The sequence below is a fragment of the Uranotaenia lowii genome, chromosome 2 (genome assembly GCF_029784155.1).
Source record: "Uranotaenia lowii strain MFRU-FL chromosome 2, ASM2978415v1, whole genome shotgun sequence".
Lineage (NCBI taxonomy): Eukaryota > Metazoa > Arthropoda > Insecta > Diptera > Culicidae > Uranotaenia > Uranotaenia lowii.
The window spans coordinates 26,118,655-26,262,833 of NC_073692.1; the positions used below are offsets into that span (position 1 = coordinate 26,118,655).

Consider the following 144,179-nt stretch of genomic DNA (forward strand, 5'->3'; position numbering starts at 1 on the left):
CGAATGACCAAAATTTATGTATTGAGCTCTTTCGTTTAGCAAAATTATAAAGGGGCGCTTTTTATTTGCCCCTATTTTTAAAAATGAATCGATAAATTTCGAAGCGCAACTAACTTTATCATTGATTTCGATTATATCATTTGCCTTTTTTCCAGATAAATCGAATTATTATTTTATGCCTCTTGATTTTGACAGGAAAGAACCATGTTGTTTTATTTGTAGTTGAAATTTATTTTTTTTAATCGATTTTTTTTTATTTTAATAAATACGATTTAAAACCGTTCTCAGAATCGTTTTTTTCATGCATGATTTTCTTATCTGCCACTAGAATTGATTATCTTGAACCAGCTTTCGGCAAAGCCCTTTTTATTCCTTATGGCTGTATAAGGTACTTGGAATGTGTTCTTCAGAACCTCCTGTAGGTGGGCCTTTTTACTCCTATAGGTGTTTTATATATGTTTTAATGGGGTCTATATAACAAAACGTTGTTTTATAACAATGTTTTGAAGCACCCTTCAAGCTTCTTAAAAAACTTAAATTGTTACTTGGGATTGGTTAAAAAAAATGATGGAGAATTTAGTGTCAATAGAGGGTATAATTGGAGTTTGAGTAAGTCAATTTTATCGTGTGTAGCCAGTCAGGGCGATTTGTGAACGCGCTCCATTGAGTGTAAAATTGCGATAATGTTGATGGAATCTATTGTCTGTTGGAAACTTGCGTGAGTATAAATCGCTACCTTTCAAAACGAAAAATACAACGTCCAGTCACTACAGACATCATTCTTAAAATTGTCATATTCTCAGAATTGTAATAATCCTCGAATTGTCAAACTTTCCAAAATTGTCAAAATTATCAAAATTGACATAATTTTTAAAGTTTTCGAAATTGCCCAAATTACTAACGTTATTAAACTTGTCAATATCGAAAATAGTAAAAATTGTTAAGTTAGTAAAATTTGTGAAATTAATCCTAACTGTCAAAATATTCAAACTGTGAGAATTGCCAAATTTAAATATTTCAAAAAACTGTAATCGTCTGAATAATTTTTTTCTCTCTTTCTAGAAATTTAATACCAGATGATCCCGTTATGATTATGATTATGATTCAAAGCAGTAATTTTATTTGTTGATGTAGATCAATTTTAACTAATTCGTATTTAAATTAAGAAAGTGTTTATTAATCGCAGCGCACTAAATTGGACTGCGCACTTATGACTGCGACATTTGTGCGAACTTGTACATTCGTGCGACCTGTCAAATCAGTGCAAAATCTGTCGGAGTTCTACACGCAAACCTCTTTTCAGTCAAACTTTGTACGGATAACTGCGATTGCAAAACATTGCACGAAATCCGATTTTCGATGAAAGAGATAATATAATAATCATTTTAAAATGCTTTAAATTTATTTAATTTATTTCATCATTAGAATTTGTCAAAATCACTCACAGATTATTCTCTCTTTGATAGTAACTTCAGTGAATAAGTTTACCTCTGCCATTATAATTTATTGAAAAATCAACTGGAATACGCACAGAAATATAAAGTTGATTTGTTCAAGTGTTTCACTGAAACATTTCTGACATTTTGGAAACATTTCAAAACTCAACGAATTCGCTGTTCATGTTTCGTTTTCCGAACGAAACGGAAAAAGTGACAAGTGAGCAACAGCTGATTGTCTGTCTCTTTCTGCAATCAGGCTTTAAACAGCGTTCGTCAGAGTGAGATAGCAAGTCAGAATCCATGCATCGGTTTCGTCCAACTGCCACCAACGACGAAAACAACCCGCACAACAGCCAGCATAAAGAAGCGCAAGCTTCGTCAAGTTTTTTTTCCACTTCTGGCTGTATGCTTCGTCGTGGTTTTCCATCCGTCGTCGTCGTCGCCATGTTTCTCAGTTGGGAAAAGACAACGGGATCATCGGAAAGTGTCGAATCTTGGCAGCGAAACACGTACTGAACCTTGCATGAATTTTCCATTATTGTGGCCTGAAAAGATTTCTAAGCAACGGTGTTGAAAAAAGTACTGTTTAAAAATCAATGTTAGCCATAAATTGTGTGGTTTGTTTGAAGTTTTTAATTTTGGCTGCATGCAAGTTCTGTTTTTCGGGGTGTAATGTTGGATCGAAAAAGTGCGTTTGTGTCATGTCCATAAGATAGAAATTTTCCCATTTTAGACATGGATTAATTGAGGAAAAGTGCATGCACTAAATTTATGTTTGAAAAGTCGGAATCGGTGTGGTCTGCGAGCTAAATTCGTAGAAAGAAAGAAAAAAAATGTGAGTGCAATACTTTGGTAATATTTTTTTCTGTAATAAGAAGCAACAGTGAAGAAAAAGGCGAGCCGAAGGGAGAGAGAGAGAGAAAGAAGGAAAAAAGGCAAAAGGTTCATCACGCATAGAACAGAGGAAAAAAAAATCAGGGGCCGTGTTTGATCAGATTTTGATTCTGAACCACACGAAAAATTGGGAAGAAGTTGCGTACATGGTGTGCGAAGAATCGTATACGAAAGAAAAAGGTGGTCGACCAGGAATAAAGAAGTCGAAATCTTTTAACGAATGAAGGAAGCAAGGAGAGGTCACAAAAAAGTTGGAACAAACGTGCTAGTGGAAGTTCTCGTTGCGGGTGGGAAACGCAAAAGGAGGCGCGGCCATTCGACGAGGAAGGTGGTATGGTAAGATTTGTTGGTTTGCGCTTGGAATAGAAGGGTTCGATCGGCATCCGGGTCTTAGGCCCGGAAGGGCATTCGAAGCAATATGTATATTCAAACATCCGTCCATTATAAAATTGATGAAAGAAGTTGATAAATCGATGTAAAACTTTCTAACATGATAGACGAAGAATTTTTAAAATTTAAAAATATACCGTGATGTAAGATAATATATAATATATTTTGATGTTTTATTTGGGATTTTAAGCCTCTTGGGTTTATTCATCCCATATATCTTACTAATAGTTTGCAACCCGTTATGGGATCGTTTTCCAAAAATATGAGAACAGAGCTTAAATGACGATTTTTTTTTTAATTTCACAAGGAATTTTATCTTCTCATGAGGTTTTCGTCCCTATTTAAATGACGATCTTCACTTTAAAATTTATATAAAGTACCGGTTTTGAGTGTGGTACATTCAATTTTTGTCTAAATTCTTCATTTAAAGTATGCAAAAACTTTCAATCTACGATGAAATAGTTTTGAATCCATGCATCTTTCAATTTCGATGAATAAATGGCGGTGAATGTTGTTTGTTTGTGTCCATTCTCTTACGAAGCTAAAATGTAAGGCATAATTCATTAAAAATATGTCGAAAAGCATAAGCACAATCAATGTTAGAAAACGGAAAAATTGAGGTGAAACCGTGCACCCATGGTCAACTATCATATTTATTAACCCATTCGAGACGGCCACTTTTTTCGAACACGTCCCCGGGGAGCGAAAAATTTTTATCCTTTGATTTGATCAATTTTTATTTAAAAAACATGAATACAATGAAATTTTCAAAATTTAATCGTAAATTCACAAAAATTTGTCCATTGCACACCGTGTGTGCAGTCCGCTCCGCTACGGTGTGCAATGGGTAAAAAAATGAAAAAAAAAACACCATTTCAAGCATATTCATCATTCGTTTCAAAATTTTGTTCTGTTTTATTAGAAAGAATTTAATGCAAAGAATATTATGTTACGTGGTTTGAACCAAGAATTAGTTTTTTTTTTACTTTTTCCAATGAAAATATGTTTATATTTGTGATTTATGACCAGGTTTTCAATTTTGTCAATTTTAACCAAAATTTACCTTCTGTAGTTTTTGTTCTATCCGAGAACTATTTAAGTTATCTAACTATTTAAGTCCGTCTATCTTATTCTTATAATAATTTAGAACTATATTTCATAGCGCTGATGTGGTCTAGTGAATAGGCTGGCGCGAGTCTGGTAACCCAGGCGTACTAGGTTCGGATTCCCGGTATCGGCAAGAAAAACTTTTGGGTTCGAATCCCATAAGTTACCGACAGGTGAGATGCTTGGGGAGTAAGTAGAGGCCAGTCTCGAACCCACCCTTGTCCTTCCTCCAACTGGTATCAGGAGGGGTTGGTTTGTTATCTTGAACTGCATTCTGAGACTTGAATCATGCATTCAGTCAGAAGCTGGAATGAAAATGCAGATAAATTTTTAAAAAGATACTGGTATAAGTTTGAGATTTCAAGTTTTGAAATCGGACTCAAAATTAAATTTCAAAATGTAAAAATATACCTAAGCTGGAGATTCTTAATTTTCACCCATACTCTGGATTTAACATACTTATTTTAAAACATAAATAAAACCAAAACTAAAAACTATTAATCTTAATCCATAATATAGTAACCAGTACACAGTACTATGATTTCAGAAATAATTGTTCAAATAACATTGAAAATCATATACCCATATTCAGAATTTGAGTTCAACTTTTCAACTCCGAGTTTAAAAGTAAACTACATTAACAGCACAAAATAAGCTTGTATATATATCTGAATATTCTGATATATCAGAATTTAAATTTGGTTCATTCTGGCGATTTTTATAAATTTTATTTTCTGAGATTTTTGAGATTGATTAACCCCTTTTCAAATACACATTTATAACTTAATAACTTCCCAAGTGAAATTAAATAATAGCATTAAAAATTTCCCAAGTTTTGAATTAAAATATAGTAAACTTCTACATGAGAAATCTAAAAAAAGTATCCCTTGTATCATCAAATATTCGGCCAAATATAACATTTTCCTGCCCTTTTGATGTTGCAGCTTTCATTTCAAGACATTATTATGGGCTTTTCATTCCTCTTAGAGACATGTAGAAAATAATGACAATTAATCTCTACTTTCGCGTCCAACTCTTACAAATCTAACATGGTTTTTCGAAGAATAAAATTTTTGGATAGAATACCTTAAACTTTATTAATTCCCCCCGCAGTTAAAAAATGACAAAATATTAACATTTCAAATATTGTTAAATAATATTTTTAAATTGCGACCCAGAGATGGGTCTTGACTCAAACATTCAGTCAGCGAAACTTTTTTGTAGAGAAATGAATCCAACTTAGATGAAATTTCAGGGACTAGATAAGAGAAAATCGATGTTGAAAAACATGCGAAAAAAATTCGCCTTGTCTCCCGGTGAGACTTGAACCCACATCTTGCGCCTCTCCGGGGCCCATGTATTAACATTCTACTACAGGAGACCAACCTGGCGTATGAATATTATACTGGTTGAGTGTCGATGTCTATCGGAATGAAGGGAATAGTTCTCCCATGTGATCATAATCATTTTTCTTGGTCTATTTCTATTCCCATCATTTCATCTTACGGTAGTTGGAATCAAGTTTTGTAACTCGCGGTTGCTCAGCGGGTGGGTGGTTTGTTTATATTTAGCGGGATTTGTGGGTGGAATGAGTGGAACTCAGGGTCGTATTTTTCTGAGGGATAGCACAGACTACTTCCTCCGGAGTATTCAGAATATTAGAGGAAACTCCAATAGGGATGTTCATGAAACGGGGAAAATTTACCATTGCCACACTGCGAGTGGTACCTCGCATGTTCCCAACCGGGTCAAACTGTTATTTTAAAATGAACTAATTCTGCCAGGGACTGATTTGAAGTGAAGTTTTTGGTGGTGCCCTCTTGGCCCAGAACGTAAAACGGACAAAATAAATGTAAAATGTTCAAAATTACTCTACTAACAGATAAGACCTATCGGGTTTAATTAGATTACATTTTTCAATTTATTTAAGACTAATTTTCTTACTGACGTCACATAAAGGCATACTTGCGGTCTGCGGTTAAGCTTTTGTCACTTGCTTGAATGATAGTTGTTTGGCTCTGCGTTGCTCTATGCCGGAACCCGAAGTACAGAGGCCGGAGACTTTCCTCTGGTTGACAGATTCCACGTCTGTCTGGAACTGGTTCTACCCTCATAGGCTCCATTCCGGCGTCCCGGAAGAGCCCCCGAGCAGCAGGTCGATGTTTCTATTTTCTGACACCGTTTTGGATGGAAGGTGATGACCGTTCTAGTTGATACCGTGTGGATGGTAGTTTTTGCAAGTTGGTAGATTCTTCCTGTCTGGAGTTTGTTGTGCCGTGTGCTGCTTAGCCGAACGAAAAAGAATAGACCAAAACAAAAAAGGCCCTCTTGGACCTGCCAAATAGGTTATAATACATGTGACGTCATATTAACATACACGTGGTTTACAATGTGTTTTTCTTCGGTTAACATTACAAATTTACCTTTTTATGTTGTTTTTTTTTTGTAGAGCGTGCTGTTACACTAGGTGTTGTGTGTAGTTCAAGCACTTTTTGTATTGGCTGTTTATATAAATAAATTAAGTTTTAACGTGTTTCGCAATACTTCGCTATTTTCTAACAAACCTTTCTATTTTTGATACATTTTAACACAGTTTTCTTTTAATTTTAACGTGTTTGTTCGCAAGGCTTTTTATATCTGTAAATATTTTTTTTTTTTTTATTTATTTACAAAAGGTTTTATTAGGCATTTTACTTATAAAGTTTTTATGTGCCGGGAGTATTTTTCCTAACTTTGGGTTAGTAAGAGGGGGGCCGTAATCGTCGCGGCTACTCAACTGTTAATTCAACTATGTATAGGAAAGGAAAGGGGATTAACTGGGGTCACTTCCAAGAACAGTTTCCGTTAGGGTCCGGTGGTGGCTTCCTGTAGCTGTGGTTTCGATAGCTACCTCAGGGTTTTCGACTTCCTGGCCAGCCTTCTTTGTGGTGTTGTAGGACCCGTCGGATGAAAGTTTGTTCTAATAAATAGACGAAAAGAGCATTAGATAGAGTACAGACAGAGGGGAAGAGGACTAAACGACCAGTTCAGACATTTTAAGATATTTGTATATAGGGTACAAATATTCAAGATCTAAGTTTGCCAAGATGTCTCGAATTGGAACACCAGGTAGTTTACTTCGGGCCCTAAGGGTATCCAGTAGCCAAGCCCTCGATCGATCAAACCGTTCACACGTCCACACAACATGATCAATGTCGTGGTAGCCATCCCCACAAACACAAACATTGCTTGTAACTAGATGTATACGAAACAAATGCGCGTCAAGCCGGCAGTGATTTGACATGAGCCGAGAAACCACGCGAATGAAATCGCGACTCATGTTAAAATGCTTAAACCATGCCTTCGTCGGAACCTTAGGGATAATCGTATGGAGCCAACGTCCCTTTGTGCCATTGTCCCAGCTAGACTGCCAAGCGTTAATCGCTAAAGTGCGAGGTATTGAAAAATATTCATTGTAAGTTATTATCCTCTCAAAGATTTCACCTTGTAACGCGCCCACCTTAGCCAATGAGTCCGCATTCTCATTGCCTTGAATAAGACAATGAGACGGGATCCAAGCTAAGGTAATCCTGTACGAATTTTCGATCAAAGCGCCCAATATCCCTGAAATTTCCAGCAAAAAATGGGAAGAGCGCTTCATCAGTTTCATCGATCGAATCGCCTCAACGGAGCTGAGACTATCCGAATAGATGAAATAGTGGTCTACGGGCAGAGTGCGAATGTGTTCCAAGGTACAATAAATTGCGGCTAGTTCGGCAACGTAAACGGAGCATGGCTCTTGAAGCTTGAAAGAAGTTTCAAAGCGCTCATTATACACTGCGAAACCAGTCGCGCCGTCGATTCTAGAACCATCAGTAAAGAACATTTTTGTAGGGTCAATTTCACGTACTTTTGATGCAAAGATTGAAGGAATGACGTTGGGTCGGACGTGATCTGGAATTCCACGGATGTCAACGGTCATGGACAGATCGAATTTTATTAAGGAACTACTGATCGGGTAAAAGTGACTCGTGTCCGAATTTAACAAAGAAGGGTTTATTTCTAACTGACGAAAAGTTTTATAATTGTTTACATATTTTACTTGCGAATTAATATTCATAAGCCTTTCCAAATTTTCTATCACCAAAGGATTCATAGTAACACTTCGAATTAGGAAACGTAGCGATAAATCGAGGAACCGATTTTTCAACGGCATTACTCCCGCCAGTACTTCGAGACACATCGTATGTGTCGACTGCATACAACCCATGGCAATACGCAAACAACGATACTGTATTCGTTCTAGTTTAATCAAGTGGGTTTTCGCGGCGGACTCAAAGCAAAAGCTTCCATATTCTATGACCGACAGTATCGTTGTTTGGTATAACCTGATGAGGTCCTGTGGATGAGCACCCCACCAGGTTCCAGTAATCGTTCGAAGAAAATTGATTCTCTTTTGGCATTTTTGTGTCAAGTACCTAATATGTTTTCCCCAGAGGCATTTAGAGTCGAACCAGACACCCAAATATTTAAAACTAAGAGATTGAGTTAGAGTTCTACCCATCATAAGGAGCTCTATTTGAGGAGGGGAATGCTTCCTTGAAAAAACTACTAACTCGGTTTTACTAGGCGAAAACTCGATGCCTAGATTCCTGGCCCAATGTGATAAATTATTTAGAGTTTCTTGTAACGGAGGTTTAATTTGAGTGCCTTTTTTACCTGTGATATGAACAACACAGTCATCCGCAAGCTGTCTTAGCGTGCAATTTTGTGCCATACAAGCATCGATCTCTCGGACATAAAAGTTGTATAGCAGGGGGCTTAAACATGAGCCTTGGGGTAGACCCATGTAACTAATTCGTTCAACTTTGGTTTCTCCATGACTAAAATGCATGATTTTTTCAGACAACAGGTTATAAAGAAAATTATTCAAAATTGGTGAAAGTCCGCAAGAGTTAAGTTGACTAGATAGCACTTCTATGGACACCGAATCGAATGCCCCTTTGATGTCCAGAAATACTGCCCCCATCTGCTCTTTTTGGGCAAACGCCAATTGAATGTCTGATGAAAGTAATGCTAGACAGTCGTTCGTACCCTTGCCTCTACGAAATCCATATTGTGTACTTGACAAGAGATTGTTTGATTCAACCCATTTATCCAGCCGAAAGAGAATCATTTTTTCGAGCAGTTTCCGGAGACACGAGAGCATTGCGATCGGCCTATACGAATTGTAATCAGAAACTGGTTTTCCCGGTTTTTGGATGGCGATAACTTTCACCTGTCTCCATTCATGCGGCACAATGTTCATCTCTAAACACTTATTGAATAAATTCAACAAGCGCTTTTTAGCGGTATCTGGCAGATTCTTCAACAAGTTGAATTTGATTCTGTCCAGTCCGGGAGCTGAATTGTTACATGACCAGAGCGCAAGTGAAAGTTCGACCATCGAGAATTGATCCTCCGTTTCGGAACTATTCTCTGTATCCCGATAGTTTTTCTGAGCTGGTACTGCGTCCGGACAGACCTTTTTCGCGAACTGTGTCAGCCAACGACTCGAGCTTTCTTCACTTTCGTTCGAAGGTGTGTAATTTCGCATGTTTCGAGCTGTTTTCCAAAGCGTGTGCAGAGACGTTTCTCGAGATAACCCATCCACGAATCGCCTCCAGTACCCACGTTTCTTACCCCTGATCAAGTTCTTAAACTTGCGTTCCAAGGACAAGTAACGTTGGAACTTCTCTGGCAATCCAGTTCTGCGAAACTCAACAAACGCCTTGCACTTTTCTCCTCGCGCACGTGAGCAGTCTCCATCCCACCATGGAGTGGGAGGTCGTTTTTGTATCGTCGAATTGTCATTCCGTCTGACCTGTGCCCCGATTGCACAGTCCACAATTGTTCCGGACATAAAACTGTACTCTGCCTCCGGAGGCAGTTCTTCCGTTGAGTCGATGGCTTCAATAACACCTGATGCATACTTTTTCCAATCTATATTCTTTGTGAGGTCATAAGGAATATTGATCTCTTCAGGTGGACTACGACCACTGGTGATAGAAATATTGATAGGCAGATGATCGCTTCCCTGAGGGTCTTGGATTACCTTCCACGTACAATCCAAGCTCAGAGAGGAAGAAGCTAAAGAAAGGTCTAAAATACTATGCTGTGATTGGGATCCATTAATTCGAGTCACTTCCCCATTGTTTAAGACAGTCATGTTGAAGTCGTCGCACAGCTCATATATCATGTTAGCACGATCATCATCACGTGAGCTACCCCAGCCCACGCCATGGGAGTTGAAGTCTCCCAGAACTAGTCGGGGTTCTGGAAGAAGTGAAATAATATTCGCCAATTGGTTCCCGCTCACGCTTGAATTTGGCGGAATATATACCGAGGCTAGGCAAAGGTCTTGGCCTTTAATTCTAGCTTGGCAACTGACGACTTCAATACCCGGAGATGGTTGTAATGGAATACGATAGAAAGAGTGGCATTTCTTGATCCCCAAAAGAACGCCACCCCCTCTTTGCCCATCTCGATCCAGGCGAATAATATTGTGGCTATGGAAGTTGAAATCAGTGTTTGGAGAGAGCCAAGTTTCGCATAAGGCGAACACATCACAATTCAAATTGTGTACCAATACTTTAAAGGAGTCTAATTTTGGTAAAATACTTCTGCAGTTCCATTGCAATACAGAAACAATTTCTCTTACCTCAGTGGACGAGTTATTCATCAAAAGAAATTGCTTCTGCGATGAGGGTCATAGTGCAAGCTTTCTTTTTCAAGACTTCTCTTAAAAGAGGTACAAACATATTAATCATAGTCCTCCAACCTGCTGGTACACTGAAAAAGTCCAAGATGAACGCAACAATTTCCGAAAATTTCATCTTACCATCAGATGAAAAGCTGGGCAAACTGTTCGACGATGGATCAGATGCAGTTTCTCTGGGAATTGTTGCATTCCTGTTTGCTACTGATGGTCCTGAATTCTGAAGGAAAGTCTGGGGTTTTGACTTACCAGAAAGTGGAGGGAAGTCCTTCGGGGACGGATTAAAACCCGGAGGTCTCTGAATAGGAGGGGTAGAATTACTATTTCCACTTTGAGGATTTTTGGTTTTATTAACTTTGCTGGCAGCTAATCTGGATTGTGTGTTAGTTGTGCGTTTCCTTTTTGGAGCCTGTGAAACATTTTTTTTAACAAATGGCCCAGCTGAAGTTCCTTCGCATGGATCCTCCCCTTCGGATTCATAGTCACTTAGAAGGCCAAACTGGTTCTCTGAGACGATTGGCAAAGACTTCATCAGCATGTCTCTATATGATTTTTTAGAGCGAGTTTTCAAAGAAGTCTTGATTTTTTCCCGGCGCGATATGTACTTCGGACACGCCGAGAGAGCATGAGATTCCTCGCCTGTGCAATACAAACACTTGCTTACTGCTTGTACTTCACACGAAGCTTCCGCATGCTTCTCCCCGCACTTAGAGCAGCGTGCCTGATTGCAACAGTAGGCGGCCGTATGATCCAACTGCTTGCAATTCTGGCAGTACATGACCGAAGGCACATAAAGTCTCACAGGTAGACGAACCTTCCCGATCGCAACGAAATCAGGAAGTGCAGTGCCGGAAAAGGTAACACGATAGGAGTTCGACAGGGAAAATGTTCGTTCTTCCCCCTCGCCTGATGCTGATTTCAACTGACGCGCGTCCAGCACCTTGACCGTGGGAAGACCAGGGTCTTTGAATCGACCAACCCCGGAATTCACAAGATCATCGACGGTCAAACCCTCTTCGGTTACCACTCCGTCGATTTCCACGTCACGAGCGGGAACGTATACGCGGTATTCGATCGTAAACTTCGGGTCACAAGCAATGGCATTCGCTTCCTTCAGGCTACCAACAACAATGCGCATCTTGTGCGGTCTCATCGGCTGGTAGCTGATTACGGAAGGGTAAGATCTGTCGAGGTCTCGGGCGATGGAAATCACATTAGGTGATTTCCCGTTCATTTTGGACCGGATGTAAACTACCCAAGGTCCCGTCGATTCAGGTTGGTAAACCCGACGACGAGGGGGCGGTTTAGGCAGCTGGTTAACTTCTTGAGGGTCTGGTGATGGTGGGGAGTTGCCAAACACAAAGGGAACCTGAGGGTTAGGGGTCTGTGGGAGGGGGGAAGGAGTATCTTCCGTGTCCGAGAGGTACATCGGTTGAATGTGGATATTTTGGGAAGACTGTTGTTCCAGAAGATATTCTTCGGAGAGGTCGTCCTCTCTAAAAGGAGGATGCATGCCTTCCTCGTCGCCGTCATCCGTTAGTCGGTTGCTTTCCGACATAACGGGCAAGAGTGGAGAGTCAAACCTTTATAAAAAAAAACTCAAACAAAATTTTGTTTGAGAAAAAAGATAAAAAATTAATATAAAATATAGTAAGAATAAAAGAAAAGGAAGATATAAATAAAATATATAAATAAAACCAAAAGGAAAAAAAAAAAAACTTTTTTGGAAAAAAAGTATAAAACCAAAAAAATATTTCGAACCACCCTAGTTGGTCGAACCACTCTAACACAACTGGTTTCGAACGAACAACGTGGTTTCCTATCCGTCTATTATGACGAATGACCTTGCTGGCTGGCAATCGTGTACAACAGCGGGGCCTTTTGTTTTCGGCTGATGATAGTCTTCTGATGCGATGCCGCGCACAAAACTTAATCACTTTTGTGGTATCACTTTTTCCGATAACGAGTATATCGGGTATATCGAATAGCAGAGTGCCCTAACGGAACACACATCCGGATGATCAGGGCGAAATTCTTCACACACTATATGCTATTTACGGAACACTAGCAGGAGCAACGAAACACTACCGCTTGTGGCGAGTGATGTGGAACGAATGATGATATCTGTAAATAGTAGGAATAGATTTTTAACACTTTACACCATTAAATTTTAACTTTGAAACATACACTACACGACGCGCATTTCCGTTCTTCAAAACGGTCCCAGACAGAAAGAACGGCTATGCAAATCCGTTTTGTAAAAAGGTCTATGATATTTTTGACCGACACACATACAAAGATGAGATTACGCGGATGTGTCGCTCTCCGGGTGATAACACTTCCTCGCGGTGACGCAGGCGATCCTCCGACGCCCATGAACATCTCTCGCGAGAGAAGTGGCTGCGTGCTTCTTTGGGAAGGCGGTAAAAAGGAAGGAATCCCTGAGAGCCCTTGTGAGTGTCGATGGCTTTGACATTTCTAAGTCATGATTAAGGTACTGATTTCTCAATGTGTCGGAGACACATTATTTTGTATGTAATGAACGGTTACAGTTTGGACATTTTTAAGCACGGCAAGATTTGCATTACATTTTTTTCAACATCGATTTTCTCTTATCTAGTCCCTGAAATTTCATCTAAGTTGGATTCATTTCTCTACATTGTTAAATAATTTTCACGAAAAAATTTAACCTTAAATGTTTTGAAAAATATATTTTATTTACTATAATTTTAAAGATTTTGGAAACCTTTGTTTTATTGACAAGTGGAAGTTTCGATTCTGATTAGTTGAACGAACTTTAAAATCTCCTAGAGAATTTCAGATCCGAAACGTCAACCACATGATATCATAATGTGGTTTTAAAATGATACAATGCTGTGCTTCAAGATTCCAAAATGACGTCCAAAAATTTAAAATTATATATATAAAGAAGTTTCCGTAAAAAAAAAGTTGTCAAAGTATGAAATAGGTTGTTGTCAAAAAGGTGACATTTTTCGTTGGACAAATGAAATACTTCGATTATTTTCTTACCCTTTTACATTTCAACATTTAAATACTTTATTATCGGTACGAAATGCAACAAGTTTCACCGTTATTGTTGCAGTTGTGAATAACTTTTGAATTAAAAAATTGATTCTCTGAAAATTTTCAGTTTTCATGCACTTTTACTTACAAATATCATAGAATTTCTATTTGTTTGGTCAATAAATGTTGTAAAAAGTACCGTGAAAGACATAAAATCTCACAAGAGAAAACCGGGAAAAAACCAGGAATTTAAAAATGGAAACTCGCTGGCCACACCCTGATATTTAGATATTTTTTTTTTATTTTGTACTATAGGGGAGATGAGGGCATAATGGGCACCTTAAGGAAAATGCTTATTTAACCATAGAGAACAGCTGTAATATGTGAATTACATCATTGTTTCGTGTTCCGACACTCAAATAGTCTATTGTCTAATTGGATGAAACTTGAAAAAGTAGATAAAAACGTTTAAAGAAGCATTTTAAAAAATTTTGCCGAAAGCTGAAAACCAGTCACTGTAGAGGCATAATGAGAAACCCCCCGAGGCAGTATGAGCACCATTAATGAAGGCATAATGAGCATTTTCTGCCGGGGAATCTAGCAGCGAATTCGACTCGATGAAGTCAATTGAGTAATAGAGCTACAGCTCAACTTGTATCGTCTGATGATTTGGCCTATTGGTTAGATGTCGGAGAGATAATCAGTAGGCTCGAGTTCGATTCCCGGTGGAGGTGATTTTTTTTTCTTCATTTATCATTTATGATCATGATTGCACTAAACGGTGAGGCGTAGATTCATCAAACAAAGCAAAAACAAAATAATCTAGGTCTGTTTGTAGAATTCAAAGAATTAACACATGTTCATACATTATGTTTCTGGTGTTTTGTTTGACGGATGATGCTTTGATGCTATTAGCCGTATAATGTAACGTTAAAAAAAATCAATCATGAATGGTATGTGCAAAAAAAATCCCCTCGAACAGGAATCGAACTCGAGTCTACTGATTACCTCTCCGACATCTAACCAATAGGCCAAATCGTCAGACGATACAAGTTAAGCTGTAGCTCTATTATTCAGTTGACTTCATCGAGTTGAATTCGCTGCTAGATTCTCCGGCAGAAAATGCTCAATATGCCTTCATTGAAAGTGCTCTGTTCGCCTCTAGTGAACAAATTAAAGTAAAAACGCGTTTTACAATTGATTAAAGTGAAAAATCAAAAATTTTATGATGCTGAAAATTTAGAAACAATGTGTAGATCATGTTGCAGTGCGTACATTTCAGATCAAGATGATTTAAAGGTCATAAATGCTTATTTGGTGGTGCTCAAAAATTATAATATTTTCGTCACTTGAGAACCTAGCTGGTTATTATTTAATATTTCTGTAAATATGAAAAGGATATTTATTTTTTGGTGAAAAATTAATATTATAGGTAGTACGAAACAAGTCCTCATGAAAATTTGTTTAAGAAAATACGTACTTATGTATAAAAATGGACTTCTCATTATGCCTCGGGTGCTCGTTATGCCCTCATCTCCCCTATGCTGTATTTTTTGTCAGGTTACTATTTCTGATCTTGGTACAATCAGCGAACAGAAGTTTTTTTGCATTTTATAAAATGAAATAATAATCACTTTTATCACACAATAAATAACAATACTCCTTACGGCTGATCGTGTCATGAATAGAATTTTGCGCAGTGGCTTTAAATGTTTAAAATAGTTTCAATCATTATTTTGCTAAGATTTTGCACAAGAAGTAGCATTGCTCAAAGTAAGAAATGAATAACAAAATGTTCAAGTAAAGCAGGAGCCACCTCTTTTCATAATAAAATGATATATGTATATGGTCTTATCTCCAGAAAACCTTTATCAAATTTATGTAAAACATTTATTTTTTAATGTAAAGAAACCATCCTGAACATTTAAACACTCTACAATCGATAACCCAGTCATCAGGATACTATTTCTGGTCTTGGTACAATCAGCGATGAGAATTTTTAATAGATTTTTCAAATGAAATAATAATCACTATGTTTGCGACATTACAACTCTTTTCTCTCAATTTGTATTACTTTGATGACAAAGTTGTAGCCAGGGAATTTTCCTATTAGGTCATGATATAGAGTTGAAATAACGTTAACGATAAGACATGTGTTTCAACAGTGATAAGATTAGTATGATTTTACCGTTGAATAAACCATTAAAAAGGTTAAAATATCTTCAAAAAAAAAAACAAATTTTTCTAGACCCCCCGATGAATTATTTCAAATTTAGGCTCAAATGAAAGGGGAGAGTCCCAGCTTTCGAGTGGTGCAGAAATTAGCGATGCTATTGTTCGAAAATTAAAATTTTGTCCCAGAGACACCGTTATGTAGACTATGAGTATTTGAAAAAAATGTATTCATTCATACATATTAAATTATTTGTTCAATGTATGTTGATACATATTAAATTATTTGTTACGTATTTCCATATAACTATTAGGCCGGAACAAATTTCAAATCCTTCTTTTGTCGCTCGTAGTGGAAAATTCGCAAGGGGGAGGGTGGGTAATTAAAAATAATGCAAAAAACCAATAAATTGTGAAATGCACCAAAGCTTGTATGCAACAAAATTGTATACTACATATATCATTGCATTAAACCTATAAACCAAGTGATTTTTAATCTTAAAATTCAATGAAATCAAGGATACAAAATTTGATAAAACTCTCAACTTTCACTTTTTTTTTGCTCTTCCCAAGTAACCAAAAGTCACATAGATACTTAATCCTGTGCATTAGAAGTTCACATTTGGCTGAGTAAAAGGTACTCAAGAGAAATGAAAATAGGTGCTTGATTTGGACTTCTGACCGAACATAAAAAGTCTAAACAAGTTGCATAGAACATTTTTGTGCGTTCCAAGTACCTTAAAAAATCCAGAATTCAATTAGGCTTATCGTGCTTCGTTACGAACTTCTTACGAATTTGTTGGTTCAATGCAGAACTTCTTGAGAACTTTTTGATTCCAAACAGAACTTGTTACGAACTTTTTGGTTCCATGAAGAACTTCTATAGAACTTCAATTCAAACGTTAGCGTTAAGATTTTTCACAAGAGTGAATAACAGAATATCAGAACTTCGAATGTACGAGCAACGATTTTTTTTGTCTTTATTAGGGAGACTTTTAGCCTTTAGCTGGTTCGTCTCTACAAGGACAACTAATTAAACCCACAAATAAATCAACTATTTTAATCAAAATTGAAAAATGACATAAATCTAATATATTTTTCACAATGTTTAGCATTTTAAAGAATAAATTTTACTAACCGAAAAAACACATCTTTTCGTTTACAATTCGATTTTTCTTCTTGCACCTGCAGCAACGTAATTACCAGCTTGTATCGACGGTAGCCTCTTGCAACTAGCGGGAATTTATTCTTTAGTGGGATAAGCAGGGTTCGAAATTTCTATATGCCTTTTTTTATAGTTGAACAAGGTCCGAAACTTTTCATTATCGTGGTTGGGAGAACTGGAATGAGGAACTAAGCGCTCTCCATTTTTGAAACTAAAATAGAAAACAGATAGAAAGAAAATTATTCACAAAAAACAACTTAAAACATGAAAGTACTCACGTCCAATTTCAATTCCTCCTAGTTTGTTTTGGAAAAAGTTGAAACATTCTTTGGTGATCAAGTACGAATGTTTACATTTTTTATTATCGCCTGCTTTGAAAAATCGATAATTACAAGTTTATTTCATATTGATGTTTAAAAAACAGCTATCTAAGCATTGGCCATGGTACAGAGGTAGCGTGTTCAGTTTTCACCTCGCTGGTTCAGGTTCAAATCTCCAAGCATGCAAATTTTTAAAGTAAGTATGAAACTCATTTACAGTTAAAGCAACATCAGATTAATATAAAAAGGTATAAAAAACCATGGCAAGAAACGGAAATTTCTTTTTTCATTAATCTTTTATTTTCGAGGTCTCATGTGGAGGCTGAATAGCCTTCTACTCAGCTTCTATTATGGACTTTAGAAGTATCGATAAGAACTTAAATTTGAGGCTGAGTAGAATGCTACTCATTCGTTAAACAAAGCTGAGTAAGCTTTGAAGAGCCTGTTTTATGGAACTTTTGGTTACTTGGGTTGTTATCTTTCAAATATTTGAATTTTTTTTAGAAATTTCCATAAAATACTTCGAACTTTATTGATTCTAGACACTTCAAGGGTAAGTTTTTAAGATTCGGATCAGTGGTTGGCAAGTGATAGCTGTTAAAATTTTTAGGAACCGACTGTTTTTATCTTGGTCTTTTAAGTGTTGATTGGAAATCGGTTTCTGGAAGCAGGATTCAGGGAGAAAAAGTACATATACTACACAATGGGAAAATTTGGTCCCATAATCCCAAAAACATTCGGACCTGAAATAATACTTATCTTAACGGAAAATTTTCTCAAAAATTCAAATCTGCCGTCAAATTTCGCTGAAGCCATCTCAGTGAGGCGTTAAAGTATTTTCAATCTTACATAGTAAAACAATTCAGAATGTGACAAAATATCATCAACTTGAAAGTTTTCACTGTTGAATTATCATTTGACATTGAAATTCATTGGATTTGGTCATTTGTTTCTTGGTCATATCCAACTGTTTAAAAAAATTATGAAATCAAGGGTTAATCATTTTTTTTTTTATAAAATTGAGTATTTTGATTGATTTTTATTAAATGTTTTAAATTTTATTTCGAAATTTTATTAGGTACTTTGGATTTTGTTCCTGAACTGTCATTACCTGATGACTGATATCATTTGGAGCTCATCAGAAGTGGTGATTTATTTCTGGTCTCCTATTGGCTTGGATCAGTGATTCCTCATTACCATGACTTGTTACTAGCCAGGGTTATTGCTTCTACATGAATCATTGTTTTCTGTCGTCAAAAACTTCCAATTTACTTCAGTTTTTTTTGTGTCTTCATTCGTTTGCCGTCAGTGCGAACAATTTTCGATACCCCTTTCGAGTTCGGATTGTCGTACCAACATTGCTGATTATAAATTATTCACTGAGAAAACGACACTGGAAAACGATGTTGTTGACTGGATCCCTCGTTCGTGTTTGACAGTGGCTTTGGCTGGCAAGTAACGCTTCACGGATCATCGCTAACATTTCACTTTTCGGAATTTTAATTCGTTATTTGTTACGGTTCATAACGCTGGATAAAGGTTACAATGAGTATTTTGGCTTGTTCAACGATATTTAGTAATATTTTTATTTAAACCAAAATTTTAGGTGAAAATGAAAATTTGTGAAAAATTAATAATGTTTAATGTCCTAAATTATAGGCTGCAGTCATGAGTAAAAAAAAACTTAGAATCACTTTGAGCTAATGGTAGAAAGTTGCGGCTTTTTTTTCGTCTCAAGATCCTCTCGTTACGCTAGGCCATTTCAACAAAGAAAACAAAAGTTTAGTTTCGAATATCTCGAGGCACCTCCCACCCCAGTCGGAGTTTTCGATTTGCCGAACGAGATACTTAATTGAAAACAAACCGGGGCTGGCTCGGCCGAAAAGGAAAAGATATCAAAATTTCCCCGAAGATGATGGTCTGCCGAAAATCGCGCACTGACCCCACATACGCATCCATGTATGTATCTTTGTATATTTGCTATTTGGCAAAACGAGAGTCTGTCGAAAGTGAAGGTGGAGCTGTGCTGCAATGTTCATAACGAGCGCGCACATCACCTAATATTATGTACATCATTATCAAAGATAGATGAAAACGTATAAAAAACGGTTCGTTGATTACTGATTATAGCGGGTTTTATTATCTTTGATTATCTAAGTGGCAGAAAGGCTGCGAAGGCAGTAAGAGTATATTTTAAAATTTTGAAAAAAAGTCATTCATGGAAACGTGTTTCTATTTTCATAGTATTCAAATATGTTCCATATAAAGAGGGAAATTAGGTTTTTATGGCTCAATTTCACTAAAAAATCGTAATAACTGCTCTAGGCCGCCTAGCTAGAGTGTGAATGTTACGCAATTCCACAATATGTAAACAACAACATGCTGCCAATGCTTTTATGAAAAAATGAACGACGCACTTCAAGTATGGGAACACACTTTATGCTTGATGATGATAGCTTCGAAATTCACACGTCTGGGACTCATTTGAATAGAATAGTCTTATCAGTTCAGAATGGCGAAGGGTAGATAGTAAGTAAGTAGTAAATGGTGATTAGCTAAGCGGAGCAAGCCAACATATCCGAGAACAAGTGCGACGTTTTCAATTAAATTTTTAATGTAACCTTAATCCAGTGCCTTTTTGTTCCGATGTTTATCAAACGGATGATATGGCATGATTAAAAAATCTACGATATTTTTATCATTTAATTTCCTTTTTTATAGAATGTTTTTCGAAGAAAAGTAGGTTTTGATGTCTCTCTGAATATTCTTTACCCATACCTGTAAAATTGGCCGCTGAAGCGAATTGATGAACCCGTTAAAACAAATTTACACCCTTCTATGTTCAACACTCGCACTTTTCTCCTAAAATTCCAATAATACTTTATGACAAAAAATTTTTTTTTCGAGTTAACACCAGATTTTGACGTTCTAAGCAGTTTTTAGTGATTTGGCATCCAAAATCAAATTTCGTTTGTTTTCCATTTTCTTCTGTCTTTTTAAGTGATTTTTTGAGGGTAAAAAAAAACAATATTTGGAGCGCTTTGAGGGACTCCTATACCAATCCGTTTGAGCTGAAATTTTGGATTGGTTAGTTTATTGGGCCAGTATATTATATATGATTATATATGATCGGTTTTTGAAATTTGACATAGTCTTTTTGGAAGCCTCCCTAATAGACGTCCTTGAAAGACTGAGTAAACTTTTGAGATCCCTTTTTATGGTTGTTTTTGTTACTTGGAGTATATTCTGGCAAAGCTCTTGAAACCTTCATTTTCTCTTGAATTTAAAGGGTATAATTCAAAAATAAAATCAAACAAACGAAATGGGAATAAAATCATTTAAAAATTTCAGGAATTAGGTGCTATTTTACATTTTTTTTAATGTGGTTGAAGGAGAATTTCGACATTTCAATGCATCATTCAGTATGTATGTAGAGTGTTTTCTTCTCTATCGGTTACAAAATCACGACATTATAAGAGAAACATTTGTTTATATATGCACGACTCCTTTCTTTGACCTTCACACTAAAATTGGATACCAAGCATCAATTGACTGCCTCCCACAAAATTATTGCACAAAACACTTAACTCTTGATTGAACAACTTCTTTCACTGTCCTATGACCCGAAATTCAATAGTTGAAACCAATTTTCCGTCCCTCAAAACTCCTTTGTGTGATGTTTTCTATTCAAATCTGATTCAAAAAATAGTTAATATAGACGACCCCTTTTGCTACCTGTTGCTACCAATTGCTCATATCACATAACCCACATCTACAGATTTTCGTCTCAAGTCGAAGCATAATCTTGACAATATCGCGAAAACAGTTAACAACTAATATGGACGACCCGTTGTTTGTACCACCGTCCAAGATAAGACACCTTAAATAAATTACCTGTGCTGTAAAACTCCCATGGTCAAATTTGCATCTCAATCCAATCAACAGTGAACAGATAATATGAAACAGTTTATATGGACGACCCTTTGAACGACCCTGACCAAGGTTGTCGAAAAAAACCTATGTTTTCTGTAACTTTCTGTGATTTTAAATCAATGATAATTATTAATATTATCATTTTTTTTTATTGAAAACTAGGAATCCAAAAATAGTATGGACTTAAAAATAACAATTTTGAAAACACGAACAATACAAAAAATCTGTGAATTCTGTCAATATTTCGAAAATTATGTTTTTGGGACACAGATTGTGTGATAAAAATTTGCTCAAATTTTCTGTGAAATTCTAGATTTTTCTGTAATTTTGGCAACCTTGCTCCTGACCCTAATTTGATACCTAGATTCGACTGTTCGTCTCTCAGAAATACTCATGTGCGAATTTTCATCACAATCCAATCTATAATAACGTCAATATCGCTTATAGGATTCGAACCCAAAAATTTTCTTGCCGATACCGGGAATCGAACCCAGTACGTCTTAGTTACCAGACTTGCGCCAGTATATCCGCTATACCACAACAGCGTGTACCAAATTTCACGAAAATTATTCAAATATAATATTGATTAAGTTATCATCCCCTTCTTGAGAATGGAAGAGGTCTTTCACTGCAATGCAACTCTTAACCCTGAAACGGATGTTCCAGAAATTTTTACCCGTAAGAGTTCCTGGACCATCAGTTTGACACTTCTAACTAAAACCGCTGTATCTCTCTTGTTTCTCAACAAATTTGTACAAAATTGATAATTTTGGAAGCCTCATAATGTAACTCAAATATGTTTCTCGGATAATTTACAGCTATAACACTTCAGTTTTCCGATATTCAAAGTCTTTGAAAAAAAAAATCGGAAAAAACTTGCTTCGGACAACAATTTTTTTTAAGATCATGTTCACAAAAAATTAAAAAAGTGGTGTAAAAACTGTACTTTTCAAGCAATAAACCATCAGAATTGTTCAAGTCATATGAGATAAATTTAAAAAAAGGATTTGAAAGTTGAAGTATTTTTTCACATTTTTGCATCTTTTTTAATTTTTTTTTTTGTATTTCGAATTTTAAACGAATTTTCATGTTTTACATGTTTTTTCTTTTTCGTTCATCCGTCGGTATTGAAATTAGACATTATTAAGCAATTTTGTGACAACTTCGTTACAATTTTGTGCCAATTATGTGACAATTTTGTTGCTATTTTGTGACAATTTTTTATCATTTTGTGACAATTTTGTTAACATTTTGTGACAACTTTGTGAAACTTTTGTGACAGTTTTGTGAAACTTTTGAGACGGTTTTGTGACAATTCTGTGAGAAGGTTATTACAATTTTGTGACAAATTTGTAAGAATGTTGTGTCAATTTTTTGAAAATTTCTTTACCACTTTGGGGCAATTTTGGAAAAATTTTGTGAGAATTTTGTAACAATTCGGTGCAATTTTTATGAAAATTTTGTGACAATTATGTGAAACTTTTGCAACAATTTTGTGATAATATTGTGACAAGTTTTTACAAATTTTGTGACAGTTTTGAAGCTTTTGACAATTTAGAAGCTTTAGACAATTTTGACAATTTTGATAATTTTGACTATTTTGACATAAATAGTAATGAGTGTAGGCAACGTTTATTTGATCGTTTTTTCCGCCCAGTTTTACCCGCTTTCGTAACGAACCATCAGCTGCTAGCGGTAGTTTGTACTGTCTAACGAATATGTCGAGAGCGTTTTTAGTTTTTTATTTATTATATTTTTGTAAAGAATCGCAGCGCTTAAGTAATTACTTTACTAGAATCAGTATGAAATTGCCTTTCTGGTGAATATAACTTATATTATTTAAGTTTATTACGAAAACCTTGCGTTAATAGGTTCAAAATTCACTCCAAAGTTGAATTAGAGTGCAAGAAAAACTAAGAAATTGCAAGTTGACAAAAGGTTCGAAAAATAGAAGCTACCTTTGGAAATTCGTCACAAATTCTGTCTTTCGTATTTTGAAAATCTAAAGATGCGAAAATGTACATCAAATGTACATCAACATTACAAACCTCTTTTTAAAATTTTTCTACTGTGACTGAAACAATTTTGGCGGTTCATTGTTTTAGAAGCACGGTTTTACACCACTTTTTTACATTTTTTGAGGTCATGATCTTAAAAAATTTCAAGCTTTCATGGACACTAAGTGAACATTTTTTTTTAGCATTCCGTAACTGATTTACAGTATTTTTTCCGAAGCATGTTTTTCAGATTTTAGACTTTCAATAACGGAAAAATGAAGTATTGTAGCTGAATTTTGTCTGAGAAACATGTTTGAGTAGCATCAGGAAGTTTCCAAAATTATAAATTTTGTTTAAATCGGTAGAGAAACAAGAAAGATATGGTGATTTTTAGCGAGAAGTGTCAAGATGACGGCCAAGGTCTGATTAGGGAATTTAAATTAAAGATTCCATGAATTCATTGAGGGTCCCAGAAGATTTTTTTTTTTCATTTTCCGGCCATTTTAACGTTCCCGGTTATCGGAAAATTGGACGATCCTTTTCCCGGGAATTCCTGGGATCCCGGAAAAAATTAAAATGCAGATTTTAACACTCAATTGCATACGAAAACTTAAATATATGGTATTTTTTAATTTTTTGATAGATGTATTGCAAAACATTTTAAACTTTTTTTATGCCTCAAAAATTCAATTAGCAACTATAAAACCAAGAATCGAAAACTTTAACCGAAAAACTTAACTGATTCTTGCTGCAAAAATTCGGAATAGCTTAGCTTAGCTTAGCTTGATTGACTACTCACATCCACCTTAAATCATTGAATCCGAAATGCTTCTGCTTTGAGAAAAGAAAATCTCTGTTCTCTTTATGGTACCTCATTTTTTTATTGACCGTCTCGGAAACATATCTTGAATAAGATCATTATTATTTCTGCATTTCGAACACCATGATTGCTGGCGTGGCTCAGTAGAACGAATTCCACATCGCCAATGGTTGCTACTCCGTGATTGACCGAGGCCACCAATTTTGTTCAAAGGTCAAATGAATGGTGTCTGGGACTGACAGCACATTCACAATGCCCAAAACTGATGCTCTCTCTTTAATCATCAATAACGGCGCCGGCCACGTCCTAGTAGTCAATTGATAGTTTGGAAAGAGAGAAAGGGATGAAAGAAATAATTCGTGCTTTAGGACCGAGGTCACCTCTGCATCCTAGCAAAAAATTTGGTTCGGAGATTTGGGTGAAAGGATATGATTAGGAGACACTTTTGACTAGTGTTATAGAATATTTTAACCTATTTTTGACGCTCTTATCAATAGCCTTGATTTTGAAATAAACAAACTATTTGTTAAAATTTTAATGAACTAAACAGAAAAAAAATGTTTGGAATGATCAAAATAATACAGTGTTATTACTTGCAAAGCCATTTGCCATTGAGAAAGCTTTTATTTTATTTATTTGACTTAGGTATTTGTTTCACCTGGGTTTTGTTGTAAGTCAATTTCATTCAATATTTTAATTTAAACATCCTCACATAATCAAAAAAAATAATTCTGTGTATGTTTCAAGAATCTGAAAAACATTTTAATTTGTTTGTCACAAGTGAATCAATAGATGAAAGTCCCTTACAAGAAATCTTTCGTGTGGTTCTATTCAAGCTATACAATAATCACAATAATAAGCCTATAGATATAAGAAATCTTGCCAAAATATAAAATATTTCCCAATTTACTCATAACGAACACTGTCACTTTCAAGGCCAGCGAGATTGTTCGAGACTGAAGTTCGTAAAGCTCAGAACATTTCTTCAAAAATTGATTTTAAATGATTTTCATCATCACACCTTACGTAAATTCATCAAATAGATTTCAAAGATTCTCAAATGATTCATTATTTGAAACTTTCTTTCTATGTTTACTGAATAATATTATGTGCTTTTAAAATGTACTAATCTTTGCCCTACACAATCTTTTGATTTGACGGAATTTTTCAACATTACTTGAAACGCTAAAGACCTAATAAGTTTCACAGAAAACCCCGGAATGAAACAGTCCATCATGATTTATCTAGAAATATAACAACTTAGATAACATTTTTGTGTTTTTGTGCTTTAAATACTTTGAAAAACGAAATTTTTATAACGCGCAAATTATTCAAAAAAAAAAAATTCTTCAACCACTTCTATGAATACACACATAGGTACAAGTATTATCTGTGTGTCAATTAACTACTAATCCTGGAGCTGAAGATTAAAAAAGATATTTCTATTTTAAATATTTCAATACTTAGCTTCGTCCAATTGTTCAGAAAGATTTCGGATCCGTTAGACATCATTTGGGATTGACATCCGCTATCGATCCAGCTTGCTTTCACTCCTTCGTTTATTTTTTCGATTGGTTCGAACCTATTCCTCATAAACGCGGTTTTTTGCCTTCAAAATCGTAACGACCCTTTCTGCGTGTTCAGGATCGCCCCTGATGGCAGAATCGATAGCATCAGATTTTCTTTGATGAATTAATAACGCACTCATTCTTAAAAACATTACAAACTTAAGTGGACTGTATTTTACTTCGATAGCTTAAACTACTAACAATTATAGACCGACAAACACAAACTATGGTCCCTTTTGGACCTCTGACTATGGCCATGCTGGCCTCTGACTTAGGCCCCATGGGCCGCGAACTTGATACCGTGGTCCGTCTCCGATGGTGGTTGGTTTGGAAAAGAGACCGAGTCAAGGATCGACGGTGGCTCGATCCTTCGGAAAAACCTCTTCGTGTCCGAGGAAAACCGATGATTTTGGCGCGCATTACCGCCGTTAATGCGCGCAGCATCGCCATGTTGCTACTGGGCCTTTTCTGGTGTTAGGGTGGTTCAACGGAGCTCGTTCGTTCCAGAACATGCCGCCCGCCTTGAAAGGCGACGGGACGTACGCATTTCGAAACCTTTCTTGCTGTGTTGTGCTGTGTATTGCGCTGAACCACACCGATGACCTGCGCTCGTTGAATGGTGGCCGCCCGCCGTTGATCCACATCGACCTCGGAGTTTGGATACCGACCCTTGCCACTTTTGCAACCTGTCTGGTTGTCCGCCTTCGTCCAGTAGTAGCCTGATGTCGAATCCTGAATGCTTGGGAAAGGAAGTATCACTCTTCTAATCTACACTTTAATTTAGGAATACTTGACCTTGATTTCCGAGCGCTGATCTGCTTGCCAAGATCAGCGCGATGATGCCGACTCATGCTCTGACTTTCTCCGCAATGTTATTCTGGCATTAAAATTCTGAGCTCTCCAAGCTCTCTGACTTTCGTTAACTAACATGAGCCGAACATTCTAGTTCCCAAGCTCTTCCGACACATAGCAGACCAAAATACAAACACATAAAATACTGACTCAAACATACATTTCATTACTGACTCAATTCTGACAATTTTCCGACTTTGCTCTCAATGTTTGTCCGATTACCAATTCTGAATTATTTCCCAACAATATTTTCAGACTGTTTTTCTGACCAGATTTCTGAATGATTTTCCGAATGTTTTTCTGAACGTGTTTCTGAATGGGTTTCCGACTTGCTTTCTGAAAAAGTTTCACAGACAAAAATCCGACTCCGAAAAATCTGACACATTCCCAACTTGGGAATCCCAAGTGACTTCTCACCAATATAGTCAAACCGTTTCATCACTGACTCATACTCCGATAGCTTCATTCCGATTGATGTGTGTGAGTGTGTGTGTAAGGGTATGTGTGTTGCAGAGTTGCGTTAGAGAGTCCTGGTACTTTATCCAGGATGATGCTTGATGAAAAAACCGCCAAATGCTAGTCCTGATCCCGTCGATCAGACTATCCGAAAACCGAAATCCAACGCAACTCTGAAGTGTACCGAACCGAATATAACCAAATATTTGAATCTCAAAGATTCCCGAAAACTCCTGATGGCGGAGTGACTGTGCAAAAAACTTCCGGAAGTAATTTGTGTGTTCGGAGGGGCGCTGGAAAGCCCTGGTATTGCCATGCCCGATTGCAGCAGAAATGACACAGCAAAAAAATAAAACCGTCACATAAATGTCCTGATCCCGCGATCAGGTTAACCGAAAAACGAATTCCAACGCCTACTCCGAACATTCCCGAATGTGAATAATACCGAACCGAATTGCTGACCGAATGATTTCGGCCTGAATAACAACCGAATGGAACCTCGCTTGGTTCCCCTTATGATTTTGTATAGTGTATTGCAAAGTGTACTGAAGTTAATTCGAATGATTTGCTGACCGAATTTCCGAAATGGCTGAATGAGTCTCCGAATGAATTTCAAAACGATTTGAACCCAACTGTTTTCTAAAAAATCTGAAAGGTTTGCCGACTAATACCCAATATGAATCCAACTAATTTCCAACATATTTTTGGATCTGAATGATTGTGTGACTGAAACCGATTTGAATCTCATTGATACCCGAAAAAAACTCTGAAGGATTTACTGACATATTCGAGGCGAACCTGATTCAGGCCCCTCTATACTGAATGGTGTGCTGACATAGTATAAACAATTTACTGAATGGTTTACTGACCGTTTTTGAATGACTGATACTTTTTGCTCCGACACAAAGGCTGACAACGAAAACAACAAAAAACGATAGAATTTTAATTTTATTCCAGCGTAGAATCCAACTTCAACCAATCTAATATGAGTGGTTCCGAACTTTGATAAACTGATGCTCTTGAAATGCATTTTGGTTCACGGTTGGCAATGAAAACATAAATTCATGAAGGGTTCTTGCTCAATTAGAACTAAGATAAATTCCCCAGAAGTCTTGTCTTGTGAATTTGACAACACGACTTAGTTGGCGACGATTGACTATTTCAACCATAAAAGTTGATCGATTGAAACACCACTCATGTATGTCGAATTTGATACCGCTTACGTGACTCTGACTGATGTGACTATTTTTTATGGATATTTTTCGCTCGATAGCAGGTGATACAAAAGACGGGATATTACGGCAAACTCAAAATTCAGAATGAACTTACATTTGGCTGCCTTTGAACTGGTTGTGATGTTAGTTTTTCCATCGGTTGGACGTTATTCCAATTTTTCATCAGATGGTTCACCTAACTCCCGCTTGTTTACGTTGTGTGTGTACAGTAACCTTCCGTATACAAAAACATAACGAAATCACTGCGATCAGACTCCTGAAGGGCACTGTTTTGCATGCTTCTGTTTTGCATGCGAGAAGTGGTGGGCAATTCACGTATGAATATTCCGTTTGCTAGCTGGTAGCATTTCAGGAAGCAAAAATAGGCACACTTAGTAACTTTTATGAAAATACGCGAAATAAGGACAAGTGTCGAAGATCACATGTACGACAATTCTAAAATTTCAAATTCCTTTTGGCTACCGTTCTTCATTTCTTTGACATTTCTACTCGTTCCGCTTTCCGAAGAGTTCCCTCTTTTGTGCGATATATGCTGTTTGAAATGTGGTGAATTGCGCAAAGACTGTGTATTCCAAAGACTAGCCTGACTTTTTCGTTCTATCTGGCTGATAGAAACAAGCGATTTCACATTGATTGTAGCATGAACATTACATTGTTAACATCCATATACTCAATTTTTATTTTGTCACGTGGAATGAACTATATTGCGAACACGAAAATACTTTTAATGGGCAAACAAAAAACAACATAAATTGCGATTGAACAGAACTTGGTGTGGTGAATTTGTGATTTGACATACATATATGTATCCGTCTTATTCTTTGGTTTAATTCATAACATTTGAAGAACCAATAGTGATTGGAAGCCGAGAAACTTAAGACACGACTGTTCGAGCGAAATGCATGTGATTGATAACTCTACAACAAAGGTACTGACTGATTGTCCTCGATGACGACACACATGACAACACGTAAGTGGATTTTTTCTGTTACCATTTCTCATCGAACGATGATAGATTTTTGGCACAACGACGATTGATCAACATTAGTTGAAATATTGAACTTTCAGTAGATTTCCACACATTATTTGATTTCTCGAACAAAGAGGGTTGAATAGGTTGAACAAAGCTCGACTACACAATTTCAAACACAACTCACATTCACTAACTCTCATACATACCATTCGTACCGTACCATACTGATGCTAATCGATTTGGTTTTTATGATCCGGTTCGAAGGACCATGTTCAGGATCGCCCCTGATGGCAGAATCGATAGCATCAGATTTTCTTTGATGAATTAATAACGCACTCATTCTTAAAAACATTACAAACTTAAGTGGACTGTATTTTACTTCGATAGCTTAAACTACTAACAATTATAGACCGACAAACACAAACTATGGTCCCTTTTGGACCTCTGACTATGGCCATGCTGGCCTCTGACTTAGGCCCCATGGGCCGCGAACTTGATACCGTGGTCCGTCTCCGATGGTGGTTGGTTTGGAAAAGAGACCGAGTCAAGGATCGACGGTGGCTCGATCCTTCGGAAAAACCTCTTCGTGTCCGAGGAAAACCGATGATTTTGGCGCGCATTACCGCCGTTAATGCGCGCAGCATCGCCATGTTGCTACTGGGCCTTTTCTGGTGTTAGGGTGGTTCAACGGAGCTCGTTCGTTCCAGAACACTGCGCAATGAGGACCTGGGAAACACTTCTCCGGAAAGCAATCCCAGAACTCAAGGATCAGGTTTTTGCGGTCAAATCGGCTTAATTCCATTCCAATTCAGGAACCTCATCCATCCGGAAGTTTTGGGTCTGTCTAAATGAATTCTTTTCTGGTTAGAATGACAAATTTACATTTTCTCTTTTTTAGATTTTGCTGCTGAAAAAACTCTTGCTGCAAAAATTCGGAATAATTGAGAAAGATTTTGCAGAGATTTTAGCTAGACTTCAGGTTACTCAGGTTACTCATCAATTCATTTGAATCTCGTAAATTGTCAAATACCTAGCTATCGTTTTGTTTAAAAATATGTTATATCTTTGCCGATGATTTCGCTACTGTCAACAGTTTGCGAAACGGAAGTTCTAAATTATGAATGTTTCAAAATACAAGAACAACAACTTCTTTTCATAGCGTTTCTTTATTGAAATTTTTGGTTTTGAGGATTCTTTGTCGGTTTTCAATTTTACACTAAGTTTTCGAATGAAAAAAAAAAACATTTTTTTTATCAAATTCAATCTATTAATCAGTTTTTATTAAGAAAAAAGTGTCTAAGCTATATATCAAGGTAGAACTAACATTTTTCTTCGTCAATCTGATTCATTTTTCCATTTCGATCGTGTAAATGTTTAAGTAATTTGGCACTTTTTATTGGCTTCGGGAATTCCTGGGATATGTTAGCGTTTCCCGAGATTCGGGAATTCCCGATTTTTTTCTTATTCCTGAGAATTCCCGTTCGGGAAATCCCGGATAGAACTTTTCCAATAGTTTTATATTGACCCTCAAGAGCAAATGGTTAATATCAACACTTTTTTTTTGTTCCAAATTAAAAAAATCGCTTCTTAATTGTACCAATGTCTGATATTTACTGAGGTTGGATAGCTTCCGAAGCCAATGAAAATCACTGAAAAATTTCTGTAGTTGTATTTTACATTGATTTTGTAAAGCAATCCCCAATTTGAGAGTGGGAGCGTTTTTTTAAAGTCATAAATCATTGTTAAAACTCTCATGCGTAATAAATTTGATAAAATCACTTTATAATTCTTCAAATTCATTAAAATCAATTATCATATCAAACATGCATATGTAGGTACCACATTTCATAAATCACATGAATGCAAATTGTAATTGTTCTGTCGTTTTTCTGTCAATTTAGTATGGGAACCTTCCCAAGCAACAGGTACAAAAACGCTTACTCAGTCCCATCATTGATATGAAGTACCCCAAGCAACCAAAAGTTCGGATAACATTCCTCTATCAGGTTTGATCAGCTTAATCGAGTATGCTAATACAACTTCTCTTCAGCTCAGTTTTTAAGTAGTTAAACGATCTTTAAAGTTGACAAAAAGTACGAATAAATTGCTAAAAAACTTCTAACCAGCTTCAAAAAGCACTTTTAATAGCAGCACAAAAATGCCTTTTTTTCTCAAGTCGGTTAATTTGATTCATATTAATCAACCATATTTTGTTACTAAAACTCACATTTACATAACATGTTCTCACCAAGCCTCGAATCCGAGCTCACCGATTGAAAGTCGAGCTCCATACTTGCTGCTCTATATGAACATCATGAGTAGGCAACGATTTTACTTGATGTGATGATTTTCTTTAAAACGACGTTCAGGTTGTTAATTTCTATTTATTAATTTCCACTTTCAAGTTGTTAAAAACTTCTTCCGGAACTCATTGTGTACTTCACATTGTCGGTTGCCAAGTAGATTTAAGCCATTTAATCTACTTCAAAGTTCCTGTATGGCGAAGTATCTTTTGAACGCCCGTTGGAGCGAATTAAAAACTTTCAAGTTTACAAAATAGTACAACAAAGATTTTTTACGAACTATTGAGCTGTAAAAAAAGACTAAAAACCCTATGATACTTGAAAAAATGAGAAGTACCTAACAAGTAGATTGTTTTTCGTCATACCAACTTTAAAGTTCCCAATAAGTAGAAACAGAAACCAAAACAGTACTTTAAACCTTTTTTTGAGTTTTGGCAGAACTTCACACTTAAAAAAATCCGTGTATTTTTACATGCAAGAGCATGGGTAGAAGGGAATCGGGTAATTACGTGTAATGATACAGCTAATTATATGCAATGAAACAGCTTATCGCATGTAATACTACTAGGTACAAAGTAAGAAAACATTCGCGTAACTTTACATGTCGAAGCATGGGTAGAAAATAATCGCGTATTTACTTGTAATGACATTGGACAAAACATGTAATTATACTTGAAATGTATGAAAATCTTTTATGCGTTTCTCAGAAGCACATGTCGTGATTGTTTATATGTAATTTACAATTTCAGCCTTAAATCACATGCAAATCAAACTGAAGTCATTTTTGGAACATTCAACCGAGAAAGATGAGTGCAAAAACAACCGTGGAACCATGAACAATATGATTCTGGAAAACATTCAACTGAGCAGGGGACTTTCAATAAAAATAGTTCAGACGCAGCATTCGAGACATCATACAGCAATGTATTAAAGGATTCATCGTCGAATAAAAAACTCCTTTTAAACGTAAAAATCCAATTTATTTCACGTGCTTTGTTTATTTTCTTTTTTAACAATATTTCATTGATTAACATGCATTTAAATTAAACCTTTAATTTCTATATATAGTACATTCAGATTCTCAATAGTCTATTTCTTCTTTTCGTTGACGACGTTCTTTTTTCGTGATTATTTATGGTCAGTAGGACGTGCAAAGTGAACGGTAAAATAAGTGGGTGAATTATCAAAATAAAAGGTTTTCATCAAGAATACATTCTCAATTGAAATAAAACTTGAAAGAAAAAAAGTATGAACATCCACAAAAAAATCAATATCAAAATACTCACGAGAAGGGACTCTGTACGAGTAGTTCTGCTGTCCCCAACTGAGCCAGTAGACCTTCCGTATGTCCGCGCGTCTTCGGAAATCATATTCCAGATGGTAGATAGATTCGGAATGGATAGCCTACTGAAAAAATCGAAGTATTAGTTGTTTATACACGAGATTAGTTGTATTGTAATACACTTACCCCTGTTTAAATTGTTGTCAGCTATGGTTTGCGGATCAGCATAAGGACCGAACGGAGACGGCTCCCGATGACTGTGGAAATTTAAGTCCTGGGTGTATCTTTCGAGCACACTCAATCCGCAGCCAGTGATCTTTGGAATTAACCACCAACCCTCTGATTTCACCACCGCAGTTAAGCATACCACTGGCACTTGTGATGAAATTCATTCTCGAACTGGCCACCGAGAAGACCGAGAAGTACACAAGAATCCAGCCGTGAATGAGTTTTTCTGAAAATTAAAGAACTATTAAAATAAATTCAATTAAACGTTTTAAAACTCACCCGAAATTACTTCTTTCCAATCTTATTTGGCCGATTTTTTCTTTTTTCTCTGCATTTTAAACCAGGTAGGTTTATTCCGTTTAGTCATCTTAAATCTATATAACAGGGATACCAAGTGCCACAAGTTGTCAAATTTCAAGGAGAGTTGAAAAATTACATAAATCTTTCAGAGTTTCCGAGCTGAATAGAATTATAATTTTCAATATTAAATAAAAATAATAATGTTTCCATTTTCTAATTTATCTCTAGCTCAAATTCAAGATTGTTGGAATTTTTAATTTTCATTTTCATCAGTTTAATCGTTTTAGAGCTCAAATTTTCGAAAAGAAATAGTAATGGAACATCTCGCAAAACCAAAACTCAACAACATAAACCCTTAAAAAAAATTCTACAAATTATACGCTTGTCGACTTCTGAGGCTTAAGTTATTATTGGTTTAAACCGTTATTCTATTCTATAAACTAATAATTTACATTCTTACTTCTGATAATATCTACTTCGTAATTTTGTTTTGGTTAGGAGTTTCGATCCTTCGCACAAAAATTTAGAGCTAACGCTTTTTAAAATATATAGATTGTAAAAGTGGAGTCTGGAGTCTGGCATCTTTGAATATTAAGCCAAAATTGGTAAACTCAAGTTGGCAAAGGACTGAAGCAACTGTCAAATCACATACAAACGGACCGTACCGACTTTTTGGAACCACAACGTCAGTTCTCCTTTGATTTCAATGGCATTTTGGTACCAAAACGTCAGTGCGGTACTGAAATGTCAGTTCGGAAATTTCCTTCTCTTTCAGCCCCTTGCAAGTTGGAACATATTGGTCTTAGCCTTCCCATTGCGGACAAGCAAAAAAAAAAGACAAACTGACAATTACCTTCGCTTTTATCAATCTCTTCGTTCGCTTCGTTCTTAATGCATGCTCGCAAGAAGTTGAGAAACATGGGTTAGGAAGATTAGTCGAAAGTGCCTGAAGAGGCCAACAAAAAGCTTACTAATAAATCTATCTATTGATATGGTATTAATAGTTAAGAATTTAAAAAAAGGAGAAATGAAGAATGGACACAATAGGATTGGAAAAAGAATGCGAACATGCGATTTTTACTAGTGATTATCGATATGTGAAAATTCTTGTGTTGACCTAAATGAGGTAACAATTTCGACCTTAGGAGGAATACCAATTCATTCTGTTTTTGCGTTTACGTTTTTCCTTTCTTCCTTAAATACAAAAATTGCGAAGGAGTAAGCAAGTTGATATTTTAATACTTTTTTTTTAAATCGTGTGTTAAATGTGAGATATTAATAGTTTTCTTTCGAAACTACAAATATGTTTGTAAAACTTCAATGAAGTAGATCATAAAATGCTGCAGGTTGAAATTGTCAAACCAATTTTGAGTAGGTATTTATATTTTTTTTTCATTTTTTCATTAAGTTCTAATACAGAATACACATGAAAGCATCTAAGCATCTACTTTTTGCAGGATTGTTATTCTGTAATGAAACTTATTAATATCAAAAATCAATCACACTCATCATTTCACCCTGTAACAGCGGACTTAACACTCATATGTTTTTGTGGGCTTATTTTTACATCTTCGAAGACTAAGTTTTATTTCATTCAAAACATAGATTTTAATTTTAGCTTTCTGGTATTTAAAATGCTTTGAACTAGTGGTGTATGTTAGTGTGTTTGCTGTTTTAATACAAAACGATGTAAAGTTTGATCTTCTCTTAATAAGGTCTAAAACGCTATTAAAGTCTTTCAAAGACACTCGTTTAATTAAGTAAATTTTTGACGTCTAGCTCGTTCCAATTAAGAAAGTATTTGGTGGGTCGTAATCACTTCGATAACTACTGATTTAAAGTAAAATAATTAATATTTACCAAAAATTTGTCAGGAGGTTGCAAATTCCACGTTGGACAACAAATTGATATTTAAAAAACTTTTCAATTCACTTTGCATGAAACTGGGGATTATGGTAGACTACAACACTCTATATTTTCCTTGATCATGGCAATAATAGGATTTGTTTTTGTTTCCACAAAACCCTGGAGACAAAAATTCAATTTTGACTAAGAAGTACCTTACTCTTCTTTACTGCTAATTGAACAAAATGGTGCTACACTTCGCTGTTCTTGTTTCACATTAAAAAAAACTTCTGTGCACTTTTTATTAATATTTCTCGGAGACTTCACTACAAAATGTTGCTGAAAATTATAAGACTGCACTTTCAGCCAAATGAATCTTATATTGTGTATATTTACAGAAACGTCTTTCTTCCACCTTCTTCTTCGATATGAAGTTAAACGAGCTGTCGTTTTTTTGTAAATAGAAGGTTCCGGATGAGTTTTCAAATTTGAAATCGATTTCAAAAATCTCTTTCACAATAGATTCCAGTTTTCGCAACTCAACCAAACAACTCCAAATAAAGCAAGAATTGCACTTTCGAACATCCTTTGAAGTATTTATTCACAGAGAAAAACTGCAACGATAACAAATGGCTGATTTTGTCAAATCAAGGCTTTAATGGTTTGACATGTAATTTTTTTATGTAATGTAAATCAGCTTACATGTAATGGAATATCAAAAAGCTCTTAGTGGAATGTAATCATACTTTCCTAAGCATGTGTCCAGTGTGGATCAAGAAAATTTACATGATTTTGCTAGAAATGCTTGTAAGATGCACACAAAATGTAAACTCACGTGTAAAGTACTATTACTTTCAAGAGACTGTGTAGATTTACAATACACAACAAAACAAATATGAATGGAGGTTTACATGAAACATGCTTGAAAATTACATGAAAACACCCGATTCCTTTCTACCCACGTTCTTACATGTGAGGTTACATGGATATTCGATACTGGAAACGTGTGTTCGTGTTTTTTACATGTCTTTGCGAGAGATTTTTATTTTCGAGTTGAAAAATGCAAAATTCCGTGCAACGTAACATTACATTTTTTTTTCTGTGTTGATAAAGAATGAAGTTCCATGGACCTCGAAAAAGCATTTTAAACAGCAAAAAAGTTCTACGGAGCTATTGTGCAGCTCTAAATATGTGAACTTATGCGTTCGTTCCTTATTCGATATTCGAACTTTTGGTTGCTTGGGACGTTCTATACAGCTCAAAATTTAAGTTCTTATCGATACTTTCAAGTTCCAAAACCAGTCTTTATGATCTTCTATTCAGCTTCCAGCGGCCTTTTGAATCAGCTTCCAAAAAATCGTAAAATGAGCAAAAAATCTTTCTCCACCTCAACTACACCCTTGGCATCAGTTCATTTCACCTTCTCTTGATAATTTTACAATGTTCTCGACAAATTTCTCAATTGCTTCTTTCCTACATTTCCTACATATATCGCATCAGAATGGTCACTCAATTACCAAATTACTTTATTATTGAAAAAAAAAACTTGCCCGCCTTGGGAATCAAATCCCGACCTTCGTGGTGATAATCGAACATGCTACCACTAGACCACGAATAGATGTTGTTCTAAATGAAACTAAAACTCGAAGTGGTGGTTTGATTTGAAGTCACTTTTGCAACTTTCAAGTTCATTAATGGGTACATATAGTTCACTCATGAGAATTGGGCAAAACAAGTCACATACATCGTACATATTGATCACTTTTGCAGCTTTCAAGCTCATTAATAAGTACATAAAGTTCACTAAGGGGAATTGGGCAGTTGATTCTCTTTGTCAGCCAATAGTCAATGCCTTTATTCAAGTGATTATGTGACTTTTGGTTGGTTTTTTATGGGAGACTTCCTTTTCTGAAGTAGTTTCAATTTGTACCAACCATTTTGGACAAACAAATATTTAAGATTATTATTTGTGGCACTCTTCCGCTCTTTAGTAATGTTTCGCAAAATTCGATAAAATTGAAAACTTTTTCATAGTTGTTCTTTCGCAAATTTGTTATAAGATCATATAGATTCCATGAAACTTGAAATTTCAAAATCCCGATGTTCAGAAAAGAATATACTACTGCAAAAAAAATCAGACCAAGTAAACACTAACCCATGAAGCACTTAAACTGCTGTGCTATGCTATGTATGATAGCAGCTTGCATTGGAAAAATCAAACAAACAGAGGATAAGGAGAAAAAAAAACCCGTCCAGATCAAAAGAAAACCCAAACCTGTCCTACTAACTGTGTGCGATAATGAGGAGAGACGACGAAGAAAAGAAGACGACAACGCTGCTGCATATCTTCGGTCGGGACCTGCCCTGTGTGTCACCCGAATCGACCGAGACCGGAGAACGGAGGACCCAACGAACGACAGCTGTTGTGAAACCCGCTCGCTTTTCCGAAGAACCAGAAAGTTGTTGTGTGCTGTGTGTGGAGCATCGATTGGCTCTTGTTGTTGGCCGTATGCTGGTGACGTCTTCTATATAACTAGAACCTCTGCATAAATTTAACCCAGTGCAGCAAAGCAGCAGAAAGTAATGCTTCTTCTCGTCTCTCTCTACACACAGGGACGGCGGATGGATGTTGGCCTGAATCTGCTGCTTGCTCGTTGTGTTTGATTCCGTTCGTTCCTTTTCCCAGTCATTTCATTATTATTTTCATTCTACCCATCGTCGTCGTCGTTGTCGTTGTCGTTTCGTTATTCAGCACAGGAACGATGGGTGTGTACGTGAGCTGGTTGGGCCTGCTGGCTGTGATGGATGATGGGGCCTCCCAACCCAAGTGCCAGCAGCCAGCCCAACTCCATCGTCGTCAGTCGGACGGAATAGTTGGGTTACGTTGTTCCACAACCGGATCGCGGTATTAGTGCCAGGCTGTCGGATGCGATGATGGTACTGTGCGCTCTGTTCCGTTGTGTTGCTAGTGCCAGGCCAGGTCTGAATGCGGCTTTATGTTTCCGTGTCCACAATCGGAAAATCGATAGGGTTGCACTTATCGAGTTGGAAAACTACAGTGGAAATTATTTAAAAAGTTTGGTTTTATACCTTTTGTGTTAGTAATTTCATTTCCTTTTTTCATTTTTTTGAGACAAAATCGAATTTTTAATCAATTCAAGTAACACAAAACGAATTCATATGACATTTGAGGCAATTGAGTCAAAAGGTATAAGTGCAAAAATTAACAATTTGGATTTAAAAATGCCAAGCCATTCTTCTTATCTCAATCTTCATCTGGTGTAAATTTTTGAAATTTTATCTTTATGACCGAACGAAATCTACAACTTTGCAAAAAATATATGGAAAATGACCAAAACATAAACTTTGGAGTGCGTTTTCTCGACCGGTGCGCGTACCCCCTTGGCTCTAAGGGCTCTTTTATTAAATCCGTTCGAAAGAATTTGGGTGTTGGCTTGTTTTAAAAAGTACTTCTCCAGCTATAGATTTTGTTGGCTCCATATTTATTTTTTCTTTCTTCGCCAAGACTTTTCTAGGCATATATTGCTTGCCTGTGTACATCGAAAATCAAATTGCACATTCTCCTTTTCTTAAGTTTTTTTTTGCTCATTACCCCCTACTGCACATGGACCAGATGTGTCATTTTTTCCCTTTTTTAGCTTAATTCAATACTCTGAATTTCGCACTGTTAAAAATTTTCTTGTAAGAATTTTTACAAGCATACGTTTATAAAAAAAGCTGATCCAGATGGACTTGAAGTCCTCCACTTCAAATTTACGTGAAATTCATGCGGCAGTTATTTAATTTTAGTTAGTCGCTACAAAACACACATAGAATCGATAGGATGCAACGAAATCTGAGTTTACATAAAAAATCCTTGTAACGGATAGTCTTAGCTCTGTTGAGGCTATTCGTTCAATAAGGCCCGGGAAGCACTCACCGTACTTTCTTGAGAAGATACGGGTAACGTTGAGTGCTTTATCTAGACGCTGTTCTGAAATCACATTTGTTTGGGTCCCCTCACATTGCTCGATACCGGGCAATGAGAGGGCAGACTCTCTTGCAAAGGTGGGTGCGGTTCAAGGCGACACTTATCAGCGTCAAATCGCGTACAACGAATTCTACTTTTTGGTCCGGAGATTGTCAACTGGCAGCGCAAATGGAACGAAGATGAGTTGGGTCGGTGCCTCCAACTCGATTATCCCAAAGGTAAGCCTTAAACCCTGGTTCAATAGATTGGACCCAAGTCGGGATTTTTTTCAAACATTCTCCCGTCTCATGTCCAATCATTGTTCCTTAGACGCGTTACTCTTTCGTGTAAATCTCGCTTGTAGCAGTTTGTATGGTTTTGGCCAGGGTTACCATGATGTCGAGCATCTCTTTTGGTCTTGTGAGGACCACCTTATCGCTAGAGCGAACTTAACCCTTCGTTTCATAAAGGCAACAATTAATATATGGAAAAAGTGCTCATCATTTCCAACTGTAAAAAATGGTTTTCAAGGAAAAATAAAAAATCATGAAATGAAGGGTTAATAGACTCCCTTCGAGCCCGAGAGTAATCACCTAACGTTCCAGTGAGGGATGTGTTGGTTGCGGTTGACCTAGATTACAAGCTCGAATTATACCTTTACTTTAAATCTATAGATCTTCATGTATCAATTCGTCTTCCCTTTTTCTTTATTCTTTTTTCTTCAACTATACAAGTTAATGAATTGTAAATACAAAAACAAGGGTTTGGCTCTTTAAAAAAAATCCCGTGTATTTGTTGCCCAGTTTTCATTTGTCATGATCGATTACTGACTTCATTTGGTTTTACCAACGCTCAATAAGCTATGCAGTTTACCACTTCAAAGTTTGCCCTTTTTATAGCTGCTTCTCTCTTGATCTAACTAAAACGTAAAAAAACTTAAAAGATGGAATTTTCTATTTCGAATATTTTACTGCGATGTCTAGTATGATGATTCCGTTACATTCGATCATCTACATAAGCAGATTGGTATAAACTAGAGATGTACCGAATATTCGGCGCTAAATGCTGCCCAAAAATCATTAAGTCGTATATTCGGTTTACCGAATAGTTGAGTTAAGTATTCGGCCGAATAGGCCAAATATTTATTTTAAAAATTTATACAATAATAGACTTGTCAAATGATTATGGATAATTTATAAAATATCCAAAAGTAATGTTAAAAAAGCTACACAGTCAGCAGAAACTTATGGGAACACTTTAGGTGTAATCGTGTATCTTTCACTGTGGATCGTTCAGGAGAGTGCTGACAATTATCGCTTTTAAAGCTTAGTTCATTTAGAAATGGGACAGTTAGGAATACGTGTATCTAAAAAACCATTCGTTTGATCAACATACTTTCTATACAGGAAATGAAGTTTACCTTATGAAAATAAATAAAAAAAATTATTTATTGTCTTTTGTAAGAAAAAAAATCTAGTTTATTCTTGGTATCTCCCATCGGCCGGCGCACACTTTTTTCAGTCATGATATTGATCAGTTTTTCCAACTTATACTTCGTCTTATCTGTATTTTAGGTAGCTGCATCCTCTTCCATCAATTTCTGCTACTTTTCGGTCCAATACTTCTCTTTATAAAAAACTGAGGGCAATTCAGTTGATACAGCTATTTCGAAATTAACAAAACTTTATTATTTTAAAGCCTCCTAAAAACGTTTTTAATGGAATGCCTGCTGGCAAGGGCTTTTAAAAACAGAAAAAAACCAAAGTTTTCTTTTTGAAAATTGTTGTTTTTTTTTCCACACGAGCAGAATCTTGGCAAATCATTATATTTTTTACAAAACAACCAGCGAATACAAACTTCAATATGCTGGGGACCTTGCCACGAGCAGACATGCTATGGGATTCAAACGCTTGAATTTGTTTGAAATAGGGTTTTCCATAAGTTTTGTCGTCCACCAGAAATCATCTGTCTCATTACCTCGGTACCGGCTATACAGCTTACGAGCTCTGGAACTAGCAAAAAATTGTTTTTTGAGGTTAGTTTTGGATGACTTATAACTAGGCAACTTTTTCAGCTTTTCGGAGAATTATTTTTTTTGCCTGCGATCTACACTTAGTTTTTCGCTTATTCAAAACTCAAAATGCTGGTATGAAACTTGACTTTTCCAATGACTCTTATTCGTAGTTGCCGATCATGTGCTTCACTTCAATTTTTGATTTGAACTTTGTGGACATTTTTGACAGTGTTTGCATACTTTTCCACCACTCACACACAGCAATTCTTCGAATAATCAACGGTTTTGTCAGCTGTCAATTTGACGGATTTTGAAGGAAACTGTGCAAAATGATTTTTTCTTTTTTCTCTTACATCGTAAATTTCTAAAAAACGCGTTAATTTTAAATTTAAATAATAGGTCTGATATTACTTTTTACAGGCAGCGAAATGCTGTAAAAGTTTTGAATGTCCGATAACTAGTAAATGTGTTATTAGAAAAAGAAAGTGTCTCATTTAAAAAATAACTATAATCGGACATCTTTTCTTTGTGTCATTCATAAGTCATCTTCACTATCGCTATCGATGTTATCATGCTGTAAACAATATTCTCAATTTATGCGATATCAATTAATAACCATCCCAAAAGGAGAAGCTTTGAATCTGCCTTTTTTACATCCAACCAAATGTAATCTGATTTTTTAATGTGATCTTGTAGGTGTGCGTGTGAAGGATTTTCCAATTTCCATAATTCAAAACAAGTTTGTTTAGCAAACTGAACTGTTACTGGTTCTAGCTGACTCTTATTCATTTGTACCCAAGCAACCGAAAGTCTGATATCTCCTCAAACGCGTACCTCCAAAGTTCGAATTTCGCTGAACAAAGGTCCCAAAGGGAATTGGTGTCGAATTTTTTCCAATGCGAGCATGATAGTTACAAAAAGTTCCTCAAATAGCCTGCCACGGACTTGAAGTTCAAAGAAGTTCCTCAAATAGCCTTTTTTGTGACATATCAATCGCATTCATTCAGCATAAAAGTTACAAATCGGGTCTCAAATAGCCTTCCATAGACTTGATGTTCCAAAAAGTTCCTCAAATAGCCTTTTTTGTGACATGTCAATCGCATCCATTCAGTATAAAAGTTACAAATAGGGCCTCAAATAGCCTTCTATGGACTTTAAGTTCCAAAAAGTTCCTCAAATAGCCTGCCACGGACTTGAAGTTCAAAGAAGTTCCTCAAATAGCTTTTTTTGTGACATGTCAATCGCATCCATTCAGTATAAAAGTTACAAATAGGGCCTCAAATAGCCTTCCACGGACTTGATGTTCCAAGAAGTTCCTCAAATAGCCTTTTTTGTGACATGCCCGCCATTTCATGAATATGAAATGTGAACAAACATCACAAAAGGGCATATAATCAAATTTTTTAAATGTATAATTTATATTGAAATTTCAACTCAAAGCAACTAAAAACTAACTCGCAATGGGTTGTTTTTAAAAAGAGTATATTTGTTCACTTTAAAAATTTCGTTCAACTGTATTTACTTACCACGAATTTATCACACATTGAAGGTCAGTTGAAGCAATTCATGAATTAAATATCTAGATGTTCTCAAAAATTTGTATAAATTAATGTTAAAAGTAATAAACATGGATTTCCAATTTTTTAAATCGATATTATTTTAACGGAAGTTTGATTTATATGCCGTTTCGTAATGTTTCTGAGTAAAAATTAACATGCGTCTTCGCTGCTGGCCGCTGGCTGCCAGTAGCGGCCAGCAGTGGGTATTCTAGAAAAGCTTTTTACCACCTCGAATTTTAACTGCTCGCTAGGTCATCTCGAAGGGTCGCGGTTCAAATCTGGTATCCGGGCTAATTTTTTTCATCAGGTTGTTTGATTGTGTGATTAAGCAAATCAATCAAATGTGTAGCAGAAATGGCGTGCGTGCCGGCATGTATCGAACAAAGTCAAAAACAAAGCATTAAGTCAGATGAATTGAGGTGATGGGAGCAATAAAGATGAATGCCGAGAAACCGAAAGCATCACATTGGCTGGTGGTGATCAAAGTAAGAGAGGAGAGGAGATTTTTTTTGCTGATTAAACGATTACTTGTGAGCTGAACAGAAGGTCGTTCAAATCTGCAATGGAACATCAAAGTTTCAATGAGAACTTAAATTTTGGGCTGAAAACGAACTTCAGCACATTGATTATGTTGATTAAGCTGTGTTTGACCTTTTTAACGAGACTTTTGGTTGCTTGGGTATTTTGACAACTCTGAAATGAGTTGCACACGTTTTGTCCAATAATGTATGTTTAATAATCATGTGGACGTGGCCGGCACTATTATTCGTTGATTAATAAAAGAGCGCCCAATTTGTACGTCACTCAATGGTGAGCTGCTTATTATTTGTGTTTCACTCACACCACAATATCGGCTGATTTGAAGACGATTTCATATCAAACTTACAACAGACTGCACTATCACAGAAGTTTATGTTAAGTTTATGGAAAAGTTACTTCAAACTTACTGTAAAACAGGGCGTAGAATGTCCTTATTTTTCACTCATTTCCCTTGGAAGTTGTATAGAAAATCGATGCTTTAAAATACCAGTTTCTGTGGTAACCCTAGCCTGGTAAACAGAAAAACAAACGTGACTAGCTTCTGGGCTGGTCGGCCGCTGTTAGAGTTAGTTGCTGCTGCTGCTAGTGTTAGTGTGCTCTACTGCTACTAAGTAAAACCTAATGCCATGCTATGCTATCATAAATTGGTCGTACACATTCAGCTTTGGCTGGCAGCCGCAATCAGCCACCAGTCAGCGAGTCAGCAGCCACTTCAGTAAGTTTTCATAGCAGCAACATGCAACACAGCACTCTCCAGCAAAAGAAAACTTCGATGGCTCCACCACTACCGGGGACTGGGTAGACTGAAAGCTGCTAGAGGGACAACGACGACGACGACGGCGATGATGATGGATCGCGGCCCAGTGGATTGATGGCTCTCTTTCTACGCTGTTGTTGTTGTTGTTGTGTTTATGTTGTTGTTTGTTGCTGGACAGAAAGATAGATGGATGGTATGGTATATGGTACCTACTCTACTGTAAGCTGGGCAGGCAGGGGTGGTTGGCATTCAGTATTTACGTGTGGTGTGGCTCATCCATTCAATCTATCTCGGAATGATGGTTTTCGCTGAGGCCTATGAGCATAACATCGCCTATCGAGTCCGCGAGCTACAGTTATTATGTGTGGTGTGTGATGTACCGAACCGAAAAGATGAACGGCTCGCCTATTTATTCACTGAATCCGAAAGAAAAGTGAAGCTGATTGGCAAAATTTCGATTTTCTCACTTGCAGGAAAAATTGTGCCCCCGTTATGATGTAGCGAAAGAGGTGTGGAGAGAGCTGCTTTATTGAAGATTTGAGCCGAACAGCCGGAGGAGCCGAGACAAGGAAGGGAAAAAAGGGGGCTGCATTGGATGATATCTCAGTGTTATGTGTGCGGGGTTCAAAGTGCTAATTGCTATTATATCAACGACAACAGCCGAAAAAGGAAAGAAAATAGAAAGATGACGATGCAACGGTCCTCTAGTGTTGGCGGAAATGGCTGCAGGAAAGTGTCTTTGTTTTGAAATCCCGACCGCCACGAGACTGTGGAGGAGGACTGGTGAAAATTCCTGTCGCCTTTTAATTAGGACATTAGGACGAGTGTGCTAGGTGGTGCATTACTCCGACAGGCGACTAAAATACTGGTGGCGCAAGACGGTGCAAAAGTGAAAAAAAATCCTACTTTACTCGTTTTCCTTTGGTCTGGTTATTTGTTTTCTGCGAGTTCATTCAATTTGTGTTGTGCGGCGCCTTCCTTAGAGAGTAGACCCGTCAAAATTCCGAGAAAATATAGACTAAATCGGTGCTATTACTAATACTACTGCTTGCTGAAAGAAAATCGGAAAATGGATATCGAAGGGAGAAGCAGAGTATGGAAAACTATACCGAAGAAACCCCACTGCTGATATCCAGAACAACCGAACAGGCGACAATCGACAGAAAGGACGGCGGATACCTGAAGTGGATATATTAGTTACTTTGTCCAAAGTGAACGTAGAAAAACGAACGGATTAACAACAATTCACAATTTCCAATATCGGCCACCGTAATAGGTGCAACAAACTTTCGGGAGCTTATCGGCAGTACCAATTTCCCCCTGAAAAACAACGACTAGGGAAGGTTGACATACATCGTCATCATCATCATCAGCAGCCATCGTAGACGAAGTTGCAGCGGAGAAACTCTCGGTCCCCAAAAGAAATCGAAACTAAAGTGAGTAATTCAGCATACACTTTTAATGGTATCAAAATTAATAAGCTACTACTAGCCCTCTACCCGGGGGTTTCATAGGCGTGCACTCTTTTTCATATTTATATACCTACCTAACATATATTTGCTTTATTTTTATTTCTGATATGGTTTTCTGCCTCGTGCGCGACCGACTGGGTCCATCAATGCGGACTTTTTTTCATACCTTTTCTTAACTTACTCATGCAGCAGCCAGTAAGCCAGCCAGAGCGTCAATTGCTGCTGCTGCTGCTGCTGCCGCCAAGAAAATATGTGCTTTTCTATTTGGACTCGGTTTTTTTTCGTGTCCATCAATTTAGAGAAGACAGAGAGAAAAAAAACCTACGCTTTCAAATCGGTTTGGTAACAGCCTTGAGACGACGGAGTACGTACATACAATTTGTTGGTAACACAAATTGACGTTGCTGTCTAGCCAAAAATCAACTGGTGTACAAAACATGTGATTGCTTAGAACACTTTCAACTACTTCCGCAAGATTGACAGAATTCCAGATAGTATTCTAAGTGACCAAAAGTGCCAAACTTCCAGAAGTAGCAGCTAGCATATCTTCAACGCTAAACCTCATGACCTCATGCCATGACCAAAATTTGATCTCATGACCTCTGGCATAGAAAACTTACGCTCTAACCTCTAAGCCAAGGCCGCTGGCTCCATTGAACGTTCATTAGTTTATCCAGGGTGGCCAGCGAACCGGGAAAACCGGGAAAAAACCGGGAATTTGAAATGAGACCGGGAAAACCGGGAAAAAGCCGGGAAAAACCGGGAATTTCAAATCCAAACCGGGAAATTTTTTTAAGGATTATTAAATACTAAAATACATTCATATCATCATGACTGAACTTTCTCTTAGAAAGTTTACAATCTATAGTCGTTTATTCCAAGATTGTTAACCATTTGGGAGGAGCATGAAAATGCTGGGATTTTATATTAATTAGTAAAATGCCGGGAAAAGTCGAGAATATTTGAAAAATTGAGATGTCTCGACAACAAACTTAGCTTATTTCTTAGCTCAAGCATATTGTGCATTGCAGTGAATATAAAAATGTTTTTAAATTAAATAAACGTTTCACAACTGTAAAGTTTTAATACGTTAAGTCTTGGAAGTTAACTTTTATAGCGTTAATTAATTGAAGATTTTTACCATTGTGCACTTGCGAATATCTGGAAAAAATATAACTTGAAAAGCTGAATGAAGAAATAAGTGAAAGGAATTAAAAAATTTGAATTGTGTTGTGAATTCATATGTTGAAATCAGACAGTCTATTGAATCCACATCTCAAAAACTAAGATTTGAGCTTATCATCTGTCTTATAACTGGAATTTTACAGTACTCCAGAATTGACGAAGCTCGAATCGGCATCAGGAGCTAATTTTTTTCTTCAGAAAAACACGTTATACTAAAACGAAACTTAGAAAAATTAGCAGAAATCTATACTAGGGGAGTTATTCTGAAGAATCCGACTAAAATATCGAATTGGGACTTGGTAGGCTGTGACCGTTTATGACGGGTGTTTTTTTTTGGCTGCAAAATTTTACTCCCGAAAGTGAATTGAAGAATTGAGATTTGTGCTGAATTGAGTCAAAAGGACTAGCGATTGGCCTTCCGGACTGGTCAGGATCATCTTCCTAAGTGAACGACGGTAACCTTTGGAGGACTCATTAAGATAAGTGTTGTTTCTTTATTATCATTTTTCTTAGTTTACAATGGACGTATTGTTAATTTTCGGTAAGTTTACGTATGCTTTCATGTTCAAAATTTGTTGGATTCGAGATTATTTTCTGAAAAAATTTGATCATTTGAAAAATATTTCTTTTTGCCCTTGAACGTAGTGCTTTTAATTTTTTTTTTATAAGTATTATTTGTTTGAAATGATATTAGTTTCCAAAATTTCTAATATTATTAAAATGTTTACTGTAAATCGTTTTAGGATGAGTAAAACACGCTGTCAAACATTGCTCGGTAAAATCGTTATCAAAAGTCACACTGTATAATTAAGTATATTAACTTTTCATTAATATCCACTTGAATAGGCAAGGAAACTAAAAATCTACTAAAATTTACTATAATTTTTACTTGAACTTCCAGATTTTTGGATTGCAAAGTCAATTCCAGGTGTCGATTAAGTTGAGGAAGTTGAAAACAACATCTTTAAATAGTAATATTTTTCAAAAAAGAAAACCTAACAAGTTCCAGAAATAACTGAAAGTTGATATTCCCTTGAAAACCAACAAATAAAATATTATTCTTTTTTCATTACATGAATAAATAATATAGGCTTTTAAAAAAATGTTCATAAAATCAGAGAATTCAAACCCAAATCTTAAGACTTTTTATAATGTTCGTACAGTATTAAGAAAGTAAATAAAATGAAATTACTTAACTTTGATTATTTTTCCGAAGTTAAGATGTCTAAAAAAGAGCAAACAAGTTCGGTAGAGAAGAAAAAAATAAGAAGAATCTAAATACCATTTTCCATTGAATGTCGCACTATTTTTGGCTACTGTGCTTGAAGAAGCTATACAATTTTATGAACAAAATTTTGTCAAAAAGTATTGAATTTGATACAATCAAACCAAGTTTCAAAATATCGAAAGGTTATTACTTTTCTTACGTAAAGTAAAAGAATCAGATGCAAAAAGCATGTAAATTTAAACCTCTGATAAATTTGAATATTACCTCTTCAGAAGTACAGACGTTTCAGTAGAGAGCTCTGGAGATTAAGAGAAGAAATCTCGTGCGACTTCATTACCTGTCAGGGTGATTTTCAAGTTACGCTACCTTTTCTCCAAAAACTCGGCATGGAGTTTTCTGGATATATGGCCTTCAGCCTCGTTATAAATCTTACAATTGTTTTATTCTAAATGAGGCATATGTTAGTTACACGTCAACGAACTTGAAAAACAGCGAATTTAATTACTCATGGAAAAATCAAGCACCTTTTTATTTTTAAAACAAATATCATTGCATTATTTCTTATTGGTAGTGCTATCAGTGCCAATCACATTATTTTTGGATTTTTCAAAAATTTAGATCCTTATAGTAAACACTAGAAGCATAGGGGAATAGGTTTCGAAAACAAGATCTTTACACTTGCCAAAAGTGTTTCCTGATCATATCCCTTTTCCCCACATCCGCACCAAAATTGTTTTGCTAGGATGCAGAGGTGACCTCGGTCCTAAAGCATAACTTTGTTTTCTTTCATCCTTTTCTCTTATTTTCCTCTCTATCTATTGACTACTAGGACGTGGCCGGCGCCGTTATTGATGTATAAAGAGAGAGCATCAGTTTTGTTCATTGAGAATATGCTGTCAATCCCAGACACGATTCTTTTGACCTCTGGACAAAATTGATGGCCTCGGTCAATCACGGAGTAGCAACCATTGGCGATGTGGAATTCGTTCTACTTAGCCACGCCTGCGGTTATGGAATCCGAAATGTTTAAGTATTAATGATGACGGAATAAAGTCGAACACAAAAATATCAAATCAGTTTCAGTAATAGTTTGAAGTGGCATTTCGGGTTCAATGACTTAAGGTGGATGTGAGTAGTCGATTAAGCTAAGCTAAGCTAAGCTAAGAATCCGACTAAAATATCGAATTATTTGATGAAAAAAAATAATTTTAATAGAACGTTAAGCGAGAGATTTGAATTCAGTTATTTAGCCATCAAGTCTTACCTCGATCGTAAAATTTACTGAAAAGTTATTTTTACAAAAATCTAATGATCAATGGTAGTTTTTTAATAGATTTAACAATGAAAATTTTTTTGACGTGGCTTTACTTATTTTCAGCTGTATTCAATTTAGTTTACATAACCTCAAAAATCAAAAATAATCAACCATACTTCAAATTTTCATTTGATTAATAAAACATAAAAAAAAATCTAAAAAAAAAATCAAATATTTTGTTTGCGTTTTATGTACTAAAACACGAAAAACTGTCAAAAACGTAAGTTCAAAAATCAAAATCAAATTTCTGACAAACGACATGCCCTCGAAGAACTTATCTAATTTGGTTGCGAAAATATTTTCTTTTAATATTTTGCTACATTTTAACTTTTGAAAACTGGGCATTGTCCCATGCGGGAAAAATGCCAGAAAAGAAGATGCCACCATTTTATTCGGTTAATTGATAAATGCACAGAAGACAGAAGATGAACCTAGAGAACAAGTTTTTGTTTGATTCTTGTTTACATGACATAAAAATCGAATAAAAACATGCATTTTTGAGATAGGACATGTAATCTAGAACTCAGCGCATTCTAATAAAAAGGTTAAAGGTATCCAATTGATTCAGTATTCAATATGAAAACCGAAATAAAATATCAGATTGCTTATCATGAATAAGTTTCATCTGAATCTGTTTTAAGAGCTTTAGAAGAAAAAAATATCAGAATGTCAGTCAGTAGATTTCAATAGGAAAATTTAAAATTTCAACTTGAAATTTAAAAAGTATCATATGGCATCATATCAAAACTATGATTTATCCATGCGAATTATAAAAATATAGCAGTTTCTCTTATAAAAAACTAAGATGGTATAAAAGACTGAAAAGAAAGTAACAATTTTCGGTTAAGGTTCGGATAACTAGATTTTTTTCTTATCGTATTACGATCACCATAATTCGAATAACTTTTGAGTTTCATGATTGAACTAAAAAGAATTAAGTCCTCTCACCGTTTGACATTCAACTTACATAGACATATCTTCAGTTTTTGTCAAATGGACATATTTATTCGCGCGTTTTGAAACGAGGAAAACCATAAAATTTCATTCGGGAAAACCGGGAAAAACCCGGGAATTTGAAAATGGAAACTCGCTGGCCACTCTGGTTTATCGCAGGGTGCCCACAGAACCGAAAAAAAACCGGAAATTGAAAATCGCACTGGCAAAACCGGTAATTCAGACCCAAAACCGGATAAAATACAAAAGGAAACCAAAAATCAGTTTTGGTTTCAGAGATTCTACCAAAAGTTCAAAATTCAGAATTATTATTAAAATTTCCAAGTTAGAAAAGTTCCAAAAATGTGCTGGAAGAAAATCATAGATTTTGAAATTTAAAAAAATAATCACTTGAATCTCTCTTGAAATCAATTGCGTCTAAATTTAAAAAAAAACTTCCAAGAACTCTCTGTTGCAAACTTGAAAATGTAAAAAGAGGCTTGTAAAGCTTAGTTCTTTTAGAAATGGGAGACTTTCTTTTGCTGATATCTCATTTATTAGTTATCGGACATTCAGAGCTCGTAAGCTGTATAGCCGGTACCGAGTCTATGAGACAGATGATTTCTGATGGACGATAAAACTTATGAAAACCCCTATTTCAAATAAATTCCACCGTTTGAATCCTATAACGTGTCAGCCTGTGGCAAGGTCCCTAGCAGATTAATGTTTGTATAGTATTTGTTGTTGTATAAGTTCAATCTCATGATGGTTTTAAATCCTTATTGATAGATTTTCCCAGCAGAAATTCCATTTGAACACATGGCTCAAAAATAATTGAGATTTGTTAATTTTGAAACAGTTGTATCCATTAAATCGCTCTTAGTTTCTTCAAAAAGAGAAGTATTAGACCAAAATCTAGCAGAAATTGAAAGAGGAGGATGCAGCCACTTAAAAATCAGATTAGACGAAGTCTGAAAAACTGGATTAATATCATGACTGAAAAAAGTTTGCGCCGGCCGATGGGAGATACCATAAATAAAGTAGACATTTTGCACATAAAAACTGATAAATATTTTTTTAAAATTTTTTTCATGAATTATTATAAGATTACCTTTATTTCCTTCATAGAAAGTATTTAGATCAAACGAATAGTTTTTGAGATACACGCATTCGTAACTGTCCCATTTCTAAATGCACTAAGCTTTAATAGGTTAAAAATGAATGTACAATTCAACGCACGGCACGGTGCTTCATTTCAGCAAATTTAACATCTCTGAAAATTGGCGATGGTAAATAGGTAAATATCTCCTATCAAATGCACTGTTTGATAGGAGATAGTTTCCTATTTAACTCCTGTTTTCCTAACTAGATTCTATAAAGCAGCCCATTTTGAAGTTGAGCTTCAAAATTCACTTTTTTATGTTCAAAATAGTGCTTCTAAATTTCTAGAAAACTTCACTACGATTCATTTTAAATAGAGATATACCGAAAAGTGGTATTCGGCGGACGGCCGAATGGCTGAATAGCTTTTCAACTATTCAGCCAAACATATTCGGCCGAATATTCTATTGAGTTTTTAATAAAAAAACAAAAGCGATTATTTCAATTCCCTTCTATTTCTTCCATATTAATGCCCTTCATGGTTTTGAGTCGATTATTATCAACCAGATGATATTATCAGAAAATGTCTTACAAGATCTTTTTTCTAGTAGAGGTCTTGCTGATTTTGAAAATGTCACCAATAACTGAAAGGACATCAGATGACTTGTCGCTTTATCATCAAAAAGATTGTTTTTTCAATGTTATTATAGACATTTTACCACGGTTGTGGCTTTCGTGTCTCTAAAACTATATTTTTACACAATTGTTTAATTGTGTAGAAAATATAGTTTTAGAGACACCAACGAGATTGTGTTCCTGTGAAATATGGGACAAAACACGGTCAGGCGTTTAGGAAGATTTTGAAAGATAATAAAAGATTTAATTTAAAAAAAATTAAAAAAGGGCAAAATTTATGTTCATTTTAAAGTTTTTTAAAAATCGTTATAGAACACAAAATCTAAAAAATTTTAAAGAGAAATTCGAGTTTTTTACTTGATTTAACCTGAATAAACCTGAGAAAAATTCGGGAAGTTTTAAACCATATCTGGACTTCCCGAGGAGAATTGACTTATCTCCAATCTTTATTGGATTTATGGGCAAGCCTGAAAAAAATGGAATAAACGATAATCAAAGTATAAAACGATATTCGTCAGCATTCTTCTGTACGATCTTCAGTGAAAGATACACGGATACACCTAAGATGTTTTGCTGAAACCATAAACCGTAAATGTTTAGCTGAAACCATAAAAAAAGTAAAAAAAAAAACAATCTCTTTTGAAATACTTGTTACTATTGAGCCGATTAAGCAATGTTTGAAATTGTCAAGAATAAACCTAGGGGTTGTTCAGGGGGAGGGGGGGAGTATGGAAATGTCCACGCTTGTCCACGAAGAGGGGGGTAGGGGTTTGGGTCATGTCCACGTGGACAAACTTACTTTCAAAATATTTTCTAAAAGTGAATAAATATTAAGATGTTTAAATCAAAATCTTGAAATTGCAAAGCTTTCCAGTTTAAGTTTAAACAAATAGTAGCCACTTGAAATCAAGTGATAAATATGAAAATTTAGAAATTTAAAATTTTTAAAATTATTTTATATCAGGAAATTTTTATTCGTTTTTTTTTTTTTTTTTCAAAATCAGTCATTTCAATAAAAAAAAGGCAAAAAATGGTATTTTCTAACTGTCAAATTATATTTAGGTAGGTATTTGAATAACCTTGGGTAGGAATTTAAAAAAAAAAACTATTTCAAATTTGTCCACGTGGACATCTGGGGAGGGGGGTAGGGGTTTTCCAAATGTCCACGCTTGTCCACGGTGGGGGAGGAGGGGGTCAAAAATCTCATTTTTCTGTCCACGTGGTATCTGAACGGCCCCCTATCAGCAGATGCTTTACATGTGAGGGTTCAATGGAAGTTTTGATTGCTATCCGTGACCATTTGAGAAGAAAAAACTTTAAAAAAAAATATTTTTTTTAATTGTTTCGCTGTGTCTTATTTTGAACTGAATCGTTCTTTTAACACATTTCATTTATACCGTTAATTTGATCATTATAGGCAAAATCTTAAATTTTATCAAATGGATTAGATTCAATATCAGTTTTTGTTTGTCAGTTCAGTTGTTATCAATAATTGATTTCACTCACAAAACACAGTAATTTAAAATTTTAAAATCCAATATCGCCAAAACTAAAGGGTTGAAACTGAATCTGACAAATAATTCGAATTCAGAACGGCAGAAAAATGCTGTTCCCTGCTGAAGTCTAAATAATAGCTCCGTTGTTTACAGATTCGAAAACAAAAACATATTATGTTTAACAGTAATTTTCATTTTATAACTTAGCTTCCACAGCTTCAGAAAATTTTATGTTTACTTTTATGTCTCTATTTTTTTAAACCTGATTTGTCCACTATTCAACTTAGTTTTTGCATAAATCCTTAAAATTAGTAGCTTAGCTAAAGTTGATTTTACAGAAAGCTTTAAAATATGTCTTCCTAATAAAGAGGTTGTTTCCAAGCAAACATGCTTATGCTTATGCGTATGATACATACACAGGCAGATCTTGTCAGAATCCCGGTGAGTAGTAAAAGTACATTTACTACTCATCTTATCTCGGCCGGGCCCACTGTGCTGTATTGGACGCAGAGACAACTGGAACACAGGGAGGAAGAAACGTGGACAACAGTACCATACGCTCCCATGATTTTAAAATGTTTGAAGTTTTCACGTTGGAAGCACAGTTGCTAAAATTTACTGTGCTCCTTTATGGTGGCCCATGTGAATTCGTCCTTCTGTGGGTGGAAATGAGGTTTTTCTGCACAGAAATCCAAAACATTGCAGTATAGAATGAATCAATTGATAAATTGCAATTTTAAAATTACTTTACTGAAAGTTTAATCAAACTACATGTTTCGGATTATTGTGCACCAGTGTTCCGAAAATCACTCAATTCTCATGAGAGACACTGAAACGTTTTCAACAGCGAGCAAAACCAAAATGGTCGGTTGGTTTATCTCCCAGCGGGGCAAAGATTGTGTTCGACAGCGCTGCTCCGAGAATCAAAGAAAAAAAATTGAAAGAGAGACGTTTCTTCTCCAGTTGGAATTCTCAACTGAGTGAGGAGCTACCTGGTTTTCAGTTTCTTCTTTCAGTCAATAACTTTTCTTGCTCAATCACTCACTCACTCACTCGTTTACTGATCGATGATCGAATTCTGTCTGCCTTTTACATCTTGCTTTGTTGTTGCTGTTGTTGGGGAGGACCAAAATAGCCATTCAAACACGCAGGCACTATGTATCTGCCGCTTTGCCAGAAAGTACGCAGGCAGTATGAACCGATGCAAGGCCGCATTGATTGAGTTTGAGTGAGTGAGTGAGTGGATTTTCGAATTGGATCTTGTATCAGTAAGTGTCTCAATCAATTCTGATACATCAGGTAGTGAGCTTGAGAGATCGACTTAGATGCGAATCCGCTCTCGCTTTGGAATCTTCTTTACATTGACTTCGCATTGTCGCTCTGCCGAATCTCTAGGGAACAACAGGCAGCAGCAATCGGCATTGAATGTTTCGAACGAGAAACCTATCATGAGTGTTTCTTCCGAGTGATTTTCGAAACACTGTTGTGCACCATCATCTCTGGTCATCGACCTTGGATATAGTGCCTTTACTCGCTCTTGAAAATAAATATTGGAAGATCTGAGAAAAAATTAGTACCACTACAAAATCTTTTGGAATCAACTCTTCCAAAAGATTTTGCGAAATAATTGTGAAAGTCCACAGTCCACTCGTCGTTTTCTACCATTTTAAAAATTATAAGCTTTTATGGCTAAATTAGTGAGGAAGAAACTATCAAAAGGATCCATATTGAAAGATCTTAATACTAAAATACTTAGCTTGGATAAACTTGATGACTCCAACTCGAGTATGCTTGGTTCTGATTTTACCCTCTAGCAATCCATAGGTGGCACTCAATTTGCATTTAAGTAAATTCCAATACTGAACAAATTTGTTTGGCCCATTTTATTACACACATTATCAAAATGAGCCACTCTATCCAAACGGAACCAAACCAGCAAAAAAAAAACACATCAAAGCAATCAGATTTTATCCCCGATTTTGTAGCTTTGACATGCTCTTTAATATATCAAATAAACACATTCAAAAGAATCATGAATGAATTCCGTTTAGTTTATTTCACTAACATAACACTTAAACCCAAAGAAAATTTCCCTTTAAGCACTATTAACCTTTCCCTTCCCAGCAAAACAAGCAATCAACACGTTTCTCGCACTGCATGAGAAACAAAAAATTGCCAAATGCCATAACTTTCATTTATGCACTTCTTTCAAAAGCCACCAATTTTCTAAAAAAGTGTCGTTTAATCCACGTTTTTTCACTTTAAGTGGATACATTCACACAATAAATCGAGGAAAAAACTTATCTTGCAAAACCACTGGAAACGCGAAAAATCAGGACCGTGAGAGAAAATCGACCGCACTCGACCGCAGCTTACTTCGATCCTCGAGGTTGTTTCCAAGCAAACATTACACAAAATTTAATTACTTCATGATTAACCGGAACAGTTAATTTTTCATCAATTTTACCCCACTCAGAGAACAGGGAGGTACAATGTTATTATGAACAATTAACTGTAATTTTTTGTCACTGAAATGAAATGCACATTTTTCGGTATTACAAGACTGTAGGAAATATTCAACAATGTTTTGTCGAAAACTTTTATGGGTACTGCAAACAAATTTCCATTGAAATTTTTTTTTTCAAAATTTGCATATATTTTGCCGAAAACTAGGCGCAACTATTTGATGAACTGAATATTCGGCAAATTAACAGTTTGGGTTTGGCCCGAAGACTTGGTACAGTTTTACCCTGAATCACTGATTTAAGAATCTGATCTTTGATTTCTAAAATCACATGTCAAAATTTCATCTTTAACTTCAAATTCATGGGTTCTGATTCGAAATATCGCTAGGGGAATGTCACATCTAAACACTGCGTCTAGATGGGATTTCAATATTTACAATTGATTATGGGACTTATACTACACAGCAAAAAAATCTGAATCCTTAACAACACTGAAATTGAAAAACCTTTGATATTACATGACGTCGAACGCGATTTGTTGATGTAAATTTACAGATTGAAAAAAGTTGAATTCATAATAGCACTGAATTCGAAGGACATGAATATTACATGACACGGAATGTGATTATTTGATGTAAATTTCCATCACATATGATGTAAATAAAAAGAAGCATCACAAATGACGGAATTTTCAGTGCGAATTAAATATTACACGTCTTAAATATTTACATGTCTTCCAAATTTTACACGTCTGTTGAAATTCATAGACGTGTAATATTCAACTCGCTCTGAAAATTCCATCATATGTGTTGCTTCTTTTTCGTTACATCATATGTGATGTAATTTTACAAATGTTTTTGGTCATACACAATTCTTAACAACACTGAATAAGAAATTTCTTAAAATTACACGTCATGGAATGTGATGACGACATTGAATTTGTGTTTAATCAATATTACAAACACTGAACATGATAATGTCATGTAAAATTATGAACTGTCAAGAACAGGCACTGAAAATTCCGTCATATATGATGCTTCTTTTTATTTACATCACATGTGATGTGATTTTACAGATTTTTTTCGTTGTGTGTAGAATGCCACTGAAAGACCTGGCAGATCAGCGATTGACAGATCGAACAGATCAGCTCAAACGTTGGACTGAGCATTTGGAACAACTTTTCCTAGTTGTGGCGCAGCTCGAAGCGCCATCAGTAAGTCGCATTAATGTCACCAATTCGGAAGCACCCTCGCTGGCTGAAATAGAAGCGGCAATCAAAAACATGAAATCCAACAAAGCGCCTAGGATCGATTGCATCCCTGTTGAAATGCTAAAAGCCGACTCAGCCTTGTCAGCAGAAATGTTGCATCGTCTTTTCGCTAACATTTTGGATACTGCAACATTCCCAGCCGACTGAATGCAGGGTATCATCGTAAAGGTCCCGAAGAAAGGAGACCTGACAGAGTGCGGTAACTGGAGTGGCATAACGTTTGTATAACAACCCTTAAAGTACTTTGCAAAATGATCCTAAATAGGATCCAGGAGAAGATTGACGCTACACTTCGGCGGCAACAAGCTGGATTCCGATCCGAACGATCAAGTGCGGACCACATCACAACACTACGAATGATACTGGAACAAATCAACGAATTCCAGGACTCTTTTCTGTTGGTGTTCGTTAATTTCGAAAAAGCATTTGACCGACTGAACCATGAAAACATCTAGGCTGCTATTAAAAGACGAGGAGTCTTAGAGAAACTGGTCCATCTCATTGAAGCACAGTACGAGGCATTTTTGTGCAAGGTCCTGCAGGACAGTGTCTTGCCGGATCCAATTCCGATAACTGCTGGAGGGAGTCAAGGATGTATTTTATCACTGCGATTTTTTCTCATCGTAATGGATGAGATCTTAACTGGATCGATTGACTGTAGAACAAACTGTGGATTATCTCGGAAAGACATCCGGATATGCAAAGCAAACTCGACGACCCCACCGAAAGCTCCAAGGCAGCAGGTCTAAAAATCAATATCAGAAAGACAAAGTCGATGGAAATCAATACAGAAAATCCTGCCAATTTCGTGGTAGCTGGACAACAGGTTGAGAAAGTGGAGTGCTTCCAGTGTCTTAGTAGCCAGATAGCCAGTATTGGTATTGGGCTCCACACCCAAAATCTTTACTTATACTGAGGTATTCTGTTTACTTGGACATTTGAACCGTAGCCCTTGGAATAAAAGTGTGGAATAAAATTAGCACGAAATAGTCCCATACAAGTTTCAGATAGGATTTACCTTGCAATATTATCCACAAAGTTCTTACAATCCTACAAGTTTTCGATTGGGTCCATATTTCGCATGGCAGACGTACATAGCGTTTTAGTCTGAAATGAGTTTGATTTTCGAATACCTCCAAGGTACATCAACAATTGTAAAACTTCAAACGCCTTTATGCGACCCACAATTTATTTCCTAATCCCCGGGCTGGGCGTTTTAAATCTAGCGCCATTCTCGATTGGATGGAAGCTAGATTTCAAAAGGCATCATGACGCATAGTATGGTCCCGTTTCAAGTGCCACGAGCTCTTGACGCCATCCATACTCCCACTCGAAGATGCTTGATTGTCGATTGTTGAACAGTGGGGGTGCAAGCAAAACGTTGCACGCTATACGAGCTTCATTTATCTAGGCAATGTTGACAGTATTAAGATTTTTTTAGTATTTTTTTTAGACTTCAATGGTAAAAAAATATGATAACCAATATAATTAACTTATGTTGCACCAAGTAAACTATCAGTTTTTTCTTGTCACAACACATCTTATATCAACATTCCAATTAGTTTCCAATTTGCCTACGCAAACACTGTACGTTATCTGTCCACCCATGGCTCATATTCGAACAAGTTTTATACCAATTGGCTATTCCCATACCAGGCCTAATGGGTAAATTCAATTACCAAAAAAGGGTCAACGTGTTCTTCCATTGCTTCCAGCCAGTAGTGGTTTGTTATTGCTTCCGGAGGTGAAAAAAAAAAACCATGCTAACTAGTTCCAGAGAGCCGGTCTGTCGCCAACGGAATCATCATGCTGCGTGTTACGCTCTATTAATAGGTTAAAAATCGATTTCAACCTTTCCGATCCGATATGAACTGGAGGGCTTTCTTTTAAAATTTGAAAGTTTTTTTTTTAAGTTTGGTGTACACGTGGCATAAGTGGGCTTTATTTGAGAACCTTCGGAAGGTTGTGTACTGCTAATCGAATAATGCAATGAACCTAAACATACAAGCAGCATATCAATTGGAAGTAGAATCAATCGACATATTAAACAAGGAAGACGATGAACCACTGTATGATAGAATCGATTGAATACTAACAGTTGCTGTATACACAACATATCAGTCACTCTCAAGAAAGAGGCTTTCTTCTGTAAGGTGGTTTCACTAAATCATAAGGAAGAGACCGGATATCTTCACAATGCAGGAGACGTTAAACGCCGAATTGTGATGGCTTTAGATCTCCTGCTGAATTTGGCTCTCCCTCCCTGTGGCTTCCTTTCCCCCTTTATTGCAAATAGGAAAGGAAAAAGCCACATCGCGTGCATGCCGGTCGGTTGGTTGGGTGCTTTCGCCCGGATCCAATGCTGCATGCAGCCAGCCAACCGGGTTCCACCGTTTTTCGGTAAGGCCGAAGTAGTCCCCAATTGCGCGCCCGGTCTTCAATTATGAACACTAAATTTGATTGGCAGAAAATCGGGTTCCTCTCTTGCTTTGCCGGGTTTTGGGTCCCCCATCATACCGATCGACGAACCGCGGGACCGTTTTCCAAAACGTAACGACGAACGACGAGGGTTTCATGTTGTCGAAAATTGGTTTACTGTAGATCCATAAATAAATTGATATCGATTACAAAATTTTTGGATTGTCTGCCGTGTAACGAGGTGCAGGCCATTGGCGGCAGCGAGCGGTAAAAATCATTTTGGGTGAAATTTGTTCCCTAATATCAGGCAAAGAACACATTGAACTGTGCAACAAACGAACGACTTACATTTTGAATTATTTGTTTGTAATGATGTCGGTGATTGGGGAGAAGTTAAACATGTCGGAACGGAAAATTTATTTTTCTGTTTACAGTCATCAGCTATCATTTTTAATTCGGCCGTATCTCTTAAAAGTTTTCCTGGAGTTGCACTTTTTCATCTTGCTCAAGGGAACAAATTCTTCATGCAAATGTCGTTGAACCGACTTTTGACGATCGCCATTGATTTGATTTTCCAACATTTTCAACGAGCACAAGAGCCTGTTTTTTTATCATTTTTCACATTTTTTTTAATCTGAAGTAAGACTAGTTTGAACTTTTCGTATTAATAATCTTAGGTTTTTTTTTATGAAATAAAAAAAATCACCGTCCTCATTTAAACAGGAAATATCTGCATTATTATGGAAAAAAGTTTCTGGTGTTATTGATGACTTACTCCGAAAATTACAGGTCTGGACCTGGAAAATTTTTATTTACATTATAATTTATTATTGATATCGGATAGTTGAAGTTTATTTTGTAATTTTTTTAATCAGCAACATTACAAGAAGCATTAACGTGCAAGTTTTTGCGTATTTTTCGTTCTCAATGTGCGCTTTTCTCCATCAAATGTTAGAAATTAGGAGACATTAGAGCTCGAATTAATAAATTTTCCTTCGAAAATTTCAATTCAGAGTCCAAATTTCAGATTCAGAATGAATATTGAAAGCATGATATTTCAAATTCAGATTCTGAATGCAGATTCAATGTCCGCCAACTGCAACGTCAATATGAAGTCGTGAATGCCACAAAGATGGAAAAACGACTATAAACGAAACAAAACCAGACGGGAAAACCAGAAAAAATCCCAGAATTCGGTATCAAAACCGGGAAATTCTGGGAAAAAGTGGGAAACGTGTACATTGTAAATGAAGAAAGGATGTCCAGATACTTTTTAATGTTTTTAAATTTCTCTATATGTTTTGCCTTTCTTACAGAAAGGTATAAAGTTATCGGTCGTTTTGAGAGATCATTGATTATGAGTTTCTAAACTACCTTCATAGGTACCTATCGAATCAGATTGGCGAGTTCTGACGATGTCTTTGTTCTCGGCTTTTTAGCAAAACTGGGCTGAACAATTAAAATGATTTTTTTTTCTTTTTTTCAATCTATAAAAGAACGGGAATAAAAAAACAGTAAAAAATATCTCTATTTACTATGAATGTCATAAAAATCCAAAAAGATATCCATCTGACTTGCTAGCAATACCCAGCAATCACTAATCAAGATGATCTGAAATATGACGTCAAATTTTAAATGACACGATAGGCGATGGGCGTGCTCGCATTAGCCTTCGACAAAATTGACAAAATGAAGAATATGACAATTGACAATAATGACAAAAAATTCACAAAATCGACACAACTGTCAAGATTAAACTTTCATCAACTTTTGACTCCCAGTTCAGCTTTCAGCCAAACCGTTTTAAAAAATTAGAGCCTAAGCTCCATATCATAAAATTCATAAAACGGATTGCATTTAGGGGCACAACCTTGAAATTAGATAAGTCAATCATTTGAATGATTGTTGGATGCTCAGATCGTATGCTACGATAGCGATTGTAAGTTCCATCCTTTACCCAACGCTATATTCGAGAGCATAGATTGCTCTGAGAAGGGGAAACACAGATGATGCACACCATCTTATCTACTCTCAGGAAGCTTTTTCTTGAGCACGAACGACAGGAGAGAATTTCGTTCGTAGAAGCAAATTAGAACAAACGAAACAAATGCTACTGATTATTCGTCTAGAACTTCGATAAATATGTCCAGTACGATCGTTCGGTAGTTGTTGTTGCCAATCGAGCATTCTTCGATAATGTTAAAAAATCAAGAATGACTCAAAAACAAAATTTCAAATTGATTCGCACTATAGTTAATGACAAGAGTGACCAAATGACAAAATTTACAAAATTTTCCAAATTGACGATATTGACAAATTAACGAAACTAACAAAATTGCAAGAATTGTTAAAAATCAGAAAATTGACAAAAAAAAATTGACAAAATAGATTGAATTGACAAATTTGAAAAAGTTTAAACAAAATGACAAAATCGAAAAAAATGACAAAAATGTTTAAAAACGGACTAAATCGAAAAAATAACAAAAAAGATTAAAATTAAAAAAAATAGCAAAATGAAAAGGTTTAAAAAAAATGACAAAATTGAAAAAAATCGGAAAAAAGACAAATTGAAAAAAAATTTAAAAAAATAAATTGAAAAGACAAACTAGAAAAAGTTCTAAAAAATGACAAAATCGGAAAAAAATACAAAAATGACAAAATGATAAAAATGACAAAAATGACAAAAATTAAAAATTAACAAAATAGACTAAATTAACTAAATTAAAAAATTGAAAACTCGAAAAAAAAATTACAAAAATGACCAAAATTACAAAAAAGACAAAAATGATTTTTTTTTAAAATGACAATCAAAATAATTGAAAAATATAACAAAAATGATAACAAAAAAGATTGAATTGACAAAATTTAAAAAATTATAAAAAAAATACAAAATCAAACAAATTGACATAAAGTGACAAAAATGCAAAAATGACGAAAATTAAGAAAATGCAAAAATGACAAAAATGATGAAAATGGCTAAAATGACTAAAATTACCAAAGTGATAAAACATACAAAAATTGGCTAAAGTGTTAAAAAATGACAAAATTGAAAAAATCGACAATAGAGACAAATTCATTAAATTAACAAAATAAATTGAAAAAACAAATGACAAAATGACAAAATCCTAAAAATTTACAAAAATGACAAAATGACAAAATGATAAAAATGAAAAAATTAAAAATTAACAAAATAGATTGAACTGACAAAATTGAAAAATGTTTAAAAAATGAAAAAATCGAAAAAAAAATTTACAAAAGTGACAAAATTGAAAAAAAGACAAAAATATTTTTTTTTTCAATGACAATCGAAAAAATTTGAAAATATAACAAAAATGACAAAATTAAAAAAAATAAACTGAATTGACAAAATTGAAAAAATTTAAAACAAAATTACAAAATCGAACAAATTGACAAAAATGACGAAAATGCAAAAATGACGAAAATGGCGAAAATGTAAAAATGACGAAAATGACAAAATAGACGAAAATTACAAAAATTGACAAAATGAAAAAGTTTCAAAAAATGACAAAATTGAAAACATCGATGAAAAAAGTAAATGACAAAAATGACAAATTGACAAAATTAACAAAATAAATTGAAAAGACAATGTCAAAATGACAAAAATGACAATAATGAAAAATTACAAAATAGATGGAATTGACAAATTGAAAAAGGTTTAAAAAATGAAAAAATCAAAAATGACAAAAATTAACAAAAATGAATAAAATTATAAAAAATACAAAAATTATTTTTTTTAAATAACAATAAAAAAAATTGAAAACTGTATCAAAAATGACAAAATTAACACAATAGATTGAATTGACAAAATTTAAAAAAAATTACAAAATTGAACAAATTGACAAAATTTAAAAAAAATTCAAAATCAAACAAATTGACATAAAGTGACAAATGACAAAACTAACAAAACTAACAAAAATGACTAAAATGACAAAAGTGACAAAAATGACAAAAATAACAAAAATGACAAAAATGACAAAAATTACAAAAATTGGCAAAATAAGAAAGTTTCAAAAAATGATAAAAATTTTAAATTTAGGCAAAAGACAAAAATGACAAATTGACAAAATTAACAAAATAAATTGAAAGGACAAATTTGAAAGAGTTCTAAAAAACGACAAAATCGAAAAAATTAAACAAAATAACAATATCAAACAAATTGATAAAGAGTGCCAGAAATGCAAAAATGACGAAAATGGCAAAAATGACGAAAATGACGAAAAAGACGGAAATGGCGAAATGACGAAAATGACGAGAATGACTAAAATGACAAAAAAGACAAAAATGGCTAAATGAAAAAGTTTTAAAAAATTACAAAATTGAAAAAATAGGCAAAAAGACAAAAATGACAAATTGACAAAATTAACAAAATAAATTGAAAAGACAAATTTAAAAAAAATTCTAAATCTGACAAAATAAAAAAAAATACAAAAATGATAAAAATGACAAAAATGATAAAATCGAAAAAAATAACAAAAATTACAAAAAAGGCAGAAATGTTTTTTTTTTAAATGACAATCGAAAAAATTTAAAAATATAACAAAAATGACAAAATTAAAAAAATAGATTGGATTGACAAAATTGAAAAAAAAAAATACAAAATCAAACATATTGACAAAAAATGACAAAAATGATAAAAATGACAAAAATGCAAAAATGATGAAAATGACTTAAATGACAAAACTGACAAAACTGATAAAAATGACATAATTGAATTTTATATAGTTGACAAAATTGACAAATTTTATATAGTTGACTAAGTTGGCTCAATTGGCAAATTTTGTCACTTTTGTCAACTTCGTAAATTTTGTTAGTTGTGGTAAAATTTGTCAATTTAGTCATATTTGTCAATTTCTAAAATTTTGTCAATTTGTATTTTTTTAAAAAACTTTATTATTTTTGTCAATTTAGTCTTTAGTCAAATTATATATTTTGTCAATTTGGACATTTTTTTCCATTTGGTCAATTTGGTCTTCATGCCTATTTTGTAATGTTTATCAAAATAAAAAAATGTGCATTATATTCCCTTATTGTTCGATGGTTATCAAGAACTTTAACTTTTTTCGCTTAATTTCAGAGATTTTCGAGTTTCGTCCTTTTATTGTTTTCGATTCCAGTTACGCCTGCAATCTCCCATATTGGTAAGGCACTTTGCTCACCCGTACATATCGCCCATCTGGAGCAGAAGATCGACAAAGCACCGACCAATTGCCAAAGATCTTTCAACTTTCATTCATCAACTTTTTTTTTCGGCATTCCGTTTTGTTTCCTTTTCCCTCGCGTTGGGTATTTATGCGAACCTAGTCTGGACCTTCTTCGCACGGTTCCCAAAGTTTCCTGGAACACACCCGATCTCGGTCGCCAATGTCGTATTTTGCACCTTTCGCAAGGATCAAAGTTAAGGGTTTTTTTTTCGTTGTTGTTGGCGAATTCGGTCGGCGCTCTCTTGTCCTTTGTGTGTGCTGCTGCTCTATTACTATCAAACTGTATACAGAGACAGAGACAGGAGAGGAGGAATATCCTCAATCGGAGAGCGCTTCTCTTTCATTGTGTTCTGCCCGATCGATGATCTTCTGTGTACCGAACCAAGCAAGGCTGCAGGGGCTTTCGGAATTGTTGTTGTTGGTTTCTTCCCACTAGTTTTGTTTTTTCTTTCTTCTCATTTTGCTGCCGACTGATCCCGGTTGCTGAACTTTTGTTGTTGCCTGTGGTGTGCTCTGTTGAGTTGAGAATCGCCAAACAAGAAGATGAAACCTTTAATGATCGGTATAAAGTTGGTACGGTCTTCTTCGGTCGGCGGGGTAGGTTGGTAGGATTGTCCGAAAGGCCAAGGTAGTAGATTGGTCTGGGTCGGTCGGGTTGAATTGGCTGGCTGGGTACAGCAAAAGAGAGAGAATGAGAGAGCAGGGATAGTTAGTTTGGTAGCGTACGGAGGGCAAGTTCAGTTTAGTCAGGTTTTGGATTTTTTTTTTCGAACAAGGAATCGATTGAATCTCTACGAATCAAGGCTTATGGAAGTTCGTTCTCTTGCTTTCTTTCTCTACTGGTGGAAGATTTTCGTCACAACGTTTTTAAGGTATGCTGGGATCAATAGAACAAATGGCTTCTTGTATAGTAGGGATATAGTTTACTTATGCAATCATGGTATTCGCGAGTTCTGGTACCACTTTAAAAAAAATCGATCTTTCATAACTGCTTAACTAACAAACCTGAATGAGCATTAAAAGCTTATTTTGAATTTATTGAATTTATTATCCTTCATTCAATCAAGGATTCAGAGTCTTGAAATTTTGGTTTCAAATATTCAACGCTTCGAAAAAAATTAAATTTTTACAATTTTGAGAAATTCTAATTTATTAGAATACAATGATGCCACAATTCAAGAAAGTCGTTGAATATCTTACGTTAAAGATTTTAACTCATTTAACAACAACAACTTTGTTGAAGACTGCGAAATTTTTGAAGAAATTCTCTTTAAAATCTCTTTAAACGTCAAAATGAACGTTTTTTACGGATTTCAAAAAAAAAAATTCAAAATGAAAACTTCAATAACTTTTTTTTTTCAAAAGTCAAAATTACTTGCGGTCTTCGGAAATCGATTTTCAAAATAATGACAATGTTCTATAGCTTTGCAAAAAACAGTGCACAAACTGGTTTAATATATGTTTACCTCTTTTCAAAATTTACCTCGAAACCTAGAGCTGATAGACGGAAACTTAATGAATATTTGGAATCAGGGCTGAAAAAAAATTAGCATTTATATTCTGTGTAATATGTTTAAAAAGTTTCTTCTTCGATTGACATCTGGTGATACAATTAGTTATAGCGAAAATGAAGGGCACCTTAAGAAAAACGCTTATTTTACCATAGAAAACAGCAATACTATGTGAGTTACTTCATTATTTCGTGTTCAGACACTAAAAAATTCTATTTCCAAACGGGCTAGAATTTGAAAAAGTAAATAAAAACATTTAAAAATGTATTTTAAAAATTTTCGCCGAAAGTTTAAAATTTTTTTTTACTAATTAAAATTGAAAATAAAAATCAGGAAAATCAGGCTCAGTAAATGATTGAGCTGAGTGCCTTTTTTGGTCAATGTTGTAAAATTTTGATACACAGTACCTTTCATAATTCTTCTAAATTAGCTACATGTTCACTGTCAATTCAACCATTAAACGCTATATTCTTATTGTTTCATCCCTTTTTTCATATTTCCTATCAAATATTGACCATCTTTCACACGTTTAACTGACGAAATATAGCGTTTTTCAAATATGTGATTCGACAGTTGTTTGAAAATCTACTTTTTTTTGACTTGTTTTATTCAAACTTTAATATCTGAGATACTGCAAAAATTCTTCATAGTAGTTTTCACGAAGTTAAGCTTAAATGTGGCAGATTTCAAAAGTTTTCGTAGCAAAAGTTACGCAAGAACAATTTTAGAAACTTCAAACCAAAATTCCGAGTTCTATAGAAATGTTCATTCATGTTAATCCTCTAGTCCAGTGATGAGCAACCCGCGGCCCGCGAGCTTTTCTCTAATAGAATAAATTTCTCCAATTTTCCAACTAAATATAGATTGTCAGTTATCCCAAAATACCAGTCATAAGTTTTGCTTATGTTTCTCAAAGACTTCAAACTTATAAAAAATAAAAGCAAATTAAAAAGAAATTAAAGACTGCTAATGAGCTATGCCGATGACAATTATTTTTTCACTTCCGTCATGGATTTTCTAATTCCGTCAAGATTTTTTAAGTCAAATTAGGTAAAAGCCGCTAATTTTGTGACACTTAAATGCTCGAAAAAAATTGAATGCTTAACAAGTAAAATATAACAAAATAAGGGCTTAGATTGCATTTTTTAAACAACGAATCAACGTCCAACTCTGAATAGATAGCGGTTTCAAAAAAAAATAATCTCGGAATATTTCCGTTTTCGAGAAAAAAAAATTATAATTATTGTAAAATGATCACAAAAACAGACTTATCAATTTCGGCTAATATTGCCTGTTTAAATTTGTTAAACGATGTGGAATGCATTTTTTTTGATTTTTACTTTTGCCAGATATTTGTAGTTCTTAAAATAAATGGTCTTATGTTCTCACGAATTGCTGATTATGTGCAAACTGCTGATTACTTCAAATGCGGCCCGACGACAAAATTTTGAACTCAAATTGGCACATTAGCTCAAAAGGTTGCTCACCCCTGTTCTAGTCAATTAATTTTGATAAAAAGTACATTTGCTTAAGATGCTAACTTTAAAACATAAATCAATCATTTATTCCGTTTCCATACTTATTATTTTGAAGATTATGCATTTAACCGTGAAACTGTAGAATAAAACAAGATTTTAAAAATTAAAGTTCTTATGGAATAATCCACCGTCTCAAAGACTGCAAGTAATTTTGACTTTGAAGTTAAAGATATTTTATCAATTTTTTCCTTCTGTTGAAACGAAATTCCAATGAAATTAGTTAGAGTTCAGGACGTAAAAAATCTTCTAAAACCAGTTATAAAACATTGAATCCAACACAGTTTGAGTTATTGAGTTCAAGATTGGAGACGACGAGCAAGCACTAAATTTTCTGTTAACACCAAAAAATCAGGCCAAATCAGGCTTCTTTCCAAAAATAAGGGAAAAAGAGGCTTATCAGGTTATTAGGTTATTAGTATAGATTATATAGATTCGGTTCTGGCATTCAGTTAAATAATTCCGTAAGCGAAGGACTCGTTTTCTGAGCCAGTGAAATTTATTTGAAAAAAAAAATGTAAAATAAAAGTGCGGATCCGGGAAAATCAACCCAAAGTTACGACAATCTGATCCCATACTCAGTCATCAAAAATCTTCTACTTGTTACCTTACGCTGTTAAGCTGGAATTTACAACGACGTTTTTTTCAATAGAGTGATACCATGCGCTTGGAAGGTTTTCAAAATTGTGACAATCTCTAAACCAAATCAAGATACCCTCGTAGCTTCCGGTATTCGTCCGATAGCATTAGCCTCGTGCTTTCGCAAAATTTTCGAAATGCTTATCAAAGAAAAATTAGAATGGTTTATAGAAAGCAGCCGCATACTTCCTAGTGAAATTTGCGGATTCAAGAAAAATAAAGGAACCATGGACGCCCTTTTCCTCTTTCGGAGGAAGCTACAGATGCTTTGGAAAATCGAGAGCATGTTGTTTCATGCAGCGCGGACATCAAAAGCGTTAACGATGATGTTGAAATTGGATTACTCGTTGAAGAACTAAGAGCGCCCATAAGTACCAGAATGTCTCACTCGCAGTATCTATATACTTTTCAGAGAAAGGATTTTATCAACAAGTCGAAATGATCTTAGTCTGATAAAAAGAACAACCTGGAGAAGTCTTCCTTATAGAACACCCCTCAGTTTCAACGTCATAATGACAAGTCTATAACGTTATTTACCGTCAGGATAATCAAGGTAAACTATGCTGATGATACCACACTTGCTGTCAGGGGAAACAATTTGGACAACAGTTGCCGAACACTTCAGTCGAGGATAGATATTCTGATTCATGGGCTTACGCTCCTTGGATTAGAAATCTCCCGAACAAAAAGTAAATGCCTTCTAATCACAAATCAGCAATCTCGTACAGTGCCTAATAATATCGTGATGCATAACAAACCGTTGCAATTGGTTAGTTCGATGAAACTTTAAGGCATGCACTTGACTAGAAATATGTCTTGGACAAGCCAACAAATAAAAAAACGCACAACCCTCTATATTCATTTCCTTCGAAGTATCACTGGACAGTACTGGGGAACGCAAAAAAGTATTCACGCAATACCTCGCTAGGCACCCAGCAGTGATGTCAATTGAATTTATTGTTTTTCAACGCCAAAAGACATTCCCCTGTTAAACAGCTTATAACTTTTTGTCCTATAAGAAACGAAGTTAAGTCTTCAACAAAGTTGTAAAGCGGAAAATTAAAAAAATGACATCAATTCGATTCAGTCTAATAATACATTCAACTATAGTTGTATGATTGATTTTGTGCATTCAACTATAAATACAAAAGATTCAACTATAATGTACGGTTGATGTCATACATTGAACAATAATTATAGTAGATTCAACAACAACAACAACAATATGATTGATATGATTATAAAGTTGATGGATTCAACTATAATAATATGATTGAATTAATTATAAATATGATAGATTCAACTATAATAATATGATTGATTCAATTATAGATATGATAGATTCAATTTTTGTCAAAAAAAAACGTCTTAACTAATCGGTTCCAGAAGACATCCTCAGAAATCCATGCTTCTGCATCCGGCAAAGATTGACCTTGTGATGGGAAAATTCACTTAATATCATAACACCAATCTATCATACGCTGACTTACCAATGCTAGTTTCCTGTGGGATCCTGCCAGGATCACGTAAAGGAACGTCGAGACCCACGTCGATTTTGCGGGCAGTCAAACTGTGTGTATCTTTCCCAATTCCAGGAACTGTCGGCATACTACATGATAGCAGCCAGGAACTGGTAGAGGAAAATGTTTCCTCATCGCAGGAGAGCTCAGGAACTGTCGGCTGAGCTCTAAAAACAGCACTACGATCGCTGCAGGGAAGACGTACTGGTCTCACACTAACGATTTTTTTTTAAATTTTGCTGATGAATTCGGCTGAACACTATTGTATTCAAGTACCACACAATCAATCATAAAAATATAGTTTAATTTACTAGATTTATAGTTCAATACCTAGAATCAATCATACATTTGTAGTTGAATCTATCATATTTTCGGTTTAATCAATTATACCACCAACCAGAAATGTATAGTTGATTCTATTATATTTATATTTGAATGCCTAAAATCAATCATACTATTGTAGTTGAATTTATCACATTTACAGTTGAATTTATTATACCACTACAATTGAATCTATCGTGTTTATAGTTAAATGAGAGACGTCAACCAGGAATGTATATTTGAATCTATTATATTTATAGTTGAATGCCTAAAACCAAACTACAGTTGAATCTATCATGTTAATTATTGAATCAATTATATCATTACAGTTGATTCTATTATATTCATGGTTGATTGCGTAAAGTCAATCATCAGTTTGTAGTTGAGTCTATTGTATTTATAGTTGGATGCGAAAAAACCAACAACGCTTTGATGATTGATATAATCAGCTGAAATAATTAGAACAACTGTGGTCTTTTTTCTCCGTGTATTTTTCGGTGCTTTTTGCTAACTGTTAGTAGCTTACCTAACTCGGATAATATAAGCTTATATAAGGGAGGGATAAGTTACACATTCATCAATCGAAAACGCTCACTGAAGAAGATGGTAAGTTGCTATCGAAAGACCGGTATCTGAATTATTCTTATACCGTGGTTGAAATAAAGGGAATATATGAGAAACATGGTTGGCAAAACTCCTCAGATCGGCTTGTACAGTGAAAGAGAGTGCAGTTTTTTTTTCGTCTGCTCCCTCCAAGCTGTGCGGGGAGAGATAAATCGTTAGCTAGAGCTTTCACATTTGCTGATGAAGAGAATCCCCTTCTCCAGAAAATCTGTTGCGCACAGTGATGTCAACCTTCCAGACTTTATCTGGATCTTCCAGACTTTTTGGACTTTTGCCAGACATTTTTCAGGTTTCCAGACCTCCAGACTTTTGACATTTCTTCCAAACAATTCCAGATTTTTGGGTTAGGACACTGTTCCAAATACTAAGAAAATTCAAATTGGTCATGTGGTCATGGTGTAATATGCCAGGGAACGATTTTAATTAATGAATTATGAACTCAGAAGTGTTTGAAACCTATTAAAATGGCAAATGATTCGAAGGTATATGTTACACATTGAGAGTACGTGATTGACAGTGACTGAAACATTCGATGAGGGGCTATCTGCAACATTAAGATCTGGCGACCAAAAAAATAAGGTCACCACCTTCAAAACTTAGCTATCCAGACATTTCTTTTTTTTTAATCTTCCAGATTTTTTCGAAGAAAAGTTGACAACCCTGGTTGCGCATTGTGTTGAGGAGAAATCTGAGAGCTAACACAGTTGTTTCTTGGTACGTTCTCAAGAAAAGGTGCTGCTCTCCGAACCAAAGGTGCCAGAGGTGTCCTGATTTTTAAGGATTTGTTAGGTGTCTTCAAAACATTTACTTGTTAGACAGTTCCCCATAACGTGAAAGTATTAAAAATAAGTGACAGTGTTTCGAAAAGTTCACAAAACTCGATCGTCACTGTAGTGCGCGATAAGACGTCAAAATTTGATGGGATGACGCAGACTGAAACCGGAACTAGTTCGGCATAAAGTTAGGCTGTTAGTGGCGGTGATCGCAGCAGATCTTTTATACAAAAGTAATTAGCAATAATGTGGCCGAGATTTACTTTAATTATTAATATTTCATATTATTTAGGTTGTAGACGCGAAGTGAGTTGAGTGCTTAGCAAAATACGGAATCGTTAGTGCTATTTTATTCGGTGATACTTATTCGCCGGTAGGTAGTTTAGTGCGCATTCGCAAAACCATAACCTAAATCCAAAACTTACCATCATTTTAGGGCACTGCGTTGTCAGTCTAGATTTGGGAACTTAGCTTGTTACTTCCGTGTCGGTCAATTGAGACCTAAAGTAAATATTACCAAAATCTGGTAAAATTATACAATTTACTCCAACATTTGTTTAATAACCTACAGGAACCGCAATAACGCGAAGATAACAGTCGGTACAGAATTTAATTCCTATATAGAAGGTCACTATTCAGTGACCTATTATTATCCATCATGAATTCCACCTATTATTAACCATCATGAATTCCAAGTTTATAATCGATTTGTTAAATTCTAGTTTTGAAGCATCTATAAATAAACGGCTATTGAAATTCAGCCCCTGCCTTCGTTCTGTGCTGATAGACAGCATACTACGATAAAAATTAAAACATCAACTATTATGTTTGAGGAAATAGAGACAAAATTTGTTCTACAAAGTTATAGATGTCGACTGCTTTGATTCAGTAGAATTATGCAACCAAGGAGGCTCACTCACAACACATAATAGAGGTTAATGCGTTAATACCCTTTTTTTGCCTTTCTGTGTCAATATTGCACGACAAATTGCTCGTCCTCTTGATCTCCCATAACACCCCACAACACCCTATTAACATCTCGAGTACATGCTGCTGTGTTCCTCCCGTTGAGCCTGTGCTGGTGCTGCTTGCTGCTAGCTATTAGGTTAGGTACCCGGACTGAACGGAGCGCGCGAGGTTGTTGTCTTCTGAGCCGATCAGATCATACGTGGGATCTCTTCTCTTGTCGTTGACTCACAACAATAATAATACTTGCTCAGCAGCACCAGGCAGCAAGCATGGGTCCAAGTCATTTTCGAATTAGCAGAAGGGAACTCTGCTTCGGCTGCTTGATCCAGTTGGCTTTGGCACTGAACTAAAACCGATCCAACCAAAGAGGTGTACGTAGGTACGTGCGGGTACCTATCCACATACAGAGAGCGAATGGAAACAGGTTCCTTGTGGGAGCACAGCTCGGGAAGAAAAAAAAGCACGGTTTGCCAGCCTAACAGCCTGGGCCTGACCAACAACGAACCAGTCTCTGTCTTTGCTTTGCTTAGCTGCCTTGGCTGCCTGCTGGTTGGGTTGGCCTGCGCACAGCTCTTCTTTCGGACACTTTATTGAGGCTGTGAGTTGCTTCGGGTGTTCTTATTTTCTTCCTTCATCGTCCAGAAGAGACCACTCAAGTCATAATGGTGGATCTGGTTGGTTGAACTTTTCCCGTGTTTTTCGAGTTTTAATATGTGTAGGATAGAAAAATTTGGTCTAAAGCTAAAAATGAGCATTTTGCTTAGAAAAGTGTCTCCGTGTTTAAGTTTTTAAGCGGATCGTTCCAAGAGGTATGGTGAAAAGCAGTAAACTAAAGTATTAATTTCCAGTGTATAACGAGTTACATTTTCACGTTGTTTGTACGTTTTTACCGGAAGTCTCCGATTCGTACAAATCCTCACCTGTCGTACCTGTGTTTTCGTTCATGCCGTCAGCGCTGTGCTGTGATGTGAACAGATGATAATTACGAAAGTAAATAGCGTAGTATAGTATATACACGCTCGAGCAGTCGGTGCAATGAATCATTTCGATATCGAATAGTAATTCGGATATTTACAGGCTCATTAATACTTTGATTTTTTTCTCAAATTTTATCTTTGCAGATGTTTGCTTTCACAAATTGCTACGGCCGGATAGCATAGAGGGAGCAAAAACCTCACAGACAGCGGGTCAGAATCGGCGTTCAGATTCAGACACAGCCAGCAACAACAAAAAATACACTCTGCACGCGTGGGTTCGAGGCCAATACCGTGAATCAGCAACAGCAGCAGCAACGAAGTGACGATTGCTCATCCGTGAACTATTGCTACTAAGGAAGAATTAATATCCGCTTATTTTGTGGATTGCACTTGTGATATCTATAGGTTTTAAGGAAACGCACTGGATTCTTTCAAGAGAGAAAACGATAGAGTGATGCTTTAGGAAAATTGATTCAAAACAGATAGAAAAACGTCAACGATGACGAGTATATCGTACAAGACGACCACGGCAACCGGGGGAGATGCAAACGGATGCATTGCTGCGGCTGCCTCTTCGTCCTCTTCGGCTGTGGCCGCTGTGTCATTGATGGCGGACAAGTCGATTACGATGAACCCGTCCCAGACGGCTTCCGCTCCCATTGATCTGGATAACGATCTGATCTCAACTCTGATAAAGGCCAATGCGTCCAGCTCGCTATTTGTGGCCATGACCGGGGTACCGCTCCTGCAGAACAACAATTATCAGCTCAATAGCACTAGCACTAGTTTGTACAATAATGATAGCAATAGCAATGGTAAGACACAGTCAAATGACAAACTCAACAGTAGCAGCAGTAGTACTGCGGCTGCCGGAAATCTTCCCGGTGTCACGGGAGAGGACTACGAACGAGGCAAATACAAAAACCCCCACGAAGTCATGCTGCTGTACATGAACAAGTTGACGCAGTACGAGCATCACGAAATCTATCAGTACCCCAAGATTTATTTCATCGGGGCCAACGCCAAAAAACGGAGGGGCATTAGTAACTCAGAGTACGACAACGAGCAGGGCTCGTACATTCATATCGCACATGACCATATCGCGTACCGGTATGAGGTGCTCAAAATCATCGGCAAGGGCAGTTTCGGCCAGGTAGTGAAAGCCTATGACCACAAAAATCATCAACATGTAGCACTAAAAATGGTCCGGAACGAGAAACGATTTCATCGGCAAGCGCAGGAAGAGATCCGAATCCTGAAACACTTGCGGGCGCAAGACCGAATGAATTCAATGAATATCATCCACATGTACGATTATTTCGTATTTCGGAATCACATGTGTATTACGTTCGAGCTGCTGTACATCAATCTGTACGAACTAATCAAGAAGAACAAATTTCAGGGCTTCAGCATACAGCTGGTACGGAAGTTTGCTCACTCCCTACTAAAGTGTCTGGATGCGCTTTATAAAAATAAGATAATTCATTGTGATATGAAACCGGAAAACGTGCTTCTGAAACAGCAGGGCCGGTCCGGGATCAAAGTGATCGATTTCGGTTCGTCCTGCTTCGAACATCAGCGAGTGTATACCTACATCCAGTCGAGATTCTATCGAGCGCCGGAAGTTATTCTCGGTGCCAAGTACGACATGGCGATTGACATGTGGTCACTGGGTTGCATTTTGGCGGAACTTTTCACCGGATTCGCCCTGTTGCCCGGCGAAGATGAAGCCGATCAGCTAGCATGTATCATAGAACTGATCGGAATGCCTCCGAAGAAACTGCTCGATACTTCCAAACGAGCGAAGAATTTTATCTCGGCCAAGGGATATCCACGGTATTGCAATGTAAAAACCCTAGAAGATGGCACCACGGTGCTGACGGCAGGATTCTCTCGTCGCGGAAAACTGAGGGGACCCCCAGGATCGCGTAGTTTAGTGAAAGCTTTGAATGGTTGCGACGATCCATTATTCTTGAACTTCATCGAACGGTGTTTAAGGTGGGAGCCCGCCCTCCGGATGACACCCGAAGCAGCGCTGAATCACTTTTGGTTCCGAAGGTTGCTGCCTCCTTCCCCGAACGTAGCCACTATCACCACCACCAGCAGTCCTTCCACCTCCAGCAATTGCCAGATTAACAAAGTGGTAGACAATCCGTACCTGTATGGAGAACCTCAGGCGTCATCTCTAGTAACGACTACGACCTGCAACTCGCTTGTGGCATCCCATCACGGTAACTCCAGCTCTCTACAGTCACTCCAATCCGCATCGCTAACGTCGTCGGCGATCAGCATTCCAGCTGTAAGTGGCAGCCTAGGATCCGGTATCGGTGCAGTCGGATTGGTCAGCAGTGGAGGCACACTCGGCAGGACGGCCGCGACCACCGTCATCGATATTCCTTACAACTCGAACGACAAGAAAAGACTACTCAACACCTCCCCGCAGGCGGCTTCATCGCTACAATCAAATCCCGGACTGGCATCAACTTCCTTCGTAGACTACGGTAAGTTTAGTTAATTCATCGTCCCACGTAAACGCAATTCTGTACTGCTGCTACCTGCTACCAACACACACTATTATTCGTCCGGAACAGAACGATCGTCGTCATGATCAAGTGTGTGATCTTTTGCGCGCATTGCTAGCCGAAATCTCCTACATTCTTTCGGTACAACAGCTACTAAAACCTACCACCCACATATTATTGTCAATCTCTATCTCATATGGATGTCATTCTGTGGAGCTCTTCCAATTCTTACTTTCAAACTTCATGTACACACCACATTACCAACAACAACAATTCTAACGCAACTATACCGTTTCTAATTTGTTTGTGGTCTAACACTCTATTCGAGACTGTGTATAAAACAACAATTACACTGACGCATTCCGTTCGTGAAGAATAGTTAACGTCTCGCACAACAAGAGAAACATAACCCTCAGCAGCTAGAATCAAGATCATACTAACTTGCATAATAATTGCCAACAAAGAAGTTGGGTTTGGAGATTACGCGTCTCTCGTGTCGACCACTGGCACCAGGCAATGTTCTAGATGTGCAATATCTAACCTACTTATCTATTGCAGTATGTTGGTTCTTCGTTGTTTGTCGGTCCAATGATTGTCGATCAACTTTTCAATTGGCCTATGACCGGCTTCAGAGAAATCAATTAACCAAGCTTAGCTCTCTAGCATCTTGTCTATAATTGTTACCAAAATATAATTCTTCCATCAAATTTACGACAGAGGAAAATTTCACTGTTTGTTTCAACACTTTAAAGACCTACAATTTTGAAAACTTCTTATCAATTTATGCGGAGCAAATTCATAAGTGCAATACCATAGATTTTATTTTCCTTAAAGGCTTTTGAAATAAGTTGAGTAGATACTTATTTCACTTGCTGTACCCATATTCTACGTACCATAATAAATTTTTTTTACAAAGGAGATTAAGTGAAAGTTGTTGGTTTTAGTTATGCTCTGTTCTTCTGTTCTTCAAAAGCGAGGGATTTGCTGAAAAGCTTGTAATAAATCTTGTTCTTGTAAATTTTACGCTTTTCGATTATGACATTTATGAAACATTTAGCAAATGACATGTCATCGTTAGACGGCTTGTAAATGTGTGTAATTAACATTTGCTCTCATGCACGAATTCTAACGTAAAAAAAACTCTTGTCTGTGTCACGTCATGTACTTACGCTCATTCTACCCATCTTTAATTTCATTTATTGAACTGAACTTGATTTTGTTTCATAGATCGATAATTCAAAATTTATAATTCTTTTCGTTTCCGTTAAAAACAACTACAGTGGTCGTCATCGAATAAGCAAAGCTACAGTTTCCCATAGTGTTGTGATTTTTTTTTAAATGTTTATGACACACGATTACTCCGTTCTCAGAGTCTTGAACCTGAGGCTGGCCTAGCCCCAGTGATGAGTTGAGCTATCGGCTTACTGATGATTCGTCACTATCCAACACTCAAAATGGGAGCATAAATTGTAGCAACGAAATCAGCAACATATCAGGAAGATTTTTTTCTTCGCAAGGAAAAACACAAAGAAACGAAAATTCCTTCACTTTACACAGACGGAATGAGGAGAATCCCCTAGCAGAAATTTACCTAATATAATTTAATTTTTCAATGTTCCCATTCGTAATGAACATCCAATTGTAAGAGTTGCATGATGTGTGAGTAATATTTTTAAAGTAGCAGTTGTCGAAGAACGAGGAAAAACAGTATACATTTTTGTAATGTAGAACGAATTTATATGTTAGAAATAAAATTTAAAGAATGCGAGAGAGAGATTAAAACGCAATACTGTTTGTGTCAGCAAGGTGCAGCGGCAGTGGCGAATCGTTCCCCGGGAAATAAACTTCGACTATTATATAGGTCCGTAGTGCACTATTTTTAAGGCAATGTGACACTCACACTTATGAAAGAAAACAAAAACAAATGAGAGACAATGCGATTCAAAACCACAACCACAAACCAACCCACATGCACACGTAAACTTACTCACTAACTTGCTGGTAGGATTATCCCAATTAGTAAAAAGCAAAAAAAAATATAAAACAAATTATGCTATGAATGAATAAATAAGTTAAACAATAAATTACACTGCTTTAGTGCTTAGGTAAATAATTAGCAAAATGTGAGTATGGAAGCAAAAAAAAAAAAAAAAATAACAAATCGAACAGATATAAACAAGGTGGTAAAGTCCTTGTGTGGATAACTTGGCTTATGTGAAGCAAATCAGTCAAACGCGGAACGATAGTATCCATCATCAATACAATAATCAAGTTCGCTAACTGCTGGTGGCTGGTGGAAGTTAAGCTATCAAAAAGAAGCAGAACGAGAGAGATAGTAACGAATTAACTTTTTACGATTGTTGATAGGCTGCATAATTAGACAACTACACACGCATGTAAGAGAAACACTAGAACGAAAAACCACAAGAAGGACATAGGAGGGTGAGATGCTATGAATGCAACTGCGAGAAAGCAGGATTACAACCAGTTTTATTAGACGAGCGTCGAGCGGAGGTTAGTTGGAATCGCAATTTTAATAGACACTAATCGAAAGAGTGACACTCCCCCGTTCGTTGAATGATCGAGGAAAATTTGTATAAACCAATTTGTTAGGGCTTTTGGAGGTAAATTAATAACCAGTTCATAAAACCAAAAACAAAAATTAAGGCTGTTACATGAGCGCATATCGACTGCATAAAATAAATTATACTGAATAATAACCAACTACTTATAACGATAGCATATTGAAGATTGAAAACACTTTGATTTTGGTAGTTATCGAAAGATTTGAGGATAAATTTTCTGTTCATTAACCGAGTGTCCGGCCAAAAAACAACAGTTCAGTGCTTGGCTTAAACAATTCCTATATTTCATCATTTGGCTTAGAATTTTGCACTCTTTAATCCGATTCGGGATTCTTTCTTGTCGCGTTGGATTGATAACAGGTCAATATTAGTCTACCATAAACAGTCCTCATATATTAGACCATTCAAGCCAAGTTCGATCCATCGAGACGTCAATTATTGAAAAATATTTGATTTACTAAACGCTAGAAAGGAGTACGCAAAATACTGAACAATAAAAGATACAAAGATCATGTTGTGACAGTCATTTAGTGATAAATGGTAAAAAATTGAAAACACATTTTTCAACCTAGAAAAATCAAATATTCACAAACAAAACGAAATTTCGAAGCAATCATCTGAAATAAGTTTTTTAACATTTTCATAATACGACAGACAACTAAAACTTTCAAAAAAATCAACGAATTGAATAAGTCACATGTCAATTTTTGATTTGTGGCCAATTTTTTATCCAAAAGAATTTCATGAATTTCATGAAACCCATCCTGAAATTAGTATGATTGTTGCAATGAATGCGTTTGTTCAAAGATACACGCACAACTCTTCTTCTTTCCTTCGATATTTCTTTTCGCCATGTTTTCAACGTTTGTAGAAATTGTTTAGGAACCAGAACTTTTCCAAAAGCAGCATTTATTACTAGCCAAAAACTACCTACTGAACAAAAGCACAAAAAAAGGGTATACTTTTTTAATTAGATAATTCATCTACTGCACTGAGATTGTATCTTACCTGTGCTTGCATTTCAAGTCAACTCACTGCGATTTGTTCATCAAAATTTATTCTTTCCGCATCATGCATTTAACTAATACCGTATTTGTTTTCTCCCCTCGATCAGTGTTCCACCGTACCCGACAAAAACAAACACAAATCTTCGCCGGTGTATTGCTACCTCACTCACTCACACGCTCTCTCGCAACACTGACAAAATTTTCGGGGCACTACCGCTCGATGGCAGTGCAACACCAGATCAAAACCAGTGCAACACTCGGCATAAACAAATACGGTATTAGACTATTGCATGTGGGTCGATAAATGAAAGTAGTTTGGTAGAACAGTTATTAGGGATGTGCAAAACGACACAAGCTAGCGAAATCGAAGGAGCACGCCCAAAAAAAACTCAAAGGGAAATCAGTTACAGTAAGGGGAATTAAACTGCCAATAAGTAAGAACCAACTGCTAAGCTAAGAGAGATCATCGTAACTTGTCATTCTGATTGCATTCGTCACCCTTCGCCCAGAAAAAAAAACAACCTAAAAGTGTAGTACCTAGTTAGTTGCCCATTCATCAACAGTCGGTCTCAAAAGATTTCCCACTAGGATCAAATATTAATCAAACCAGAAACACTCACCTAATCGATGTCATAAAATACCACCTACTCGCCACACATACACCCGAAAAGAACATACTTAAAACCTCTGTATCTATAATTACTGACTAGAACTGATAATCCACCCCGAAAAAAAAACGAGAAACAATAATTGCTTTCCCAAAAAAAAGGTCAAACCTTACAAACCCCGGGTCAGGAAAGAAAAAGCGAAGCCACTTCATCCACTGAGAACCATTTATAGAGCCATTTTATTCAAAGTCCTAATCGTAACAAACAACAATATTAAACTTACTACTCGTGTATACAATCAACCAATCAAACAAACAGATTAAAACATTTCTACAGCGTGTCGTACTGAAATCAGGACTCAGATTGTTTGCTTTTAACGTGTGAGATGTCCCATAAAATAGAACTAGAATTTTTCATTTTGATCCAGTTTATAGTCAACTCATAGAATTGAAACAGCATTTTTTATAAAGCTCTTTTGGTTAAAATAAAAATCTTTTTCAAATTTTGAAACATGAGACAATTTGGTATAACAGTAGTTCGTTTCCTACCAAAAACTCTCGATCGTAAAATTAGTTGAATGAAACGATACATTTATGACATTTTACTAAACAACCATATTCGATTTGCGTTTGATTTGTGTTAATACACACTTAGTTGTTTTTCTTTTCGTTTTGGCTTTTTAAAAATAGGTTTGCAAATGTGTTCATTTCATTCACTTTTTTCTGCTCAAATCGTGCACTTTGATTCAACCACACATACTTAAGGAATTTTCTATTTCGAAGTTATCGAAATGGATCTCCAGTTCCGATTCGATGATGATAAACATACAATACACTCTGCACATCCACTATGTTTTATTGTAAAAAAACAAGCCAATGCTAGCTATTCTGTACATTATTACTCCATTGAAGCAAAACAAGCAGACACTTATACCTAGACTAAGCTGCCCGCGAAGAATGTTACATTCTTTTTTTTCTAAGTGAAAAACCAATAGCGAGAATACAACTACACTAAATCGCTGAAACAATGTTACTGTACCATAAGAAAGTAATTTGTGAAACAGAAAAACAAAATAACAAAAGGACTGTATTACTAGTAAAGGTAACTAAATATAATCGAACAATATTTGTATAGTTAAATAAATAATAAAACAGCAAAAAAAAAAAACTCTAAAAAGCGACGTGAAGTTAAATTTTCTAACTTCCCGACACCGAGCTGGGTTGACGACACTCAGACCGGAAAGTCCGGACAGATCTCATATGTCCGGAATGTTCCGCGCTGCCGTTTTGATTTTGCATAACGCGCAACTTATGTAGACAGATAACTTTTGACGACAATTTCTGTTTAGTTTTTTTTTCTTGCCTCTGGTGGGACTTGATTCTCTCAAATCGATCCATTCTATACTTGAGCAGTGGCTGCTACATTCTGTAAAGAGGTCTACTTCCCTTAGAAAAAAATTTAAAAAAAAAGAAAATACTCAAAAAAGGTCAAGTCCCTCGCGGTCCGGTAAATGAATTTGGAAACAGTACTGCTTGTTTCAGAAAAATGTTTGTGAAAATAATTGAAACAACCAATTTATGTAAGCAAAACCTCCAACCTGTGTATAGACCATAAATAAAAAAATAATAGCGAAATGGTAACCATTCAACAAAAAAAAAGAACATTGATTTACTGTTTGTAGTTGACGATCACATACACACTATATTATTGGTAAAGGCAGAGAATCGAAAAAAAAACAAAAATTATTACAGCTACTGCAAAAAGTATGCAAATTATTGATCATCATTGAGCAGAGCAAAGCGAACAGAAACAAAAAACTTTCAAAAATAAGCAAAAAAATAAACTAAAATTAAAAACGTTATTGCGAGTGAAAGAGCGCGCACGTGACGATAACGTGTGCGTGCGCGCGCGCCCGAGAGCTAGAGAGAGCGAGAGAGATAGAATCCATTCTAAGATTTAGCAATTTGATGCAAAACAGAAACAAGTGAAATTACGTTGTAAGGTGAAACAAAAAACAAGTATGTATAGAGACAAACAAAACAAAACAAACAATTTATGTCGGAAGAAAAACAATGGAAAATCGTTGAAAAAAAAATTGCTGCATTTTTTGTTTTTACTGTGTCTAAGCTGTATCCGAAATGAGTCCTTGAAGGTTATCTATGTATATAAAAATGGATTTCTGTATGTCTGTCTGTTCCCTATGGACTCGGAAACTACAGAACCGATTTTCGTGAAACTTGGCAGGTGGGGGTATTGGAGGCCGGGTAAGGTTCTTATTATCGTTTGAGACCCCTCCCTCTCTTATGGAGGGGGAAAAGCGGCCTCCCAAACAAAAGGAGGCAATTTTTTTGCATAACTCGAGAACCAATCAAGCAAATGGTATCTGTTACTCGCGCCAACTAAATCAGCAAACCTCGTTCCTGTGTCATGAATCTCGCAGCTCGCGACTTCGTCAAAGCGGTGTCATTATCACACCGAGAAGAAACAACGAAAGAAGAGGAAGATTCGAAGAGTGTTTGTCGTGCAACCGCGTGAAAATTGTAAAGTGTTCGCAAAACTATTTTCGTGGGCATTTTCTCTTTCGAGGTAGTTTGAGTAGTGTAACTTAAAGCCGGATAAATCTAATTAGAATTCTTTTTAGTTTAGGTGGCATAAAAGCCCTTTAGTTACTCTACGTAACACCTTCCGCTCATATCAGCGCATCAGCGCACAATATTAAGTATGCACTTCGCAAATCTTATTAAGCATTGGTAATAATCAGTTTTTCCTTATCAGTTATTTGTTTATTCAATCAACGGACCAAGTATAGGTCCAAATGACGACTTAAAGTTAAAGTTACATAAAATTTACATCTAATTAGCGATTTCTTGATATTCTTAAAACATTTCTTGGGAAAACATCCCGCGAATCGACGAAGTCGAAGAGCTCGGAAAAGCGGTTGAACGTTTTCATTACACCGATGAATGCACTATTGGCTCCATAGTTGTTCAATCGAATGGGGACATACAGTTGAAGGTCCTGGTTTCTCAGTCACACTAAGAGGAATAGCTTCCAGTAGCATAGGACAATCGATACGCGATGTCAGTAGATCGGCGACAAAAAAAGCTCGTGCTGCATTTCTTCGGGCTTGAAGAGTATCTATGTCTATAAGACGACATCGATGTTCGTAGCTTGGCATGTGGAACGGGTCTTGCCAGTTAAGGTGTCTGAGGGCATAACGCAAAAAGCGCCTCTGGATAGCCTCGAGCCGCTCATTACCGTTCTGGTAGTAAGGACACCAGACAGCTGAGGCGTATTCGAGGATGGATCGAACTATGCTGCAATACAGGCTCTTCAGGCAATACACGTCCTTGAATTCGTTGGCCACTCGAAATAAAAATCCGAGGCTTCTAGAAGCTTTATCGACGACGTAGTTCGTATGTGTTTTGAATTCCAGCTTACGGTCGAGTATTACGCCCAAATCATTGATGTGGTCCACCCGCGCAATGGACTCATCTCCTAAGAAGTACTCCGCACAAAAAGGCTGTCGTCTTCGAGAGAAACTGATGACTGCACATTTACTGCGATTCAAAGGCAGGCAGTTGATGTCGCACCACTGTGCGAAAAGATTAAACCGGTTTTGCAGAAAATCAATGTCGTCCTGACCGTTTATGGCGTAGAACAGTTTATGAACGTCAGCATAACAAAGTTTCGGGCCGTCAAGGAGTGTGAGCACATCGTTGAAATAGATTAAGAAGATGATCGGTCCTAAGTGACTACCTTGGGGCACACCAGAGGAAGCAGAGAACTGGCTGGAGAGAGTGTCTCCAGTGCGAACTGTCAATTTACGTCCAGTTAAATAACTGCGGAACCAGCCAAGTAAAGGTCCGCAGAATCCTAAGCGCCCAAGCTTACCAATGGTGATATCGTGGTTCACCTTATCAAACGCTGCTGACAAATCAGTATAAATGGCGTCAGTTTGAGACTTCGCAGCAAAACTTTCGTGTACATAGGAGGTGAATGTCAACAGGTTAGTTGTCGTAGAGCGTTTGGGTATAAAACCGTGCTGATGGATTGAAAAATTTGGCTTACAGTACGAGAAAATCGGATCTATGACGACTTATTCTAATAGTTTGGAGATTGCACATAAAGCAGAAATTCCTCTATAGTTGTTGATATCTCTCCGGTCCCCCTTTTTATGGACTGGAAACATGTAGGCTTCCTTCCACAGTGAAGGGTAGGTGGCTCTGTCAAGAGAAGCTTGGAAGATGAGTCTTACAGGTGTCAGTAAAACAGGCATAAATCGTTTTAAAAAGGTAGATGGTATACCGTCCGGGTCAGTAGAGGGAGTTTTTGAGCTTTGCCGCTGCTTTAGATATGACCGCATCCTCTACTACAATCGTGCTCATGCTGAAGCCGAGTGGCGAAACATTCCTAACAGCACTCTCCACGTGTTCTGGGGATGGCGAAGCAGTAGCAAAGGTACTCGAGAATTTTTGAGCAAAGAGAGCACAGATTCCGCCATCAGAGTTCGCAGTGTTGCCATCCAGAAACATTTGAGTTGGAATACCAGGTTCATTCCGCTGACTTTTGACATGCTTCCAGAACGATTTTGGGTTATACTTGAGGTTACGTTGTACTCGATAAAGATAATTTTGATAACAACGCTTACTGACTTTTTTTATAAGCGGAGTTCAGTCTTCGATATACATCCTTAGTTTTGGAGGATTTGAGCTTATGGTGATTTCTAAGAGCACATCTCTTCGTCGTCTTCAGTCGACGCAGTTCTTTCGTAAACCACAAATTCCCGGAAGTCGTTCGCTTTGGCACGTGGCGGTCGATAACGTAATTTAAGATATGCGAAAAGGTTTCGACCGCAGCATTGGGATTCAATAGATTGAGTTCAGATTCCCAGTCGATGGTGACCAGGATATGGGAGATAGCATCGAAATCCGCTTTCTTGAAGTCGAGATAGGAAGGTGCTGATTTTTCGACAGAAGCATGCAATCCAGTGACCTCGAGAGGAACCATTAGAGCTGGATGATGCTGAACTGCCTTAACGAACGGGGCAGGAGCCGAATCAATGGTCGGAACGCGAGACCCATCGCTAGCAAAGCAGAGATCCAACATACGGCCGTTAGTAACTCTGTTAAATTGACGCAAGGTTGGCGGAATCAGGGAGTCTAGTATGATGTTTGAAGGCGCCGAGAATGTAGAGCGCACAGGATCTGGGTACAAAAAGCTACCATGGTTGGAGCACCACTTCAAACCGGGCATATTGAAGTCACCAATGACGAGAATATCGTCTTCAGGGGCGCAGAGAGAACTCACTTTGGATATGCAGCGAGAAAGAGACTCCGCCAGGGCGACATCTCGTGTGCGATCAGGGGGCAGGTACAGCACGCATACGTAGAGTTTTCGGTTGCCAAGATCTTTCGCTGTGGACAGAGTGGTAGGGTGCCCAGACTGGTACCGCATATAACAGAACACTTTATTTTTATTTACATAGATTCCGTCTTACGACATAACTTGACGAACATAATTCCTAAAATTCACTCGGTTCATAGCAACCGTTCTCCAATTTCTCGGGCACCCCACGTTCGCCATATCACGCTCCACTTGGTCTAACCACCTCGCTCGTTGCGCCCCTGCTCGTCTTGTTCCTACCGGATTCGTAGCGATCACCTGTTTTGCAGGACAGTCATCCGGCATTCTCGCAACATGTCCCGCCCAGCGTATCCGGTCAGCTTTCACCACCTTCTGGATACTGGGTTCGCCGTAGAGTCGCGCGAGCTCGTGGTTCATCCTTCGCCTCCACACTCCGTTCTCCTGTACGCCGCCAAAGATGGTTCTTAACACTCGTCGCTCAAATACCCCAAGTGTACACAGGTCCTCCTCGAGCAATATCCATGTATCGTGCCCGTAGAGAACAACCGGTCTAATAAGCGTCATATACAGGTTACACTTCGTGCGAGGGCTAAGTCTTCTCGACCGCAGTTGCTTGTGGAGTCCATAGTAGGCACGACTTCCGCTGATAATTCGCCTCCGGATCTCACGGCTGGTGTCATTGTCTGCGGTCACCAGTGAGCCGAGATAGACAAAGTCTTCGACTATCTCCAGCTCGTCGCCGTCGATTGTGACCTTGTTATTACTGGACAAGCGGGTTCGGTCGGTCTCGGATCCGCAGGCCAGCATGTACTTCGTCTTGGACGTATTAATCATCAACCCAATCCTTCCTGCTTCGCGTTTCAGTTTGCGGTAGATCTCCCCCACCGCCGCAGATGATCTGCCGACTATATCAATGTCATCGGCAAAGCAGATAAGTTGACTGGATCTGTTGAAAATCGTGCCCCGCATTTCGCCCACCGCTCGTCGAATAACACCAGGGTGGCTAGCGAACCGGGAAAACCGGGAATACCGGGAAAAACTTTGGAATTTCATCTCGTCACCGGGAAACCGGGAAAAAACCGGGAATTTCGGCACTTCACCGGGAAAATTGTCATGCTTGAGATTTTTTCACGGAATTTCAAAATTATTTCTAAATTAAAGAATAGTTTTCGGCAGTCTTGATATAGATTTATCTCATAAACGCTTATTTTCGTTCATTAGTAAACAACCAAAGTTTGAATCGCTTTTTTTTAACAAATTGCGGGGCAATTATATATCTAATTTTTTCGCTCTCCGCAAGTGTGCTATACTTACAAGCATCACCCCATTGTTGTAAATTTAATAATTAAACTATTATCGACAAAACTAACTACAGTCGAACCTGGATAAGTAAGAGTCCAAAGAACTGAACATTTTTTCTCGTTTATATGCCTTATGTAAAAATTGTATCGAAAACAAGCTCCTGCCGGAATATAAGGTCTTTACTCTGATACAGAATAATATCTCACATTCAAACGGTTAAAGTTCAGCCCTGTCTTATACACGATTTTCTATATTTTTACGAATCTTTAGTTCAAATGACTAGGGCACTACTAAATAGAGTGTCTGTCTCGGGATTTCCCGGGCAGGAATTCCCGGGAATTTGAAAAATTCGGGAATTCCCGATTCCCGGGAATCATAGTTTCGTTCCCGGGAATTCCCGACATGTATGAAATTATTTCTCTGGAAAAGCCTGATAGCCTCTGGAACCATACTTATTATTATTTTTGAAAATAAAGTCATACAAAACTTATTGAGAATATGGCGATTCCTGTGGCAGTAAACATTTTAAAGCCATTTGGTGCAATTTTTTCTATTCAAATAGATAAATTTAAAAAGATTATATGTACATATTACCACACCGTTTTCATCGGACGAAACCCCACAACACTTCGAAAAATATATGAACAATCGTGCAGCAGGCAGGCAGTTTGTTTTTTCTCAAAAGTAACATTTAAGCACTTGTTTACCTCTGGCTTTAAAAACCAGATAAATTTCAAAACTTTCAAAACAATTTTCAAAATAAAGAATACATTTTTTTCATATGAAGAAATAAACAAATAAAAGATAATTTTTTTTATTAATCCCTAATTGCATGAACGAATTCTTCATTTGACTTATTCAGACTATTTTATAGTTCCTTTGACTGTTTTTAATTTATCATTGTCGAAACAGTTTTCATTTATTTGATTAAAAAATAAGTTTAAAAACCTTATGAAGAGTTTGTGAAGTAGACAATGTGCAACTCGAGACCCCATACACCCAACCCTCGGGTAGTGGTCATATCACCTCTTGTCTGCAACTCCGATTCTCTACCTCCCCGTGGTACTAGCTGGGGTGCGAGCAACCTTAGCGGAGATCGGGTACCCAACCCCGGTGGATGCTTTGGTCGCATGCAGAATGAGTTAGGGGGCTTCGTACGCGTCTGTTCTCCATGTTAGGGGCGGCGTGCGGAGTGCAACAACGTCCTGGTGGTGTTCGGGACCCAAAACAGCAACATCACGACGGTCCTCCTGCGAGATAGTGGGGTTAGCTGCGGGCCTTGCGAGCCTGTGACTACTAAAAAAACATAAGCAACGAATAACGAACAACAAATTTCGGATGGAAATCGGCAAAGACCCACGCGACGAAAAGGGACTAGCGATTGGAAACTTGGAACATGGAACTGCCGATCTCTAAATTTTGTGGGCAGTACCCACGTGCTCTCCAACGAATTAAAGAGCCGCAAATTCGACTTCGTAGCGCTGCAGGAGGTATGCTGGAAGGGCTCCACGGTACGAACGTATCCAGATGGTCGTGCCATCTACCAGAGCTGCGGCAACACACACGAGCTTGGAACAGCTTTTATAGTGATGGGAAAGATGCAAAAGCTCGTGATCGGGTGGTGGCCGATCAACTCACGAATGTGCCGGTTGAGAATCAAGGGCCGGTTCTTCAACATCAGCATCATCAACGTGCACAGCCCTCACCTCGGAAGTACCGGTGACGACAAAGACGAATTCTACGCGCAGCTGGAGCGTGAATACGACCGTTGCCCAAAACATGATATCAAGATCGTCATCGGGGATTTCAATGCTCAGGTCGGCCAGGAGGAGGAATTTAAACCGACAATTGGAAGGTTCAGCGCGCACCAGCTGACCAACGAAAACGGCCTCAGACTTACTGATTTCGCCGCCTCCAAACGAATGGCCGTACGTAGTACTTTTTTTCAGCACCGCCTCCCACACAAGTACACCTGGAGATCACCGTACCAAACGCAATCACAGATCGACCACGTTTTGATCGACAGCCGGCACTTTTCGGACATCATCGACGTCAGATCCTGTCGGGGCGCCAACATCGAGTCGGACCATTATCTGGTGATGGTGAAGATGCGCCCAAAACTCTCCGTAGTGAACAACAAGCGAAACCGGCGCCCGCCTCGGTTAAACATCGCGCGACTGAAGCAACCTGAGGTCGCGGCAGACTACGCACAATCGGTCGAAGCAGCGCTGCCGGCAGAGGGCGAGCTTGACGAAGCCCCTCTCGAGGACTGTTGGGATACCATCAAAACAGCCATCAACAGTGCGGCGGAGAACGTCATCGGTTATGTGGAGCGATCTCGACGGAACGACTGGTTCGACGAGGAGTGTAGGAGGGTGATGGACGAAGAAAATGCCGCGCGGGCGGCAGTAGTGCAAAGAGGCACCCGTCGAAATGTGGAAAATCACCGACAGCGGAAGAGGCAGCGAGTCCGACTTTTCCAGGAGAAAAAGCGCCGCCTGGAGGAGGAGGAGGAGCTCCAGGAGCTGGAGCAGCTGCATCGTTCCCAAGAAACACGAAAGTTCTATCAGAAACTCAACGCATCCCGCAAAGGCTTCGTGCCGCAAGCCGAAATGTGCCGGATAAGGACGGGGGTATCCTGACAGACAATCGTGAGGTGATCAAAAGGTGGAAGCAGCACTTCGATGAACACCTGAACGGCGCACATGCAGGAGATCAAGACGGTGGGGGAAGGTACATCGCCGGCGTAGCCAACGATGAAGAGGAGCCACTCCCAATGATGAGTGAAGTTAAGGAAGCCATTCGCCAGCTGAATAGAAACAAGTCGGCTGGGAAGGATGGCATCGCAGCTGAACTCATCAAAATGGGCCCGGACAGGTTGGCCGATTGCCTACATCGGTTGATTATCCGGATCTGGGACATAGAACAGCTACCGGAGGAGTGGAAGGAGGGGGTAATATGCCCCATCTACAAGAAGGGCGACAAATTGGACTGTGAGAACTACCGAGCGATCACTGTCCTCAATGCCGCCTACAAAGTGTTGTCCCGAATCCTACTCCGCCGCCTAACGCCACAAGCAAACAGATTCGTGGGAAGTCATCAGGCCGGCTTCATGGAGGGACGGTCTACGACGGACCAGATATTCACATTGCGGCAAATCCTCCAAAAATGCCGTGAACACCAAGTCCTTACGCACCATCTATCTATTAATCTATTCATCGACTTCAAAGCCGCATACGACACGATCGACCGTAACGAGCTATGGAAAATCATGGACGAGAACGGCTTTTCCGGGAAGCTGATCAGACTGATCAAGGCGACGATGGATGGAACGCAGTGCTGTGTGCGGATTTCGGGTGAATTGTCGAGTTCATTCGAATCGCGCAGGGGGCTTCGACAAGGTGATGGTCTATCCTGCATGATGTTCAACGTGGCGCTAGAACGTGTTATTCGACGAGTCGGTGGGCGAAATGCGGGGCACGATTTTCAACAGATCCAGTCAACTTATCTGCTTCTTGCGATGACTTGATAGTCGGCAGATCATCTGCGGCGGTGGAGGAGATCTACCGCAAACTGAAACGCGAAGCAGGAAGGATTGGGTTGATGATTAATACGTCCAAGACGAAGTACATGCTGGCCTGCGGATCCGAGACCGACCGAACCCGCTTGTCCAGTAATAACAAGGTCACGATCGACGGCGACGAGCTGGAGATAGTCGAAGACTTTGTCTATCTCGGCTCACTGGTGACCGCAGACAATGACACCAGCCGTGAGATCCGGAGGCGAATTATCAGCGGAAGTCGTGCCTACTATGGACTCCACAAGCAACTGCGGTCGAGAAGACTTAGCTACACTCGCACGAAGTGTAACCTGTATATGACGCTCATTAGACCGGTTGTTCTCTACGGGCACGAGACATGGATATTGCTCGAGGAGGACCTGCGTACACTCGGAGTATTCGAGCGACGAGTGTTAAGAACCATCTTTGGCGGCGTACAGGAGAACGGAGTGTGGAGGCGAAGGTTGAACCACGAGCTCGCGCGACTCTACGGCGAACCCAGTATCCAGAAGGTGGTGAAAGCTGGCTGGATACGCTGGGCGGGACATGTTGCGAGAATGCCGGATGACTGTCCTGCAAAACAGGTGTTCGCTACGAATCCGGTAGGAACAAGACGAGCGGGGGCGCAACGAGCGAGGTGGTTAGACCAAGTGGAGCGTGATCTGGCGAACATGGGGTGCCCGAGAAATTGGAGAACGGTTGCTATGAACCGAGTGAATTTTAGGAATTATGTTCGTCAAGTTATGTCGTGAGACGGAATACTATGTAAATAAAAATAAAATAAATAATGAAGAGTATATTTTAAAAAAGTAAGAGCTTGTTTGTACGAAATGTTCGATAAGCTATGTATATTTGAATCAAAGTGCATACATTTTACATGTTTATGAATATTTCCCGGGATTCCGGGAATTCCCGGGAAACAGGCCATCAGATTTCCCGATTCCCGGGAACGGAAAAATGGCCGGGAAATGGACACTCTACTACTAAAGTTATTAATTGTTTTGTATAGAAAAAAACATTTTTTTCTTCAAATATGTCTTTGGATTTCCTCAAAAAGTTTAACCGCATTCAGATAATAACTTAAAATTTTCCTGCAATCTAATGATTTTGAGTTTTTTTTTAAGACAAATCTCCATTCAAGTTAACAAGCTGATTTGATATTATGTTTTGATGTATTTTTTTTACATATTTCTATACAAACTATACAGTTTTTTTCTAGAACTCTATAAAAATTCTAGAAAATTTTACAGTGGCTCAAAAGTGCTACATTATAGTTTCAAGATCAATTGACCTCATTTTTTTGCAAAACTTTTGAAATTGTAGAGCAAAACAACGAATAGAGGCCAATTTCTTTAGATTCGTTTTTAAAAATCATGAAAAAAATTGATACGAAAAGTTACGTGTTAGTAGCCAAAGTATTTGTCATGATTTCTAACCGTTTAACAAGTTTTGGGATACAATTGATAGAAATTTGAGGCCCTTCACGATTATTTTTTTTATTCACCATGGTTTTATATTAAAAAACGAGAATATTATATAGGAAAATCATCATTTATAACCGGGAAAAAAACCGGGGAGAAACCGGGAAAAACTTTGGAATTTGAAAACGAAAAATCGCTAGCAACCCTGAATAACACCTTCTAGCGCCACGTTGAACATCATGCAGGATAGACCATCACCTTGTCGAAGCCCCCTGCGAGATTCGAATGAACTCGACAATTCACCCGAAATCCGCACACAGCACTGCGTTCCATCCATCGTCGCCTTGATAAGTCTGATCAGCTTCCCGGAAAAGCCGTTCTCGTCCATGATTTTCCATAGCCCGTTACGGTCGATCGTGTCGTATGCGGCTTTGAAGTCGATGAATAGATGGTGCGTAGGGACTTGGTGTTCCCGGCATTTTTGGAGGATTTGCCGTAATGTAAATATCTGGTCAGTCGTTGACCGTCCCGTTGACAGAACACTGCGTGCCAATGAGCAGAAAACTGTTTTCAGAGCATGCGGGTCCTCAAAGTTGATTCTATTCCGACGTAGGAAGCCGAGCAAAGCAAAGCAAAGGCTTTGGTGGTGGCAATGTGTTGATCAAATGAGAGCTTTTGGTCAAACGAGGTCTTTAATAAAGGTTACTCTTTCGAAAGAGGTGCCAATTAAACCGTAGTCGTAGACAACAGAGGCTCTGGTTCTAAAAAAGCTTATACACTTACGTTTTTCGGCGTTAACTTCCATACCATGTAATCCGCACTATACTAATATAATCGGTCAATGTCCTCCTGAAGCGCAACACAATCCAATGTCGAGTCAATAGTCCGGTAGATTTTAAGATCATCTGCGAACAGCAATTTCGGCGATTGAAGAAATTTTGCCAGTTCGTTAGTAAAAATCACGAAGATAAGCGGTCCAAGATGACTACCTTGCGGAATACCAGACGGAATATCAAACACGGAGGAGTGAGTCCCACGAATGTTTATAAAGCCTTGATGATTCAGCAGGTACGAATACAGCCATTAAGTTGCCCACCCAGGGAATCCATATCGATCAAGTTTTTTTTACGATTCTGTGAGGTACTGTATCAAAACCCTTGACGAAATCTACGTATATCGAATCCACTTGCAGTTTTTTACTTGTTGCAGAATGCAAACCGCTGGCATAAGTCATTAGGTTTGTCAAGGTTGATCGTTTCTTGATGAACCCGTGCTGGACATTGGTGAGTATTGGAGTGGTGGCTGAATAGATTCTCTCATATATCAGGACTTCTAGCACTTTGGAAAAGCAGTAATGAATCGACATTTTTCTGTAATTCTCCACACGATGAGCATTTACTGACTTATGAATCGGTGAGATTGATGCGATTTTCCACAGAGTAGGATAAGTATCTTCCGAGATCGATCGATTGAAAATCATGCACAGCGGTGTGACAAGCGAAGCAACTATTTTCAGAACCAGCGATGTTGGAATTCCATCAGGCCCAGATCCTTTCGAGGGATCAAGAGAATTTAGAACTTCTTGTTCAGTGAAAACGGCTGCAGTAGACTGATATCATAGCTAGGTAGTGTATCAAAGTAGGGGAGATAAGGGCAACCGAGCACCCAGGTCATAATAAACACTCCTTTTTTCTACAAAAGTACGTATTTTCTTAAACAAATTTTCATGAGGATTTGTTTCGTACTACCTATAGTATTAATTTTTCACCAATAAAGAAATATCCTTTTCACCTTTACAGAAATATTAAATACCGTCAACTGGGGCAACATGCAACAATTTTCAAATTCAATGGCTTCTAAAAAACTTATGTTCACAATTAATCCTACCCCTTATGCATCAAAAGTTTTAAGGATGCTGGGGTATCAAATTGGCGTAGTTAGAAATATTATAGGTTTCTTCAGTTATTTTAATTTTCAAAAAACATGCGATTTTCACCCTCCTTAGAAAATGGGGTAACTTGCAACAAACTTTGTTTTAATGAAAAATCTTATGAACACGTACGAAATTTTATAGTTTTTAATATATTAAATTTATTACCTTAAAAATCATTACGCATGACAACACCAATTGCAGTAGTTTTTGGGTCTGTAATAACTAATTTTCACATTTTTTCTGAAAATGAAGATGCTGCATACATTTAAGGGTTAAATAATACTACGAAAAATTCTAAAAGCTGAAATCATTAAAATAAATGTTTGGATGAATGAAATTCCAATGTTTACTAACGCGTGATGCAAAACATTCATATTCCAACACATGGAAACGAGATTTACAAGGTATTTCTTTGATTTGCATTTTGTTGCATTTAACCCCAGACACCTAACGGAATTTTAAAAATATTTATTTAAAAAAATTGGGTGATTGTTCGAAAAATATATTTACACCAACAATGTTGGTATAACATGAGGAAACCAGTTAAAAGTTTGTAGGTAATATTATCAAGCCGATCCGTCATACTGGGTAAAGTTTTTTTCGGCATGAAAAAATGTTAAAATTTGTACATTTATTGCTCGATTTTTCAAATTTTACATAAAAATAAAAAAACTTAAGAAAATTAGCTTAAGATGTGAGAAATTATGTCATCATCATTTTGTGATCATTAAATGATAACTTTATTACAATACATTAAATTAAAAATTGATTTAATGTAGTGTTATATAAATGTTGCATCGAACCCCGCTGTTGCATGATGCCCCGTTTGACGGTAATTACCAGCTAGGTTCTCAAGTGACGAAAATATTATAATTTTTGAGCACCACCAAATAAGCTTTTATGACCTTTAAATCATCTTGATCCGAAATGTACGCACTGCAACATGATTTACACATTATTTCTCAATTTTCACCATCATAAAATTTTTGATTTTTGTCTTTAATCAATTTTAAAACGCGTTTTTACTTAAATTTGTTCACCTGGGGCGAACAGAGCACTTTTAATCAGAACAATATGAACGTTTTCTGCCGTATAATCTAGCAGCATATTCAACTCGATGAAGTCAACCGAATAATAGAGCTACAGCTTGACTTGTTTCATCTGTCGATTTGGCTAATTGGTAAGATGTCGGAGAGGTAATCAGTAGACTCGAGTTCGATTCCTGTTCGAGGGTTTTTTTTTTACATACCGTGATTGATTTTTTTGATTGTTACATTATACGGCTAGTAGCATCATCCGTCAAACAAAAAACTAGAAACATATTGTATGAGCATATGTTAATTCTTTGAATTTTACAAACAGACCTAGATTATTTTGTTACTGCTTTGTTTGATGAATCTCCGCCTCACCGCTTAGTGCAAAATTCATCGATCATAAATAAATGATAAATGTGAAAAAAAAATTCACTTTGACCAGGAATCGAACTCCAGCCTACCGATTACCTCTCCAACACCTTACCAATAGGCCAAATCGTCTGATGAAACAAGTCAAGCTGTAGCTCTATTATTCAGTTGACTTCATCGAGTCGAATTCGCTGCTAGATTCTCCGGCAGAAAACGCTCATCTTGCCCCAAAAATGGTGCTTATACTGCCCCAGTGGGGGTTCTCAATATGCCCCTACAGTGACTGGTTTTCAGCTTTCGGCAAAAAATTTTAAAATGCATTTTTGAACGTTTTTATCTACTTTTCAAGTTTCGTCCAATTAGGCAATAGACAATAGGAAATAGGCAATAGATTAGGCAATTTGAGTGTCTGAACACGAAACAATGATGTAATTCACATATTAAAGCTGTTCTCTATGGTTAAATAAGCGTTTTCCTTAAGGTGGCCATTATGCCCTTATCTCCCCTACACATTGGTTAAAAATCAGGAGTGACTGAGCTATACACGCTGCTAAAAAATCGGCAAACAAGCCAGCTGACTCTTTGATGTTTTCCGATGTGCGTCCTTGAAGCGTCACAGACAACGATGGGATACAGTTAGCAAGGCGGCGGCTATTGATGTATTCCCAGAATGTCGAAGGATCTTGTTTCACGTTGATATTAGAAATGTATTGGTTGAAAACAGCGTTGCGAAGAGTCGACGGGCTTTGCGAACTGAGTTGTTGAATTCTGCCTTTGGCGTTTGCAAGCAAACATATCTAAGACAACCCGCAAGCTATCGTCGATTCGATGACAGCAAACTCCTGATCGGTGGAGGCGTGCACTGGTAAAAATCCATCTGCATCCTCGTCGAAGGTCTAAAGAAAATTCGGTAGGTTGTAATCCTCAGCTACGACGACAATATCATTACTACTAACCATATTCATGAGGAATTCGAGAGCAGACATGTGAGACGCATACATGGCAGTTTCGCTATTAAGCCATAAGTAGGCACAGCAGAGATAGACATTGCGACTCCGATCTTTAATCCCGGAAAAAAGACCCCTTCTTCAGATGATGATCGTTTGCATATAACGTTGACGAATTGTTCTTCTTGGGACCGTAGAATCGGGGCAGACTTGGAAGAAGGAAATCTTACAGATGATTAAACCAAGAGGGAATGTTCCTTGCACTAATAGGAGTTCTCTAAGTTGCCAGCTACAGGTTGAAAGAAACGTTTCCGCTTTGGAATAAGAAACGGTGGATCTATTCACTGGGACGTTAGACTTCTGCGTTCAAAGAACATATATGTATAGCGGATCAAAAATGCGAACAAAAAAAAGAGGATTAAAGTTTCTGTTAGTTCGACAGTTAGTTAAATACAATGAAAATGAATATGATAATGAAGTTTTATCCTCGGATATGAATCTAAATGTGTGATACCTTGATCGCTCTGCAATTGAGATGTTAATGTCATCCGCTACATACGTTTTGTAATTCTATCTAAACCAATAATCATTAAAAAGAAAATAATTGAGCATTTTCACATCACTTCAAACAATCTACAAACGAATATTGCTTTTTATTGTATTACACTTTGTAAAAACCTGAACATTTTTAATTCTAAACAATAAATACTTCAAGTCCTGGATATGTGCACATCATAAAATGAAATTTTTACTTTTGATACTATCGACAGCCTTGTTTGATGATTCATCAGTTCTCTCAGTTTCCCCCGGCAGCATGCTCGTTACGTCCGTAGTCACAATCCTTCAAATAGTAGAAGCTGTTCCCGTTGATCAACTCGTGCAGGGTGCGCTTCAACCCGAGCAATGACGCCAGTCGATATTTGAGCGTAACCAGCCTAACTCTGTCCACCAAGGTGGCTATTGAGCGCTCCATATCCGGAGTTACGGTCGGTTCTTGTTGGAAGATTTTTACCAGGTTTTCTATCATGCCGTCGGTCAGGGTCATCCGGTCCAGAAAGTCTTCTAGGTAGTTGGCTTCTCCGTTTATTATGTAGTGCTGATACAGCGCGGTGATCCAATTGATTTCGTAATCGTATGTTCGAGCCACGATTAAGGCTTGCGGAACGCTGTAAGATTGGAAAAAATCAGTAAAATGTATGTCACTCAAAACATATGAAAATAACTTACCTCAAAGCACTGTTAACGTAATAAGCGAGATTCGACCCTTTTTCGTCTTTTTTAATATTAAGCACCGAAATACAGGTTATGGATTCGTCTCCGGTCGTTGGCTTCTCACCGATTGCTTGATTTACAAAAAAGATTTGCAATGCAACTAGCTCTGCGTTCGATGCAGCCCGTTGAGCTAGCGACATCTTGTTGTCCAGGAGATAGTTCTCCACCGCATGCATGTAGAATTCCATAGCCGAGTTCAGTGTGCTGGTAACATTCGGTGCGCACTGTAGTCTGGAAGCGGACACTTTCGGGCTTGCTCCGACCCCGCCATTCAAAGGAGTGGAGGTTTTCTCGTACGCAGCAAGCACTTGTGCGATAGTAGCTTTTGCTTCCGTTTCCCACGTTTCCGCTATTTCTTTGTACATCCGAAAGTGATGGGCTGCAAGCTTAAAGTATTCCTTCTGATCTGGGCAGTGCTCATGGAGATACGATATGATGGCCGTTTTCAAACCGTTGGTATGTCTTTCGTCGAATTGTCCTAGCAAAGATTCGAACTGGGCATTTTTGATCAATGTTTGAAAGCAGTAGTACATTTCCCGATATCGACCGATTCCAACTAACATTTTTACTACTAAACTCCACGACTTGGCATTGGTGAGGACAGTGTTCAGAGCTTTACAACGTTGAAGAATTTGAACGATACCTTCGACGGAACACTCGTGTACGAAACAATCGTGAGCCTTTACCAGAAGGGCTACGATGATAGTGTTCTGCTTTTTCAAGGATAATACTTGGTTCTTAAAAATTATTTTGAGTTTGTCCACTAAATCTTGGTCTATCTGGTCGTTGAAGCCTTCGGATATCGACTGTCTTTCGGGCGATTTCTCCAGTTTCTTGTACTGCTTAATTGCATCGCAAAAACGTAAGAGTTTATTGCCCAGCAATGTGGTGTTCGGAGCCAGCTCCAAGAACAGATGAAACTCTCGATCGATGTTATATCCCCACAGCACTTCTTGTATACCTTTCGAACCTGCCATAGGCGAACCTTGCAGCAGTAAGTAGAATTTCGAATGCACTACTGCAGCCACTATTTCGCTGGCCAAAAAGTCGGAAACAGTCGTATCGCTAAGACGATGTGCTGCGATGATATCGCTTACAACCTCTAACTTATGGATACAATCCAATTGCGATACTTCACTCAGAAAGCCAACCGGATCGCGAACTTTCAGTATTTCGGTATATTCTCGATCCAGATACATCGCAATTCGATAGGTGAGAACGATTCGCCGAGCTATCTGCTGTCCGTATTTGATCTTCCCCGCAAGGCCCTGAAAGAAAAGAAAATAAAGAATTTGCCTCGAATGATCTGAATTTCTCGATCACAACTTACGTTGATTGCTTCGAAGATTTCCTGTTTCTCGCGGGGAGGAAATTCTTCAAATTCCGAAGTGCCGGTGAGATCCATCGATTCGTTCATGTTCGATCTCATCGGAGAAGAGGTTGAGGTATTGGCGGAACATTGACTAAATCCACGGGATCGGAGAGTTCTTCGTTCGAAACGATTGGCTGTTCGCTTGTAATCCTCATTTAGCATCAACCGCTCTTCCTTGGATAGATTGTATAAACTACACAGCGATTCCGCTAGGCCCATGCAAAACACTATAAAGTGAAGATCAACTGGTCGTTGTTCGAAGATGGCTTGATAGCGCAGTGCTTGAACGATATCACCAGCTTCCAGCAAACGGTTGATTAACTCTTCGAGGCGTAGTATTTCGTCTGAATCGCTCAACTGTTGGTTGCTTACGGTGAGATCATCGATTGCCGCAACTTCCTTTAGTTCCAAAAAGGTATGTAAGAGTACCCCACGATCCCGACTGAGAGCTTTAGAGAAGTATTGGGAATGGTAGAGGGTCAATGAGGCCGAATCATCAAAGCAGTGGATGTACGCTAGAGCCATTTCATATTCTATGCGATCGCGATCAAATGTTTCGCTGGGATAGAGAGCATGAGATTTGATCAACTCCAAAGATTCTTTGAGTAGGTAATATTTCTTAACGTCGCCATACACCAGACGATTAGCGATATGTATGTAGAAGTTGATCAACAAATCCGGTTTAAGATCATGTCGCTCCATGTCTTCTAGATGTTCGGAAAAATTACAGGATCCCATTTTTTCGAAAGAATCGGTCCAGTGTTCAAAAATAATGCTTTCTTTGGGAAGATTCGTCAACTTTGTTAATTCTATCGCCTGTTTATATAGCTTCGCCGATACAAGTTGGTCACAGATGCTTTCAAAAATTGGTTGCAGGTTGGGGGATTGATCGTAAAAGTAAATAAACTTAACTCGAACATGAGTGTTTTTTAATATGTTCGCGATTTCGTATAAGAGAGTAAAATTCGTTTGCTGCGTAAAGTAGATGATATCGGATGAAACTAACGACTTCAACAGCCGCTGTTGATCGTAATGAGATTCGAAGCTATAATCCAAATGCAACGTTAACAATTTGGCAGCGTGTTTGAGGATTTCGGCTTTCGGTAAACCTAGCAGTGGACAGTCCGAGGCATTCTGGAGAAACAATCTCAGCTTGTCGGTTGTTTGTTCCGAGAATTTGATCAACGTTGTTTCAGTGACATACTTTACCAAATTGATAAAGTTTGACTCCGGGTAGAAAATATCCAAACTATCTTGCAGTACGAACGAATAACCCTGGATTAGGCAATACTCAGTGAGGTCCTTCATCAGCTCCACTTCCTGTAACACGGCTATTTTATCTAGGAAAGGGTATTCCACCGATACTAATAACCAAACCAGCCAACAATATTTCCTATTGGCTTCGGAAGTGATTCCAGCCATTACCGCCAATAGGGGCCATTTCCTTCGAATCGATCGATCCAACAGATTGAGGAAGGTACTGCATTTCTCGGTAACGGGGCTCTTACTGCCGATAAGTAGTTTCTTCAAGCCTTCAAAACTCAGCAATTCTACATCTTCCTCACAGTTGCGAGCCTGTTTCGAGCACAGCAATATGGTTGCAAATAGATCTCGGTCGTACTGCTCGCACAGGAAACGTGCTCCATCATACTCGCCAACCGAAGTAGAATCCTCTGCAATCGACGATGATTCACTAGGTGTTTCTCCAGCTCCAGGCTGATGACCAGAACCGGCAACAACCGGCGGTGGTGTTGTGTCGTTGTCGCTTGTCGAAATGCTCGAGTGACTATCGGCGTTCACGCTCGTGGCACTTCCCTGGAAAGGAAGGGTAGAGGAAATTAGAACGAATTAATTGATTATTCGCCAAAAAGTTGGTTAGGTCAGGCTGGAGATAACCTTTTCTTGGTTTTTAGTTGACTAGAGTTAGGCCGGAAGCTTATCACGTTCGTAATACGTGATTTGAAGGTCGCGTATGGCCAAACATTTTCGAATCAAATAGAAAGGGTTGAAATTTCAGGTTTTTTTTTCGAAATTTCATTTTATTTTTCAGACCCGAATGACTTCCAAAGGTTAAAAGGTCTTTAAAAAATATTATTATTATCATTCAACTTTTTTTCGGTTTTTATTGAGTCGTTTCAAAGAGTTTTCCCCAATAATGAAATGGATCATTGGCATACTAGAAAGTCACCTGAAAATTTTTAGACCGATCGATATTTTTTTTTGTTTTGATTATAGTCGTTTTAACATCTTTATGCCATTCGCGATTGATATCAACGATGCGTCATTGGAAAACTTATCCTGTACAACTGTGATCGATGTTTACTCTTGGGCTCGAACTCACGGACATAGGGTCAGGAAGCAACTGACTTGCCAACTGAGCTATGTCACAAGTCCAGCCTGATCGGACAACGAGAAGGGGTCCCACAACAAGCCTTTAATAACTTTACATTTAATGCTAAGGATTCATACAAAGCAGTTTTTATTTTTTCAACGTTGAGTATCGAACCCATTAAAACACCAATGCAGGTTCAACGTGGTTCAACGTTGGTCATTTGTTTTGTAATTTTCTCTTGATAAAAAAATGGATTTCTTCATTTTATTTTCTTTCTTCTTTAAGTTAACAAACGTAATGGATTAGATATTTTGAACTGATTATGCGTAACAAAATTTATTGTTTCCTTGAATTTTCCTTGGATTTGGTATACAATTTTAGTTTCAGTAGCATGGAATATAACTTTATTCCAAAATAATAATTATTATTTTTGGCTAACAGCTATTCAAGTTAGCTTTGTTTTAATGGTTCATTTCAGGGCCGTAGGAAGAATTGACTCATGGGGGAGGTTTTGGTGGCCAATTTTTTTCTATGACATTATTACTTGAACAATGCATGAATATAAAATATTATTTTTCAAAACTATTTGATTATTCATTTTGAAGTTCTTTTACATAAATAGTTTTTCGTGTTAAATGAAAACTATTGAAAATACATCCTAAAATCTTTCAAATGATGATTAGGATTTGTTTAAAGAATCCTTTAGTAACTAATTAGGAAACTTATTTTCATCGATGTTTGCAATCTTAAAAATTGCATCTAAATCTGATGAACTAAGCTTAACATTGCCGGGCAAATCCTTGATATTTTTTTTAAACCTGGTTAAATTCGGACATTCTAATTTCAAATTTTTTGTACCAAAATCCAAGCAATATCAGGGAAAATTTGACAAAAATCCAGAAACTATTAAACAAAAAACAAGAAGAAAAACATTTAAATCATTAATTTTTCATCGAAAAATCATAACAAGATTTTGAATCTTATTTCAGTCTCCCAAAAAATCGTTTGTTTCTATTTTAATAAATCAAGCATGAAAAATTTCGAAAATTTAAACTATAATGATGCAATTTGATGTTTTTATTTCATCTTCCAAAAAAAAAATGTTGATAAATCTGGACAAAATCAGGCTTTTCTTCAACAAAATTTAAACAACCGGGCTGGGCCAAACCTTTCAAAAAAAAATTTTATTTTATATCCAGGTAAATTCGGGTATTTTGGCCTGCTTAATTTTGCTCATTTGATTTACTTACTTACAATGAGTTTTTTTTAAGAAAAAATTTAAAAATAAATAAAATTTTGAAAAGTAAACGATCTCTTGCAATTTAGATTCTTAACTGAAATAGTCATCTTGATCACTTTATTTTGATTGTGAAACTCATTTACGAGCTGAATCTGTATCTCAATTTCCATTCTGATTTTAGAAATATGAGCCAAGAATTGAAATCAGAGCCCTCAAGCATGAATCCATAATTATAATTTGGATGTTTCGGATTTCAATGGTTATTCTTAATTTAAATTATGTTTTTCTAATCTGACTTGCAAGTCTAAATAAAAATAAAAATTTCGAATGATGGACCTTCGAAGCCCTGTTATGTTTGAAATTTGCATAAATGAAGTTCATGAACTTCAAATTTGTATATGAAACAAAACTCAGAATTATTCCTATGTTCTTTTTCCATATTCGGATATATATTTGCCAAATACAGACCCCGTTCGATCTTTTGTGTTGCCAAAATCGAATGTTGCCGAAATCGAACGTTTTTTTTCATAACTTTTTTTAAGTTATTTTAAAAAAATAACTATTATTATTATCAAAAACGTTATTTTTAGTAAATATTCGATCTTTTGTAGTCATTTTTAATTTTTTTAATCATGTTTTTGATGCATTTTGCACTTTACTTAATTTGTTTATAATGTTTGTTTTAATTTGTCATATTTGCTGTTTTTGTCATTCTTCATCATTTTTTTGTTGTTTTTTGTCGATTTCAGTTTTTTGTTTGAATTTGTTTTTTAACTTTTCGAATTTTTCACCTTTTTGTAATTTTTGAGTTCTTTATAAATTTTTTGAAAAACTTTTGTTTTTATTGTTGCATTTTATAACCATTTTAGAACATAAAAACGTATTTATGGTATTTGTCTAAATTCAATTGGTCCTATTATAACGAAAACTTAAAAGTAATGTTGTTTCTAAAAACCGTTCGATTTTGGCACATGTGCCAAAATCGGATGTTGCCAAAATCGAATGTTGCCAAAAACGAACGGGGTCTGTATAAAAAAATGCGTATAAGTTTCGAAAATCATGAATCAAATTTTGAAGGAAATATAAAACCAAATTAAAACGACGATTTCAAACGCAGCTTTTTATTTCAATTTTTCATGATGATTCGAACTGAAAATCAAGAATCCTAAACTGGATATGCAGTCCGAGATATGAAAACATGAATATAGTTTCGATTTTTCTCATAAGGAACCAGAAATTGAATATTCAGAAGTGAATAACTACCAATAAGTGAGAAAATTTTGAAAAACTGTAGCTGAATTCTGAACCTGGAATGAGTTTTTGAGGTTTTGACATCAGTTCTGAGTTAAGATTATTACTATCGAATAACCTTACTCCATCATCTAAATTTGATTAGGAACAACAAATTTTGAGTGTGAAGAAGAATTCCTCGCTTGCTTTTGATGAACCCTCATGTGTTTAACTCCCACCCCCCGTTCCTACGTTCCTACGCCCATGGTACAACTATCAAGCTACTAAACAATCGAATATTTTCTACACAAGAATAAGTCCCAAATTGAAAATTTTAGCAAATATTTGTTGAAATATTTACAATGTTTGTAATAATATATAATTATTAATCTTCCTCTAAAGTTCGATATTTCAACATTTTAGTAATGATTTTGATAATAATAGAATCAGATTGCTGTAAGGCAAAGATTAGAAACGAATTCAATAATTTATAGAACGGTTCTATCTTTAAGACAGAAAAACATTATTCAGATTTTACAAATTGTTTTAAGTTTCATATAATAGTTTAAAATTGTTTTTATCATGTAACAGTGCTATATAATTCTCAATAAAACAAACTCTTTGAGAAGATTTGGGATATTTAAATAGTTGGTGAGTTAAATGCAATCTCAAAACCCGTTCTATAAATTAGAGAATTGCACAAGGATAACGGAAAGGGTAAAAAGTTAGCAGTATAAAAAATTATTTTAAATGATGTTCACTCACAATACCTATTTCGATCCTTCTAAAACAGAAAAGGAGCTTCCTTAGGAAATATCTAGGAGCATAGTAGGTGTAGGAAAAACTAATGATCGCACCATACCAAAATGGATCTTTACCTTTGCCTAATTAAAAAATCAGTTTGAGAGGGTTGGACAAAAGGAAATCGAAAAATGGAAATTCAAATGTTAATGCCAAATCACATAAAAAAAGCATAAAACGTCGAGAAAAAACATTTTGACTAAAAATCAACTTTCTGGGACTGTTTAAAAAAAACCAGTACACAATGGGCGAAAATGAGTATAAATCGCGAAGAAATTCAATATCTTCCCTCCTACAAGAACAAAATCTTTCGTCTAACGTCTACTGACAATGCTAAAGAATTGATCATACATACATACATAAAATGCATTTGTAACCCCTATTTTCCCTATATTATCTATTAGTTGATGCTACATATACCGACATGTCAAAGACTGCTGACTTACTACTTACTAGTGGCAATGTCAAAGGCTTTTGACGTGATTAACATAAATGCTCTCCTGTCAGTGCTGGGTAAAAACAAAATCACCGAAATTTGTCTTCAGTGGATTCGTTCGTACCTGAAAGGAAGAGTCCAATTTGTGAAGATAGAGAATGCGAGATCCAGGGTATTCTCGGTCAACAGCGGCGTACCACAAGGGAGTCACTTGGGACCCCTTCTTATCGTCACTGTTATGAACGAGTGTCCCGGAGTACTGCATGACGTGTTTGTGTTAATATACGCAGATGATCTAAAACTGTTTCTCCCTGTGCGGCACCCAAAGGATTGTTTGACCCTACAAAATGCACTTTGTAGATTTTCAGAGTGTTGCAACAGTTTCTCGGAAAGTGAGTACTATTGTGCACAAATATTGTCTCGAGAATAGCTGTACCATAGCTAGAAAATCCTCCGTGAAAGATCTGGAAGTCGTGTTTTAGATGAAGATCTCAGTTTTTCAAAACAGTTTGAACAAGTCTTAGCCAAAGCAAATTTTATGTACGGAATGGTAAGCAGGATTTGTAACGAGCTAGACTATCCTTACACTAATGTCTATACATATATTGGGCTTATCCGAACCACTATTGAATACGCCAGTATAGTGTGGTAGCCGTATCAGAACGTTAATAAAAACTGGATTGAAAGGGTTCCAAAAAATTTTCTGAGATACGCGAAACCTTAGGTGGTAAGAAGAAATGCCGGAATACCGATCCTTGTGTATGTTAGTAGGACTGGAGTCACTCGAAACTCGGAGGAAATCAACAGATGCGCTTGTTGATTTCTTTGGCGGCAGATTACCGTGAAATTCATCCTTAAAGGGGGACGATCATCATACGATGGAGCCAAAAGCATTCGTTCTATTAGCCTTCATTAGTTCATTTCTATTAAAAGCACTTGAACGTTTAGTTGATCATCATATCAGGCAATAATGCCTTGTTCAACATCCGCTTAATGCGACACAACGATTCAAACGATAGTTTCGAGACAAGACTGATGAAAACAAATTAATCCTCTCTAGATTAGAGACTGAATATTCGGCAAATTCGTAACGCTGCCTTTGATCATTATATTTTGAACATCGAGCGTAACGTTGAAAAGGATCCTTCTTCTTTCTGGAAATATACCAGAAATCAGAAATTATATTCCTTCTTCTGTAACGTTTCAAGAACGGTCATCGGAAAGCGTTAAGGATTCTGCTGGTTTGTTTGCCGAATTTTTCAGTAGCGTGTCCAGCTCACTCTCTCCAGACTGCACTAATGATTACTTCAGAACGCTGCAAAACCGTGACATTAGACTCCCACAGTCCGTATTTTCAGACCAGGAGGTTCTAAAAGTAATGGTATCTACGGATTCTTCGAAAGGTTCTCGAGAATTGCTGTATCACGCCACTTAGCATGATTTTCAATCTATCAATATAGGAAGGTGTCTTTCCTGCTCTTTGGAAAATGGCATATATTTCTCCAATTCATAAGTCTGGAAACGCTCATCGTGTGGAAAATTACCGACCAATTCTTTGCTGCTTCTCTAAAGTATTTGAAGTCCTGATGTACGAAAGGTTGTATACTGCAGCTGTCCCGTTACTCACTGTTATGCCAACGAACTGCATATCGCAACATATAAGAAACTACAAGTGGACTCAATATACATTGACTTTGTCAAGGCCTTCGATAAAATTCCGCACAGAATCGTCTAGAAAAACTTACTCGCTACGGCTTTCCTGTATATGTAATCAAATGGTTATCGTCGTACCTGCTTAATCATCAAGGTTTTACCAACATTCGTAGTACTCACTCTATTGTGTTCAACATGCCGTCTGGTGTACCGCAGGGCAGCCACTTAGGACCGCTTATCTTCTTGCTGTTTATAAAAGATTTAGCAAAATGCCTTCAATCACCGAAACTACTGTTTGCTGATCATTTGAAAATCTATCGAATCATAGATTCAATAGTGGATTGCGCTGCGCTTGAAGATTACATCGACAGATTACTGGCGTGGTGCAATATATGTACATGGAATGGAAGTCAATGGCGGTAAGTGCAAGTGCATAAGCTTCTTCAGAAGTAAATCCTGAATCGTTTACGACTACGCTTTAAGTGGAAGCTCACTCGAAAGGGTACCCTCCATAAAAGATCTTGGGGTTACTTTTGATCAAAAGCTCACTTTTTCCCAGCATGTCGCGACGACTACAGCCAAAGGCTTAGCTTTGCTCGGTTTTCTTTGTCGGAATACGTCAAGTTTTGAAGACCCGTACGTAATGAAAACTTTATTCTGCTCGTTAGTACGCAGCGTCTTAGAATATGCGGTTCCAGTTTGGGCACCGTACCACTCCGTCCACAGCGACAGGATTGAAAGAATAAAGAAAAAAATTCTGCGGAATGCATTACGCCGTCTGCCCTGGCAAGATCCCGTACGGCTACCTCCTTACTCCGAGAGGTGTGGCCTACTATCAATGACGCCTTTGAGTCAAAGAAGAAACTATCTGCAACGAATCTTCATCTACGATATTTTGATTAACTCTGTTGACTGTCCCCAACTGCTTGAGAGTTTAAACCTCTTCGCTTCAGCTCGACAACTACGCAATCAGTTGATTTTTTGGTTGCCAAGCCAAGAAGCAGAACATTATTTGGACAAAATCACCCCTTACACCGATGTTGTCAAGCTTTTAATGTTGTCTCGCACGTATTTCACTTTCATTTATCTAAATCTGTATTTAAAAGTGCAATCCGTGATGTAAAGTAATTTTTAACTAATTTTTAATTGTATTGTAACCGTATTCATAAGTTAGTTTTAATATTAAGTCAGTATGACAGTAGTCAAAGACTCCAAATAAATAAACAACATGCATACCAAACAGGAAAATCAACATGACATCCCAACATAATCCAAACATATTCACTGGATTTACTCCACAAAAATAATACCAATTCTGGACTATTCTAGGCCGAAGAAAGTGGATAAGGTGACTGTACGAAATCTGATGGCAGGCGAAAGTCTCGCCAATTTGGACAAGGTCGACCGAAATTTTAACTGAGTATTTTTTAGTCTTTTATAGATATTGAACTTCAAAAAGAAAGATAATTTGATTTATTTTTAATAATCAAATAATCGGTTTACACTCAATTTAGTTTGACACCCTTTTTGATCCGAACACCCTTTATGTATTAGAAATTTGAAAATATATGGCAAAAAAATTGCAAAAATTTAAATTTCATAGCTTTTTGGAAAAAAAAGTAGTTTTTGGAAAACCTCATTTATTTTTGTAGATTTTGAAATTTAGTCTCAACAAATTGGAAATACCTTTCTGCATCTAACGAACAATGTTTATTTCAAAAAAATACTTTCAACTTTGATAAGTAATAATAATTTAAAATATCGACTTTTAACCTGTTTAGTTATTCAATTCGAATAAAATGGTGTTATTGAACTACTTCAATTTATGCTCTACACATTTAAAAGAAGTGATGCATAAACGGTTAAGAGAACTACAAGAATTTCAATTTAGCGATTCCGCAAGAGAACCAGTGATTTTCGAACTTCGTTCGATTTCAAACATACCATATCTTAATTTGATGATGCATTGATGATCTAAATAAATATGCAGTAAGTCTTTCAAATTTCGAACGGATAGCCATTTTAGTTGTTACTTTATAAAAATCAAGTTATGAAAAAAATGCTCACCTTCCTTCGTCGTCTAGTCGGCGGAAAGCTGGATCTTTTGCTCTTGAGCGAAATCGTTCCCTGGGATACTTTTCGCTCTACAGCATTCGGTCGATATTTTATAGCTCGCAGTAAATTGTTGCCCACATTTTGATCCTGGAATCCATATTTGCACAGGTCTAAGATTTGGTCCATCGGATAGTTTAGATACTCCAATAGAAGCAGCACCCGGAACCAGTTGTTATCCTTTAGGAGTGGTTTCAAATAACGAGTAGGAAATCGCAAATCTCCCGCCCGGCACACTATCGTTATGGCTTCCAAATCAGGAATCAGCGATGGATCGGCCCAATCTTTAGCGATGACACAAGATTCACATCGGTCCACCAATTCTTGGATTGTGATTTTCACCGGACGTTCCTCATCTCCTTCGAGCATATTTAAACATCTTACGAAGGCCCTCGTTTGCACGCTATCGATTCCGAGCATTTCTATGAAGGCCACACAGTGGATGACCATTTTTAAATCGCTGTAATTCTGCAGAGCTATTTCTGCGGCCGCTTTTGCAGCTGCGGCCATTTGTGCAGGGGTAATACGGGCGTAATCCTCGAGTTGTTCCAAAAAGAACATATAAACGGCATAACAGGAACGGTACTGTTTGATGTAGTCGGTAAAGCTAAGCTTAACAGGATTGGCATATTTTTCACAGAGCAGAGGATGATTGAAGTGTGGCACTGTGCCGTGCTCTTTGAGGATTGCTTGTTTCCTAGATTTGATCTCATCGTCCTCAGCTTCACCGGGAAGTTCGAAAAGTTGGTCCCGGATTGAGTGCGGATGTGGAAGATCATGTAATGCTAGCAGTTCTTTAGAAGAAACCGACGAGACAGGGTTGAACTTCAACCGATTCAGAAACTGTCGTAGATGCGGAAGCTTTGTATAGAGTGCATCATTTTCGGGAAATTTCTGGTTTTCAGCTTTTAAAAAATACTCAAAAAAGTACACAAGGGGATTTTCTTCATAAAAATTGTCAGAATATTTGCTTAAATAGTTTGAAGTTAAGCTCGATACTTCTAGTAGTTGATTCGTTGAAATACTTTCGCCGTTAAGCCCATCTATCGCCAAATATAGCTGCACCTCTTTTCTGTGCTGGCATTTCGGATCATTTCCGAGTGTTTCCAAACACTCTCGGCTTACAACGGAAAGATCCATCAGGTGAAAAAGTTTATTTTCTACCAAATGCCGAGTGAGGGCTTCTTTGAATTCCTTCTTGGATAACCAATCCCGATTCAAATCCAGTGTCTGCGTAGTGAAAAGTCGCCTTAGAATAACCACTGGATCAGTCCGTTCGTGATCGACAAACTTCCCGTAGGTGGCCAAAGCATTCAGAAGCACCTCGTTTCGCGTCATACTTTTATGGCTGGACAGCTGTGAAATCATGAAATCGTTGATTTCCCAACGCCGAAATAACTGCCGCAACCGTTCGTTGAACCTGGGATCATCGTAGATATCGATTTTGATCCTCGCCAGTTCGACCGAATAGTTGGACGAATTCCGTACCACTTCCGGCGACATTCGCAGACACGCATTGATCTGGATCCATATTTTGACCAGGTTGTCGATGTTGTTCCTTAGCAGATAATTCCACACGGCGTACTTATCCAGTAGGGGTGAGATTTCCGTTTCTGAAAAAGGGGAAATAACAATTAGTATATTAAAAATAGACAATCAGTGCATCCTCGGCGGCAAAATTGATAACGATTTTGTTTTCATTCGGTAAATGATTTAATAACTTATGGATGCGCACGGTGAATAAGCTTTAATTTTGCCTCCTTTAATCAATGCCATGGGATGGCAGTGATCCGTACAATTTGATGCGTTCCGGCAGCAGGTTTGGCTCGAGCGGCCGATTAAGAGCCTACGATTTGCGCATTCAACGTATGGAAGTACGTACGTACGTTTTATTTTTAATTCATAGTTCTATTTTTTGTCCTACTCTCTCGGTGTGTACTTTGGAATGAGGTCATTCGATAATGCACAAATTCTAGCGACGCATGACTGGCTGGCTGGCGCCGTTATTCGCAGACGGTTTCGAAACGTAATTCACCGGTTTGGAGCGTGTTATGAAATCACAACTAGGGGAAATTTTTTTTCTCAAATTGATGGATTTTTTATTTTTTATTTTCTGGTACAAAATACGATTTTTTAATTTTACTCAAATTAGGGACGAACGTCTCCTGTAGAGTTGAAATCCCTTACAGACGAAGTTTTATAGATCCTGTTTAACCAAGGCCGGATTAAGCCATCGGGGGGCCCCAAAGAAGCAATTTGTTTTATGTCAACTAAATAATCGAAAATTTAAACTCTCTGTTAATTTCCAATATTCGATTCGTTATTTATTTTACAACTCCATCAGCAACTAAAATTTTCTAGTTAAGAAAAAATCAAAGATAGAAATTTAATAAAATATTTTTATTTCATCGTTAATAGCTTGGTATTTGCTTCATCGAAAGCAGGATAGACATTTCCCTCGTAACAATTTAGAAGTAGGGAAGAGTGGGATAACGTGGTCCACTCTTAATATCTCAGCTGTATGTCGAGATAAAAATCCCAATCCAACTGTCATCGTCAAGGCTTTGCGTAAAAATGTTTTTCTATATGTTGTTGACTTATGTACGCATCATATGCTTCTTTAATTTAACTAGCCTAGAAAAATGTACTTACATAATTAAACAAGCACCCGCAAAATTGCATCACCTAGAGTACATAACAAAAATATGCTCATACGCTTATGATCTTAGTTTTGTCATGCTCTTTCACGTGGAAAAGGAACATTTGATGGAACATCAATAAGTCACACAAACGCAACCAATTTGCAAATCATAGCTTGTGGGGAATTGTGGGTTATCTTGGGCCACCTATATTTTGCTCTTTTTATGCACATTCAGAACTTAAAATACGTTATTACTGTCTGTAAAGTTTTCTTATGCCAAATTAAAAGTTATGAAAATTGTTTTGTTCATCTTTTCTAATGCGATAGAGACAAACATGAATCCTATATATGGAATTTTGCCAAAACGTTCGCGAACCCGGTTTTAGGAACTATTCGATCATACACAACTCTCTTTTTTATTTCTTCATCTTAAATTGCTTTAAAATAACTAAATGAATTATTATATTTCAGTTTTGCGTCAAATCATAAACTTTGTACGTTATCTTGTCAATTTGGATCTGGTGGCCCACGTTTCCCCACAGTTTTTCAAAATAAAAAAAAAAAAATACTTTTTTTAAAACAGTCAGAACACGGGATTTTAATGCATTTAAAAGATAATAAAAAAAGCCAAATGATACCTTAAAAATGTGGAAAACCGTTACATTTATTTTTTTCTTTTTATCTTTTATAACAAAAAAGTTATGACACAAAGAAAAAAAGTGACCCATGATACCCCCCTCTCCCCTACCATTAAGATATCAAACTAAGAATCCGACATTTAAAAAAAAAAACAAAAGGAGTATATTCGAATTCTATGGAGATATGGATATAGAGTTCAAGGGTATAATTCGAACCCTGAAATCAGATTTTATTCAGAGCCACAATTCAGTGTCTTAAATGAAAAGAATATTTCCAAAACAATATTTGAGAAACAAAGCTACAATCAGAGCCAAAGAAAGAAATGTGTTGAAATTTATGTGATGAGGATTTTATTTATTTATTTATTTATTTATAAGTATAAGGTGCTCAACACAATTTTGGTTATTTGCACCTGATATTCCATAATCTAGTCCTACAAAAATCTTAACAAACCCTAACAATTACAATTCTCAAATTTTATCATACAAATTAGTAGATTTAAGGAATTCAAATAAAAAATTATGTTTTTCTGCGCTGCTATCTAATAGTATTGTTTCATCTATTCCTAATCTCTCTCTCTCATCTTTATATAACTCACAAAAGTATAAAATATGGCTTACTGTCAACTGTGTATCACACGCAGAGCATTCAGGAGGATCGGTTTTTTCAAAAATAAAACTATGAGTTAAACGTGTGTGACCGATTCGAAGTCTACAAAGAATAACTGATTCTTTCCGCGATTTACGGAAAGATGTCTTCCAAGGAACGATTGAATTTTTAATTTCTCTCAATTTATTATTTTCTACGTCAGCCCACTCCATTTCCCAAAGTCTGTTAATTACAAGCTTCAAGGAAGAGTTGAAATCATTTACAGGTAAACAATATGAAGATATAGGCAATTCTATACTTTTTTTTGCTAATTCATCGACGATTTCGTTACCTTGAATGCCTTTATGACTTGGGATCCAAAGTAGAACCACTTTTTTTCTCGTAGAGTATACCGACGATATTTTTGTTTGAATTCTTTGCACTATTGTATTATTGGAATTATTATTTTCGATACTTTGCAAAGAGCTCAGTGAGTCAGAACAGATTAGAAATTGGAATTCAAATTGATTGTCCTGAATGTATTCTACCGCTTTTTCAATGGCTAATAACTCGGAAGTAAATATCGATGCAGTGTTAGATAAATGAATTTGTATTTTATATTGTTCGCTATAACATGCAAAACCTGTGCTGTTATTTGTCTTAGAGCCATCAGTAAAGATGAATTCATATCCGTCATATTTGCGACAAATTCTATTAAATTCACGTTGGAACACCTGTGAACTATTATTAGCTTTGTTAAACTGATTTAAAGAATAATCAAACTTTGCTGTATTAAAGCACCATGGTGCATTTTCGTGAAAACTGCGGAAAAGAATGTGCTCTGACGGGATTCTAAGATCGCTTTTCAATTTTAGGAACCTTGATCGGAATGCTTTCGATTTGTTTTCACAATAATCACGTCTTAATATGAGGGGATGATTTTCAATAGATTTTAGCCTAAACCCAAACTTTAAAATTTGTTGTTTCCTTCTCAATTGTAGAGGCATTATACCGGCCTCTGCTAGAATACTGTTGACAGGACTAGTCCTAAATGCTCCTGTAGCTAGTCGAATTCCGGTATGTAATATTGTATTAAGTTGGCTGAGCATTTTTTTGGTACCTGTGTCATATAGCATTGCTCCGTAATCTAGTTTTGATACTACGGTTGTTTTAAGTAAGATCACCAATGATCTTCTATCCGATCCCCATGAAGTGTTAGATAGAGTTCTTAAAAGTTTTAGTGATGCAAAAGATTTGGCTCTTAATATTTTGATATGTTTTTCCCAATTTAAGCGTGAATCGAAGACCATTCCAAGAAACTTGTGTGAGTCTACTGTTTCTATTTGATTAGCATTCATAGTGAATTGGATATTTCGGCTACATTTCCTCAAGCGGCAAAAATGCATAGCTTTGGTTTTATCTATAGAAAATTTGAACCCTGTTTGTCGGCACCAAGTTTCAAGATTGTACAGGAAAGTTTGCATTTTTCGTTGAATTACATTAAGGTCATTTCCTTTTACAAATACTGCTAAATCATCTGCGAAAGATACGCGGTGAACCGTTAATGGTGAAATATCATGAACCGATTTAATAGCAATAAGGAATAAAGTGACGCTAAGGACGGAGCCCTGAGGAATGCCATTTTCCGATTTGTAGTATGAAGAAAAGGTATTACCAACACAAACTCTAAATTTCCGATTGTTGAGAAAGTTGTTAATAAAATGTAAAATATTTCCTCTAATGCCAATGTCATAAAGAGTTTTGATAATATGGTGTCTCCACGTTAGATCGTACGCCCTTGTTAAATCGAAAAAGATAGCTATTAAATGTTGTTTACGAGAAAAAGCATCCTGGATGGCTGTTTCGATGATTGAAAGATTGTCTAGAGTATTTCTGAATTTTCGGAAACCGTTTTGAGAATCGTCAAAGAATTTTATAGTTTCTAAATACCACACAAGTCTACGATTGATCATTTTCTCCATTGTTTTGCAGGGGCAGCACGTCAATGATATCGGTCTTTTATTTGATGCCAAAAGAGGGTTTTTATTGGGTTTTTCAATTGGGATGACAATCGTTTTTTTTTTTTTTTTTTTGACATCGATTCATTCCAAATCGGATGACAATCGATTCATTCCAAATAGTAGGAAATGAATGAGATGAATATATTTCATTATATGTCTCTAACAAAAAATGTTTAGCATCTATGGGAAGATTTTGTAGCATTTGGTAAGTAATGTCATCAGGTCCAGGGGAGAATCCTCGAAAACTTTTGAGAGCTGTTTCAAGTTCAATCAAAGAAAATTTATCGTTTAACCTGGAATAACTTGGATCATCGAAATTCATTATGTCTTCTGTTTCGCGTTGATTTTTGTACACAGAGAAATTAGAATCATAGTTGGCAGAACTAGAGATGAAGGAGAAAGATCGCCCTAACTCTTCCGACATAGATTTTGGGTCAGTTATGATTGTACCGTTAACTTTCAAGGCAGTAATGTTGTTATTCTTAAATTTTCCGGATATTTTGCGTATTTTTGTCCACATTTCCTGTGAAGAAGTATTCAGATTAATTGAAGAAACATAAGATTCCCATGATTTTCGTTTAGATTGTCTTATGATTCGCCTTGCTTTAGCTTTTGCTAAAGAATATGCTATCTTATTTTCATCTGACATATTATTGTTAAAAATACGGTGAGCTTTTTTGCGTTCTTTAATAGCGTTCGATATTTCAAGGTTCCACCATGGGGGTTTTGTTTTTTTGGTGTTAGAAGATGTTTTTGGAATAGATACTGTAGCAGAATTTATAATGACGCTATTCAAAAAATTCATTTTTGATTGAGATGAGTTTATGGGATTTAAATTCGTTGAAACCAAATGTTGAAACAAATTCCAATCTGCAGCTGAACTAACCCACCGAGGTCTTCGCTCATTATTACTTTGAGATGACAAAATAGTTATGATTATTGGAAAATGATCACTGGAGCATAAATCGGAGTGTACTTTCCAATCAAACGTAGTAGAGAGGCATGGACTACAGATAGTTAGATCTATTGCTGAGAAACTATTGTTGGCTAGGCAGTAGTGGGTAAAGGAACCATCGTTAAGTATATTTAAATTTAGCGTATTGATTAAGGATTCTACTATATTCCCTTTGGAGTTATTTGAATTGCAGCCCCAACTCATACTATGGGCGTTTAAATCACCAGTTATGAGAAATGGAGGTGGTAATTGATTAATTAGATTTTCGATATCTGGTTTAGAAATATTAACGTTTGGTGGAATATAAATATTACATAAGGTGTATTCAAGTGGATAGAACATTCTTGTCGCTATCGCTTGTAAATTCGTATTGATATCAAGCTCAACCGAATGGTATTTTTCATTTATCAAAAGGGCGGTTCCTCCTGAAGCTCTGTTGTGATTTTCATCGATCGAATAGTAGATTTTGAAATTTTTCAATGTAGGTTTTTTACTGTGGTTAAAGTGAGTTTCCTGTAGGCTAATGATGCCTGGATCATAATCGTGTATTAGTAGTTTGAGTTCTTCGAATTTTGAGTAAAATCCGTTACAATTCCATTGTATTAGTTTGAAAGCCATAATCATGAGAGAAAATATGTTGAGATATGTTTCAAACGTTATGATCTGAGCAAAACATCGATAAACTAATAGCTTGTGATAAATTTTCTATGTGTGAATGTTCATGAGATGTTGATGGTGTTTGTTGGGTAACGTTATTTTCATCAGAGAGTGAGTTTACGTTTTCATTATTTTGAGAGAGTGAGTGTAAGTTTACATTATTTGGAGTGAGTGATTTTGTAATTTCATTATTTTGAGAGAGTGAGTGTTCTTCTTTGGTTTTAGTTTCTATAGAGAGAGAGATATCATGTTCATTCTTACCTTCGCTTATACCCAGCAAGAAAAAAATTCATTATCGTTCATTTTCCGCTTCGCTGCGAAATAAAAACGAAGCGGCCCGCCTCGAATTTATTTCGCTGCGAAGCGGAAAATGAACTTAAAAATCACTGGGTAATAATAGTATCTTGTGAGTTTATGGGTACTTCAACTTCCGCTGCTCTAGGCTGTACTGCCTCAGCTGCTGCAATCGAAACCTTATTTCCGATGGTGCTCATTTTCGGGGAATGAGTGACTTCTTGATGAGTCCTCGCTAAGTGACCATTTGGATTCGTGGATGTTTCAACTACCTGGGCATAGCTTCTCGTGTAAACCGGTGTATTGGGAACTTGTCGACGTCTCCTGCGACGGGCTTCCCCAATTGAAACCCTTTCGATGACACGAATGCGCTGGATTTCCATCTCGTCGATATATTTTGGACATGTTTTAGACAAAGCAGAATGATCTCCAAAACAGTTAAGACATTTCGGTTGAGAGAGGCATTCTGAAGATCCATGAAAGATTTGGCCGCACTTCGCACAAGTCTGATTGCCCTTGCAATGATTCTTGGTATGTCCAAAGCGTAGGCATAAGTTGCATCGTAGAGGGGACGGAATATACGGCTTCACTTTGCAGGAGTAGAATCCAACATCGATACTGTCAGGCAGGTTATTCAGATCGAAAGTAAGAATAAAGGTGCCAGTATCAACCGCTTCGCCTTTGTTGTCCTTCTTTGTCATACGTCCAACCTTGACCACATGCTCACTTGATAACTCACGGAGTATTTCGTCGTCACTCAGGCATATTAGATCTCGGCAGAAAATCGTTCCATTAACGAGATTAAGAGTAGAGTAGTCACCGAAAGTAGTGACTTTCATCAATTTGGAAGCTTGCTGACGGTCGACTGTTTTTAACAGCAGACATCCGCCTCTCATTCTGGTTATTCCGACGTTGGAGGAAATTGCGTCCATCGCCTTTTTAATGAAAAAGGGATTCACGTTATCCATAGTCACGCCGGCTTCCTTACGCTCCATTATGAGAAAACGTGGTCCATCATGTTTGTCAACTCTAACCATCTTGTTAAACAAGGTGGCCGAATTTCCTACGCCATTAGCTCGCCTTTTCTTCAGCCTACTGTTTTTCAGGTCCGTCGTTGAAAAATCGTCTGTCTGAGACAATAGCTCAAAACGCGAGCCGAATGTCCCAGGACCCCCCGGGTCACCATCCATTTTCCGCGCCAACCACAGATGAGTTAAGAAACTGTGCACACACTGAACAGGGAAAAAAAAATTCGAGTGACCTTCGACGCAGTGAAAGATATCCGGTTGGAGAGCAGTCAAAAAACGCGTGTTGCTCACTTGAAAGCTAACCTTCGAATGTGATGAGGATTTTAAATTCCACATCAATTATTGGAAACTGAAAAAAAATTTCAAATAGTTCAAATGTGACAAAACATAAATTTGAAAACATATAATTATAATGTATGTAGATAAGATATTCGAAAGTTTTGAAAAATTAAAACACATAATCAGAATCATCAAAAAATCAGATGAGTTCAGAAGTTTCAACAAAAATGTCGAACTCCCAAAAATTAAGAAAACCATGAAACTCAAAAAAAAAAACAACACAAGACTTGAAAATGTCAATAAACTGAATCTCTATTTGTGTTGAAAACATATTGAGAATTATCAATTGAAAAATGATATGCTGAATTCAGGATATTTACTTGAGTAACAAAAAAAATTTAAAAATAAAAGTTTATCATAATCAATAGTAGAATTTCAATATGAATTTCTAATCTAAAATAGAAATTGGAATGAAAGTTTTATAACGCATCTCAGTATAGCCGATTGGACCAACTAGAGAATTTTTTGTAGAAATTGATTCTCGCAAATTTCAATAATGATCAAAAAGCTAACTATTTTTTTCTGTATTTATACTCATATTTATGCTTTTAAAGTGAGTATTCTAGATTATCCTGTCCTATGTATTTAATTCCCAATTTGCTCGCATTTGCTCTGATATTGTCCGGATAAAATTCAGGAATACGTTTTGTGAAGTCTTTAAATCAATTTTGATAATCATGAGTTATAAATTCCTTAGAAATAACAGTGAACTTTTAATTAAAGCATTATACCTTGCAATTGTGCAAGACATTCTCATTCTTGAACTTAATTAAAATGGAAGATGTATTGCGTTGTTCTACCCATTCAGTGCTGAAACTCTTCATTCAAAAACTGATAATTAGGTACTTTGTTCAAAGCTAACATAAATAATTCCAGTCAGAGTAAAAACTTAAACATTTTTTTTATTCAAAACATAATGCTCATTCGCTGAGAATTCCTGAAATATAATCCTTATTCAATTATTAAGAGAACGTGATGTGTTGTTTATTGTGAGTGAACATTCAAGATTATCCAGATTTTTCCGGGTACATACGGGTTTTCAAAATATAATAAACAAGTAAAGCAAACTACAATCTGGCTGGTTGTCATAAAATTGTAAAAACAAGTCCGTATTTTGCTAGATTTATACATAGGAAAAAAAACAGAAAACTTTGTTGGGCTAAACTTTTAAGCTAGCTTTATCTAAATTTGTTTTTATTTGGTAGTTTTGAAAACGAGTTTTACGTTGCTGACGTGATTCGATAAGAATACTGCAAGTATTATTTCTCACTTCATTCTTGATTTCTTTAGAATTATCACTGAATTCCGTCAAGATTTTTTTCCGGATTTTGTTTAAAAAAATTCAAATCGTATGAAACTATTAGAGATATTATTTTAAAACCCCCCCTACCCCCCTTAGCTGTTTTATATTACGTATTAATTTCGAATTTCCTGTTTCTATTTCCTTTTTTAAATTTCTTATACTTGGTATGATTATAGTAATGCTAATTTTATACTCAGGGCTCCCTTGGTTGTAGTTCGGGGCTATTGTTTCTCAAACGATTCTTACTAAATTTATCATATTTTTGTAAAGTATCTCAGCGCTAATGAACTAGAATCGATTTAAAATTGCCTTCCTGTTGAAAAAAGCTACCTTTGAAAATTCGTCAAAATTTCTGTGTTTCGCATTTTGAAAATCTAAATCTTCTTTTCAAATTTTATCTGGTGTGACTTAAACAGTTTTGACAGTCATTGATTGAAAAGTACAGTTTAACTTCACTTTTTTACATTTTTTCATCATTATCTTAAAAAATTTCAAAAAAATATATCTTTATGCGTATAGCTTCTGACTTCAGCTTTCTTGGAAACTAAGTGAAATTTTTTGAGTCTTCAGTAGCTGATCTACAGTCTTTTTTCCGAAGCATGTTTTTTCGGATATTCTTCTAATTCTTTCAATAACGGAAACTAAAGTGTTGTAGCTGAATATTGTCTGAGTAAAATATTTGAGTTAAATCACAAGGTTTTCCAAACTATAAATTTAGTAAAAATCGGTTGAGAAATATATTGTAGAGATATATTGTTTTTAGTCAGGAGTGTCAAATTGACACTTCAGGGACTGTAATGGGTAAACATTTCAAGGGACGGATGAGGGTTAAAACTCCAGTACATTTAAAAAAAATTCAATTTTATTATTTTATTATTAAATTTTCTGATTTCTGATCGACAATTTCGGATTTCAGATCCTAATTTTCCGATTAAGATTGAATCCTCATTTTTTTAGAATCAGAAGTACAATTTTAATTTCGGAATTTTTATTTAATCCTGATTCAGATTTTAGATTTAAATTTTAAAATCAGATTGAGATTTCAGGCTTTTACAAAAATTTCATGAAAATGTAATTTAGCCTAAAAAAGACTCATTTAAATGTTGTAGACTTGGATAGTAAGACTACAAACTTAATAGTAAGGTTTTCAGAATTTTTTCCACACGTATCCGAGCTATTTTATCCGAAAATCTGGCAATATGCGGGCATTTGACTTTAAAATTTTCAACCCAAAATCCGGGTAAATTTAATCGAAAACCAGGAACAAAGTAACGAAAATCGGGTGTTCGGATAAGAAAAGAATCCTCAAAGCAGCCTTTCTCGATTGTAGCAGCTTGAAGCTAAATATTTCATATTTTATTAATTTAGAGTAATAAACAATTGTCAACTGAAAACTTACATTTAGTTTTCTTCTACTCGGGCTCTCACACTTGCTCGCACTTGTTCGGATCGGCGAATGACTATCGTTTTAATTTCCGTTCGGAACCTTCGTTTTAGGATTATAATTGTTAGGATAACTAGTTTAGGATATAAGTTTACTACTTACGATTTACAATACAGTTGTTTGGATATAATTAAAGCTGATTGAGATCGTCCTGAACCTAGTTTGTAGGTTAATTTCCTCGTACGTGACCTGTATGTTTTTAATTAAATTTAGCAAACAATTTCTTCAGCGGATTCGTTTTGTACTCACTGTTTCACCTTTTAGAGGTTTGAATAATTATAATCAGTCACTCCCGTACTACTAGTTTTAAGAAATATTCGTACTATTAGGATTAGGAAATACTTTTTAGTTTTAATACTCCGTACTACACACGCTACAAATTTCCAACTATCTCCCGCTTGTTTTTGTTTATGTTTTTTCCCCCGTTCGTGATGGCCTATCTCGCGCACACTTTCTTACAAGGGCTGCCGAGTCGCGCAGTTTTTACACGCTCAACAGTCCCCCACCCGTAAACCTGGTCCGGATTCACTCTCTGGAGCCACCGGATCAGCGTTACCACCAGTATCAGAAGTTGCATGATGAGCGGCACTCTCTGGACCCACCGTCTGGACTCTGTCAGCAATCTCTAGTACCGCCAGATTCGCCGTTCCACGTCGGAAAACACCACCAGTTGTGCGTACCAAAGCTTGACGGACTCTTCCGTCACCAGAAACGATCGGCTCCTCGATGACTCCTCGAACCCATGCTTTGCGTCGACTGCCTTCGACCACGTATACGAGATCCCCTTTCTTTAGAGGATTTGTTTCGGAGAACCACTTGGACCGTTGGTTGACTGTCGGCACGTACTCTCTAATCCACCGCTTCCATAACTCGTCGGACAGCTGCTGCGATCTCTTGTAAGCATCCCGAAGTGCTTCTGCAGGATGCGTAGGTTGAATGACTTCATGCGGCTCGTTGAACAGCTGTAGAGTTAGACGTCCAATTGGTGATCTCGAATCCACCTTTCGAGTGGATCCAACGTACCTCTCTTGTTCGCTCGATGGCTTCCTCTTCGGTGTCGAAGCTGTCGTAGTAGTCATCGACATAATGGCGGTGAACGATGGCCTGTGCTGCTGCTGGATAACGAGTGGAAAACTGCTGGGCATTCAGGTTCTTGACGTATTGCGCCGAGCATGGAGAACTGGCAGCGCCGAAGGTGGCCACGTCCATGACGAAAACGGTAGGATGATCGTCTTCCGGGAACCGGAAAAGAAACCTTTGCGCCTGCTTATCTGCCTCTCTAATCCTGAGCTGATGGTACATCTCTTTGATGTCACCTCCCACTGCAACTCGTCGCTCTCGAAACTTGCTGATGACCGCCGGAAGTGATGCCAATAGATCGGGGCCTTTGAGCAGGAAAGAATTGAGTGAAACACCTTGCGATTTAGCCGCCGCGTCCCACACCAAACGTACCTTATGAGGTTTCTTAGGATTCAGCACGACATTTAACGGAAGATACCACACGGAAGAAGGATTGGTACTCTTCAGCTCTTCTGCCGTGGCCTTATGACAGTAGCCTTTGGTCAGATAGTATTCAATCTGCTGGTTCACGTTCTGTTTCATATGCGGCTCTCGTTGAAAACGTCGTTCCAGGCTCTTAAGTCGGTTCAGCGCCATCGGATAGCTATCTGGAAAAACAGGCTCCTGCTTCCAAAGTAGCCCCGTTTCGAAACGGTCTCCTACTCGGACAGTTGTCGATTCCAGGGTCTCACGGGCCCTCCGGATCTCCTCCGATTCTATGGGGTTGCCTTGTGCTACCTGAAGCTCTTCCTGAGCGTACTGCTCCGCCATCAGATCGTGAAGCTGACGATTGTTCAAACTTTGAACAAGATGATGGTTCAAATAGTGAGGCTGCTGCTGCTCAAGTCTCGAATCAGGACCGTAGATTGCCCAACCCAACGCTGAACGTACGGCTATCGGTTCTCCCGGGGCACCAACCTTGGACTCCAGAGGGGCGAATAGATGTAGGTTGTCGAGGCCTATAAGAACTCTGGGAACTTCCATTTTGGTACTCGACAAAGGAACTCCATCTAAGTGGTGATATTTATCTACGATGCTTCTGTAACAGGCCCTATGTAGAGGCAGCTTCAATTCTCCGACAGTGTGGGCAGACGACATCATGAACTTTCTACGAGAATCCACGGCAGATACCAGCAGGTCAATTTTCCTCGAACTATCTTCATTCCGCTTAACATTTCCTGTCCACACGATGACCAGGGGTTCCGGAGTTCCCTCGACGCCCAACGAATCTGCTAGAGAGCTCTCAACAAGTGTTGTTGAAGCTCCTTCGTCCAGGAACGCCAAGGTTTGAACCGCCTTTCCTCCATGATGCAAAGTAATCGGTATCATTCTGAAGATTACTGACCGATCGACATTATAATGTGGGTTGCACTCCGCCACGGTAACGTTAACTGCTTCCTCGTGCCTGTGCAGCAGCGTGTGGTGATTTCCTTTACAGCTCCGTATCTCGCACCGTACTTTGAAGGTGCACTTCATCTTCCCATGGTCACACAGACAAATGTTGCACAGCTTGAGTCTATCGACCAACCTTTGACGATCCGGTAATGAAAGTGACGCAAAATCGTCACAGAACCTTAGTTTGTGGTCTGTGCGATTGCACATCGGGCAGGGCTTTCTCGTTCTCGCCGGCATCGTATTCTGCACTACCGGAAATACTTTAGTGTCGTGGGCATTCACGCGCTCCTTCCTTTTGTACATTCGCCGTCCTTCCGCAACCGCAGTGTTCTGCTCTCCGTTGAAGTCGGCCACCTCAGAAACTTCCGACACGATTCCCTTCATGAAATCGGCAAACATACGAAGAGGAAGATCAGTCCTACCTCTCTTGAAGCGTACCCAATCCAATTGATAATCGGATGGCAGCTTATCGACGAGTTCCGCTACCAGCATGGGGTTGCTCAAGTGGTCGTGTAGCTTGGCCGCAACAAGATGATCACACAACTGCTTTACCGTGATCCCGAAGTACAGGAACGACTCTAACTTGTCCACTCGAGGGGCTTGTACCTTCCGTACTTTCGCCATCAGTGACTTCAACAGCTTTTCCGGATTACCGAACAGTTGACGCAGATCTTCGATGACCTCAGGCACCGACTCAGGCATGAGCAACCGGCTTTGAACTGCTTCCTTGGCTAGTCCTTGAAGGCTGTCTTGAAGTCTCTTCAAATTGTCGGTATTTGTGTACCCACACGCCTCCGTGGTGTATTCGAAGCAGCTGATGAATTGGGGCCACACCTCTGGCTCGCCTCGAAACGTAGGAAGATGTTTGGACGCAGCTTGTCGTGCAGCCAGCTGTTCTTTAGTCGGCCCTGAACTTACACTACAAGCTCGTCCTAACGTGTTACGTTCTAACAACTTCCTAATCAAAGCCTGTTCAAGCTTTTCTAGCTCAGACTCTTCTGGTTCGGATGCTTCCGGCTCCTGTTGCGATCCATTTGCCCTCAAATAATGCTCCAACAGCTCTCTGAAACGATGGTCGGTGTCCGCGTTCTTCTTCTTCTCCGCTTGAGCCTCGCCTTTCGATGACGTCGCCAATGGTTCGTGTTTGCGTTGGCGTCCCATCCCGCTCTGTTCCGAATCTGTCTCGCCATGCCGTTCCACCAACGCGTTACGCACAGTGAGAGGGAAACTCCTTGGCGCTGCTGCCGGCTTCTTGGGGTAAGCTCCGCGGGGATCTTCTTGCGTCTCTACCCACGCCTTCGTCTTCGCGGAACCAACATCCGGATCGCTGTCCTCTTCATCGTTCTCAAACTCCTGACTCAGATCGGCTTTCATTTTCCGGAACTGGTCGCGCATCTGCTTCTGCCGGATCAAGAAGTCCTTGTGGTCCGCCAATTGCTGTTCTAGTTGCAGCTTCTCCTGGCGAAGTTTCTCCTCCTGCATCTTTTGTTGCAGCGCACGCCTTTTTTCGTTTACCGATCTCTCCAATTCCAAGCGTTTGTCGTGCAGTATTTTCTCCTCCTGCAGTTGCTGCTCGATCGCAGCCGATTCTTGTTCGAGAAGGCTCAGTGATTCTTGAATCGATGGCCGACCTTCTCGAAGCTCCGTTCCGACATCGCTTTTGACACTTCCCGTCCGTTTGGAAACGTTCTTTTTAACTGGTTTCCTTATTTTGGGAACGTGCAGCAAATTACTGCATTTCGTGCAGTTCCATGGCACACTCTTCACAGCCTCGGTAACTCCCGCGCATTGATAGTGACTCCAAAAGCTACACATGTCGCATTGGACCATGTCATCTTCACTATCGACTTCCTCGCAATACATGCAGTTGCGATTGTTGACCGATTTCTCCACATTCCTGATCGTATCATTCGCCGGATCCGACATCTTGAGGTTATGTCCGGAAGATTATAAATCTTCAAGTGTTCGGATAAGAAAAGAATCCTCAAAGCAGCCTTTCTCGATTGTAGCAGCTTGAAGCTAAATATTTCATATTTTATTAATTTAGAGTAATAAACAATTGTCAACTGAAAACTTACATTTAGTTTTCTTCTACTCGGGCTCTCACACTTGCTCGCACTTGTTCGGATCGGCGAATGACTATCGTTTTAATTTCCGTTCGGAACCTTCGTTTTAGGATTATAATTGTTAGGATAACTAGTTTAGGATATAAGTTTACTACTTACGATTTACAATACAGTTGTTTGGATATAATTAAAGCTGATTGAGATCGTCCTGAACCTAGTTTGTAGGTTAATTTCCTCGTACGTGACCTGTATGTTTTTAATTAAATTTAGCAAACAATTTCTTCAGCGGATTCGTTTTGTACTCACTGTTTCACCTTTTAGAGGTTTGAATAATTATAATCAGTCACTCCCGTACTACTAGTTTTAAGAAATATTCGTACTATTAGGATTAGGAAATACTTTTTAGTTTTAATACTCCGTACTACACACGCTACAAATTTCCAACTATCTCCCGCTTGTTTTTGTTTATGTTTTTTCCCCCGTTCGTGATGGCCTATCTCGCGCACACTTTCTTACAAGGGCTGCCGAGTCGCGCAGTTTTTACACGCTCAACATCGGGAATAAAAACACTTGGGAAAAAATTATCAAAGACGTCAGGAAATTTTAAATTATATTTTTGATTCCAGAAACCCGTTTTTCGGTATTTCAAACATTAAAATATTTGAATGATTTCCTGATTCTTAATTTTTATAAAACTAGACATGTTTTTTCATAAATTAAGACAAAACAAGGTTTTTGGAATTTCCTAAATTTCTATTCATTTTTGAACAATATCTGTGTTTATGGTTTAGTTAGAGGTGCCAATTTTTTAATTTTCAGGGTGGCCTGGCCATCGTTTCAGGGAATGCTATAAAAAGGGAATATTTTAAATCAAATTCAATGTCCTGATTAGGTTTTGGTGGTATACTTTGTTCCTCAATTATCAAATTTTCGAAGGAGGTAGGAAAATATTTAAGAAAAGCATGGGAAATCTGAAGCATGGGAAATGCTCTCCCTCTAAAAAAAAAAAGATCAATAAGGGCGCCGGCCTCGTCCTTGTTGTCAATGAAGGATGAAGGAAGGATTGAACTGTCAGTAAGATACTTTTTAGGATCAACAATCAACCTTCCAGTCCAGTATTTTTCGAAAGCTATTTTGAAAAAACTCTGAAGCAGTTATGAGTCCGTATCTCCAGCTATAGAAACCGTCTATATGTTTGCGAATCTATATTTAAGTATCTAAGGAAGGACGTTTTGTTAGTAAGGGAAAGGCAAAGATCAGGATCCACTTTGAAAAATGATTTAAACTTGTTGGTTTTTCCTACACTTCCTATGCTCCTCTATATTTTTTGAGGAAATTCCTATTTCAATCTCAAGGTCCATACACTTCACGTGAAAATTAGCGTGAAAAAAATCTTATTTTATCAAAAACTCAAATCGTGACACAACTAGCATGGTGGAATCGATGGGGGCAACATGGTGGAATCGATGGGGAATGGTTGAAGGATGAAATTTCAGTCGGACTTGTACCTTAAATCCTTCTAGAACTGTTAAAGGGTGATACGGTCTAAATTTGGTCAATATCAACTTGACGTACTTCTTTCAATTTTGCATTTAAAAAACCTGAACACCCCTGATTTTGAAGGTGTGTGTGTGTAGAATGTTGCTCCTTTTTTGATTTTGGAATTCACTTCAGTTGTCAAAATGCCGTCCAAGGAAGAAGAGCAGCGTATCAAAATTTTGCTCGCGCATCGCGAAAATCCGAGCTACTCGCACGCAAAGCTGGCAAAATCGCTAAAAGTTGTCAATTCAACCGTTACAAATGTAATTAAAGTGTTTGGGGAACGTTTGTCGACAGCCAGGAAGTCTGGATCGGGGGAAATCGAAACCCGGAAGCCGCTGAGACGACAAAGAGAGTTGCCGGTAGTATCAAGCGAAACCCTAACCTCTCTCTCCGAGATGCCGCAAATAAGCTGGGTGCAAAAAACGAGCCGGACTATCGACTTATAAGAAGGAAGTGACTCCAAATCGCGATGATAAATAAAATTCGACGGCCAAAGCGCGATCCCGGAGGCTGTACACGACGATGCTGACGAAGTTTGACTGCGTGGTAATGGACGACAAAACCTACGTCAAAGCCGACTACAAGCAGCTTCCGGGACAGGAGTTTTATACGGCAAAAGGAAGGGGAAAGGTAGCAGATATTTTCAAGCACATGAAACTGTCAAAGTTCGCGAAGAAATATCTGGTTTGGCAAGCTATCTGTACCTGTGGCTTGAAAAGCAGCATTTTCATAGCTTCCGGAACTGTCAACCAAGAAATTTACGTGAAAGAGTGTTTACGTCTGCTGCCTTTCCTGAAGAAACACGATTGTTCCGTATCGTTTTGGCCGGATTTGGCATCTTGCCATTACGATAAAAAGGCCATGGAGTGGTACGCCACCAACAACGTGCCGATGGTTCCCAAGGACAAGAACCCTCCCAACACGCCAAAGCCCCGCCCAATTGAGAAATACTGGGCTATTGTCAAGCGGAACCTAAAGAAGACCAAAAAAAACTGCTAAGGACGAGCAGCAGTTCAAGGCAAACTGACTTTCTGCGGCGAAGAAGGTGGACGAGGTGGCTGTACAAAATCTGATGGCAGGGGTTAAGCGTAAGGCCCGGCAATTCGGATTTGGAAAAGCGGAAGCCTAACTGAATATTTTTCCTGAATTTTATACTAATTAACTTTGAACAAAAAATTTACTTTGATTTTTTAAATAAACGATTTCACCGATTTACACGCGTTTTCCCTTGACCAAATTTTGACCGTATCACCCTTTATTATACGGCAATTTTTTTAAATTTTCAATAAGTTACCTTTCCATGTTCTGCCTGTTTTAAAAAAAGCAATTTTTTTTATTTTGAAAAATGGTGGGGATTTGTGGGTCACCAAATCCAAATTGACCAAATAACATTCAAAGTTTATAAGTTGACCCAAAACTGTAATTTCATAATTTATTTCGTTATTTTAAAGTAATTTCTTTATGAAATAAAAAGAGAGTACGATCGAATATTTTGTGTTTTGCGTTTGTGTGACTTATTGATGTTTCATCAAAAATTCGCTTTCGACGTGAAAGAACATGACAAAACTAAGATCATAAGCGTATGAGCATATTTTTGTTATGACCTTTAGGTTCTCCATCGATGCAATAAGCGGGTGCTTGTTTGATTATGTAAGTTAATTTTTTTACATTTTTTTTTAGCTTGCTAAATAAAAGAAGCAAATTATGCGTATTTAAGTCAAAACATATGGAAAAATATGCTTACGCAAAGCGACGGCGATGACAGTTGAATTGAGATTTTCATCTCAATACACATCTGAGATATTCAGAGTGGCCCACGTTACCCCACTCTCCCCTACTAAACGCAATCAATCAAAAAGCAATTTTATTTTATGTAGTCGGTATACCAATTGCAATAATACCATCATCAAATTGTTCAAATTGTTCATATTGTTCAGCTGCTACTATTTTTCGACCTTTTCCAGTAAACAGTGATCAGGTCCTGTGAACACTCTTGAAAAATTTGGCGTTCCATCCGAATACAGTTCAAGCATTTTCTGAATTTTGTCTTCCTTGAATTTTGCTGCCAAAAAAAAACACACCCATCACTAACAAGCGTAGCCTACTCTTCCTTTAGTTAAACAAAACGTAATTTTAAACATTTTTTTTTAAGAAGGCCCATGAACGTTTTAAGCTTCCGGGGCCATATCCTTTTCTGAATCACCGTTACTCAAACAGGATGTCAGTAAAACTTCATGTCTTCTTGAAGAGATCCATCAACTTACCACGCCTTACATTTTCCGAAAATATGATGGCTATCAGCTGACAATTGCTAAAATAATCAACTCACAAATATTCGACCTCATGGCCGTTGAAAACTATCGACTACACCACGGTCGACGGATTTCAGATTTAGACTCCCATTTCACTTGATTTTCAATTTGAATTTTAATTGCAAACCAGTTATATTTCAGATTTATTCCTCATTAACTAGAGCTTTGAACACTGATCCGATTCACATTTGCCGGATGAAACCGAACGCCTAAAGCGACCTACCTTGATTCTTGAAGAACATATCGAGGGCCACCGCATTCCGATACGCTTCATTCTTCCCGTGGAAGGTATTGAATGACATGGTTTCGATCTCCAGCACACTGTACCCGGGATCGATCTCCTGCAGCAGTTCGGTCAGCTGGCGCACGTTGCCTTTCAGGAGACAGTAAACCTTCCAGCTGGCCGCCAAAAGCCGCTCCTCGCCTTCCTCGCCGTCGTCGTTGTAGTTCGGGACAGTTTTGGCCAGATGGTCCCGGATGTAGTCCCTCAGGTTCTGATCGTCAGTTTCCGCCGCGATCTGGTAGAACACATACTTGGAGTTGCGCTCGATATTCCCGAGGATGTGTTCAGCCTTGTAGAGCTGCCGGTTCGAGAGCAATCGATAGACGTACGCGTTAACCTGCGAATCGGACCGAGAGCAAATCGTGAATGATGCGAAGTCTCGCTAGGCCTATGGGTGTAAGATGATGTGTGGTGATTGACTTGGAATTGAAATGATTCTGATGGGGTTTTTTTTCACCCAGCTGGATGCTAGGATGCTGCACGAAACTTGTAGGGCTTTCTGCGGCAAGTAATAAAAATATAAATATAGACAATACAGATAAGGACTCGATTGAACCGAGAATCTGGAATTCGGAATGAATTTTTTTTGTGCAGTCCCACGTACATGATAACAAACAAGTCAAGTATTTAGCAAAAAAGATTGAATGATTGAAATATTGGACTCTTGTTATGTGATTCGGGATAAAGAAAAGAGGAGTTGTTCCTGTTTCTGTTATAATTTTTTGGGAAACGGAAAATCTAATATTTGACAACGTAACATCGGGTTTCAAAATTATAATTTTTGTCTATGAAATTTAAAAGTGCTTATATTTGTTTTAAACGTACTGAAAATATGATTCCGAGATCGACACCCGTTATTAAAAGTCAAAACTTATCAACATTACTAGCCTGAAATCATCAACAACAAGACTGATTGCGCAAATCTCGTACAGCAATAATACAACTAAATTCTTGGTAATTATTTTTCTCAGGGAAGCATTTCCTGACCACAGTCAAAGTCTCGAGACAAAATAATAATAGTAATCTTTCACCGACTTGCAATCAGATCACGTTGTTGGGCGCTATATCTCTAAACCATCACTGAATGAATACTTTGCAACCGATTTGCCAGATTAATGTCTGACGTGAGGCATAATTAATCTTTTTTTAACAGTTGGGAACCCCAACTTGGAATTGAAGCTTTCTTTTTTAGAAAATTTTACCCTAGGTGGTTTTTTTTTGTAAATTTCATTAATTCTCTTTGACTCATACTAAAACTTTCTACAGCAAGACAAATTTCAATAAATCGTTCTCTAGAAAAGTCTACGAACTTTCGCACCGGTAAAAACCCCAATGAAGCCTCACTTACATTGAACAAACAATTTCTAGTAAAATCCGTCAACAGATGGTGTTTCACTTAGCAAGCGAAAAGATTAATAGATTCTTGTCGTATCTAGCAGTTATTGGCGAGGCGGCAAGTTCTTATCAGTATGTATTTGTTCGTTCTACCAATGAACTGTGTTATAGGGTTAGGAAGGCGGTCCATGATTGATAATGTGTGCTGTGCATAGAACGCAAGACATCATGAGGTGGTGTTGAATTGCAATTTATTTTTAAAATAAGTATACCCTGTATTCTAAAACGTTTTATTTTCAATCGAAACGCACGACAGAATTTTGCAGATTTTTCAAATGAGATTTAGGTACCCAGGTTTTGATTTTAAAATGCGTATGGAAAAACGCAAAAAAAAATGTTCGAAGAATGTCACTTTTTTAGTTTTTATTGAATATTTTGTTTTCACGCGATGCAAATGAAATACCAATATATGGAACTTACTGGGAAATTCTCTGACTACAAAGCGATAGGAGTAGTGAGAAAAAAGTTATAACGACCCTGAGCATTTATTTTTTCATGTAATGAAACTAGCTACACTGACAGATTTTTCGTCCAATTTTCAGAAATATTATTTTAACAAGAAAGTTATTGATTTAGCTTTGAAAGGTTCTGATGAAATGATCTAAATTACAAGCTCATTAAAAAAATTAGAGTTATCAGAAATATAGGGTCTCCAGATGCAATGATTTTGAGGAAATGAAACTGAAATCTTGTTAATCTTAAATTTTTTCTTAATATTTTAATTGGAACAAGCTTAAACTTACAATTGATTGTACATTAGACTGAGTAGATTTGAGGTCATTTTTGAATTTCTTAAACCCTGGGGTCTAAATAGCTTCGTTTTGGTTCGAAACTCATCCATGATTCTTTGCCAAGTTTTTTAGTAACGTTTACATGAGTAAATTTGAATTTTTAGGTTTGTATGGGAAAATTGAGTATTTTGTACTGAAAAACAACTTCATTTTTGTTTCTTCTGTGGAGCCGAGCCTGCTTATGGCTTTTGTGCCAATTTATAAATTCTTCAATTTTTTTGTAACGTTTACATGAGTAAATTAGAACTTTAAGGTTTGTATGGGAAATGGGCTTATGGTTTTTGCGCCAATTTATAAATTCTTTGTCGAAGGTCTTAACTTTGTATCTTATTAGGCAAAAAAGTTATAAGCTGTTTAACAGGGGTATGTCTTTTGGAACTGATAAACAATAAACTCAATTGACATCACTGCTGGGTGCCTACACCCTTAGAAAACATTCTGTAATTCGTTTTAACCGAAAAGGAAACTTTTAAAATAGTAGGGGTTTTGAAACTCGAAAAACGTTGCAATTCGACACACCCTAATGATCAATATATTTTTGCGGAACAACAACTAAACAGCTTCTGTGGCGTTTTGAGGGTTTTGATTGGTGCCTTCCAATGAACCCTTTACTCAGATAAGCTATTAACTCTGTCGATCGTCAATACTCCTGACTAGTTTGAGTTGTTTTGAGTTTGCATACTAAGTATACTTCCAAACGTCATCTGGTTGAAAATTACAACAAAAATGTTGGTGCAGTAAAAGTGAAAACTAACACCTAACAGGTTAAAAATTTTAATGCAAATCCGTAATATAATTCCAAAAAAGGCCATGATAAACTTTTTGTTGACCAAACACGGATAAATGTAAGGTGTTTTTTAAGTACCGAATTTGTTCAGTGGATCTCACTAGACGTTTACTCGTTATATTTAGGGGTATCTCAAAGTTAACTTTTTAAAAATCACCTATGGGTAAACCAAAGGAATTTGGGAAAATCGAAATATTAATTTTAATAATAATCTCGAAAAATTTTGCCCAAAAATAAGCTTTTTGGAACTTGCTTACCCTTTTTCAAGAAAACCGGTGACTTCATGAAGAATGTTTCAATAGGGTAATTTGTTCATTGTGTTTTTTGTCTTTGAAATTTTATTTGTAAATATTCCATCGTTTCTGGGTTTTCGGTGATACGGTCAAAATTTGGTCAATATCAACTTGACGTATTTCTTTCAATTTTGCATTTAAAAAACCTGAACACCCCTCATTTTGAAGGTGCGTGTGTAGAATGTTGCTCCTATTTTGCTTTGGAAATTCACTCTTTAGTTGTCAAAATGCCGTCCAAGGAAGAAGAGCAGCGTATACAAATTTTGCTCGCGATGCCAAATCAACCGTTACAAATGTAATTAAAGTGTTTGGGGAACGTTTGTCGACAGCCAGGAAGTCTGGATCGGGAGGAAATCGAAAACCGGAAGCCGCTGAGACGACAAAAAGAGTTGCCGGTAGTTTTGAGCGAAACCCTAACCTCTCTCTCCGAGATGCCGCAAATAAGCTGGGTGTATCGTCTACAACCGTGCATCGAGTCAAAAAACGAGCCGGACTATCGACTTACAAGAAGGTAGTGACTCCAAATCGCGATGATAAACAAAATCAACGGCCAAAGCGCGATCCCGGAGGCTGCTGCTGACGAAGTTTGATTGCGTGGTAATGGACGACGAAACCTACGTCAAAGCCGACAACAAGCAGCTTCCGGGACAGGAGTTTTATACGGCAAAAGGAAGGGGAAAGGTAGCAGATATTTTCATGCACATGAAACTGTCAAAGTTCGCGAAAAAATATCTGGTTTGGCAAGCCATCTGTACCTGTGGTTTGAAAAGCAGCATTTTCATAGCTTCCGGGACTGTCAACTAAGTAATTTACGTGAAAGAGTGTTTGAAAAACGTCTACTGCCTTTCCTGAAGAAACACGATTGTTCAGTACTGTTTTGGCCGGATTTGGCATCTTGCCATTACGATAAAAAGGCCATGGAGTGGTACGCCGCCAACAACGTGCAGGTGGTTCTCAAGGACAAGAATCTTCCCAACAGCCAGAGCTCCGCCAAATTGAGAAATACTGGGCTATTGTCAAGCGGAACTTAAAGAAGACCAAAAAAACTGCTAAGGACGAGCAGCAGTTCAAGGCAAACTGGCTTTCTGCGGCGAAGAAGGTGGACAAGGTGGCTGTACAAAATCTGATGGCAGGGGTTAAGCGTTAGGCCCGGCAATTTGGATTTGGAAAAGCGGAAGCCTAAGTGAATATTTTTCCTGAATTTTATACTAATTAAACTTGAAAAATAAATTTAATTTGATTTTTTAAATAAACGATTTTACCGATTTACACGCGTTTTCCCTTGAACAAATTTTGACCGTATCACCCTTTATAATTTTGATTCCCCGCGTTAATGATATTTGGAGTTGTTTTTTTTAAATATACATTGCATATGCCCCACAATCATTTTTAACTTTTTCGTGCAGGGATGACTATGACTATAGAGGGTTGCTTTTGGGTTGAAACGAAAAATGTTAGTATTCTATATATCTCCATTAATATTGCACATATCGTTTTAAAATTTGTACACATGATAGCTAGCAAATATTTTAAATAAAAAGTTATGTGCTTCAATCCATAACCTTTTTCTCCCAGGGTAGATTTTCTTCACACCATAGTAACTTTTTCTTGTCTCGTAAAGATCTTTCGAACCGTGTATTGGTCACCCGTGTACATCCGAAAGTAAAATTGCCCGTGCTTTATCCAGCTATTCATGAAAAATGTAGGGAAAAACGGGTGAAATGAGGCTTTTAGAGTAATCTGATTTAGAAACTGTTAAATCCAAACGCTTCATCGCTTTTTCTTACATAAGAATTGATGGTTTACAAGAATTTATCACGCGCAAGGTGCTTGAAAACGAAATAGGTTCCCTATTTTGATCGAAATTCTCCAGTATGTAATGATTTTTTTTTGGTCTCGTTTTCATCTTAACTGTTGTTTTTCGGATAGTGTTATTCTACCATGCAGTCAATATTCTATAAATTTCAGTTTTCGACCGAAGTCTGAGAAATTCCAACCCACATAACTTGTCTCTCCCATACCTACCTAACCTAAGGGTCCAGCGCCGATTGACCGGCGCATAGGGCTGAGATAAAAGATCTCCACTGCTGGCGATCCGGAGCCAGCGTCTTCACTTGCTGCCAGCCAAGGTTCTCGTCAACTGTGCGGATTTCAGCGGCTAGACTTTGCCGCCACGAGCTTTTGGGCCTGCCTCTTCTTCGATGCCCATCTGGATTTCAGTCAAGCGCCTCTCTGCAAATCTCGTTTTCATCTCTTCGCAGCGTGTGCCCAATCCATCTCCACTTACGTTCCCGAATCTCGATTTCTAGCGCCTTTTGATGACACCGGCGATGAAGTTCAACGTTTGAGTTGCCAGTTGCCAGGCCACCAAGCGCGGATGATGTTCCGCAGGCAGCGATTCACAAAAACTTGCAGTTTTCGCGTCGTCACCGCATATGTGCACCAAGTCTCAAACCCGTACAGCAATACGGATTTAACGTTTGAGTTGAAGATTCGGATCTTAGTTCGTAGAGAGATCTGGCGTGACTGCCAAATGTTTCGGAGACTCGCAAACGCAAATCGGGCTTTTTTGATCCGGGTTTCGATGTCCTTCTTGGTACCACCATCAGGCGTAATCTGGCTACCAAGATACTGGAAGCACTCCACTGTCTCAACCTGTTGTCCAGCTACAACGAAATTGGAACGATTTTCTGTATTGCTTTCCATCGACTTGGTCTTTCCGACATTGATTTTGAGACCTGCTGCCTTGGAGCTTTCGGTGAGGTCGTCGAGTTTGCTCTGCATGTCTTGTTGTGTTTGGGCGAGCAAAACAATATCGTCTGCCAGGTCAAGGTCGTTAAGTTGCTCCATGGTTGAAGGATTCCACGGCAATCCTCGGTTTGGTCTACAGTCAATCGATCCAGTCAAGATCTCATCCATTACGATGAGAAAAACAGCGGTGACAAAATACATCCTTGTCTCACTCCAGCAGTTACCGGGATTGATTCGGACAAGACACCGTCGTGCAAGACCTTGCACGAAAATGCCTCGTACTGTGCTTCGATGAAATGGACTAGTTTCTCTGGGACCCCTCGTCGTCTAAGAGCAGCCCAGATGTTTTCGTGGTTCAGTCGGTCAAATGCTTTTTCGAAATCAACGAACACCAGCAGAAGAGAGTCCTGGAATTCGTTGATTTGTTCCAGTATTATTCGTAGCGTTGTGATGTGGTCCACACATGATCGTCCGGATCGGAATCCAGCTTGTTGCCGTCGGAGTGTAGCGTCGATTTTCTCCTGGATCCTTTTCAGGATCACTTTGCAGAGTACTTTGAGGGTTGTACAGATCAAAGTTATGCCACGCCAGTTACCGCACTCTGTTAGGTCTCCTTTCTTTGGGACCTTTACGAGGATACCCTGCATCCAGTCGGCCGGGAATGTTGCAGTATCCCAAATGTCAGCGAAAAGATGGTGCAACATTTGTGATAACAAGGCAGGGTCGGCTTTGAGCATTTCAGCAGGAATGCAATCGATTCCAGGCGCTTTGTTGGATTTCATGTCCTTGATTGCCGCTTCTATTTCAGCCAGCGAGGGCGCTTCCGAGTTGACGCCATTAATGCGACTTACTGTGGGCGCCTCGAGCTGCGGGTTCTGTTGGCCATTGCTATTTGTAACTCGAAAAAGTTGATCAAAATGCTCAGTCCAACGCTTGAGCTGATCTGTTCGATCTGTCAGCAGCTGACCTGCTCGGTTTTTCAGCGGCATTCTTGCATTAGTCCTTGAACCACTAAGGCGGCGAGCAATATCATATAATAATCGGATATCTCCAATGGCGGCGGCTCTTTCCCCCTCTTCAGCTAGGGAGTTTGTCCAGGCTCTCTTGTCTCGTCTACAACCTCGTTTAACTGCCTTTTCCAGCTCCGCATATCGTAAGCGGGCGGCTGCTTTGGCTGACCCGGTACATGCCTGCTCAATTCCGACTTTCGCCTTTCTCCGATCATCGATCATCCTCCAGGTTTCATCCGACATCCATTCACTTCGTCTTCCACAAACTTTACCGAGAGTACCATGGCTCGTCGTGATAAAGGTCTCTCCCATAGATTTTACGAAAATCTGAAACATGTTTTCTAAACTTTTCCAATGTCTCTCAGTGAAATTTAAGCAAAACACGCTGATTCATATTTGAGATCCCGATCAGGAGGGAAAAACTAAATTATATCAAGATGAGATATTTTGATACTAATTTTTTCCTATCTAAATGAGTTATTATTCAGTACTCGTAGGATGTTAAAATATCTCAAATTATATCAAAAAATCTACGCGATCATAGCTGAATTATTTCAATTTTAGATATGCTCCTTTCAAGATTATATCTCATTCAGATAGCATCGTTTGATATTGAACAGAAAAAAACCTATCAAAATTATAACTTATCAAGATATGAGTGCTTCGAGAAAAATTCCAAGTGGAATGTCAATAAACCACACTATTTGCTAAAACCATGCTCTATTTCTGGTTTCCAAAAAATCGGATTCAATTTCATGGATCTGTTGAGCGAAACTCATTGATGTAGGGTTAGGCTTCGTTGTCCGTTTTTCATAAAAAGTTGTATGTATATCAAAATAAGATATAATCATTTTATTTTAGGACAATCAAAAAAAACTTTATCATTGAAAATGAACTCAACCCCATTCAAGTCTGTCAATCAAAATAGATATAATTCAGATTGGAGAAACTTAAAATCGAAAATTTAGAGTACTTAATTATAACTGAATCAGATGTAAATATCTTGGTGAGATACGTTTGAGTTATTATTTTGATATGCTCTCCTGATCGGGATATTACACATTGAACGAAAGATTTTTTTTTTGTTTCGATTATAGTCGTTTTAACATCTTTATGTCTTTTGCGACTTATATCAACGATGCAGTTGGCGGACAGTTATTGAAAAACTTATCCGGTACAACTGTGATCGATGTTTACTCTTGGGCTCGAACTGAACGAAAGATATTCAAAAAGGATAATTATATGTAGAATTGATGTATGTATCTCCAAAATATTTTAGAAATGTCAAATTTCGTTAGATACTATTGGAATAGTTGCTCATCCTTATAGGAAGTTTGAAGAGAAAACATCATCAGAGTAAAAAAAATTATTAATATGCAAAGTTGAAGATTTGTATGCGTGGATCCCAATTTTTATAGAAATATGATCGATATTGTATGTAACAGAGTTCTCCCTAAATGCACAAGTTGGTAGGTAAAACTAAATCTAGCATCTTCCTCAATTACTTACTTTTTGCAGGAAGTAGTTTTTGGCCTCTGCAATGGACAAATCGTTCCGTTCCGACAGGTAGGAAATGCACAGGTTGACGTGTTTCCCCTTGGTGGCCACATCTTTGATGATGACATCATCCTCCAGCTTTTCCCAGCCCTTGGTGATGTGTTTCTTTTCGTTGGGCAGCATTTTCGATAGCTTTTATAAAATACAGACTAACAAATCAACCAAACTAAAAGTTTCACTCCTGGATTCCCGGATCTTATAGCCACGGTATCACTTCATTCCTTAGCACTGAAAACCGAACACTTCTTCGACGCCCAGCAAAAGCGAAAATAAAATGAAAACAACCGAATGGCGTTAGTCATCGAACTTTCATGCTGCTGTATCCCTGCTTACGCAAATCAAACTCCACCGAACATCACTTGAGCGAACGACTGCACCAGCAATCGGCATACAATTTATTAACAACAATATCTAAAATCAATATGAAAACAATGAAAATAAACGTAGCACTACCGATCGACGGGGAACGGTTTGTTTATGTTTCCAGCGATGAAAACAAAACAAGGGCAGGCAGACAGTCGGTTTGACAGTTCTCTCTTTCTGGGGGTAGAAATTTCTCTCTCTCTGGGAAACCGATCAGCTGTTTTAAGGGAGCTTTTATGCTACCAACAGCTGATGGTGAGAAGCTTTGAAACCGGTGGCTGCGTACTTTTCAGTTAAAGCTTCATAGGGTAAAGTGTGTGAATGAAACCATCAAAAAAGTTTTCAAAATCAAACGAGAGAAAATAAATTTAAAATGTAATCCCACTTTTTTTTTGATAAATCATTACTGTAAACGAGAGTAATGAGTGTTGAAAATAGAAATTTGCTGCAGCTTTTTTTTTACTTTTTGACAAAAAACTCAGACCTTTTTGAAAAGAATTGAAATCGTTTAAGATAAAAAAAAATCGTGCGGGAACCAAACAAAATCAACAAAAATATAGTTTCTTGAAGATTTAAAAAGTTTTAGAGGCAGTCTATCATTTACGTAGTGGTTTGCCACTAGGTGAAAAGACACACGATATAAATATTGTGAGCCGTTTGTCTTGATTGACATGACAACGCTCTGGTGCCAATCCCTTTTTCAATTTTTCATTAATTAACGAGTCAATGTAGAAATTTTATGATAGATGAGAATTATTTAACAATTTTGCCAATACAGATAAAAATTTTGAAATTAAGGTATATAAATAGGCTTTTTTTCTTAAATGATCATTTATTATATTAATGGTTGTTTTAACACGAAACACTTTATTTATATTTTAAACGAGAAAACCAAAATTTGTGCTTCATATTTTCTTAATTTTTTATTTTAACTTTAAATTTTGATTTTATTTCATATTTCATATTTTTAAAATAATACCATAAATGTTTCTAACTATTTTTTAAGTGTTAATTGGTTCTCATGAATTTTGACCAGCAAAAAACGAAACTATGATTTTATAAATAATCAGAAGAATATTTGAGAAACCATTATTTAATAATGTTTTGGGAGTTATTCCTAATTGAAAAAATAACACAGATATTTGTACTGATAGTGGTATAAAATATGAAAAGGAAGTTTTATTAATGCATTTTTGAGAAATGAAATATCAATTTAGTTCGTGATCCGAATAACCTATTGGCTCAAAAGTCAAATTTGAAGTGGTTCAACTCTTTGACGCCGTTCTCCAAAAATGGAAAAAGGCAGCCCAGTTTACAATATCTATCCAACGTAAAATGAGAGTCGAGTTATGTGGAGTTTTCTTTATATCTCTAGTTGAAGTTATAATACTCAAAATATTTATCGTTTTTTGTAACTAGATTCCGTACAAAAAATTTCAACTGTATTCCAAAAAACAAATTTTTATTAGATAAGGTGTAAAATATGCCAAACAAAACTATAAAAATAATTTCAAAGCAAAATATATTCGCGATTTGAATATCTATTCGTTTTTCAATGTAAGCAAACCTTTGCGAAATTTTAAAAAAATATTCAAACTTTTCTTAGCATTTCTTTGAGAACTCCTGAACGGGTAAACTTATGACTATCATTTTCATGGTTTCATGTAGCCTGAAAATGCCGGAACCTGATGAAATTTTTGGATACATAATTATGAGCGCTTCAAAAATCGACTTTTCGCCAGGTTTCCTGGGTTTTGAACCACTGTGCGACGGTGACTTTTTCACGCTCTGATGAAACATATTAACCAAGCAAACAAATTCAACAATCTTGTGAATTCAGATAAAATACACAATTTGTTGTACAAAGTCATATAAATTTCATTAATTGGTTTAAACTAATAAAGTATCAAATAAATTTTCGATAACATATAACTTTTTTTTTTAGGGTTCATGTAATTTCAGGACCTCGATTGAAGTTTTTTAACAACAAGTGTATTCTTCATTTTAAAAGTGTGTATCCTTATCTCAACTTCGATGAAGAAGTTCAAGAAAATTTCGAAGGATTTACGATCTATGAATCATTTAATTATATTATTTTTTGAAAGAGCGAAACTAGCGAAGAGTGAATTTGTTTCCAAGTTTTGTGTTGCACTGTGTTATTATAATTTTAATTCACTGTTAGAATTTGTGAGAGAAAAAAATTTGGCTCGTGAAAATGTGATTTTCCAATGCCCTCCAAATAAGAAGCTCAAATTCACAAATAAGAATATGTGAAAAGTTTATATGTTAATTCCTTTATTCTGTCAGGGTGTCGACTACCTGGAAAAACCTGGAAAATCAGGGAAAATCAGGGAATTCAATTTGCATCAGGGAAAATCAGGGAATATCAGGGAATTTTTCTACCAATCAGGGAAAAAATAATGATCCCGATTTTATTTGAAGAAATTGAAACGTCATAATTTATTATCTGCTTAAAAATTTACTTCACTGTACGTTGCTCATGTATCGTTAGCCCTTTGATTTTCTGCGTACTGTATCCGGCAGTATGATGAAATACCTTACACAAAAACCGCAGAACCAGGAACTGTGGAGCCCGGTGCTTCTAATAGCGTTGGAAATAATACGGAAATTCCTCTCATTGCTGAGAAATCGCCATCTGCCGTTCATCCTTATTCGCTTCCTTCTACCAGCAATGTTTCTTCTTCCTCGAGGGCTATCGATAAATTTATGCTGAAAACCGATACTACAAAAGCTGAGATTTTTTGGTGCCTGGAGACAGTCGTAAGTCATAAATCGCTGCGCACCGCAGAAAAAGACACTGCCGTATTCAAGATGATTTTCACTGATAGCCAAATTGCGGACAAGATTTAACTTGGTCGGGACAAAATCAGCTATACGCTGCTTTTTGGAATTGCTCCTTATTTTAGAACGGAACTCGACGATACCCTGCAGAACATAAACAATATGCGGATTACATATTTTACATGGCGCATTCAAAGATGGTATTCGCGCTACTGGCTGGGATATTCTCAAATATCTGAGAGGAAGCTACAACCTGATGAAGGATGTACCTACATGCCGCGCACTATATACACAGTATTCTAAAAGTACCGTGTTTCCGTTAAAGTTTTGCGCTCACCGTTGGTTAGAGAACGTGAGCTTTGCTCAGCGAGCAATAGTAATCACTCTACACATGAAAAAGTTTGTTGAAGGTGTTCAAAATGACAAGATAGAGCCGACATCCGATTCATATCGAGACGTTGTTGCATGCCCCAAGGATCCGCTTCTTCTGGTCAAATTGGCTTTCTTCGTATCCGTTGGGGGCGAAGTGGAACCACTTACAAGAATTTCAGTCGGACAGCCTGATAGTACCTTTTCTGTACAATTCGTTGATTCAAATGGTTCGAGGAATAATGAAAGATGAAGGTTGAGCAGCTGAAGAATATTAACCAGGTTCGTTTAACATATATTTTTATTTTTTCTGTAATACCGTAATCCGAGGTGAGATTGTTTTTTCTTCCTTCCAAAACATCTGATTTTAAACATGTTTGACATTAAAACAAGTTTGGCCTTACCTAAACATTCAAAACGATTTTACGCAGTTAGGGAACTTGTCATAATATTAGATTTTGCCTATAAGATTTAACCTTGAATTTGTTTAATTTAGGTTACAGTGTATGCAGTGAATGAAATAAAAAAATCATCTACCATCGAAAGACATTGTTCTCGGATATGACGCTAGGAAAGCTAGTAAAAAATATCTTAAGCTCAGCGAAAAGTAAGTTCTGAGTTTTCGTATCGAATGCAAAGGAATGCTGATGGCAATTGTACTTAAGTTAATGAAGCGATCGCCATTAATTTATCCTCTGACCAAGGCCGCCTCTTGCCTTGATCCGGCAGTTATCAGCAACGATACCAAATTGGCCAAAAAACGATTTGAGAAGACTTTGACTATATTGACAGATACTGGACGCGTTAGTGAATCCTCGGCAGATTTAGCAGTACGGCAGTATTCCGGAGTGATTGCCAGAGGCGATAAATTTGATAATTATGACCGTAGCAAAGAAAGGCTGGATCATTTTTGGAGTGGAGTGCTAGCAAATGTCAAGTGTCCAGAATTCTTCAACATCGTCAAAATGATCTGCTGTCTTTCATATGGCAACGCGAATGTTGAACGTGGTTTTTCAGTAAATTCCGAATGTCTCTTCGAAAATATGCTTGAAGAATCAGTGGTGGTTAAACGACAAATCTATGATGCTGTTTTTTATGCTGGAGGGATAAAATCAGTCCAAATTTCCAACAAACTTGTTCAGAGAGTTTGAAATTCACATGCTCTGTATTTGGAAGACAAAACTTGCCGCAAAAAGGAAGCTCTTGAATCAGATCAAACAAAGCTGATGAAGCGTCGTCGAGAAGCGGAAGCAAAATCGCTTGAGGTGAAACGGAGGAAAATTTTGGAAGACGCACAGAAGAAGGCTGCGTATCTTTCAGAAATCTTTTCTTATCATGCCAGTAAAGCTTTCGCTCCTGCGCTATAAGCAAAGACGCAATACGGATCGTTACTATTAATGTAATCAGAATCAAGTGTATGTATTTGACTATGCGGGTGATACCTTCCAAGAGAAAATTGTTATGCTGAAATCATAAGAATTTCTACAAATGGATCCAAACTCGCTGACTTATCTTAAAATATTTAGTATCACAAATAATACTTCCTCTAATATTATCGTAATAAATTTGTATTCTCGACTTAAAGCTTTCTGTGCGTTTATTTTCGGGGGAAATATATTTTTAATAACTTTAAGTTGCTTCCTCAGGTTGTTTTTCAAACCTGGAATTTTCTGGAAAAACGACTGGAAAATCAGGGAAAATCAGGGAATTTTATTACCAGATATGAGTCGACACCCTGTCTGTGCTAATTGTTTTAAATCATTTTTGTTTCTTCTGTATAACTAAACCTGCTCATGACTTTTGTGCCAATTTTAAATTCTCTAAAAGAAATTTTTCGCTGAACTACTTTGTCGAAAATCGCAACTTCGTATCTTATTGAGCAAATACGTTATAATCTATTTTTTTCAATGCTAAAAGACATGCCCCCATTCACACCTTATAACTTTTTTGTCTAATTAGATATAAAGTTGCGGCCCTGGATAAAGTTGTGCAGCGGGAAAAATTCTTTAGAGAATTTATAAATTGGCACAAAAATCATGAGAAACTCGGTTCCACAGAATATATAAAAATGATGTTGAATTTTCAGTACAAAAGATTTAATTTTCCCCTATAAACCTAAAAGTTCAAATTTACTCATCTAAACGTTACTTAAAAATTCTGTAAAAATCATGGATGAGTTTTAGTTTTAAAACTTAATTTTTTTTGTGTTTGTTATTTTTGTTATTTTTAGTATTTGGTTTGAATTGTATGAAATGTTTCTGATTTTTGTCATAGTTTTAGAAAACCTTTCGATTTTGGAAAATATTCTTTATTCGATCCGAGCTAAAAACGAGCCGTGCCCAAATCGAAAGGGCCCTGAAACGGATTTGCAACTTTTAATTTTATAAAGAAGTGAAAAATTGTTTTGTTTATTGATGTACGGTAGGGTAACAATGGATGTTTGGGACAAATTCCGTGATCAAATTTTGTAAAATGAATTTGGCAGATTAGCTCAAAACTAGGCTTACAAGATACTTTCAGAAAAAAGCGGGACATTTGGGAAACTCTTATAAAGCTTTTTTTGATGAATATTCCCATACATTACTATATGATCCTTCAGCTTAGAAAGTTCATAGAAAGTAATATAATATGTTTTAAAGAAATTTGTTCATTAAATTCAATTCTCAAGACAATTTACATCTTTGAAAACCACGAACACTTTAATCAAGAATGTTATAGTTTAGAGTAATTTAAACTAAAAAATTTGAAAAAAGTTTTCATATTTATAAATCGCCAGTTTTGATCATCTAGGGGAGATGGGGGCATAATGGCCACCTTAAGGAAAACGATTATTTAACCATAGAGAACAGCTGTAATATGTGAATTACATCATTGTTTCGTGTTCAGACACTCAAATAGTCTATT

General features: G+C 37.2%; 2 protein-coding genes across 10 annotated transcripts; one reads left to right on the forward strand and one right to left on the reverse strand.

Moving 5' to 3' along the window:
* The first annotated feature begins 1,867 nt into the window (after nt 1–1,867).
* Nucleotides 1,868–82,288, forward strand: LOC129740934 (dual specificity tyrosine-phosphorylation-regulated kinase 2). 9 transcript variants are annotated; one of them, XM_055732578.1, is made up of 4 exons: nt 1,868–2,669; nt 44,353–45,315; nt 73,634–75,990; nt 77,292–82,288. In XM_055732578.1, the coding sequence occupies exons 3-4, from the start codon at nt 73,989–73,991 to the stop codon at nt 77,306–77,308; spliced, it is 2,019 nt and encodes a 672-aa protein (XP_055588553.1). In that variant the 5' UTR covers nt 1,868–2,669; nt 44,353–45,315; nt 73,634–73,988; the 3' UTR covers nt 77,309–82,288. The 9 variants fall into 9 exon arrangements, with proteins under 9 accessions (XP_055588553.1, XP_055588555.1, XP_055588554.1 ...); XM_055732580.1 differs by having other exon boundaries at nt 1,868–2,291; XM_055732579.1 differs by having other exon boundaries at nt 1,868–2,274.
* A 14,478-nt stretch (nt 82,289–96,766) lies between these two features.
* Nucleotides 96,767–138,208, reverse strand: LOC129746759 (uncharacterized). The gene is made up of 6 exons (XM_055740631.1): nt 137,694–138,208; nt 129,098–129,494; nt 108,547–110,204; nt 98,746–100,602; nt 97,371–98,683; nt 96,767–97,309 (listed from the first exon to the last, which is right to left on the reverse strand). The coding sequence occupies exons 1-6, from the start codon at nt 137,862–137,864 to the stop codon at nt 96,940–96,942; spliced, it is 5,766 nt and encodes a 1,921-aa protein (XP_055596606.1). The 5' UTR covers nt 137,865–138,208; the 3' UTR covers nt 96,767–96,939.
* Nucleotides 138,209–144,179: the final 5,971 nt, after the last annotated feature.

Coding starts and splice junctions, on each gene's coding strand:
- LOC129740934 (XM_055732578.1), top strand. CDS start 73,989: ATGACGAGTATATCGTACAAGACGACCACGGCAACCGGGGGAGATGCA.
- LOC129746759 (XM_055740631.1), bottom strand. CDS start 137,864: ATGCTGCCCAACGAAAAGAAACACATCACCAAGGGCTGGGAAAAGCTG. Junction 100,603..108,546: donor CGACTAGACGACGAAGGAAG/GTGAGCATTTTT, acceptor CTTCCTTTCCAG/GGAAGTGCCACGAGCGTGAA. Junction 97,310..97,370: donor TACGTTAACAGTGCTTTGAG/GTAAGTTATTTT, acceptor CCAATCTTACAG/CGTTCCGCAAGCCTTAATCG.